Below are 105,816 nucleotides of genomic sequence, written 5' to 3'. Positions count from 1 at the left end.
CGTGATTGTATAAATATATGTGAGACACTAAGAAGCGTGATGCATTATATTGCCCATTCCATTATATTGTCAATACTCTTGTGATACATTGAGTGTTAGATATACATTGTTGTGTGATATACATTCCATGTTATACATAAGTATTTGTATACATTTTGTGATATACGCTATTTGATATAAATATAATGTAAACCTATATTTATATCCATTGTGTGGTATACGTTATTTGATATACATTATTTGGGTTATGAGATGCCAAAAAGCTAAAATCTGGGCTATTTTGTGCCAATAGCTCAATTTTCCATAATGGGGACCAAAAGACTCGGCCCAATAATTGATTCTGGCGTAGGAAAACAAATTGCGTCAAAGTCCGTAAATACATTGAGAGGAACATTTGCAATGGCACATACTTTAGGGATGAGTATTGAAATATACATTACCATGTGTCCGAATGTAGTGTGTGTATATATGTGTGTGTGTGTGTGTAAGAAGTATCCAATTAATCAAAAAAACAAAAAATGGAGCAATACATAGCCGTTGTACAATGAGGTATAATTCATAAAACTTCTAGCTTCAGGGATGAGTATTGAATTGTACAGTACTATAAAGGGGCGAAGCAACTAGTTTTTTCACAAATAATATATTTGTATTAAGAAATTTATTAAACATGTACATAAATAAAATTTAAAATTAAATTATTAGGACTTGATGGCCCTAGATCCTAAATCTAGTGCCCATAAAGTTAAAATCTTGAGCCGACTTTATTCTTATATCTTCAATTGGATTTTGGAACAATACATAGCCGTTGCTCAGTGAGTCATAATTCATAAATATGTCTAAAACAATGGCTTGATTTTATTTTAAGTATTTATATTAAAGGGAATTTGTGGGGTCTTTGTACACTCTACCCTTTCCAAACCCCACATTGTGGAATTTCACTGGGTTGTTATTGTTGTTGTTGATGATATTAAAAATGGAATTTGTATTATTTAGTGTGGGTCCAGGTCTACAAGACCCATAAAAATCAACTTATTTTGTTGTCATGACTAATATTTTTTGATGATCTAAAGTGACCAATCCAACTAAAATGACTATGTAAGAGAAAATTCAAAAGTTAGAGTGATTTTATTGATACAAAACTAAGTTAAATAACTTTACTAAATATATTCACATAGTTGAGCAACAATAGGTGCATAATAGCTTGTTGACCAAGCTTCAAGAAGTCCAAAAGTACTTAATTTAGGAAGTTGAAGTGTTTAACCAAACTTTTAGGAAAAAATAAGTGTTATTCACAAGTTGAAAGAAGTAATCTTTCTCAGAAGCCTAAAGAATAAAATATAATTTTCAAAATAAACAGATTGAAAGTTTGGCCAAGCAAGCTATTATAAATTTTATAGTTATGACGTATCAATATTCCCTCCACGACAATGCTTCTTGTCAGTTAATGATGTAAAGAATTTGCATTGTTAAATATAAAAGTTTGGTACGATGAAAATGCGTATTTTTGCTTAAAAGATTGAAAAAAATGCCTTCAAACATATAATCTGAACTATGTATTATGCACAAAGCTGGCGTAACTGTAGTGTATATGATAATGTGACCACAAGTTATGAGCAAAATCACAAAAAACTCTGCGCACTATAATTTATTTGTAAAAGAAAGACTAAGGCACCTCCCATTTAAACATAAATTTTGTAATTCGTTCAATTAGGGATGTGGATTTCAACCAAGAGTACAAAGGGCACATTCCGCCATCCTCAGTTGCGCCTTTGTGATTAGTGACTTCAATTAGTTTTCCAATTTGCTTCTCTATGTATCTTGTTATACTCGTCTCACTAAACACTTGTGTGAAAATTTAATCTCCTTACTTAGAAAATATATAAATCTCCTTGATATAAGGGAAGTTATTAAGTTGGTTCAAAAATTGCATTATGTCGTTAGTTCAAATCCTTATGATTATGGGATAGTCATGCAATATAATGTTTCCAGTTTATACATATTATATATGCGCTTTAAGGACCAATTTTATGAGAATGACAAGTTATATATGACAATCATTTAACCTTGTAGTCATTTTAGAATAACATACGTACCTGGACTATTTTGCTCTCTGTACATGGCACTATGGACATTATGTTGGGGAGCCACGATATCATATTATCTGCGAATGATTCAAGATGCATCAAATGATTCTTAATGCATAGCTCTAGTTCTCGAGTTGGGGGAACAATAATTTCGCTTGGGTCTTCATAAATGAGAATACTCTTTTACTGCATATATTGTACAAAGCCCATACTAAGTAAAATAAGTACTTCAATAATGCATAAGTCAAGTAACGCGATGTTATACTGGTGAAAGAGAAAAGTAAGAAAAAAATAATTACCTTCTTGCAAAGAATTACCAATATTAGACCCTTAGAAAAGTTGAACTTTCGAACGAAGTCTTGAAGATTATTATACCAACTTGTGTCCACATTTCCGAAGTTATCAGAATTTGAAAAATTTGGCAGCAAATAAAAGTTGATATCTGCTCGTTCCAGGTTAGAAGGATCCATAGTTGAGAAGGGCATGCATGTTTGTCATTTTTAAAATCGAACTCCGTCAGATTTGGAGTCACCAGGTTGACTTGCTCCAGATTCTTCCAATGCCGCAAGGCGAATCTCTTAAATTTTTCACTCACAACTTTAATATTTTTTATTAGATAGCATCTCGTTAGTTCTAGTACTTCAAAGGTTGAGGACTTAGCTAACTGGTATTCAAACTCTTCGTTAGTCATTGTCATAGCTTCCAGTTTGAGAATTTGCAGTGTTTTATAACCATCTAAAATATCAATTGCAAGGCAGGCGTTGTACTTCACGTGTCTTGTGGCGCTTGTACAGAGGCACACCAACATATACAAATTTTCGAAGATTTGGGGCCTGGATTTCCACCTTTACGAGTCCTTCACAATCCAATAGCTCCAATATCTCCAGATTTACTAGGCCCAAAACATGCAAATTATGGATTCCCGTGCAATCACCTATTTTTAGATCCCTGATAAACGGGCACGTACCAATCAGTGTTTTAAAGGCGTTTTTGGGGCGAGCCCCGGGACGAGGCGTACCAAAATCGCACCGAGGTGTACCGGCGGGGCGTAAGCTCCAACCTTCAGGGCGTTCGCCTAGGCGTAAGCCCCAACATTTAGGGCATAAGCCCTGGGAACTTTTACAAATTTGAGCCAAAATTGCTTAATATTTTTAAAAAGAAATTTAAATATCCAGTAATTAACTCATAGTAAATTCTCAAACTAAATATCTCAAAAAGTCAAAAGTTTTTTTTAATCGCCTAATTTCATAAGCTTTTCTCATTGTTGTTTACGTAGTAACATATACACTTTACGCCTTTGTATGCAAAGTAAACTACAAAGCAAATAGTTTTGTCCTCCAATTCTTACTATCTTTCATGTTTTCATTTTCCTTCTTTATGCTTTATTTTCTTCATGAATTTCTTAGAATTCTTCAATTTATCTTTTTCAAGATAGTTTTTAGTTTTAGAATTTCTTTTGATATCACTGTAGTTTAGATAATGTTTTGAAGACTCTACTCTGACTATTTGTATTATAATGAGTATTAATTTGTATCTAGTTTTAGGTTTTAAAATAATAACTTTATATTATTGTCAATTTTATCTTTGAATTATTAGGACAGAGTATCGTTTTGTCAACTCTTATTACGTTTCATCATAGTCATGTTATTGTGTAATGCATCTTTACATTTACTTTTTCAAGATTTTTTTAATAGTTCATGCATATTTAGCATGTTAATAATAAATATATACATTTTTATACTAATTCTTTTTTGATTTATATAATTTTAATATATTTTTTACTTATATTTTAATTTTATTAATTTAGAAAATATTAAAAATTAAGTACCCATGGGGCTTACGCCCCGTGCCTCGGGGCTTACGCTTGGGCGAGGCATATGTAAAACGCCTCGCCTTACGCCCGTGCCTTTTAAAACACTGGTACCAATTAATTTTTGTAATTTGTTGATACTACTATGATGATCAATTGCAAAGTTGCAATCATGCAGCGATAACTCAGTCAGCTTTTAACTGCATAAATAGCATCAGGTATGCTATAGTTAAAAGAAAACGCTGGGCATATTTCTAGGGATTTGACATTAAGTTGAATTGCCAAGTTAAACCAGCGATCAATATGAGAGGCCAATTCCGGATGACGATGAAGGCCTAAGAGGCGGAGCGTTTCAATGCTCGAGTTTTGTTCGAGGTAGAGGCACAAGGAATCATCGATGAATTTGACAAAGTTCTCGGAGTTATTCATAAAACTCTCATGGATGTATTGATTTATATCACATCAGGTCGCGATTTCCAAATTGAACTCCATGTCTTAGACAAGACGCAAGTTCGAGCTTCTTCTTTTAGCCCGTATTCACGAATCCGACGTGAGATGTCGTGAATTATGTGTACGGGCAATTCTGATATTCTGTCCTCTCCATCACCTATTTCCGTCATAATTTTCTTGCAATTTAATCACAAACAAATGATTCAACAGTTTGCTATATAAAGGTTCATTTAAGTGGCTCTCCTCACATTCACGTTATTTATTAAGAAGAATTTAACTTTATTTCACTTCCCATTCCTAGTCGGAGGTGGTCATGAAAAAAAAAGTAACTTTCCATATATATAGGCTGATACGGCAAAGAGTTTCTTCCTTTTTCCGAACATAAAATCAATTTCCAAATTTTAAGAACCCCACAAAGTCTCAACTCAAGTTTCCATGAGCTCTTTCAGGAATTTTTTTTTTTTTTTTTACTTAACAAGTTTTGTTTACTTTTTATACATTCACGTATTCTAGATTCTTCCGTTTACAAGCTGGTAACGCTTTAAAAAGTCACGCAATATTCCCACTTACATTTTTCACCGGAAAATATTTTGTGGCTATTTCCACTGAATATCAATAGAAAAAATCTAACGAATAGTATCTTTTCTCACAGAAAAATCAGAAATTTCCCCGCGTTTCAATTAATATTTCCCACCATATGTTTTCATAGTGACCTGGTTCGGTCTTTTTTGTAAAACAAACTTATTAGGAAAATATTGAATGCTAAGTATTGGAAACATTTGTATATAATCACTTCTGAATAACTAGCGCAAGAAAATACATTGCACCATTATCTTGTTTTACATTGTGAAAAAATAATAATTAGACTCTTAATTTCTACAATTAAACTATATTAGGGACTTCTACTCTTGATATTTAGGTAAAACGTATATAAGACAATCTATAGGCAACATGAAAAAGGGGGGAAAAAGCTATGAAAGAGTATGAGACCTTTTTATAAGACTACTTCGTTCAGAGACTAATAATATAGAATCATTGTTAGTTTATTTCGTTTTTATATTTGCCAGTTATCAAAAATCCAAAATCATCGCACAAATGTTTCAAAGATTGCTAAACATTATTATTATTATTATTATTATTATTATTATTATTATTATTATTATTATTATTATTATTATTATTATTATTATTATTGAAAAAAACTGGCTATTAGGTCAAATCTAGAAATCAGAAAATGTGTTTCATGGTAATAAAATATAAACAAAGCTTCAATATTTTAAATACAATAACAGCCCAACTGATTGTTCTTTACTATGTCAACAAAAAAGATTTTGTGATGAAGCCTTCTAGAAAAAGAGAATCTTCTTAAAGTAATTAGAACTCTTTATGAATATTTCGAAATGAAAAAGGTTATTTAAATAAAATCATAATATAGCTTCAGAACCGGGTCATTGGCACTTGACCCCGTATTTTGGATTGGTCTTTAGTTTTTGTCCCTTATAACAAACAACGTTTCAGTGAGGCACAAGTTTTCACTTTTCACATTATAATATCCTACAAGTTATGTCTAGCACTCTTAGATTATTTATGTTGCACTAGGTATAAGTTTGATTTCTAAAGGATAAAAACTAAAGACCAGCCGTTTTGAAGGACAAAAATGAAAGACGAGCCGCTTTGAGGGACAGGTCGTGCAATTTTTTCTTCGGAACTACAACTAATGAAGGAAAAAAGGGGCCGATGGTTCAGCAAACAAGTTTGAGCAATTTCAGGTTAAGTTAGAGCTATGCCAACATTAGCCCATCAATAAAAAATTTCATATCCAACCAATCCAAAGGCTTGCGGCTGCTGAAGGCCAAGTGGCAGCAAACATTGCTCCAAATCCGGCAACATTGCTCCAAATCCGGCCACAATGTGTTCCACGTGACTTCTCATATGGCGACTATTCTGGCCCATCTCTTATCAAAATATTATGAAGGAGCCTTCCCAGTATTTCTAGCTGTTAGCCTATTACAATTAGGGATGTATCAAAGTAGATCGAAGAATCGTACCAAATAGAAATTGAACCAAGCTGACGTTTATGTTGTTGTAGTTCTACCAAAATATGTATGAGCTAGATGGCCTATGCCCAACACTTTAGATTATAGTGCATTTATGTGTATGTAATTGTCTTTGAATAGTGATTATATATATATATATATTATGTTCAAGTACGATTAATATAACATTGTAATTTGTGCTCCGTATCTAAAACTTTATTATATTAATGTTTGCTACGAATACAAAATCGGCAAATTTATTAATATTTTTTAAAAAAGACGACTTGTTTAAAAGAAAACTATTTTCCTCTCTTTGAAATAAAACAATAGCAATATTTAAGCATCAGTTGATACTTTCAATTTTAATTCGATTAATTTAAAGGTGTAAAATAATTATTATTTTTTATCAAATTTTGATTTAGATAATTTTAATTCAAATTATTAAATTAATTTTACATGTTTAAAACGAAATAAAGTAGAAGTTGATTTTCTATTTAAACGAAGAAATACTATTTTTAAATTTTTGGTAAATATTCTCGGTTTAGCTCATTTTACCTGTCATATTGTCTTTTGCATGGTTTTTTAAGAAAACGCCAATTAGAATTATAATTTGACTAATTTCCTTATTCATTATTTGATCTCCATTTGATATATTTTTTTTTTACGACATTAATCTCTTTTCACATTTATTAGAGTAAGAATAAAAATAAAAAATTAATTAAGAATAAAAATAAAAAATTAATTAAATTCTATCTTATTTTAAAATATAAATATATTAAATATATTTATTTTAGTAAACATAACAAATAAATGACATGGCAGAACAACAAATATAACAATTTAATATCTAGATTAGATCTCAGGTTAATATAAAAAAAAATTGTATGGTTTGACTACTTAACTTTTTGAAGAAAAGCAATTTTATTTGCTCCCACTAATGGATTGATACATATACCATGTTCAAAACACGATTAATATAACATTATAGTTTGCGCTTCGTATCTAAAACTTTATTATATTAGTATTTGCTACGAATACAAAGTCAGCACTTTTTTTAACATTATATTTTTTTTAATATGGGGTTCACTTTTTTTATTTTTTTGATATTACTTGATTTTGATAATATGGGTTCCACTTTTTTTCCCATGAGTTTGGAGATGGTGAGTTCACTTTTTTTCTTCCTTTTTTTTATTGCTCGGTGTTATTTAGTATGGGTCACCCCCTTTTTTTAAGGGATAACGAACGACGAAGCATGGGTCTAATCCATGTTTTATATAGTTTTTTTTATATTGTTTGGTATTGTTTAGTATGGAGCCCATCCTTTTGGACATTATTAGTTTGCACTATTTTTATGCATATAATATATATATATATATATATATATATATATATATATATATATATATATATATATATATAGAAAGAGAAAAGACATGTTTTAACCCCTGAAATTGGCACGAAAATTCACTTTAGCAACTAAACTTAACTTTTATTTACTTACCCCCCTTAACAACTTACGTTTTAATTATTTTTCACCCCAAATGCTGACGTGGCAAAAAAATTAAGAGAGTGAAAAACAAAAAAGTGGACCCGCTCATATATATATATATATATATTATTATAAATTAAAAAATAAAATAAAGGTTATACAATTAAAAAATAAAATAAACATTATACAATTAAAAAAAAAAAAAAAAACCATCTTCTTCACAATCACCCTTCCACTCCACAATCCCACCCACCATCTTCTTCCCACTCCACAGCCCCGCCCCTCTGCCACAGCCCCGACCCCCCCCCCCCCCAGTTGCTTCTTCTTCTTCTTCACTCCACAACCCCCCCCCCCCCCCCCCCCGGCCACAGCCCCCCCAGCTGCTGCTTCTTCATCTTCGTCACAAATGCCTCTTTGTCTCTATATTCTCATCATTCTTTTCTTTTCATTTTCACCATTTTTGGGTTTCTTGATTTTGATTTTGATTTTCTTTTAAAAATAAAGTTATGGAAGAAATGGATTTGCTAATAATAATACTAATAATGGCCAACAATAACAACCAAAACAACCAATTTGGACGAATTTAAGTGTAAGTGGACTAATTTGAGAAGGAGTTGGATGAAATTTGTAGGGAGAGATGATGGTGGTGGTTGTGGATGTGGGTTAAAGATGGTGGTTCTTGATTTTGATTTTTATTTTCTTTCAAAAATCATGATTAGTGTTGCTATGTTGTAGCTCGTCCAGTACTTTGTAATATGGAGAACCCTAGTGAATATTGCTATTTGTATAGGTTTTTCTGAAAGTTGTTGCTTTCTGTATAGATATGCTTTTCCAAGGATGATAGAGTTCATTTGTGATTCTCTATAGTTGGCCTGTTTAAATTGGATGATGAAATGACAACTCTTTTGTTGTGCTAGAGGTGTTGCATTCATTGTTATTGTTGTTATGTTGTAGCTCGTCCCGTACATTGGAATCTGGAGAACCCTTGTGAATATTTGTTATTTTGTATGTTCCGTCCTGATTGAGTTGTTGTTTGTCCATTTATTGTTCTTAGATGATGTCTATATTTTCAATGTCTTGGAAATTTTGTTTTCTAATCATAAACGAATTCGTGTGGATTTCCTGGTTTGTTAGCATCTGGTACTGTCTATCAATATCAACTAAAACATCAAAACTAAATAAGATCCCTTCCAATTTCCATAAATTTGAGCAGAATAGTAAGATGCCCTCTTGTAATAGTTAGTGGCTATCAGTTTACCTAACTATTTTCATATGACTTAAGTTTTAATTTGAGAATGAGTTGGATGAAATTTGTTGGGGGAGATGATGGTGGTGATTGTGGATGTGGGTTAAAGATGGTGGTGGTGATTTTTTTTAGATTGATAATAATAATATTTTTTTTGCGGCGACGGTGGTGGCAGCAGCGGTGGCGGTAGAAGCGGCGTAATCGCTGTTAAAAGTAGGGTGAGGATGAGGAGAAAGAAGAAGAAAGAGAAAGAGAAAAAATAATAAAAGAAAAACAAAAAAAATAAGTGTTGGTAATTTGACATGGCAACGACGTGGCAATGACGTGGTGCGAGTGTAATACACTTCCCATTGTGAGAGTAGTATTATTTTTTTAGGGTGAAAAATAATTGAAATGTAAGTTGTTAAGGGGGGTAATAAATAGAAGTTAAGTTTAGTTGCTAAAGTGAGTTTTCGTGCCAAGTTCAAGGGTTAAAACATGTCTTTTCTCATATATATATATACTATGTTCAAAACACGATTAATATAACATTGTAGTTTGTGCTCTGTATCTAAAACTTTATTATATTAGTGTTTGCTACTAATACAAAATCTGCACTTTTTTTTTTACATTGTTTATTTTTTTTAATATGGGATTCACTTTTTTTTTATATTACTTGATTTTGTTAATATGGGGTCCACTTTTTTTTTTCCGTGAGTTTGGAGATGGTAGGTTCCACCTTTTTTACTTCTTTTTTTTATTTTTAATAGTGATTTTTTTTAATACTAGTTGGTGTTTAATATGGGCCCATGAAGAACTTCTATTTTTTAATTTTTAATAAATATTTTTTGTTTAACTCATTTTACTTATGCTGTTTTTTTATACAATTTTTTAAGGAAACTTCAATTAGAATTATAATTTCACTAATTTACCCTGTTAATTATTTGATCTCCATTTAATAGTATTTTTTCTTTTATATTAGAGTAAATAAAAAATGAAAAAGTAATTAAATTCTATCTTATTTTAATATATAAGTATTTTAAGTATGTTGTTGTACAATAATTTCATTTGCTCCCACTAATGGGTTGATACGCATGTGCCAATGAATCCATCATTATTGATTTAAGGGTCTTTGACATATATATACATGTTAAGGAGAAATATTTACGAAACGTGACGATAGTTTTATATTTACAAAACATAACATTACAAATCCTATACAAAACATGCTTTATATTTTTTAAAATTTTTTATTTTTAAAAAAATATATTTTTTAATTTTTTTTAAAAAAATTAATATTTTTTTCGCTCAAAAACTTATGTATGAAAGTCGTATGAAATGTGTATATCTCGCTCAAGACTTAAAAAGTTTGCTCAAAATTTAGTGTATGAAAACGGTATGAAAAATGTATGAAATGTGTATATCTCGTTCAAGGCTTAAAAAATTCGCTCAAAATTGTGTGTATGAAAACAATATGAAATTTGTATCTTGCTCATGTCTTAAAATTTTGCTCACATTTCCGTGTATAAAGTTCATGTTAGATTTCTGTAAAATTAATACAACTACAATAACATTGTATACAACTTTGATACAATATTTAAGACTTAAAATAATCGCTCAAATTTTTGTGTATGAAATGTGTATATCTTGCTCAAGGCTTAAAAAGTTCACTCAAATTTTATGTATGAAGAACGTATGAAATGCGTATATCTTGATCAAGGCTTAAACATTACGCTCAAAATTTTATGCATGAGAATAGTATGAAATGTGTATATCTCCCTCACGACTTATTTGTATATAAAGTTCATATTAGGTTTCTCGAAAATTAATACAACTACAATAACATTGTAATAATTTTCATACAATAATCAAGGCTTAAAGTTTTCGCTCAAAATTTTGTATATGAAAATTATATTAAAAATTTCGCTCACACATACATATTTCATACATTTTTCATACAACTTTCATACACAGAAATTTGAGATAATTTTTAAGCCTTTGAGCCAAAAATATATATATATATATATATATATATATATATATATATATATATATATATATATGAAATGTGTATATATATATATATATATATATATAATTTTTTTTTAAATAAATTTTTTTTTTTATGAAAATCCATCATGTTTCGTAATATATCGTTATGTTTTGTAAATAAGGAAAACTATCGTTACGCTTCGTAAATATTTCTCCTTAACATGTATATATACGTAGTTTTCCCTTGATTTAATTGTTTGATTTTCTTTGCTTGATTTTGTTAATATGGGGTCCACTTTTTTTTTCCAGTGAGTTTGGATGTGATGGGTTCCACTTTTTTTCTTCTCTCTTTTTTATTTTTTTTATTTTTTTAATATTAGTTGTTTCTTTTAATATATATGGGGCCCATGTTTTTTAATATATATGACGACCAAAAAGGAGCCGGTTGGACGACCAAAAAGGAGCCCAACCGGCTCTTCTAAATAGTTAGAAATATTGTATGAAAGTTATATTCAATATTGATGTATTAAATTTCTAAACACCTAACATGAACTTTATAAAATTTTTATAAAGTTACATACATAATTCTTACCATTTTTATACATTTTCATACACTACAAATGTGAGAATTCTAAACCTTGACCTAGATATACATATTTCATACATAATTTGAAGCGAAAGTTTAAGCCATGAGCGAGATATACACATTTGATACACAAAATTTTGAGCGAAATATTTTAGCCCTGTGACAAATTTTTCAAGCCTTGAGCAAAAACTTTCGTATATGTTTTGTAAGAAATGTATTGCTACATTTGTAAACTGAAAAGTATCGTTATATTTTATAAATATACCATATTCTTATATATATATATATATATATATATATATATATATATATATATATATATATATATAGATGTCATTCTCCCTTTTATTGTATTATTATTTGGTGGGGGGGTTCGGGTCTACATGGCGATAAAAATCAACTTATTTTGTCATGAATAACTTTTTTGACAGTTGGAAGTGACCAATACAACTAGAATGACTATGTATAAGAGAAAATCCGATGTAGAATGATTTTATTGATAGAAAACTGAGTTAAGTGACTTTACTGAATATTTTCGCATAATTGAATGACCATTTGTGAAATTTACCCGTCTTGCTAGATATGAGGTGAAATATGTGAAACAATTTGGTGCATAATAGTCTGTTGACCAAGCTTCAAGAAGTCCAAAAGTACTTAATTTAGAAAGTCAAAGTGTTTGACTAAACTTTTAGGGAAAAATAATTGTTTTTCAAAAGTTGAAGAAAGTAATTTTTTCCTAGAAGCAAAAAAAGTACTTCCAACAAAATATAATTTTCAAGATAAACAGATTTGAAAGTTGCTATTATAAATTTTATAGGTATGACGTATGTATATTCCCTCCATGATGATGCTTCTTGTCGGTTAATGATGTAAAGAATTTGCATTGTTAAATATAAAATTTTGGTACGACAAGAATGTTGTATTTTTTCTTAAAACATTTAAAAAAAAAAAACTTCAAACATATAATTTGGACGATGTATCATGCTCAAAACTGGCTTAACTATAGTGTATATGATAATGGTGACAACAAGTTATGAGCAAAGTCACAAAAAACTCCAAGCACGTGTAATTATTTTGTAAAAGAAAGACTAAAGGTCCTCCCATTTAAACATAAAAGTTTTAATCCATTCAATTAGGGACGTGGATTTCAACCAAGAGTACAACGGGCACGTTTCGCCATCCTCAGTTGCGCCTTTGTGATTAATGACTTCATTTAGTCTTCCAGTTTGCTTCTCTCTGTATCTTATTATAATCGTCTCACTAAGCACCTGTGTGAAAAGTTAATCTCTTTAATTAGAAAACATATAAATCTTCTTGATATAAGAGAAGTTCTTAAGGTGCTTTAATATTTGCATTATGTTGTAAGTTCAAATCCTTATGATTATGAGATAGTCATGCAATATAATGTGTCCGGTTTATATACATATTTATATGTGCGCTTTAAGGACCAATTTTATGAGAATGTCAAGTTATATATGATAAACATTTAACCCTGTGATCATCTTAGGATATAATAATGTAACATACATACCTAGACTATTTTGCTCTCTGTACATGGCACTATGCACTATGGACATCGTGTTGGGACGCCAGGACATTAGATTATCTGCGAATGATTCAAGATGCATCGAAGGATTCTTAGTGCATAGCTCTAGTTCTCGAGTTGGGGGATCAACAATTTCGCTTGGGTCTTCATAAATAAGAATACGCTTATACTGCATATATTGTACAAAGCCCAAACTATGTAATATAAGTAGTGCAATAATGCATAAATCAAATAACGCGATGTTATACTGGTGAAAGAGAAAAACGAGTAAAAAATAATTACCTTCATGCAAAGAACTATCAATATCAGACCCCTAGAATAGTTGAACTTTTGAACGAAGTCTTGAAGATTATTGTACCAGCTTGTGTCCACATCTCCGAAGTTATAAAAAATTGAAAAATCTGGCAGCAAATATAATCTGATATTTGCTCGTTCCAGATTAGAAGGATCCATAGTTGAGAAGGGCATGCATGTTTTTTCACTTTTAAAATCGAACTTCATCCGATTTGGAATCACCATGTTGACTTGCTCCAGATTCTTCCAATGGCACAAGGCCAATCTCTTAAAATTTTCACTCACAATTTTAATATTTTTTATTAGATAGCATGTCTTTAGTTCTAGTTGTTCAAGGGCTAAGAACTTAGTTCTAGTTCTTCAAGGCTGAGAACTTAGATAACTGGTATTCAAACTCTTCGTTTGTCATTGTGGTAGCTTCTAATTTGAGAATTTGTAGTGTTTTATAACCATCTAAAACATCAATCGTGTAAGGCAGGGGTTGTACTTCACGTGTATTTTGGCGCTTGTATAGAGGCGCTCCAACATATACAAATTTTCGAAGATTTAGGGCCTGAATTTCCACCTTTACGAGTCCTTCACAATCCAATAGCTCTAATATCTCCAGATTTACTAGGCTCGAAACATGCAAATTATGGATTCCCGTGCAATCACCTATTTTTAGATCCCTGATAAATGGGCATGTACTAATTAATCGTTGTAATTTGTTGGTACTGCTATGATGATCGATTCCAAAGTTGCACCCATGCAATGATAACTCAGTGAGTGTTTTAGTTGCATAAATAGCATCAGGTATGCTATAGTTCAAAGAAAATGCCGGGCAATTTCTAGGGATTTGACATTAAGTTGAATTGCCAAGTTCAACCAGCGATCAATATGAGAGGCCAGTTCCGGATGACGACGAAGGCCCAAGAGGCTAAACATTTCAATGCTCGAGTTTTATTCGAGGTAGGGGCGCAAGGAATCATCGATGAATTTGATAAAACTCTCCAAATTATTCATAAGATGTATTGATTGATTATCACATCCGGTCTCGATCTCCAAATTGAACTCCATGTCTTAGACAACATGCAAGTTCGAGCTTCTTCTTTTAGTCCGTATTCACGAATCCGACATGAGATTTCGTGAATTATGTGTATGGGCAATTCTGATATTCTGTCCTCTCCATCACCTATTTCCGTCATAATTTTCTTGCAATTAATCACAATAAAATGATTCAACAATTTTCTATATAAAGGTTCGTTTAAGTGGCTCACCTTCACGTTATTTATTAAGAAAAAATAAGTTTATTTCGTCATACTCCTCTACGACTTCCCATTCCTAAGTCGGAGGTGGTCATGACTTTTCCATATGTTTTCAAAGCTACCCAAAAAAAAAAAACTTTTCCATATATGTGTGTGTATATATATATATAGGCTGACACGACAATGAATTCCTTCCTTTTTCCCAACATAAAATTAATTTCCAAATTGGAAGAACCCCACGAAGTCTCAAATCAAGTTTCCACGAGCCGTAGTCACTTTGTTAAAAACAATTACGTTTGTTCCTTAACAAGTTTCGTTTAGTTTTTATACATTCACGTTATTCTAAACTCTTCTGTTTACAAGGTGGTAAGGATACTTAATATTGGCTTATATATATTCTTCCAAAAAAGCAAATCTATATCTATATATAATATAAAGCTAGACATAGACAAGGTGATGTGACACATCTCTATGGCCACCATTCCTATTTATCTTTTTTCTCTTTTTTTTGGATTTTTCTCTCATTTTTTCTATTTACATGCTATGTTAAAAAAATTCAAAAGTCACTCTTTTAACTCTCTTTATAATTTCTTAATTATGACAAATGTTACACCTTGCACATTGTATTATTTATAACATTTTGTCGGTTTTTTTTCTTAAACTCATCCTATTACTTTGTCTTATATTAAAAGCCTTAAAGTCTACTAAATCCTCTAGATGTTATGGTTCTTCTTCTCTCCCTTAAATTAATTTTATTGAATGTGTAGTATTAATCATGTAGTAATGGTTGGAACTAAAAAGACAATAACCTAAGTCTTATATAATCCACACAGTATTGCTTCAGCTGTGCATTGTGAATTCTAGAGCATATGTATCTTCTTGGCACTTAAAGGGATATACGATCTCAAAGTTCAATTCAAGTCCACCGAGGTTTATATTTTCTATGTTCTTACTGCTACGAATTTCTCTTTTATTTTTATTTGTAATATGTGATGCATACTTTGTCTGTCATATAAATGTGTGTGTGTTTTCTATTTTTCTTTTATGAGAGTGCGCTAATTTAGATCAGGTGTTTGATTTTCTTGAAAGCTTAAAGTAGGGATATTTTGGCCTAATGTTGAATGCAGTATTTCTTTTGGGAGTAATACTTGGACATAGAACTTATTTGTTTGTCTGATTTGAGAATGTTATTGCGGGGACTATTTCAGAGAGTGTAATACCCACAAAGATCAAAAGCATTGTTATATATCTATGACATATATTATATTAATTTATTCTCATAAAATTATGTGTATTTGTATTCTTGAATATGTATGATTGTGTTAAGTTTGTGAAACTTTCAGTACATTTTAATGAGATTGTGCTTTTCAAAGTTAGAATTGTTAAGTTATAGTATTTCTATAACCTCAATACTAAAATGTAGATTTTATTTCTCTAGATTTACTTTTCATTTTTTAGAATTGGTTGGAATTGTGCTTTTCAAATTAAGTTATAATTATTAAGTTATGTTAGAATTATTAAGTTATAATATTTCTATAACCTCAAAACTAAAATGTAGACTTTATTTGACTAGATTTACTTTTCAATTTTTAGAATTAAAGTTAGAATCCATAAGTTATTAAAGTTAGAATTGTTATTGAGAATTCAAAGTTAGAATTAGTTGGGATTGTGCTTTTCAAAATTATATTAAAGTTAGAATTTATAAATTATTAAAGTTAGAATTTATAAACAGAAAAGTTATATGCACGTATCTTCAAGATGCGCATGTAATTGAATATTTTCATTACAATTCAAGTGGAGAGGTATATGTGATTGAGTTCCTCTTGATGATATCATTCTTTTGGAGGAATATTTTTGTTATCTTCATGAATTTATCAAAAAAATAAAAATAAAAATAATAAAAAATAATATATATATATATATATATATTATAATACAAAAGACTATTATTTGGATTTGTAGAATTTTCTAGAGGAATGTATATAAGAAAATAGGCTCGATTAAAGATTTGTTTTTTGTTAAATGTCTAAATAGAGCGAACTACAGATTAAGACTATCACTTTTTTTTTTTTTTTTTTTTTTTTTTAGGGATGATGGATTATGTAGTTTGCTATGAAATAGTGCAAGTCTTCTGAACGATAGCCTAATGTTTTATATTTTTTCCCGTAACTATTTGTTATTGGTTATATTTTGAATTCTTGAAATTAAGATTATAGTATAAGCACAAAAATATTATTTAAATGCATAGAAAATTAAATTATGTGTTGACCGTTTATTTATAAAATATTTAAAAGTGATTTTATCAATTTTTATTTAGTTTTTTTAAAATTATAATTCTCTCATTTTCATCTTACCTTATTTTGCAAATCTAATTCTATGAATACAAAAGAAGAAGAACAAAAGGATGATACAAAGATTTTAAAAGATATTAAACTAAACCATGTGCTGAACATTTTTTACACTGTTATTCATGAAACTAATATTATATCATAAGATTACAAAATTATTACAATAATACATAAAAAATTATGTATTGTTTTGGATTCTAATTCAGTTCTTATATTAAATATAATATTTATTTCATATTTCACTATTATTAAAATTGAATGTTTGATTATAGTAATATCATTTTCTCGGTAAGATATAAGATTTTATTTAGATTTGGCAAAATGGCACAACATGGTATCGGCATCAATAGTTAAGCGAGACCGGAGGATATTGAAAAAGAGCAAACATTACTGACAATACAATTATATCGAGCAACAACCGATAGTATTACGATTGGGGAATGTAATGAGATTAAATTGATCAAAAGTAAAGATGGATATTTTATTACAAAAAAATAACAATAATTATTCATATTATAATATAATAACAACGCGAAGCGCGGACATATACACTAGTTTAATGTTTATTCCAAAGAAACAATGAACGAGAAAGTTATTTCCTATAGTTAAACGTCTTAACATAAAGTTGCTTTCCTGTGGTAGATAATATTACCCCTCCCTCCGTTCCAATTTTTTTAAAGATTAACCACTTTGGGGAGTCATAAACTAGCATTACAAATACTATTTTTTGCGCTGGAATCTTTGCTGTTTTTCCTTTTTTCTTTTTGTGTTGGAGCAGTGTGCTAAGTGATAACAAAAACAATGCAATTGAGCTATGAGAAACTTCAAAATAAGACCTCTCTCCAATCAAAAACATCTCCAATGGATCCCATGTTACTGCAAATGTTCTAACTCCAAATTTTTCAATAATTAAAAGTTTAAAACTAAACATCCTATGGTTCTGAAACCGGAAAATCCAAAACTCAACTCGATTAACTTTTTTTTTTTTTTTTGTTCCTAAACTATGCCCAACCTTAGTATGAATCAAAATTAAGCCTTTCTTTACTCAAATATTGAAGATGATGATCGAGATTTTGTTTATAAAAGTCCGGTCACAAAAATTGATTTTGAGATAAAATATCAAGAAGCTGCTCTTTTTTCCCCACCTAAGAAGAGAAGATGAAGGAAAAGAACCAAGACAAATTTTCAACAGAAGGACAACTTGTACCACATCGATTTGACATGGATAAGGAGATAAATATTTTGTTTTATGTGAACTTATTCTTTTAGTCCGTTTAAACAGATTTTTTTTTTCTAAATATAACAATAATTAATATAAACTTCATATTTACCCATTTGCTTCATTGTCAACAAAAATAATTATTTTCAGAGTAGAGTATAATAGCATTCATTTGTTAACCAAGTACTAGTCATGAGGCAAAGGAAACCGATGGCCCTGAAACGGAAGACATCAAGCCTCAAGTCCAGCCAGCGTTAATTGCTACGTTTGATTTGGGGGTCACTGGACCACGAATGACTTAAACTCTGTCCAAAATTGACCCAACTGTAGATATTGGAAGAAATTGCATGGTTTGTTCTTCAAATGGGTTGGTCTTATTTTTACCTTTCAAATCGAACTTATGCCAACCCTGAAGCATCGATAATCGAAATTTTCATTTGATTTAGTGGCCTCTCCTTCAGCCGACCCTGAGGCACATTATATTCGAAATTAGTGTTTGGCCATGAAAATTCCACATATAACTACAATTTGTATTTGGAATTTGAAGAACAAAAAAAAAAATTCACTTTTTTCGCAATCAAAATAAGTACATTTCAATAAAAAATACTATTTATAAAAATTATTGTCAAAACAACTCCAAAATTCGAAAAAAGTGTTTTTTTTTTTTTTGGGTTTCTATGGCCAAACGCCTACTTAATGGGTAATATTTTAGTTGCGCTTTTCAATTTTTCTATCTATGGCCAAGAAAGTTTCGCAGATAAAATTTGCATGTTGACCCGTGCTGATCCAGTAGTTATATATATAGCACTAGTATCTGATAAAAAAATTAAAAATAAAAAAAAATCATGCAAATCGCTCTGCCTGAGACAGAGAGAGAAAAAGAGTACGGCAAAAAGCATGAAGCAAGAGGCGCATGCCTGAGCAGAGTACCATAATTTGCAGGTATTTAGGGTCTTTCCAGTGCTTCATTTTCTGTTGCATCCATTGAAAAATAGCAGTAGTTATTATGGATATAAATGTGTAAAGTTTGATTGTTGGTGGTGTTCATTTCAAAATCATATTATGGCTTTAGCTGCTAGTCCTCACCAGACTTACATTCCTTTGCCATCCTCCAATTCAGGTAGTCTTTTACTCCGATTTTACCTTTGTAACAACTATTGTTAAAGTTTTTATTGGTCTAGTCTCTGGATTTCAGTTCGTTGCCCTTTATATGATGTTTGAAATTCTTCATTTTATCCCTTGGATTTAACTCTACCTGCTAGTTGTAAATGGGGTTTACTCTGTTTCATTCTCCACTTTCCATTTTATTTTTTCTTCTTCCTAAAATATCATTAACTCTCTCCAAATTTCTATGACTCTTGGCTTTTGAAAAGTTTCAGAGGTTAGGGTTCTAGATTTTGTTGCTATATGCTTCCATGATTTATCTTTTGCATACCACTATAAGTATTCCCTCCGTCCCAATTTATTAGCCACCTTTTTAATTTCGAGGTTCAAACAAGTCTTTTTTTTTTACCGTAATTCTTTCACATATTGTCTTAATATTTTGAATTGTCAATTATTGTGACTTATAATACTTTTTCCCTAGTTTCCAAATATGTAATTTGAAGATTCCATGCCCGAATTCACGTTCAAAATTAATTTGTTTGACTCTCAAATTCCGAACTGTACCACATAAATTGAGACAGCGGGAGTAATTGCTATCTTGCTTCAAACTGACTATGTGTGTTTTACCCCTGACAATCGTGATAGCCTTTTGTCTTTTTTGCTGCTCGTTTTCACGCTGTTAGTTTTTTTTTTTTTTGGATAGTGATGTTAGTTGCAGGTCTATATTCTTATCACATTATCATGCATTTGAGCAGGTGGTAGGCGTGCCGCCGATCATGAAGTAGTTCTAAAGCCAGTCCCCATTTTTATCGTCATCCATGAATCTCAACTTCCAGCCACATTTCTCTATCCTTCCCCAAAAAATGAGTTGGTTGTTGGACTTGACTGCGAGGGTGTTGACCTCTGTAGATATGGAACTCTCTGTATTGTGCAGGTTTTTTTTCTCAGTTCTCACATGTTCTGAGTAGATACCAAACGCCTTGTCTCACTTGATTGCCAATATTATGATGTTATTCAGTAGTAGCTTTGTAAGTCTATTATGAGTAGCTTTAGTTGAAATGTTGAATATAGGTTGTAGGTTTATAGGTTTTATGATAGAATTTGAGTGGGGCTTGACCTGATTATTCGTCTTCTGATTGACCTTTTCTCATTTAAATTAACAGCTTGCTTTTCCGGATGCTATTTACTTGGTTGATGCGATTCGCGGTGGGAAAAAGTTGATTAATGCCTGTAAACCTGGTCTTGAGTCTATTCATGTCACAAAAGTTATTCACGACTGCAAACGGGATAGTGAGGTCTTATAGAACTTCTTTTAGCCTCCTCTAGTTTCTCCTTTCCTCTTGTATCATTTTTGTCAAATTCTTTCCTTTTTCTTTTTCAGGCATTATACTATCAGTTTGGTATCAAGTTGCACAATGTTATGGATACCCAGGTTAGCTTCTTATTTTCTTGGACCTTTATCTGATGATTTGGCGTCAGATCAATGATATCTTTTTCATTAGTAATGCGAAAACCAGGACTGAACATGACCCTCTAATGAGATGCTCTTTTTTAAGTTGCTGCCTACGATGATAACTTCTTCTACCATGCAGTGAAAAATCTATCTTGGATGATTAAATGAATCATTTCCCACTGATTCCTTATTTCAGATATGGTTAATTTAATGCGAAGCACTCCTGAACATTAACTTACTTCCAACAGCAAAAAAAAAGTTGCTTTTACACTCCAGTCACTGTTTATCTTTCCATTTTGTGCAGATAGCATATTATCTGATAGAGGAACAGTTGGGGAAAAAGAGCACACCAGATGGCCATATCTCTTTTGTACACCTTCTTGTAGATCCACGCTATTGTGGTACTATGTCCCTGTTCAACTTCTATTCATCTTTCCTGTAGTGACTGCACCAAGTTTATGAATTTTGGGTGGTTAAATGCAAAAACTCTTACTGGATGATAAGTTTGGTTTATTTTTGGTTCCTGGAAGCATCTTGATTTGGTTTTGAGAAATTAGATCTATAAAAATCCAAATGTCACTAGTTATGGTTTTTTGGTTAAAAAAAAAAAATTCTTGTGATTTTTAAAATTACAGCTGATAATGCTGAAAAACAAGGGCAAGGATTATGTAGAATTCGGTAGTGATTATACTTGCTCTTATGGTTTTTAATCATAAAAGACTAAGGAAAAGAATTCAAAGTTCCCTATTTCAAGTGCATCTCATTCTTTGAGGGATGTCTTTCACCATTGTGTTAGCCATGCATTTAGAGAGATGGCATTGAAAATTGATACTATTCGGTAAGTTCTGACTAGGGAACAAATTAATATGCATCTTTCAAGTTGTCACGGTAATGAATACATGTAATTTGTTGGGAGGATCCTTCTAGAGGAAATCATTTTTTCCTGCTAGTTCATAACATCAAATTGTAAAAAAAGAAAAAAAAAATGAAGCAAAAATTCTACATTGCACAGCAAGAATTCTTCTTGATTCCGACAATATAACCTCAAATATATTTTGCACTTCCAGTGGAACTTGTCGCTCTAACCGCCTCTCCTCTCTGACTGTTTTTTATCATAAAAACCTAGGGCATGCAATGAACTTTAATGATGATCATGAGTAGAAAATGCTCGCTATTGGAAATTTCTCATAGTCAGTTGTAAAATAGAAGTTCATGGAGAGATTAAGTTGCTAATAGGCTTTCCTTTTTCTTTTGTATATCTTTTATGTGATTGCAGGTATTTCATATGTCGAGAAAAAGGAAGTCCGTTCACTTCTGAGAGAGGTTGGATTTTGTTTTACCTATTTCTCTTCCGTTGACATGCCTTCCATGTGGAACACGCATCCTTGGATATCATTCCCAGGCCACAGTTAAATAGTTTTACAGGAAAAAAAATTGAGGAAGTTCTTGGATCCTTTTGCCAAGAGGTTCCCAAAGACTTCGGTAGTAGAAAAATAAGATGAAATATATATGGTAACAATTACCAAGTAGGCACTTGGCAATAAGTAGTCTTCAGGAACTAACACGGTGCGAAACTAAACCAAAGTCTTACTATGCCTCTTCCCCACCTCCGAATAGAAAGAATACCAAAAGGAAAAAAAGAAAGCCATCCCCATATCCCTGCTATTGGAAAATAATCACCTAGTACTTAGAGTTGGCAAGGGATGGATTCCTTGACAAGATTTTCTTCGTCTGTTGCTTCACTTAACTATGTGCTCATCAAAATAGTTTTTTCTATTACACTGGTATCTGGACCAGCTTGCAGGCACCTCAACTATTCTATCCGATGGCTGCTACCTTCTACTAGCATAGGTTCGGGGTAACTCTGCCCACCAAGGCTTGAGCAGATCGGAAGAAATCACCTAATATTTTTTTTCCTCTGATGGGATTTGAACCCGAAACCATATGACTCTTCAAAATAGTTGTCAATCACAAGCAAATGGTCTTTCATTTTGATATGCTAGCCCAAAAGGCTTAGGTTTTGCTCAGTTATACATGATGAAAACTTTTCATGTAAATTCATTTTAGTCTCGGATTAACTATGTGGAGCTTCTTTCCATGCTGATGTACTCCCTTTTCCGCACCGTATCGTGGACTTATGTATCTTCCAGAATCATATTGCTTAGTTCCTTTTCTGCAGGATCCTCAGTTTTGGACTTACAGACCATTATCTGAGCTGATGGTCCGTGCGGCTGCTGATGATGTTCGATTTCTTCCATACATATTCCATAAGATGATGGAGAAATTGAGTGAACAATCATTGTGGAGACTTGCAGTTCGTGGTTCACTTTGTTGTCGGTGTTTCTGCACAAATGACAACAAATATGCTGATTGGCCAGCAATCCCTTCAATTCCAGGTAATCTCGATCTCTTCACCAAGGCCATGAATGCATATAGTGGTACCAGAAAATATATGTTGTTTCGTCCGGATATTATTGGAGATATTTTTTTTATTCCTTCATAACTATATTTAGGCCTCGGAGCCTTGTCCTGACTTTTGCCGGGTTTGATCACCTCTAAGTTAGTAGGAAATTAAGCTGCCCCATCATAACTATAATACAAGAAGTATTAGATGTGATTCAGGTAGGTGGAAGGCTGATTGACATGGCCTATTTTTGGAGATATAAATTTAAAATAGGACTGATCTTGAAAATTTAATCTGTGAAAGTTGTACAACAACAACATATCCAGCGTGATCCCACAAGTGGGGTCTGGGAAGGGTGGGGTGTACGCAGACCTTACCCCTACCTTTGCGGGGTAGAGAGGATGTTTCCGATAGATCCTCAACTCAAGAAAAGCGTTTATCAAAACAGGTTTGAGAAAAGTAGAAAAGTATGAGTAAAAAGCTACCCGCAAGGGTGACTGAGTTGGTTGAGCAGGGGATCTCCCAAATGGGGGTCTCAGGTTCGAAACACCCTGCATGCTTTCTCGGTCGAGATCGTCGCACAAATCTTGCCTAGTGCGGTTTACCTCTCCTGTATGATTTGCGGGCTATTACACTAGAGCGGGGTTTACCCTGTGCGCACCCAAAGGGTAGCGGATGTGGGTTCCTTGTCATAAAAAAATGCGAGTAAAAAGCTAAGATAAAAATCTCGAAGAAAAGAAATGTATCGACAACAAAAATAGTAAAGATAGCCAAAGTAAAGGAAATAAACATAGTAATAAAATTGAAGACTAAGATAGTGGTAGAGTAATAATACTAATATTGGTAAAAGAAACAACCGTAGTAATACAATTGAAGAATAAGGTAAAAGACATATAAAGTGCCAAACCATGATCTTCTCCAGAAAAGAGAAAAACTGCTCGACTACCTACTAAACTTCTACTCTAATCTTATCTAGGGTCATGTTCTCAGTGAGCTGGAGATGTGTCATGTTCTGTCTAATCACCTCTCCTCGACAGTAGACCTATCACTACCAACGTCTTGACCCTCATCACTGGGGCGTCTATGCTCCTCCTCCTTACATGCCCAAAACATCTCAGCCTAGCCTCCCGCATCTTGTCTACTACTGAGGCCACTCCTACCTTGCCCCGTAGATCCTCAACAACAATAACAACAACATACCCAGTATAATCCCACCATGTGGGATCTGGGGAGGGTAGAGTGTATAGACCTTGCCCCGTAGATCCTCATTCCTATAAAATGTTATGTTATCAAATTCTTGATAATCTTAACCAATAAAATGTTAGTGCATTCTTGCTAAAATGTGATTCGTCCTGTCAGAGTTCCTCAATGTGGAAAGAGATACTTTGGAAGAGGAGATTCTATCGGTACTTGATGTGCCACCCGGGAAAATGGGATGTGTTATTGGTAGAAAAGGGTCCTCAATTTTGTCAATCAAAGAATCATGCAAGTAAGTCTCTCCCTTTCATCATTCTTGTTAGTTGGTTTATAGCCTGTTTGGCCGTGTTTTTGGGAAGTTAAAAGTATTCATTTTTTTTCAAAAACTGCTTATTTTAGAGAATTAAGGTGTTTAACCAAGCTTTTATGGAAAAATATAAGTGCTTTTGAGTAGCAGTAGCTTTTCCTTAGAAGCACTTTTCAAACCTTGGTCAAGCACAAATTACTGCTCTAATATTGGCAAAAATGATTTTCAAATTGATTAGCCGAACACGAACTGCTAATCTTCAAAAGTACTTTGTCGAAAAACAATTTTCAAAATAAGCAGATTTTGGAAGCTTGGTCAAAGATGCTATTAGTGGGTCCTGATATGAAACATTTTGCAGGGCAGAAATCCTAATTGGTGGATCGAAGGGAGCACCAAACAAGGTTGGTAAATATAAACATGTACTCACTCCCTCCCTCTGAATTTACGTGGTGGTCTGATTGGACATGAACTATCTGTTGTTTATTATACTTCAATTATCGTATTATTATGTAGTAGTTACTGCTTCTTTGTTTTTCAGGCAACTTTTTCATGTCTTTTATACTGCTTCTTGTGCCGAGGGTCTACCGAAAAAAAGCCTCTCTACCTCCCCAAAGGTAGGGGTAAGGTTTGCGTACATTCTTCCCTGCCCAGACCCCACTATGTGGGATTTCAAGGGGTATGTTGTTGTTGTCCTCCTCGTCGTTGTCTGATTGGACATGGAGTTTAAAAAAGAAAGAAAAACTTTTGAAACATGTCGTGAAAAACAATCCATACACAGTTATGTGGAAATGAGAATTTTCAAGTTAAATTGTTTCTAATTATGGAAAAATATTATTCTTGTTGGGACAGACTAAAAGGATATACGTCGCATAAATTGGGACAGTGGGAGTAGCTCTTTACTTTTGAATTATTACCGAAGGATACATTCTTGTACTTTTTCCTCTCATGTCATCTCTATTTTCTGGGCCAATTCATGCACAAGTTTACAGTTCAAAATTAGCACTTGAGTTCTGGTGCACTTATCCCCTGCACATACATTGCTAGGGAGGAAGTTGGTCTGCATGATTCTGGTGTCTAGACAGAGTTCATTGGTGTATGTGATCAATGTAGGTGGGGTTGTTAGACGGAGTTTTTACCTAGTAAGGGATGGAGCGTAAGCTTCGCGCCCCCTTAATCTTTAAATTCTGCTAATAGATAAATTAACAAAAATGCGAGTACTAAATAAAATAAAAATAAATATGAATCGTAAAATTAAAAGATGAAATTAAATGTTGAGAAAATTTAATACAACAATGATATATGAATGATACTATCCTAAAACTTAAACAAATAAAGGAGGAATATTAACTTAGAAAGAAATGTCATATGTGCCTCTTAAAAAATAAGTGAATCTGGAAATACTTTTAGTACTATAATTTAAAGTTCTCTTCAAAGAGTACTATTGTCATTAACACTCAAGAGTGGGGCCTAGTGCTCAATGAAGTGGGTTGAGAACCATGAGGTCTCAGGTTCAAACCCCAGCGGAGACAAAAATACTAGTTGGTTTTTTTCCATCTATCCAAGTCTTGGTGAATAGAGTTACGGTACTTGTGCTGGTGGGAGGTAGCAGATATCCCATGAAATTAATCGAGGTGCAAGCTGGTCCGAACACCACTGTTAATAAAAAAGGCTACTCTTGTCATTATTGAATTTCGGTCCTTATAGAAATAATTCTCAATTGTATAATACAACTCCATCACGTTGTGATTCCCACAAGTTAATAAATCAAGAAACAACTCAGAATGCTATGATTCATCACTAAAAGAGTAAACGTTGACTAGAATTATTTGCATATGTTAATCACTAAGACTTGACTATGAAATAAACAAGTTCATACCTCAGAAGGACAATATTGCTATCATTTATCAACGGGATTCGAGTAGAGAAACAAGATTTGAATATGCAAATATAGAGATTGAAGAGTGAAAACCTTGCAAAAATTAAGACAGATTTTTCACAGACAAAAGTTTCCTCTAAATTCACTCTTATGGTGTTCTTAGTTGGAGAATATGTGATATTAGATCTAATTTTGAGTTGAAATATTCTCAAACTTCCGATTTGTGAACAATGAAAAGGACTTTTAGAAGAGTCAAGGAGAGTTAAGAAATTTGAAGGTCTAGGCTAATTACACCTAATTGCAGAGAAACTGTGGGATGAGCCGCATTGAGTGTTGGGCTTGTTCGTAGTGTATGTCCGGGTGTTTGAGGCTATGTCTCACGAGACGAGCCTTTTACTTCTGGCCTAAGGTTTTTTTGCCTCACTCCAAGGCGAGCTCCAGATGAGTCTCAATTTTGCCTTTCAAAATATTTTATTTGAAAAGGATTCCTTAGTAATTGTTTGCACCGGTTGAAATGCCTGCGTGCCTGAGAGTTGCATTTTAGCACGTAAATATTAGCCTGGGAAACGATGAAGTTGAGTAATATGATGTATTAAAAGTGGAAGCTAACTAAAAAGATAGCTTGATTTTTTTATGTTCGAGGGTGTTGCCCACTTTGTGGGATTACACTGTATGTTGTTGTTTGGTTTGGGGGGCGTTGATTTGATACATATAACACCAATCTTCCATCTTTGATCAGGTTTTCATCATTGGCCCCCTGAAGCAGGTAAGGAAAGCAGAAGCCATGTTGAGGGGCCGGATGTTATGAGATACTTTTGACCTTTTTGCTGCACCTCAAAGCTGGAGCTTTGTGTTCATACCACTTGATCATCATGCTAAGCAAAAACCTATCTCCACTTTTGTTTTGCTAATATTCACCTTGATCTTCCATGCCAATTCGTCTCACATTCGATGGGGTGCTAAATGGGTGCATCTTTTTGGAAGTATCTGTATTTGCTTTACCATTACTTGGTTTATGCGTGAAAATGAAAAAGATTGTTTTAGCTCCCTAATTCCTCTCTTTTCAGAGTCGTAAGAATGTGTGGGCGTTTTGTAATGATGGTGTTTGGGCCAGCTTGCCTATTGGGTAACTCTGCCCACGAAGGCCTGGGCAGAGAAATTACATAGTGTTCTTTGTCTCTATTAGGATTTGAACCTTGATTTTCCATGGTTTTCACCCACTTTAGTGATTGCTAGGGCAAACCTTTAAGTGTCTTGTTGTAAGAATGTCTTGACGAGGATGGTCAAAATTTTAGCGTGGACATTGTTCTATTAGTCAGTTGCGAACTTGATTGATGGAGTGGTCACTCTGCTTTGGGATCATTGTCATGCCTACGGAGTGGCCAGCTTGGGAATTTTGAGAATACTACTGGAATAGGAGTGGACTATAAGATTGCCCAGTTGTAATTATTGTAGTGGAGCCATGGACTTAGTTCTAGAAAATGTTGAGAAAGTGACAGAACTTTGTGAAAGGGATAAAACGTAGCCCCCCCCCCCCCCCCCCCCCCCCCCTATTCACATGACCACTCGGTGACTTTGGGGGTTGCGGACAAAAGAGGTCGTTGGGGGGCTGAGGCCATTGAATTTGACACAATGGTACTGTTCAATGCATGTACACCAAATGTTTCTACAAGACTACAACGCAAAGAAACCTCTTGAATGCAGAATTGAATTGATGTTGGCCTTCCCCGATATCCTTTTATGTACTATTCTGCCGACTTGTGGTTCTTCATTTCTAGTAAATGGGAGCACGATCTCTGAGAAAAACAGCTCCACAAAGTTGGCTATGATGGGGCCAGTTCTCATTAAGGCATCTCTCTGATCGACTTGAGCTAATTCACACCAAAATTTGAACATATTGATCCGTATCCTTTGAATATTCGTAGTACAATAACAACAACTACACCACAATCTCAAACAAGTTTAGGATGCTAAATAAGAAAGACTAATATATATGTTCTTTTCATCCTTAATCGATGACTCATCTAGTGTCTTAGATACTTATATTGAGTCCGGAGCCTAAGGGGCATATTTTTGCACCCAAAAGACCAAAGGGGTTTATCGTGGACTGCCCCACGTTTTGCAGCTCCTTTTAACAGAGCATTGTAACGTCTGTCTTCAACAAAAAAAAAAAAAAATACTAAATCGTGGACCAATCCACGTTTTGCAAAGATTTTTTTTTTTTTTTAAAATCGTGGACTTGTCCACGTTTTGCAAAACATGTTTTTGCAACTCGTGGAACAGCCCACGTTTTGCAAAAAAACGATTTGCCTCAATTGTTTTTGGCTAAAACGTGCTGCTGTCTATTCCGTTTATTTTATTGTCTTGTTCTCTTTTTTCTTTTGTCCACTGAGCGTTTTTTGTTCTCTCCAACTTGAGGAAATAAGAGCTAAATGAAAGCATCAACTTTATGAATTTTACAAGATCACGATGGAAAAAAAGTTAGAAGGTCAAGCCGTATTAACATGTTATGTTATACTCACTTTTAATATGAAATGAACTTTTCTGAGTTTTAGACAAGATTTCATCATAAATACAATAATTACCTCAAGTTTCTCACCTCTGGGTTCATAATACAATCAAACCTCTCTATAATGGTAGCGTTTGTCCGAAAACTTCATGACTGCTATTGTAAGGTGTTGTATGTATACTGACATTTGATGTTAGATTTCATTTAGTTGTTATAAACAAAACTATGCAATTTTTTTTTTTTTACTTTTTATGCTAGTATAAATGAAACCAAAAATACTTGTTAATTTTAAAATTCCAATTGATTTTCATATTTCATTAATTAAAAATTGAAAAGACTAATAAATTACTAAGAAATCCATAACTAGTTATACCATACCGATAAAGAATTAAAATCTAAGGAACATATGCATTTAAAATTAATTGAAAATTTAAATTTTCAAATTTGATGTAAGAGCTCTAAAATTGTAGATTGTTTCATAAATTCCAGTCTCTTAGTAATAATATAACGTTTGAACTGACGAAGATTTTTACTTTCAGCAAAAGGGAAAATAGCTTTCCCTTGAAGGTTGTTTAAGAACATAATAGTATAATTAAAAAAAAATAGATATTCATACTTGAAATTTACTATGTACATGACATTAATGATGATAATCATAAATATTTTAATATTTTATTTTATAGATAATATATTTCTTACAAAATATTATTACACAATATTTGAGTGTGGCTATTATAGAGAGGTAATTTTACAAAGAGTGTATCGCTATAATGAATTCCATTGCAGTTATAGGCAGAATGTTGTTATAGAGAAGTAAAATATAATATAAAAAATCAATTGCGGAGAAAATCAGGCCGTTATAGTGGTGAAATGTTGTTATGACGAATGACAATTATAGAGAGCTTTGACTGTAGACGTTAGTTTAATTTTCACGGTCCTTTTTTTCTTGCCAATTCCTCACTATAATAGAAAAATACAATAGAATCAAAATAAAAATAAAAAGCAGGCAATTTAAATAACCTTAACGATATTTTCATTAATGCAGAACTGCATCTACATGCAAATAGGGGTACAAGAAGTTTGGAAACGTGGACAGCACCACGTTTTAGCCAAAAACAAATTGAGGCAAATCGTGGACTGGTCCACGTTTTGCCCAAATCATTTTTTCGCAAAACGTGGGCTGGTCCACGATTTACCTTAGTATTTTTTTATTTTTTTAAAATTTTGTTGAAGACAGACGTTACAATGCTCCGTTAAAAGGAGTTGCAAAACGTGGGACAGTCCACGATAAACCCCTTTTGGTTTATTGTGAAAATACCAACCCCCTTTGATTTTTTAGGTGCAAAAATATGCCCTTTAGGCTCCGGACTCTACTTATATTGCCTCTTTAAGCAATACAAATACCACTTATATTGCCGCTTAAACACATTGATCCCTATACTTTGAATGGTAAATAGTAACAATTATAATAATTATTCATTATGTCAAATAAATTGACTTCGGTTATATGAATCATCACGTGTTTTGCAGTATTTTAAACAAAGAAGACCTAATATTCTGGAACTTTCTATAGGAGAATGTTATTGCATCCTTAATCAATGACTAATCTAATGTCTTAGATACTTGCATTCCCTCATTAAGTAATCGTTCAATACTACCAAGATTCCTATAGATTTAGGTTTATAATTCGTGCAAAAGAATGTCAAATCATTTTCTAAAAACAAAATGATACGAAGTAGATGGAAATCCAACAAGATAACCTAAACAAGTAATTTGACTGCTGTCATGAGAATCAAGAATAAACTAAATTTAGTACCAATCATGCATATCATGATCATCTGCAGATATCAAATAACACTTTAATAAATTAAACAAGGAATACTCTAGTTCTAATTTTAGAGAGTATCAATGTGATGATTCTCATGATCAGATCTGATGGTCCATATCAGCAGCTCCGATTGATTTCCCATATGGGAGATGTCTATCTGGTACTGTATTCAACCACGAAATTCCCTCCACGTGTACATGAGGCCGTTGTGTTCACGTGTGTACGGCAAGGATAATAATTTTATATTGAATGTTGATGATACCATAGTAGAAAGGATTTGTAGGTCCCATTTGGCAAAGCCGAGCCGATAGATAATGGCTTGAAAGTGACGTCATGGAAGCCGACAAGTTGACAACTCACGTCGAACTCTTATTATAACGCGAGATGCATTTAGCGTTTTTTTTTTTTTTTTTTTTTTTTTTTTTTTTTTTTTTTAAGTTTAGACGGTGACATTAGAGGATAGAACAATATGATAAAGAGCGTGTGGATGGATGGACCACTTCGTTTTGTGGGCCGACACTCATCTTAACGAGGCGTACATCTAAAATCGGCCCAAATTAGTTGTATATACCTTCATTTCAAATTTTACTTGGGAAATTAACTTAATTAAATAGCCATCTGCCAAAAAAGATAGCTGACAAATGTATAATGTATAATATATATATATATATATATATACCTCTCAAGGATATATTATGCCGAGGGTCTTTCAGAAATAACCCTCTACCTTTTAAGCAGTGGCGGAGCCAGGATTTGCGATAAGGGGGTTCAAAGTGTGAAGAACTAAACACGCAAAGAAGCCCAAGGGGGTTCAACATCTACTATCTATACATAAAAAATAATTTTAACCATGTATAAACAGTGTAGTTTTTCGCCAACGGGGGGTTCGGATGAACCCCATTAGCCGTATGTGGCTCCGCCCATGCTTTCAAGGCAATGGTAATTAGGTCTGTGTACACTCTACCCTCCTCAGACCCCACTCTATGGGATTGTATGTTGTTGTTGTGTGTGTGTGTATATATATGTGTATATTGGATAGCATATAGTTATTTTTCGCTGAGCGATCAAATATGTAACTCCCCTTTTCACATCCCAAAACCTAGAAATATTTCCAATTTCATCTCTTAAGTTTGAGACGTCATTCAAAAATTTGTCCCTACAACCAGTGGCGGACCCATGTGCAAATTTTGGGTGCTCCAGCACCCATTAAACTCAATCACGGAGTGTATAGCTGTATATAAAATATAAAGAAAACAGATATAAATAGTTAATAGAGCACCCCCGAACTCAAAATTCCTGAGTCCAGCACCCCCGAACTCAAAATTCTGGGTCCGCCACTGCCTACAACCTCTATAGTTGTGTAACAATAGAACTATAAAGTTTTAAGGTTAAGTACAATACATTTAATCCAACTTAATCTATGTCTAACAGAACAAATAATGCTTTTATGATATATATCTCATATACCTAGTTGTTGTTTTTGTATGGTTTTTAAATGCACGTTGTCTAATGTTTTTGGAGGAATTTATTTTCTATATCAAAATGCTTTTGTCTAAACAGAATGGGCAATAATTTTTAATGTATTAGATTAAACAAGGTATTTTACGTGCAATTGGACGAAAAGAAAGAATAATTGGTACGTTAAATTTTGTAAATCGTAATTGTTACTGTAGCAGCATATTAATAATGTTTTTGTCCGCTTATAGATTGTTTTTCTTGTTGTGGTTTATTGGAATTGTCTTCTACTTCAACTAAATTCCAAAAATATATTGTATTCTATCACAAAGAAACTTCTCATTGCCCCAAGGATAAATGACAAAAGCTTTCAAGGCTTGAAGCAACTTCAATTCATGACCTGTACGTACATCAAAGTAGATGATGTTTAAAAAAAAAAAAAAAAAAAAAAAAAAAAGAGTAATTAAACAAATGTAGAAAATAAAATCATCCAACTAACAGCTATAATTCCTGTTACGTGCAGATCACAATTCTGTTTTATTGTTGCATCCAAACCGATTTCTCTTTCTTTCATTTGTAAGATACAATGTCCTAGTTGGCTTTATCTAAGCTACAAACTCCCATTGTCTGCAAGAGTTTTTGCTACTATGCCACTAATGGGTGTGACATCGAAATAAATAAAGTAAGATGAAAATTGTGGAAGATCATTCAAAACGGATTCGGAATTTGAACTTTGTGAGTTCAATCTGCTAAGGTTTTTAGCATTTTAGATTTACTATTTGTTGTAATTTTACTGAATTTTTATACATAAATTTATGCTATGCATCGAAAATGTTAACTAGGTTCAGATGAACCCAATGACCGAGTGTTGCATTTGCCACTGGGATTAGAATGTCGGATTAAGCTAGTCCGAAGATACTCTTAATATGGTGTGATATTATCTGTTTTTTTTCAAGCCCACACAATTTTTCCAAAAGGCCCCACTACACCAATTCTCTTAAAAGTTAAAAGTATCATACACCTCATGAGTAACTTCTTCTTTCAACTGTCAATGTCGGACTTTGTTCATGCACCTAACATAATGATCGAATTGTGTTGGAGACAAAAGACACTAGGTGAGAGTTATCCAATTACCATGTGTTGGTAGGAAATAACATGGTACCCCACGGAATGTCAATGTATATATACAGGCTAGTTTGACCATCTACCTAGATTTATGTAGGTAGAATTATTCCATATTTATGTATTGATAGAAGATAATAGTTATCCAGTGAAATAATCGAGGTGTGCGCAAGTTGATTCAAGTAATATCTTTATCTAGTATGTTAAATTACGTATCAAATAGGCAGCGGCATATATACCTCAAGAAAGAGAATCACATTATTACGAGCTTAATTATTGGTGTCAAATGATTATTTGGTTTCAACAACTTTGGATATCAAAAACAAGTAAATTACAAGGTGAAGAAAAACACGAGCGTTGACAATTACAACTAGGAAAAAATCAAATCAATCTGTTTAATGAAATAGAAGGGGGTGGAAATTGATACAGAAAGAAGAAAATTGCTATGGCAACCCATTTCACTGAGCTGTAATGATGGGGCGCATGTGGATAGGATTCAGAGATTTTAGATGCTCTCTGCTAAAAATACATTGGCATATTATTTCTATTTATTTCGTAGTTTTTCTAAGACTTTTTTTTAAAAAGAAAAATTAAAAATAGAATGAAAAATACGGATTGATCTAATATCAATAAAGTGAGTGAGAATGATAGAGATTTTCAAGTTTAAATTCCAGCAAAAGCTAAAAACACTAGATCATTAATTTCTTTCCATATATCCAAACTTTGATGGACATAGTAATTTAATATATATGCTAATGGGAGATAACAAGTACATCATATAATTAGTCGATGTACGACAAGCTGGTCCGAATACCGCTATTTTAATAATAAAAAAAATAATAATAAAAAAAAGTGGGAGTGATAGATATTAGATAAGATGTGAAAAGACAAAGTCCTATATAGGAGCAAGTTGGTGAGCTTCTGATATCTTCACTTAGCTTCTGAGTTCTGACTCCTAACCATTTTGCTTGCCTGCCAACATCTATCTGCCTCCTCAACTCTTCCACTACGGCTATTTTCCTCAGTTCAATTTACTAGTATGTAATTTTATTTTCTTTTATCCGTTAGAAAAAGAGTATTCTTTTTAATTTAAAATTAATTTAGTTTAAATTTTTCTTTTTATGTTTAATAAGAATTTTTATAGTCATACAAATGTTAATGACATGTTTAAGACATCAAATTTTAAAAGTTTTTGATACTCACACAAATTTATGACATGTACGTTTAACACCATAAATTTCATAAAACTTTCTTTCTTAGCCCTATGTATCAAATCAAATAGATTCACATAAATTGGAATGACATGACACATAAATGATTTCATCCCTCCCTTTTTTTTCTTCTTACAAATTTTTTATAAGGAATAAATCCGTGGATAATGAAAAAGGAAGAACTTTTGTAAAGGAATAGATTTTGAGACTACTTGAATTTCAAAAATTAATTCATGAAATGAGAATTTTTCAAAATTATATAATTAACAGGATAACAACATATTCCTTCAATAAAAATTCGACATTGGAAAATTTAAAAATAAAGGTGAATCTACTTCTAATATCATGTAAAGAAAATAAAGTACAAGTCTGCTTCAATTCCAAAAGATATTAGATGAGGATTTTTTAAGGTCATATAACTATAAGGAGACGATATTTTATCATCTCAACCAATAAAAATGTGAAACATTCTAACATTATTAGATTACAACCCCCGTCTTTTGCTAAATCCATAATTCCTTGTAATTCACTTTTTGAGAGCCTGATCCCTATATGATTTAGCTATTCTATATTCCTTATTTTCTTGGTATTTAGCTATTCGTTTACTCTTCTCATTTCATTTTACCTGCTTAATATGAACGGACATGAAAATTATGAATGTAAAAAAGATTTTCGGTTCTTGTAATCTTAAATATATCTATAAAATATCTAGAAATTGAAACCAAAAATAAATCTGAACCGTAGAATTCCACATCTTTAGATGGTCCAGACCATATATACTCCTTCACAATGACATTTATTAGTTTAATTTAACAACTTTGTCACAAGTTACAGTTCTGCCTGGTCAACTGCTCCAAACTCCAACAAGGAATAAAAAAGTTAACTTTATTTTCACAATTGTATGTGGAGTACTAGCACACCTAAAAAGTTGGTTTAAAAAATGCAGGTTGCTGTTATTTGCTTTTGTCGAAAATTACTTTTACTAGCATTTGCGAAAAAGTTTACCTTTTCTCTGCCACAGCAATTAAAAGGGTATGATTGACCCTCGGTAATCTTGGTCATCATCATCTAAAAGAAGATGGTAAAAGGGTGACTAAAAAGTTAAAAAGTCACATCAACAAAAATATTGTTATGATTAAAGCTATGATTGTGGGAGTCTTCGTAAAGAAATAGAAAAATTGGCAAAGCCTAAAGTTGCCTTGAGGGATACACACTAACTTATATTTATAGGCGGATTTAAAATGAGTTACAAGTATTGAATTTTCGTTCTACTCAATTTCCACATCTGCTGACTGTGTAAATATTTCTTTCATTACCAACATATTTTAACTTGTGATAATATATATCTACTTTATTTTTTAGATTATTAATCACTTTTTGTGAACAATTACACATAATTATCTTTAGATGATCTGATAATATAAAAAAAATTCACACAATCAATATCTAAAATTTAAATTGGCCTTTATTTTTATTTTTTTATGATTTCTTTGGTACCCGCGTTGTAGCCCCATTAAATTCAAATTCGCACTAAAAAACTCACATCGAGAGTACACCGCTCCCTTATAAATGTGACTTCATACCTAGGACCCGAACCCCAAACCTCAAATTAAAGACATTGTGACCCTCGTTGGTTTAAACTGGCTTTAAAATACATGTGGTTTAATGAACTTTAGAGCACGCATGGAGCAGCAAGTGCTAGAGCAAGCAGATCAACTAAGCAAACCAAAAAGGACGTGGTCAGAGCTTTTCTCAATTCCTAAAATATTTAATAATTTATTAATTAAGAAAAACAACATTCAACTGACGGAATATAAATATATATATAAAAAAATACAACATTAAGAACGCATCTCAAAAATCTCATGCTCCCCATCTGCAAAACTATAGTCTTACAGCCCCACGAAGCTGACCAAAAAGCCTTATCTTCTCCTAAAAAAAACATTACATCTCCTGTCAACTCCTTGAACTATATATATATTCATATTTTATTTATACAAGTGCTAATAATATTTTCTCAATTAAATATATATATATACTTCACCTCCTTTTTCTTCCTTTCCATATATATAATTACCTAATGTCTTCCAAACAACATATTGCAAAAGCGGTCAAGAATTATAGCCTAAGCTAAAACAAACTCTTCTTTCACAACAGCTTGCAGTTTTCTGTTGTACGGTAAATCTCTTCGTTTTTTTTCCCTTCCTCTGATAGTATTTCATTTTTACAAGTTTTTGACCAGTTTCATCATATATACAAGTAGAAAAATTGTAGTAGCTGAAACTGACGTTAGCAAAATCTATTTTTGTATATTATCACAGATATTTATATGGATCAAGAATATGGTTGTTAGAGCCACTTCTGCGTTTCACCAAAAGCTGTGATTCTATATACAGACACCCTTCAAGATTTCATTCTGTCACATAAGGCCAACATTTTCTTGCAGGCTGCAGCTAACTTAACTGTAAGCTTCTTTTTTTCTTTCATGAAGTTAAATTTCATTCATTTTTATGATAAAGCTTCTGCAAGATTTAATTCTCACCGGAATATCTAGAAAAGTTCATTAATCCATTCAGAGGCGGATTCAGAATTCACATTTGTTGGGTTGAATATTTACGTTATTGCCACTGAATCCTATGAATTTTAGTGATTTTTCATGAGCGCACACATTTTCACTCCATGTAAAAAATACTGGGTTCATGAGTTGAAAGTTTATTAATCCATCACTCACATTTTTTCAGGTATAAAAGAGGGGTTCTTGCTATTGCAAAAGTACTATCAATGGAGAATTTGGATTGGGATGAAACTCCAGTTAATTTTGGAGCTTCATTTGATCCGATACACATAATTTCTAATTGGAACATGCCACAACGCCAAGAAGCTGCTCTTAGATTGGCTACTGATTCTATGGCTGATAAATCTGGAGCAGATCTAACCAGGGATTGTGCTGAAATGGGCTTTTCTTCTTCTCCAATGCTAAATATGCCTAATTACATTAGTGATAATAATCCAATGGGCCTAATGTCCGATTTTGGTGTCCAAATGTTTAAGCCAACAACTGGACTACTTTCAAACAGTAGATCTCTAGAATCCATTGATTGCTTACTATCCGCAACCACCACCAACAACACGGACACGTCAATCGAGGACGATGGCATGTCCATAATTTTTGCTGATTCAAATAGCTTGTGGAATTCGGGAGAGTCTACAAGCATTAATGCTCCCAAGCTGTCGCCAGGTTATCAACAGCTTTTGACCTGTCTGCCTGATCATAAGTTACTGGAGGAAGAAAAACAAAGAAAACGAAAACATTACGAGCCCATCAATGCTAATGAGCTTGATGAGGCGGTCTCACAATCATCTCCTGATCATAACAAGAGAAGCCACTATCAAGCTCTGGGAAATTCACCAAGCGAGTTCAATCTATTTCAGTCAGATAATTCGTTAAACGGAGATTGTGGTAATTTTCAGCTCATTCCGGAAAAGCAATCCAAGTGCAAGAAGCCCAGGTTAACGGAGAATATTAATAAGCGTCCAAGTTCATCAAACATCAATTTTCAACAAGCTAGCTCATCGGCATCCTCAATAGATCAAGAGCCCGATCCAGAGGCAATCGCGCAGATGAAGGAAATGATATACCGGGCTGCAGCATTCAGGCCTGTGAACTTCGGGACTGAAGTACTCGAAAAGCCCAAGAGGAAGAACGTAAGAATATCAACGGATCCACAGACAGTCGCGGCGAGGCAAAGGAGAGAAAGAATAAGCGAAAAAATTAGGGTTTTGCAAAGGCTAGTTCCAGGAGGAAGCAAAATGGACACAGCATCAATGCTCGATGAAGCAGCAAATTATTTGAAATTTTTAAGGTCACAAGTTAAAGCATTGGAAGCCATAGGCCAGAAACAAAATCCTTTTTCTTCAATACCATTTAATTATCCAATTCCCATGCAATTACCACATTTTCCACTACAAAACCCTAATCCAATTCATCGACCAAAGAGTTGACGTGCTTTTTTTGTTGAAAAGAAATCCAAGAGGAAAGGGACAATAAATTTGTAGTGTAAAGACATTTTTAGTTTCTTTCTTATTCTTATTTTGTTTTTGTTGTTATTATTCTGCAGACGGAGGTTCATTTTTTTTCTTCCTCCCCTCAGTTTTCAATTAGATGGGACTAAGAATAATTTCTAGTACGTTTGTAGGAATTGATAATTGTATTTGTTTCTTTGCATGGAACAAATAAGGCTTGTTCAGTTAGTAGGATAATTTCCCATGTCTAATTAAGTTTTCAAAAGTGTAATAGTTTAAGTTATATATCAAGTAATAAATTTTAACACCATCACATCATCCATATATATATAAAATGTGAAATTTGAAATTTTAAAAAATGTGAAATTTGCTTAGACCAATTAAATATGTGAAATTTGTAATTTTAAAAAATAAGATAAGTTACACCTATAACAAGTAAAGGTGACCTGATGGTATAAAAAACTACTTAGATTAACGTTATATTATTAAGATCATGAGTCCGAAAAAATTAGCTGATCTTGATCATTGAATTTGAGAGAAAAAACATGTACCTTAAGTTTTAGACCAATTAAATGGATTTAAATAACAAGTATACACTAATTATGAAGTTTTTTTTTACACTAAATCAGTGAATTTAATATGTGATACAAAATAGTTATTCCTATTATCAATTACTAATATTTATCATAAAATTACCTATCAATAAAAAAAAACTTATTGGAGTAGCTACCAATGCAGGAAAGTTAAATTCATTTTTAAAAAGAAAATAGTTATAAGGACTCGGACTCATCATTATTTCATCATGATATAACTGTGAATAGTAATCTTTACTGCCTAACTAATGATCCTTGATCCTTATCATGATGAATTCATGATTACAGACCCTTAAAGCTTCATGAGTAATTAACTCCCTTATTTATGAGCATCATAATGAAATCCACCGCCATAATAGATAAATTAATTAAAGGGATAGGACCAGATTCGTGTTTCACACCACAACATTATAGCTCAGTGCAAGGTGAAGATCTCAAAAGAAAGGTAAGTAATAATAAGGGCTATGATTGAGATCGAGAGCTTAAAAAGTGATTAACACTTTGTAACTGCACTTTTAACTACTATATTTAATTTAGATTTTTTGTACTTCAGACCACAATTTTAATTTGTTATAGATCTTGGAAAGTGAAGAATTTATTTCATATAAAGAAGTCAGAAAACCAACGCACAAAGGGACATCCTTTGTTAGTACAATTTGTGAATCCTAGTCAGTGGTCCTGTCTCCTTGATTCGATCCAAAGCGTGCCCCTCGGGGTTTTCACTTAATTCTTATTGCTAAGCACGTTTATTCTTCCTTTTTGGCAGTCATTGGTTTTTATTTTAATCCTGATCAGAATGTTTTATGCGAAAGAGGAGGATAGAAAATGATGGTTGATTTACACCAACACATATCAATTTACCATGGTTGATTTATTTAATATGATGAAAATATATTTTAAATAATTATGATTAACAAGTGATAATAGTGTGTTAACAAACACGTGTCATGCATTACTGGGTGGTAAAATAACACCCAGTGCAAGTAGTTTTTACCATGCAAACCATGGTATCGTGGTCTTGCTATATAAATTATGCAGTAAAAAGTGTGACTTAGCAGTCAATGAAATAAATCAAAATTACGTGAAATTGGGATTCAAATTTTACTAGAGTCAAAAAAATAACTAGGTGATTTCTTTCCATATTTGTAAGTTTGTGGATAAAATATCTGATACTCGTTTTGGTAGAATGTAGGAGGACCCAATGGGGAAGAAGGATTCAATATTTAAATTTAATGAATCCAATATATATTTATGTCCTCGCCATTGAATCCATTGAACTTTTGTATTATGGAGTTCAAAATTTACTCAGTAATTTTCAATATTTATTTATGTATCGTGAAAAAAAATATTGAATTCAATTAACCATTGAAACTACAATTTATCGGATGGAATATATTGTCCAAATACGCGCAAATGTAATCCTTGACATTATCATTACAGAAAATTGAAAGAAAAGAAAAAAGAAAAGAAATTGAAGCAGACATGTGTACAATTAATTCTTCTTGATGACGAGTAGGATGACGGTAAGGTAAAGTGGTGAATCTTTGAAAAATGTGGGGTTTGGGTTTTTGGTAGTATGTTGTAGGAGGGGTTGGGGGAATCACTTGTTTGATTGGATAGAAGAGGTTAGAGATTTTGTTTACTAAATATAGCAAGTTCTGTTAGAGGGAAGAAGCCCAGATCTGTGTACTTGACTTGTAGATATGCCCTACTTGGTATTTGTTTCAAATTGCATATAATGTGCACAAAATCTAACATATAAGATACCTAATTTGGGCCCGACTAATTCGGATTTGCTCCTTGAAATTTTATGTTGGGGTCTGGGGTAAAGAGCACGACCATTAAAGACGACTTCATTCTCAAAATTGAACCTGAAATCTCTGATCGAAGAAAGCTGGTATTTACCATAACTTTTAGTGGTGGCTAGCTATGATCTGATGCACTCGACAATCTTTAACTTGGTGTAGTGAATCAAATAGCTAGGACAAGTAGACTCATACCCGCATTAGCTAAATCAAAGTCAAATATTTATTCCTATGATCTCATGGATAAGGAATAAATAAATAGTTGACTTTACTTTTAGCTAAAACGGTTATGATATGATAATCTACTTGTCCTAGCTAGTTGATTCATTACACCAATTCAAAGACTGTCGACTGCCGACTTGTAACTGCTTCTTCTTGGTTGGCATTCGTTTTAATGCTTTGCTTGGTAACCAGAAAATGAAAGCAAAAGGAACGAAAATGTAATAGTTTTACGAGTTTAACTATTATATCACTTAAATATTAATTGCATATAACTTTTTATATCAAGCATGGAAGCTGACCTCATAACATGGTAAATCACTTGTTACATTAGAAAAAAACAACACTAATATTGTATTTTTTTACATCATTGTTGGTGTATATGATTCAACTCCTGTTTTTATTTGTTTACAACTAGAAAGAAATATATGTAAAAGATTTATGTTATATAAACTGATAGTGTATTTTTTTTTTTATTCTCATTATTTTTGTCGTCCCTAGTTTCAAGCATACGTCTATTCGAGGTGGTCCAATGCTTGCAACTAACTAATCAGGAGCCTAGGAAAAGTTGGGTCATTTGCACTTTTGTCCCTATTTTGTGCTGGTCTTTAACTTTTGGCCCTTAAGATAAATAATTTTTTTGCGGGACATAAATTATTAGTTTTGCATCATAATATCTCACAAGTTATGCCCTTCGCTCTTAAAGAATGTATACCCCGCTAGGGACAAGTTCAATTTAAAGGTCAAAAATTTAAGACCAGCCCACATGGAGGGAAAATCGTGCAATTTCATCAGAGAAGTTCGACATATTTTGATGGCAGATTGACCTATATATACATAATAAGAAAAGTATTTACAAAATATAATGAAACTTTTCAATTTACAAAACATAGCAATAGATTTCTTACAAAATATATACGAAATTTTCGCTCAAGTTTTTTTTTTAAAATTATTTTTATTAAAAAAACATTTCTCTATTTTTTTTAAAATAATTAATTTTTTCTGCTCAAGGCTTAAAAAAATCGCTCAAAATTTTGTGTATGAAAAAAATGTATGAAATGTGTATATCTCGCTCAAAGCTTAAAAAGTTCGCTCAGAATTTTGTGTATGGAAACTGTATGAAATGCATATATCTGGTTCAAGGCTTAAAGCTTTCTCTCATTTTGTGTATAAAGCAATATGAATTATGCATATCCCTCTCAAGGCTTCGAATTTCGCTCACATTTTTTTAATAGAACGTTCATATTAGATTTCTGAAAAATTAATACAACATTTTATGCAACATTCATACAATATTTAAGGCTTAAAAAATAGCTCAAAATTTTGTGTATGAAATGTGTATATCTCGCTCAGGGCTTAAAAGGTTCTCTCATAATTTGTGTATGAAAACTGCATTTAAAATTTTGCACACATATACACATTTCATACATGTTTCGTACAGTTTTTATATTGACTGAATATTTTAAGCATTGAGCGACTTTTTATATATATTATTTATAAGAAGTAATTTAAAAAAAAAATTCAATTAATGTTTTTTAAAAAAATATGAAAAATAAACTTTGTTATATTTTATAAATAAAGAAAAGTATTGTTATGTTTTGTAATAAAGAGTATTAAGTAGGTAGCCTATGTTATTTGGAAAATCTACATTTTGTAGCTAACATTAGACCTTATTTTTATCTAGTAGCTATACTTTAATTTATTTACACCTCGTAGCTAAAAGGTGTATATCAAGTACACTCCATATCTAAAACATACAAAATAGGTTAAAATAAAAAAGCAAACCATGTATCCACATTTTTCTCTCTCCTCCCTCCCTTCTGCTCTCTCTTCCATGAAAAATGTTCAATGTTCTTCAAGTGCACTATGTATTTTCCGATGCAAGTAAACATTAGTGAAATTTGAATCATCTCTTAGCAGAAAAATCTAAGAATTAGATTCACAAGACTAAAAATTGCAATGGAATTACATTGTAGGACAAAAAATTCCGAAGATGTTGTGTTGTTGTTGTTGTTGTTTGCCGGTGTTGATGACGATGGCGGTGACGGCAGACAGCGGACTGCATATCCACTGTTGATGACGATGACGACAGTCAGATCTGTGTATTCATCAGATCTGGCCGATGGTGGCTTTTCCGGTCAGATTCCGATGCCGGATTTGAAAAATCGTGTTTCTTTTTTAGTGTATTCATTAATTTATTAGCATACAATTCAGTGTATTCATTTATTTTTTAGTGTTGGGTGTATATTCGTTAATTTTATTTCTTGTACACAAATGTATACAAACAATTTTTAATTGCATACAAATGAATAGTGTTAAATTTATTTCTTGTATTCAGTTTTTGAGTGAATTCGTTAATTTTTTTAGTGCAAAATTTTGTGTTTCGTAGACAACCGATTAAATATAATAAAGTGAATACAGTATAAAAGTAACTACAATGAATACAGTTGAGTTGAATACATTTAAATTGAATACAAAATTCAGCAAATTTTAATGACTGTATTCATGAATACAACGACGCGGATACAACAAAAAAATACAACAAAATCCGACTCAACCGAATTTTGAATACAATCCGATTTCTGAATACAATCAACTGTAGCAAATTACTGTAGCTACAAAATGTAATTAGCTAAAATGTAGCTATGCCCAATTTAAAACCCATAAATGTTAGTCATTTATGTAAAATTCCCATTTTATTTTCCCTATTTTGAAGCACACAAATCACAAATGGGCTAAATTGTAGGCCCTAAATCAGTGGACTTGAACCGCTGAATTTGCCATGCCTCCAGGCCCATGTCCACAATAATGCTTCTGATTCAATGCTTGTTGACTCCTTTGCTCAACTTCACTAAGTTCTTGGTCGAAAAGACATGCATTATCGACTCTTTTTAGAAGATGTGCTTCCAATTTTTTATAAGATAATTGACAATTTTACCTTAATGAGTCAGTAAATTCTGAATTATTAGCTCAAATATATGCTATGTGAAAGAAACTTGACGAGACCATGCCTGACTGGCAATTGTTCATTTGGATATTTGAAATAATAGAAGACTTTAAAACATCAGCAAGTATTTCAGCAATGAAGGATGGCGTGTTTGACTTGTTTCAAGTTTGATATAAAAAATGGTGTTGACCTTGGATAAACAAAGCCATTGATCGAACAAGGAAGGAACGTCATATGTTAATGATGCTTTCAAGGAATGTTGTACTCGTTATAAAAATAAAATGTCGATGATGCACTGAGTCGGATACAAAAAGAGGAAAATTGTTTACCCCAAATTTAGGTAACCAATTGAATTTGTAAGTGAGGTATATAATATGTGGATGAACTTTAAATAGATTTGCGTGTTATAGCATTTGTATGTGAACATATGCGTTAGTGATTCGAATCAAGATACAAGTGTTTATGATTAAACCAACTATATTGGAAGAATAAGCATAAAATGCCACTGATCCGGACCAAAGGAGAGAGAGCTTCAATATATAATTCGTATTACAATGTTCTTGATCTTGAAAAAGCTAGCCCTTAAAAGTAGGGAAATGCCTCATATTTATAGTTTTACCTTATGGGCCTTGCATACAACATAAAGCCCTTTTCAGAATAAAGTAAGTCCTAAAAGAATAAGGTTGGGCCGTACGGTCTGACACCCGTACGATCATCGGTACAATGTGACAGAACGATGTTGACGCGTGGCGATTTTATAATTAATTAACCGGACTAACGGCCACGATCAACTCGGTCTGAAACCGGACCAACGGCCACGATAGTCACAAAAGAAACAACAGATGTGATAGTACTCTGCACTCATTTGATATAAAATTTAATTTGTATCTATACATAAATGTTGTGAAATGAAACTACGCATTGCAGTCTGTCTGCTACACACACGATCAAATTAACACACGGTCATCTCATCTTAGGATGCAAGCCATTATCCAAATTAAAAAACATCGCGTTCTTCAATTCGTGTCATAGTCAATTATCTCCCTTAAGCATTGCTTTAGTATTAAGACTACAACAGACATAGCTGGTCTACTTGGATGATCGAGAGAAACACATGCCATTGCCAAATCCATAACTTTCCATGCTGAATTCACATCAACTTCTCCTCGTACTCTTGGGTCGATGACTTTTGTAACATCTCTTTTCTCAAGCATGCAATTGACCCACGTTATTACATAAATATTGTCATGTTTTCCTATCCAATTAAGGCCCGTTATTATTTCCAAAAGAGCCACACAGAAACTGTATACATCGCTCTTTTCCGTTAGTTTATTTGATCTATAGTACCTGCAGGTTAATTCGAAAATTAGATATACTAGTCAGTCTTTTTGTGACAGACTAATGAAACATGGGAGCACTTACTCAGGGTCAAGGTAGCCTGGAGATCCCGCGATTATGGTGGTAACGTGACCTCCTCCTTCAGCTGGCAAAATTCTTGACAAACCAAAATCAGCAAGCTTTGCGTGCAATTTGTCATCTAATAGAATATTACTAGGCTTCACATCTCTGTGAATTATTGGTGGCTGGCAACCGTGATGTAGATACTCCAATCCTTCATTATTTCAGTTAAAATTAAACACTGTCAAATATATAATTATTCAAAAACCTAGCTAGGTAGAGATTGTAAATTTAACTACCGTTAGTACCTTGTGCTTCATCCAACGCTATTTGAAGTCTTTGCTCCCATGTTAAAAGATGTGGAGTTTTATCTGCATTCCATGACGAAATAAATTACTCCCCTATTCTAATTTAAGTGATGTTGATTGATTGCACACAGAGTTTAAGTAAGAAAGAAAATAACTTTTGAAGAATATGATCTAAAACAAGTAATAACCATTTGTGTGGCTATAAGTTACTTACCTGACAGGTGCTTGTCTAAGCTTCCATTGGGCATGTATTCGTAAATTAATCCAAGGTTGGTGCCCTCAACACAATACCCAACTACAGTAATCAAATTCTTATGATGAACGCTCATCAGGAGACTAGCCTGTCCAATTTTTATATGCGTACATCGAGATGATCAAATTAGTGTTAATAAATATAATAAGAAGGAATAAAAATATATATTCAGTTCATTTCTGTACTAGAAATTATTTCTATTTACCTCAGAGTGGAATTCGTTGAAGCCTTGAGCTGAAGATGGGGATAGCATCTTAACAGCTATGTACGGTCATCAGTATTTATATAGCCAAGATAAACTGTGCCAAAACCTCCTTGTCCCAGGATATTTTGGAAGTTATTTGTCAAGTACAAGACCTCTGAGTATGTAAACTGCCGATTTTTCAACTCAAATGCAATATTTTGATCACTCCTTTTGCTTTCTGTTTCAGTGACGATCTTCCCAGCTGTTAGAGAAATTAAATTAATTTCTTCAATAAGTAACACATCATCGTACGTACGTGCAAGTCCTTTTATTGTTTGTATATACATATTTACCTTGTTTGTTTTTCCCTCGGAAAATCCAAAGGAGTAGTAGTAAAACCAAGAGGCCAAAGACCACCACAGATGCAACAATTGATGCGAGTACAGGAGCACTAAGCTTCTTGTTTTTCTTCTCAGGGGGTCTATTACTTCCGCCATCACTTTTTATCGTAGCTGTAAGTCAAAATAATTAAAGATCTTAACCAATGTCTATGTTGAAAACAGAGGCGGAGCCAGGATTTGAAGCTTATGGGTTCGGGATTCTAATTCGTTTAAGTTACAGGGTTCTAAATTAACAATTTATACATATTCAATGAATTTTTCAACACAAATACAGGATTTAGACCAAAGTTACTGGGTTCGACCACACCCCCGACTACCATGCTAGCTCCGCCCCTGGTTGAAAACATAGTTAAGTAAATAAAAGTGTAGCTTCTCTAATGTTAATCTTTTATAATATAAGTTGATCAAACAATTCAATATCAAATCAGGCTGAGGTTCCGGATTTAAGTCTCATCACCACCTAGAACAACACGTGAGGGAAAAGAAAAAGAAGAATTTTTGATAAGTTGGTCGCACAAATTAAACTATGACCAATTATTTAGGAAACTAATATCATAGGGGAGAGAACTTTTTAAACCTTAGATGCTTTTGTGTACTACTAAAATAATTTATGGTTTCTGAGAGGCAACCGAAACCTCAACAATAGAGATCCATCTTTTGCTTTTGCCAGCAGCTCTGCAAGAATTGGTCCTGAGAAACTGTTTCCTTTCAAGTATCTGTTAAATTAAGAGAACGAAATTACAATGTATCTTCTAATTAAATAAATAATTGAAAAGGAGGTCAGTTAGTTATAGGAATGAGTAAATTACAGCACTCTTAAGAAGGCTAGTTGAGAGAGAATAGCAGGTACCTCTCCGGTCAGCTTATTGTTTGACAAGTCCCTTCAAGAGAAGCACAAGATTGTTACAAGTACTGCTCCTATATTTTAATTTGTCTTACTTTTTCTTTTAGTCTATTAAAGAAAATACATCTTTCTATATTTAAAATGTAGAATTCTACAAGTCATGTTTAAGATTACAAAATTTACAAAATATGACAAAATTTACAAAATATCTTGCCACATAACACACATTTATTTTCTGGTCAAATTGAAACGCTTTAATTAAAATGGAGGGTAATAGCTAGTTTGGCCCAAGCGATAAAAAGTTGGAGTGAGTACTTATATACTTACAGATATTCTAGCTTTGTGAGATTTGCTATATAAGGCGATATCGTCCCATGTAATTCGCTTGAAGATAAGTTTCTAATCAACAAACTTTAAATTAGTTTCATCATCCAAAACAAAATTAATTATTTGTACAAAAGAAACTTGAAAGGTGATGACAATACAAGAGTACTATCCTGGGGGGATCCACATCAGAATTGCATGTGAGACCAATCCAAATGTCAACTTCAGGACCGCATGGATCTCCTTGCCAGTTTCTTTTGATCCCATATGTCGATTTCACATTCATAATAGCCTCAACTATTAGCATACACATATATAATTAGTGGCGTCAAATAAAAAATTAACCCGTAAAAATATAATCGGTTCAATACACCCAATTTGAGCGTGTTGAATTTCGCACATATTGATTGCCATTTATTTTGGGCATAGTCCAATGTAGTCAATTTAGTATATGTAGCCCAAATTTGCTCATAAAATTATCAAAACATAATTTTTTTTTCGGTTTGATTCATTTGATATAGTCATAATAAATAAAAGAAAAAGTTTTTATTAGTTTAAACTGGTGTAAATTATAATACAAACAAACCCATTGTTTTGCCCAAAGTGACTCGCCCATCTTTGACCCAAGTAAATTTTGAGCCGATTATGAGCCAACCAGTTTATTAATTTAACATGTCTTAGCCCAAAATGTAGCATATTCATCTCATTTGACACCCCTAAATGTAATTACAAAAAATGAGAGAAATATTTGCTCATACCTTTCTTAATCTTAAAGACGAAACATTCTAATGTCTGCAATACTTTATAAAATTTTAAACAGTGATCTAATATTTTCTCAAAAGACTTTGAGTTTGCTTAAAAAGGATCTTTTGACCCTGGTTTAATTAAAGGTTCATAAATTGAAAGAAAAGAATAGATCATTTACTAAACAATGGTGAAAATTTGTGAATTTGTAGAGAAACATACCATCTACGTCAGAAGTTTGAGAGGTTATGATTTGATTCACCACTTTATAAATCTCAATGGCATTGATGATGGGTGGACGAATTGAATTTCCCGTTCTGTTGAGCAAAATTTGGTAGTTGGCTCTTCGTGTTAGAGCCTTTGTTGAATAAACTGTGAACGAGTACAAATAGTCCAGAACCACTGGTCCATAGTAGATATTTCCATTAAGATAAATATTGAATTGCCTATTCAAGTGGTTGGCTTGAATTTCTGCAAAGTACAGGTAGAGATAATGCTCGTCTGTCGAATTTGCAGGTTTCCACGAAAATGTTATTCCATCACCTGATATGATATCGCTGTGCTCATCACCTTTGATGGTGATTTAAAATCGTTGTTGTTAATGGTTGAAGAAGTGCTCAGTGATATGGTGTTTTCCACATGTTCATTATATGGAAACCATATACGATCGTATATGTCATCTTGGTACCTGAATAACCATGGAGGGAACAGAGTATATATTATCTGTCTTTTAAGATTTCTGCACTTTATAAGAATGAATTTCCAAGAAAAAAAAAAGTAATAAATGTTTCTTGTTTTTTTTTAAAACACCAAATATTCTGAAATAAATACAGTTTTCAGATAGGGAGTATTTACCTTACAAATTGAGTGGATGGTGTTGAGCCAAAATCAAGGCGCATCATTGTTTGTAGTGACCCCTATGTGGTCTCGTACATGCTTGAGTTGAAGGGTCTCAGTTCTAGTGTGGATATAAATGGTGTTCCTCGACTAGTATTTATTAGACAAACCTGTACAAAATCCGACGAGAGAGCATGTATGATCTCTATAAGAAATGTTGTGGAAGCATTGACGATTTCAATTCTGTCCCAATAGTCAACTCCAAGATGAAGATCGAAAATGGGTGGTTGACTATTCCCGTCATAATTTCCGTACAAAAATCTTGCCCTGATTAAGTATTTGTTTCCTTTTCCATTGGAAACTCTAATGGTATAGCAATTTTTTATTCCTCGAGAAAAGCTTGTGAGGATCAACAATTGTTGTTCCAGGCCAGTGGTCTGAAATTCTGTCGATATATAGTAGCATTAGTACCTGTATCGATGAAGCCTGAATCGGAAACATAGTATAGTCCTGTAGTTGCATCGGTGTAATTGGAACCTTGAGGAATTCCACAATCTATGCTTATGAATCTTGGAAAGAAGTTGAGAGTATTATTAGAAGTTTAATCAACAACAACAACATACCTAGTGTAGTCCTACAAGTGGGGTCTGGGGAGGGTAGGATGTACGCACACCTTATCCCTACCTTTGTGGGGTGAAGAGGTAGTTTGCGATAACCTTTGGCTTGAAAGAATATTAGAAGCTTAATCCAATAAGAAAATTATCAAAGGAAATGAGCAAAAAATAATAAGTTGGAGGGCTGATTAATGAAATCATACCTGATTGTTCAACTTGGGCGTTAGCTTCAAGTGCAAAGACAGAAATACGAATTAGAAAGACAAAAATCAGTGCTTTCGTCATTTTAGTGTTGAAGCTAAACTCCAGATTCTTGACCACTAAAGCATGAAGTGATTAACCAGCGTAATTTCCATCTTAATTATATGCATAATTCACCAAGTGTCATTAATTAATTTCCTTCGTAAATTCACAAGAATATGCGACTTTAGGATTATCCCGTACAGGAACTGTTCTTATTTGTTCTATTTTATCAGGAGCCACGTCAGCCAGAAAGTGAAGCGAGGGATTAATATTGTTAAGCTTAATTAATTAGTGATTAAAAAAATAGGGCAACAGTGGACTACCCACCAAGTCGCAGATCTGAAACAGGAATTTTCAGAACACAAAGAATGCGATGTGTTTTAATTGATAGGTTAAAGAATTTAATGAGCTATTAATGTGAGAGAGATTGAACTTTTCTAATGGTGACAAAAAGTTCGTTTAAATTCTCCTATATATGAGTCCCGCAATTTTTTTAAAATTAAATTCTACTGTATATGACTCCGCATCATTCTAGTTTAAGTTCCTTTAACATAGAAAATTTATTAGTTCCATGTTATTCACTTTCAGAAAACAATAGGATGGACTTTAAGAGGAGAAAAAAAAAAGTCTCTCTTCCCACATAATACGAAAATCTTGCAGTTTCTCCTTATGTGGAATTACACCCTTAAAATTTTCTCAATCTTAGCAATATTGGATAGAATTTAACCAAATATTTATTAACGAAATCTCACGAAGTTTTAAGTATTGAAATTCGTCCTTTTCGTGCCTGCAAGGGTTGGATTAGATTGCGTAAAGGCGTTTAGTTAATGCTTTGAAAGTATTTTTTATATATGATTTGCTTACTAAATTGATGGTATAATAAGATACATTTGGCAGAGACGTAGATACCAAAGTTGCTTGTTGAAAGGCAACCATGAATGTGATGGTACTCTGCACTCACTGATTTAAAATGTTGTATCTGTACATAAATTTCTTGAAATGAAACTACCTATTGTAATTTGTCTTCTACACTCACAATCAAATAAACACACGGTCATCTCATCTTAGGATGGAGGCCCTTATCCAAATTCAATAAACATCGTGTTCTTCAAGTCGAGTCATAGCCAACTATCTCTCTTAAACATTGCTTTAGTATCAAGACTACGACAGACATAGCTGGTCTTCTTGCTGGATAGAGAGAAACACATGCCATTGCCAAATCCAAAAATTTCCACGCCGAATTCACATCAATTTCTCCTCGTAAGCTTAGGTCGATAACCTTTGTGACATCTCCTTTCTCATGCATGCCATTGGCCCACGTTATTAAATAAATATTGTCATGTTTTCCTAGTGCATTCCGGCCTGGAAAAGAACTACACCGAAACTGTATACATCACTCTTTTCCGTTAGCTTATTGGACCTATAGTACCTGCAACATCGGATAATTTGGAAGTTAATGTCTGAATTAACACCGGATATTAAATATACTTGTCATTCTCTTTTAGGCAGATTAACGAAACGAAGGAGCTCATACACAGGGTCAAGGTATGCCTGGAGTACCCGCGACTATGGTGATAACGTGACTTCCCCCTTCAGTTGGCAAAATTCTTGATAAACCAAGATCAGCAAGCTTTGCTTGGAATTTGTCATCTAATAAATTATTAGTTGGCTTGATATCTCTGTGTATTATTGGTGCCTGGCAACCATGATGTAGATACTCCAATCCTTCATTAAAAAAAGGGCAGCCGGTGCACTAAGCTCCCGCTATGCGCGGGGTCCGGAGAAGGGCCGGACCACAAGGGTCTATTGTACGCAGCCTTACCTTGCATTTCTGCAAGAGGCTGTTTCCACGGCTCGAACCCGTGACCTCCAGGTCACATGACAGCAACTTTACTAGTTACGCCAAGGCTCCCTTTCACTCCAATCCTTCATTATTTCAGTTAAATTTGAACACTTCAAATATATAATTATTTAAAAACCTTAAAAAAAAAAAATCAAAAAACGAGCTGGGTAGAGATTGAAAATTTAACTACTATTAGTACCTTGTGCTGCATCCAATGCTATTTGAAATCTTTGCTCCCATGTTAAAGGATGTGGATTTCTATCTGCACGCCACGTCAAAAATAAATTACTCCCCTGTTATAATTTAAGTGACGTTGATTAGTTGAACACGGAGTTTAAGCAACAGAAAGAAAAAACTTAGATTATGGTCTAAAACAAGAAATTGACATTTGTGTGGCTATAATGACTTACTTGATAGGTGCTTGTCTAAGCTTCAATTGGGCATGTATTCGTAAATTAATCCAATATTGGTGCCCTCAACACAATACCCAACTACATTAATCAAGTTCTTATGATAAGCGCTCATCAGGAGACTAGCCTGTCCAAATTTTATATGCATATATCAAGGTGATCAAACTAGTGTTAATAAATGCAATAAGCACGAAAACATACACACACACGTGTGTGTGTGTGTGTTCAGTTTTCTTCTGTACTGAAAATTACTTCAATTTACCTCAGAGTGGAATTCCTTGAGGCCTTGAGTCAAGATAGGGATAGCATCTTAACAGCCACGTCACGGTCATCAGTATTTATATACCCAAGATAAACTGTGCCAAAACCTCCTCCATGGATATTTTGGAAGTTATTTGTTAAGTACAAGACCTCTGAGTATGTGAACTGCCGGTGTTTCAACTCGAATGCAATATTTTGAATGTTATTTCTTTCTGTTTCAGCGATCTTCCCAGCTGTTAGGGAAATTTAATTAATTTCGTTAGTAATTTAGTAACACATAATCGTACGCGCAAAGTCCTCTTATGGTTTGTATGTACATATGTACCTTCTTTGTTTTTCCCTCGGAAAATCAAAAGTAGTGGTAGTAAAACCAAGAGGCCAAAGACCACCACAGATGCAACAATTGATGCGAGTACAGGACCTCGCAGTTTCTTGTTTTTTCTTCTGATTGTGGCTATTACTTCTGCCATCAGTTTCATCGTAGCTGTATGTCAAAACAATTAAAAATCTTTTTGAAATATAATTAAGTAAATAAGAGTGTTCCCTCTCTAATGACTTAAGCTTTTAGATAAGTTGATCGAACAATTCAATGTTATATTGTATCAAATCAGGCAGAGGTGAGGCAAACGAAACCTCAATAAGAGAGATCCATCTTTTGATTTTGCCAGCAACCCTGCGGGAATTGGTCCTGAGAAACTGTTTCTTTTCAAGTATCTGTTACAATGAGAGCATAATAAAACAAACAAAAAAAATCTGTTACAATAAGAGGAACGAATTACTATCTTCTAAATAAAAAAAAAATGATAAGGAGATTAGTTATAGGAGTGAGTAAATTACAGCACTCTTAAGAAGGCTAGTTGAGAAAGAATGGCAGGTACGTCTCCCGTCAGCTTATTGTTTGACAAGTCCCTTCACGAGAAACACAAGAATGTTACAAGTATTTCTCCTTCTGTTTCAATTTAAGTGTTATTTTTTTAATTGAATTTAAAAAGAATGTTTATCTATCTTTGGTAACATTTTGATTCAAACATATATCTTTAGTTTAGATTACAAGATTAATTTTTTTTCCATATTTTCTTAATTAATTTCGTGTCCGGTCATACTGAGACACTTACATTGCAACGCAAGAATACTAGTTTGGCACACCACACAAGTGATAAAGTTTGCAGTGAGTACGTATATACTTACAGATATTCTAGTTTTGTGAGATTTGCGATATAAGGTGATATCGTCCCATGTAATTCACTTGAGGATAAGTTTCTACTCAACAAACTTAAAGTTAGTTTCACCATCCAAAACAAAATTACAAGAAGCATATTTATACTAAAGAAGCTTGAAAGGTGATGACAATACAAGGATATGATCCTGGGGGGATCCACATCAGAATTGCATCCGAGACCGATCCAAATGTCAGCTTCAGGAACGCACGGATCTGCTTGCCAGTTCCTTTTTAGAGAATTTTACATGGCTTGTCACACTTCTAAATGTTACCACATAATTAGCACAACTTTTAAAGTTCCTCAAAATAGCAGTTTTTATTAACATTTTAAAAATATTATAAAAAAACTTACAGTTAATTAGAAGATGTAAAAATATATATGCCACTAAACTAGGGATCCAATTATATTCTATTAGTGTATATCATCTTTTATCTCTCCTCTTTAACTGATACACTCCTTAATTTTCTTAATCACTATGACAATAAAATAAATATTTAATTAGCCATAATTGAATCCCTAGTTTAGAGGCACACTTAATTTTTACATCTTCTAATTAACGTTACGTTTTTTTCTAATATTTTTACATCTTCTTACACACACACAAACACACACACGGCGTAATTCATTTATATTATAATTTATTGAGGTATAATATTATATATACATGGTATAAAATTCATTTTTAGAGGTATATATAGTATAAAATTCATTTTTAGAGGCATGCATTTATAAATAGTATAATTCAACATATACTATAATGGTATTAAGGTATAATATTAGATATACCTGATATAATTATTTTACTGTTATAGTTCTGGGATAAATTATGAGATATAGGTAAAAGTTGTATATTCATGGAATAAATTTGTTAAGTTGAAAGTATTTTTATTTTTTTTTGTGAAAAAAGTTTACTAAATATAAATATATATATTTGTAGTATATGTATGGTATAACTTTTTTCTATCTAAAGCTTCTATCTATGGTATATACTTATGGCATAAACATAATATACGGCAAACTCATATAAATAAAATGGAAAGAAACTAGGAACACAATTGTCGTTGTAGAATATAATTTTTTTAGCAAAAATATAGGAAGAGAATCAATTATTATGTTGTTAATGACGTGCCCTTAATCTTGCCCAATTAATAGAGAGAGAAATCATTACTGTATGTAACTCCTAAACTGTCATTCAATGTTAATTAAATAGTTTTGCTAAGGTTCTGTAAATATGTTTATATTATTGTATAGTTATGTTTTTTCCCTTCTTTTTAATCCCATACGTCGATTTGACATTGGTAATAGCGTCAACTAATAGCAAAATAAATGTTAGTGATCGATGTATAATTAGTGGTGTCGAATAAAAAATTAGCCCAAAAAAGTATAATCCCTTGGATAATCCAAACATAAGAAGGTTGGGTTGAGCATATGTTTATTGGGGGTTATTTTGGGCATAGTCCAAATTCATCAAGAGAAGGGTGCCTCCTCACAAAGGGGGTCATAGTGACCGGGCCTAGTTTAATAAATCTAAAAAGATTTGGACCAATTCAGGTTGTATATGCGGCCTAAATTTATGTATAAAAGGCTTATCAAAATACAAAAAATAAGTTTTTTGGTTTGATTTGTTTGAGATGGTGATAGTAAATAATAGGAGAAGTCTTTGTTAGTTTAATTTGATACGATGTAAAATAAGAAATAAACAAAAATAATTATGAGTTGGGCAGATTGGATTATGATCCAGGTGATATTATGCAAATTTCTCCATTTTCGGTCACCATATAGATTTTGTGCCTATTTTTAGAAGTTGTACAATATAGCCCTTGAAAAATTATCCTATCAAACAAAGTTAGATTCAGATCTAATGTTTGTTCACACATTGATCAACCTTACGAACAGAACATTAGACTATCATCTAACATTTGTAACAATCTAACATTTTGTAATAACTTACAAAAATGTTAGACTAGTCATAAATTTTTTAGTTTACTCGAAAAGGGATTTTTGGCCAGTGATCGAAAAGATCCATAAGTTTGTAAAATTTACAACCAAATTTATTAATTTAACCCGTTTTAGTCCAAAAAGTAGTTCAATCCTAAGACTTTTGTAGACGTAAAGGAAGATATTTAATTAACACTTCACTAATTGGAGGAATAAGGATGAACTTGAAAGAAAGAAAATATATAAACGTTTCTTGTTTTTGTAAAACGTCAAATATTTTGAAACAAATACAATTTTCAGATAGGGAGTATTTACCTTGCAAATGCAGTGGATGTTGAGCCAAGATCAAGGTGCTTCATCATTTGTAGTGACTCCGATGTGGTATTGTACATGCTTGCGTTGAAGAGTCTCATTTCAATTGCGGATATAAATGGTGTTCCTTGACCAGTATTTAGTAGACAAACATGTACAAAATCCGATGAGAGAACGTGTATAATCTCTCTAAGTAATGGGGTAGAATCATCGATGTTTTTAATTGTGTCCCAAAAGTCAACTCCAAGATGAAGATCAAAATTGGGTGGTTGACTTTTCCCGTCATAATTTCCGTACAAAAATGTTGCCCTGATTAAGTAATTGTTTGCCTTTTCCATTGGAAACTCTAATGGTGTAGCAATTTCTTATTCCTTGAGGAAAGCTTGTGAGAGCCAACAATTGTTGTTCCAGGCCAGTGTTCTGAAGTTCAGTCGATATAGTAGCATTAGTACCTCTATCAATGAAGCCTAAATCGGATACATAGTGTAGTCCGGTAATTGCATCAGTGTAGTTGGAACCTTGAGGAATTCCACAATCTATGCTTATGAATCCTAATAAAATTAAGAATATTAGAAGCTTCATCCAATCAAGAATCACAAAACGAAATGAACAAAAAAAAAAAAAGAATTCAAGGATTGGAATTGAATGATGAAAGTAAGTCCGTAACTGGTGGAACCGGACCGGTAAAACCGGAATCGGAACTGGAACTGGTGGAACCGGTTTACCGGTTCTGGTCAACCGTTTAGTATATACCGGTTCGGTTTCGATTTTTTTGGAACCGGAACCGGACCGGTTAAACCGGTCAGAAATAAAAAAAAATAAAAAAATGTAGCCGTTGGGCTGTGGGCTGGACCGTTGGCCAACGGTCCATTTGCAAAAATGGTCGTTGCCAAACGGTTCCAAACTCCCATTTTGCAATTATAATATTGTTGGTGGAGTGTCACATCCCTACCAGGAGTGTGACGGGCTCCGACCCGTGGGCCGGGAACCACCTGACTTATCCTTTACTCTGAACATTATAAACCATAACTCAAGAACATCTGCACGCAGAAAAGGCCCAACATAGAAATATTCGATCATTCAGCACATATATTCATATGCGGACCGACAAGGTCGCCACAACATAATGTATATCATAAAACCGGCAAGACTAACAGTAAAGTAGCAAGAGCTCAAAATAAGGCTGACAAGGCCACTAATATATTATACAACAATATGAACCGGTGGGGATACAAAACATATAACTATACACACACGTCTACGAGCCTCTACATGGAATACAAATGATCATAAGGACAATACCAAATAGACTGTAGCTCCGAAGAAAATGGAGTGCTCCCGAGAATCCGCTGATAGAAGACCTACGGGTCTGATCCGTCTCCCTGCCTACCTGCGGGCATGACCGCAGCGTCCACAAGAAGGGATGTCAGTACAAATAATGTACTGAGTATGTAAGGCATGAATAACAACATAATATAGATATGAAAGGTAACATGGAATATGAGAGATAACCTGTACATCTGGATGTCTCATAAGGCGGATGCCATGCATGCTTAGCCTTAAAAAAAACATTTTATACATATACATAGTACCATGCCCGGCCATTAAGGCTCGGTGTCACATATATAGTATCATTCCCGACCATTAAGGCTCGGTGTCATATATACAGTATCATGCCCGGCTATTGAGGCTCGATGTTATCATCATTAGCCCGCGTCCGGGGCAATATCATAACATGCCCATTGCAGTGGTATGCACATCTACATGCCATGCCCGGCCGACTATAGCGCGACGCGGTGTGAGAAAATACATACATATATATAAAACATGCATAAGAGCCAAATAAAAGCTATAAATATATCAGAGTGACATAAGGTCGGTAACCTCCGATTATATTATGGAATAATCATCATTATTCTATCTCACCTTGAAGGAACAATTATTATAAGGCGAGATCAACAACAATGAATAAAAATCAAGAAAATCACGAAAATAACTCAACATTCTCATTTTCACATTGAAATCATAAGCTTGGGACTTTTAAACATGAAATCATCATCGTTGTCATAATCATCATAGAAACATTTTCATCTTTAGTATTGTCACTAACATTGTAAAAACATGTCCGTTTTTGTTGTCATAAAAGCTTATAAAATCATAAATCTTGACTCGGAAAATAGGGACATTTTGGGAAAATATTTATGGATTATCAAGAAAGAAGTCATGCCTTTGAATCATAAACTCTATGAATCATGAATTTCTAGCTTTTGGGAATAAGAATATTCTTGGAAAACATTTATGGATTCACATAAAGGGATCATGGGACATTTGGAAAATACCTATTGGATCCAGTTATCCACACTTATTCGTCCGAATTCGTGAGTCTACATTTAAGAGGATTCTCACTATCATTAGACTCATCATAGTATAGTTATACTAGACTTTCAAGTCAAACTACTCTATATTCTGCCGAAAATCGGGCAGCATCTCCCCTATTTATATGCCTAGCCAGAAATCATAATTCAACAACCAATCAACAATAACAACATTAAAAATAATAATATCAACAATAAGATGCTCCATAAACATCCCGCACAATGTTTATTCAATTTCTCCATCAACAGCTCATTATACGATAATTTAATAACTCTATCTCCATAAATAAACTGAAATTAATATTAATAAGGACAGATTCATACCTTATTCTTGTTAGAGCAGCAATATCTTCAATATTCACTTTGAATCCAAACCAATTTCACCACAAGACAATACTATAATCGCAACTGCACGTTAGCCGGACCTCGATTAATATTCCGTCACTTGAAATTACTCAAAATCCTCACTTTTATGATGTATATTTGATCTCTTATGTTTCTGAATTTTCTGGAAATTTTTAGAAGAATTTTATGGAGAAAAATGGGGTTTTTAACCCTTTTATAGTGGCTAAAAGTCGGCATCTCTGTAGCACTGTAGCAGCACTGTAGCAGTGTTGTTTCTGATCTGCCCGCATAACTTGTGACGTCCATAATTCTCTGTACCGACATCGTATCAATGAACTGTTTATTGCATTGGAAACTAAACTCGACAAACTTCATTTTAGGCTTTTGAAACACATTAAAACTCCTAATATACTACGAGATATGGCCCTCCAAAGTTGACTAAAAATCTGTCCAAAATCCTGTCAACATTTCTCAAATTTTCGTCAAACTTATTTTCTTCGATTTGCTTGATCTCGAAATTTTCCGAACCTCTCCATACATAATATTTACCATTTATTATACTTGATAATGGTCATGTTCTTTTGTTTCAAAATAGTCTTTCCCGATTACAACTTACGAGATTGCAATTCATCCTTTACTTCGTTGTTACATACTTCACATGGCTTGTATCTTCCAAAACATCATGGGACGTCTTCGATACTCCATTACTACGGTGATGTACGTGGCATGCTCATGCTTCGAAAGTACGGGGTGTAACATGGAGTTGGTGATTTTGCAACAATGCGAAGTAGCTTTGGTGGATTTGCAATTCTAGCCGCCTTCACTTTGTTGAAAATTAGTCAGGCAATTTGGTACCTTCGTTCCAACTCTATCTTTATTTTTCGCAATTTAATTTACGCAATTTAATTCTAGAAATTTAATTTGTTGCAATTTATTTTCTGGTAATCAGTGTTTTAAAAGGCGTTTTAGGGGCGAGCCCTGGGGCGGGGCGTACCAAAAATGCCCCAAGGCGATGGGTCGGGGCGAAAGTCCCAAAAAGCGTACGCCCAGCAATTCGGGGCGTACGCCCAAGCATTTGGGGCGAGTTTTTTTTTTCTGTTGGGGCGTAAGCCAAGAAAACTTCTTCAAACTAAAACGAAATTTGTTAAATAAGTCCTTAGTATAATGCCCAAATTCTCAAAAGTCAACATGTAATTACTCAAATGTTTTAAAAAGAAACTAAAACATTAAATTTAAAAGTCAAGACCTTTTTTTACTGCTAGAATGCCTAATATATGTTCTTTTCCAATTATTTATCTTGTCTTCTACTATCTCAAAAAAGTAACGAGCAGCCACTTGTACTTGTAAGTAGCGTATAATAGATTTTTCTAATTAATTTTTTTGTGGGGGTGGAGCATATACATATATATATATCACTTATTTATAGTTTTCTTCAATTTTTTACACTATTTCACCTATTTAAAAGTATTTATTATAATTATATCATTTCATAAAATACTAAAAATTAAAACCCCATGGGCTTACGCCCCGTGCCTTGGGGCTTACGCCTCACTGAGGCAGACGTAAAACGCACCGCCTTATGCCCCGCCTTTTAAAACACTGCTTGTGATTTAAGTTAATTCTATTTAATAATGGCGAAGAGATTTAGACGTGGTGCCAGTAGTAGTGGTATTGTTAGGGGTGGGTTAAATGAGGAAACATTTGTGGAAGAAACACATAATTTAGGTATTGATGTTGGTGGAAATAATCCACTTTTAGATCATGAGGCAATGCAACATTATTATACCGACACTTTTAATGAAATTGATGATGATGATGATGAAACACAAGCCCCCGAAAATCCCATAGGAGATACAGGTCCTGCATAATCACATACACAAGACAAACCTCCTAGAACTCGTAAGCCAACTACTAAAATTTGAAAATTTATGATTAAGGATAAGGAAAACCAAACAGCTAAATGTAACATATGTGGACAATATTTACTTTTAGGCAAGGAACTAGTAAGGATGGTGGAACGGGTATACTAAATGGTCATATGAGAAAGAAACATATGGTTGTTTGGGGAGAGCAAACGGGTTCAAATGTGGGGGGTATTCAAATGACGATAGACCCACGAACCGGTAAAAATTTTAAGTATGACAAGAAAAAAGAGTGTGTAGAAATAGCTAAAATGGTAACTTATGATTGTTTACCATTTTCCTTTCCTTCGGGTTTGGGGTTTGTTACTTACATTCAACGTTGTTATAATCCGTTATTTGAGGGTATTCCTAGAAGTACTTGTAGAGCGGATGTTATAGATTTGTATAAAAAATATAGATTTTATTTGCGTCATGTATTTAATTCTTTAAATTGTAATGTTTCTCTTACCTCTGATTTGGGTCTTAGTCTTAACAAGTTAGATTTTTTTGCTATTACATGTCATTGGGTTGATGATAATTGGGTTATGCAAAAAAGAATTATAGCTTTTTTATATGATGAAGGGAAAGGTCATCACGATGGAAAATTTTTAGCGGATTCAATGTCTACTATTATGAGATTTTTTAACATTTATAGAAAAATACTTTGTATTGCTTTAGATAATGCTTCTACTAATACAAAGGAGGTTGGTCTTTTAAAAGGGGAATTAAACCCTCCGTTAAAAAATATTTTTCATGTGAGATGTAGTTGTCACATTTTAAACTTAATTGTTAAAGATGGTCTTGTGTGTTTTGAAGATTCTATTCAAAAAGTTAGAGATGCGGTTGCGTTTCTTTTTTGTAATGCTAATAGGCGAAGACTGGTAGATTTTAAGAATTCTTGTGTGGAAAATAGCCTTAGACCTAGGAAAATTCAAGTAGAAATTGAGAATAGGTGGAACTACACTTACATTATGCTACAACAAGCATATGAGTATAGGATTCCCATACAACAAATTCACAACAAATATAACATTAATAATGATGATTAGTTAAATATTACGGATTGGGAAGATGTTAAGGAATGTGTTGAACTCTTCCAAAAATTTTATAATGCAGCTCTTGCTTTTTCTAGACAATTTTATCCCACGGTAACCGGAATTTTAGCTTACTTAGCGAAAATAGCTAAAGTTTTACAAGAGTATAAAAATAAATCCGGTTATCAAGCGGTTATTTTTAATATGACAACAAAATTTAAGAAGTAATTTTTTCCCATCCGAACTTCATTTATATTGGGTTCTCTTTTAAATCCTTGTTTAAAAATGTCTTATACTAGAGCATTGGTTAATCAAATTTATACATTTTTAGAAATTGAAGAGGGAGTTAAACCATCTTTAGCTGAAGCCGAGCTCGTTATTGATGCCGAGTTTAGAAAATTTTTTAGTCATTATTCTAATTTGGAAGAAAATGCTACACCCGTTGCTCCACGCCATACTACTTCTCAAAGTAGCAAAAAGGGCTCGTCGGGTTTGTCGCATTTAAAAGTTTTACATTCACATCCAACTCCTTCTCATGATGCAAACTTTGATGAATATCACTTTTATTTGATGCAGCCAAATGTCGATATCAAGGAGCTAGATGATTTGGACGTCTTAGCATGGTGGAAGAAATACAAGGCAAATCATCCGATACTTTCCAGAATGACTCGAGATATCCTTACAGTTCAAATATCAACCGTGGCTTCGGAGAGTGCATTTAGCCAAGGAAGACAATAAATTGGAGACCATAGACACTCTTTATCCGAATTTAGCTTGCAAGTACTAGTGTGCATTCGCGATTGAATTAGATCAGAGCGACGCAACCAAAACTTAGAAGCGGTGGAAGGCGAAGAGGAAGAGATTAAAGATTTGATAGCAAGTGGAGCGGACCAAATGGAAGACTTTGAAGATATCTCCATGGCTGAATATGATATGGAGGAAATTAACCAAATGATTGACAATTAGTGATTTTATTATTCTACTATTTCTTTGCAACTCATGTATTATTTGCAAGTTAAAAAAAACTACAACTTGCAAATAAATGTTATCCAAGAATGAATAAAATATATGACTCATTGAGCTTTCTTCTATTTACTTGTGTTCATATTTTTACTTATATTAAGTTAGGAATATACCTAAAATATACTAAGAATACCTAAAATATACAAAGAATATACTTATAATATACATCTACTTAAATTAAAAACTAGAAAGTTATATACTTGAAAAATAACTAAAATATACTAAGAATATACTTATAATATAATATACTTAATTTATAAAATACGAATTTATAAACTTAGAAAAAACTTAAGCTATAAATAACTTAAGTTATAATATATAAGTTATAAGTATACATATAACTTAAACATATATATATATATATATATATATATATAATTTATATAACCTAAGTATATTGATATATATAGGTATATTCTTAGTATATTTTAGGTATATGTAGTATAACTCAATATATATTATACAAAAAACGAAAAAAATGAGGTTTTGGACAATTTCGAACCGGACCGGTCCGGTTTTCATTTTAAAACTGGTAAACCGGAACCGGTTAAACCGAAAACCGGCTTGTTTATTAATCGGTTACCGGTTCGGTCCGGTTCAAACCGGTTGACGGGCTTAGATGAAAGTCATGAAACTAACCCGATTGATCAACTTGGGCGATAGCTTCCGGAGCAAAGAGAGAAATACAAATTAGAGAGACAAAAATCAATTCTTTCGTCATTTTAGTGTTGAAGCCAAACTCAAGATTCTTGATCACTAGAAAATGAAGTGATTAACTAGCTTAATTGCCATCCTAATTATATGCATAATTCATGAAGCGCCATTATTATTATTTTTCATGCGACTTTGTCTTTCGCCTTAAAAAATGAAGGAGACCATTTGTCAGTAAGAAATTATAGTAGTGCTATTCTCGTCCAAAACAAAATTTGACAAAAAGAGTTTACTAGTTGATGTCGCATTGGCAAATAAGATCGGCAAAAATATTGCTTACTCAATGGAATAGAAATACAGAATACCTATAATTAAATGACCTTCGAATAGAGAGGCAGAATTTGGAATTTGTACTTCTACATTCATTCATCTTATTCTTATTTATTCTAGTTTATCAGGACTCAGGAGCCAGTATTGGCCTGATAGTGAAACTAGAGATTAAAATAGTTAAATTTAATTGGTGATCAAAAAACAAAAGGGCAAAGGTGGACTACCCAGCAAGTCACAGATTTGACAAAGGAATTTGCAGAACAGAGAGAATGCGATGTGTTTGAATTTACAAATTAAAAAATGAATGAGTTCTAGTATATGTGACTCCGCAATATCAAATGTTTACTAATTCCATTTTTTTTTTTTCATTTTAAGGAAACAACAGGATGGACTTTTGAAGAGAACAAAATAGAAAACAAACCAAAAAAAGAAACTTGAATCGCGGAAAGGCTTTTCTCTTCCCAAATAATTCTAAACTTTTGCAGTTTTCCTTAAAATGGCGAAGTACACGCTTAGCTTAGAAAATTCTCAATCTTTGCAATATTTGATTAACTAAATCTTTAGTTAATACTTTGAGAATATTTTGTATGATTTGCTTAGCAATTTTTTTTATTTTTTTTTTGGTTACATAAGATGCCTTTAGCAGAGAATTGAAATAGCTATATGAACAAATTGATTTGATCATTGAGAGTACATTTATCATGTTGGCCGAGGAACATGAGATTTCAAGCTCCAAATCTAAATGAAAGATTCCAAAAGAAAAAATGTCAACCATTTGATGTTCTAATATTGGAGTCATATTGTTGAATAATATACAGAAGTACAGAACGCAACTTACAAAAGTCACATAGACTGTGAGGGAGATAATTAAAAATAAAAAAAAACGACAAGAACCCAATAAACTTACTCAAACTCTCCACAAAAAATTCTTTGATCCAGAGGCAAAGAATTTGGAGTACCATTTTAGCCAAGCCCTCTGCTCCAAATTTTCCATTCAATTTGGAATAAACTCATTTTTAGGCTTCCTATCGTTGTGAGAAAGACCCACGCCTAGCGTCAAATGAACTTTGGGTTTGATGAGTTCAATTGAACCAATAATTTTCGTTACAGTACATAAATATACATGTGAAATATCATTAATATAACAACAAATGTAAATTTTAAGAACCTTAAAGGTTGAGCTCATCAAGTTTACATTCTGGTTTGCTTTTGCTCATGCCTCCACTTATGACATTCATACCACCTACGCTTGTTCTCGTTCTCTCATCAATCATCACTCAATCTTCCATGCGCACAAGAAAAGGCAAAAGGGTGAAGCTTTGGAGTGACTCAACGTCGAATAATACTTTGTGTGATCGCTGCAATCGCTGTCACCTCCAAGGCTACTACTTCCCTCTTTATCACTGTCAAATTCAGACACCCCTGGCTTGAAAATGAACAATCCATGACTAGAACCAGGTTCACAAAACAACCAAGAATGCACATCCCAAAATACTTGTACCTGCTGCTCGTTCACTAGTACTGTCTGATTTCCTCTGAATTTCCACTGCAAATTCTTTATGTGAATCAATACAATCCCATCTATACTTATCCACATTTCAGGATCTCTTGGCCCTGAAGTTGAACTTTCAACCACAATGTCACTTTCTTTTTTGTTGTTTTCAAATTTAGCCCTTGTTGAGAAACTTTTCTTACCAAATACATGTTCCTTTTTGTAAAACAATAATGCATCTACAAGTGCTGGCCTTGATTTAGTTCTCTTATAGGCTTTTTTCTTGTAATCACCTAATAATAAAACAACTTCTTCCTCTGAAATTAATGCAACATAAAAATCTTTAAATGGTTCAGGACTACCTGAAAATTTTGCTGATCTTAAATCCCAATAAGCCTCCAATTGATTTCCATCAACCTCAAATGTCTTATAACCTTTTTTGGCCCAAAAATGCCAAGGTTTAAGGTCAATCTTGCAAGTTCTGTGATCTTCATTTTCTACGCTATCAACGGATATGGTGAGACAATGATTCATCAAGTTCTTTCTCCATATAACGGTGACATTACGCCAATAGCCTCTGATATGAGACTGGTAAACGCACGTAACGCTACCTTGAGCATTTTTAGGATCTACAGGATCATCTTTTAGTTTTTGAGCCTGAGACGATTGGGAAGAAAATGATTTTGCCCTCGCGGTGACACGATAAGGCATTCTCAGATTCTTGAATAATACTTAGAATTCATGGCTATATGCTACATGAATTTCAATGCTAAATTAACCGATTAATCTACATCCTTTGGAAAGTACCCTTTATTTGATGATATAGTCTCAACATAAAAAAGAATTAGCGACGGACATATTATATTACCTTGAGAGAAAAAATTGTTCAGCTTTCATCGGGGGACATCAACCCTCTAACAATATTGAAATGGAGAAATTAGCTAGGAACAATCAAAGAGATTAATCAGCAGTGATATTGGGGGATTATGAAGAAATTTTAGTAATATTTTGTGGAATTTAGATAGAAATTCAGACAGTAAAATTTGTTTATTTTGGAGAAAAATTTCTCTTGCAACAAGCTAGGGGGCAAAAGGTTCGGGGGGAAGGAAGGACCCTATACCCCTAGGTGAGACAATTTTCTACAGGCCTCCACGCTTTTGTTTATTGACTATATAACTATAATTAATAATTATTCTGATAAATAAAAAGTATTCATTGGTTACATATTATAGGACGTGTCAGAAACCATGTTGAAGATATGAAGGTAAATTCCACAAATAACCAATTTTTCGCTCCATTTAAAAAGTAACAACTATGTTGAAAATTATAATTCCATGACCATTGTCAACGACTCGATTAAGAAGTGATCATAGGACGCTATTTCTGCAAGATATGAACGGGTTTAAGGGGCTAATAATGGGTATGGTTCAATAATTTAAGTTCAATTTCAGTATTTTGTTGTATTGTGAATTGGTAACAATAGTTTGTTCAACTTTGACTTATAGATACTCATATAATAGAGTATTATGACTTCGGCTTTTTCAGAAACATGTCAATTATACTCCCTTCGTTTTAATTTATATGAACCTATTTGACTGGGCACGACATTTAAGAAAGAGAGAAGACTTTTGAAACTTGTGGTTCAAAATAAGCCTTGAAAATTTACGTGACTGTAGATCATTTATAAAGTGAATTTATTTCCAAATTAGGAAAGATGTCATTGATTTTGATATAGACTAAAAAGAAAATAGGTTCAAACAAATTGAAACAGAAAGAGTATCGTACTAACATCATTTTCAATCAAGGTAGAATGGAATAGTTTAGTGCTTATATATTTGTTAATTATAATATTTCTAATATATGAATGTATACTTAACTATATTACCGAAAATCGAAAACCGAATAACATATCAAATGTGTAATATCACATGACTTTGAGAAACAGCGAGTGTTTCAAATTCCGTATTACTAAAAAGTGGCTATTTAAAAAAATTAAAAATTCGTGGTTGATTTAGTCATCCATCAAGAAGTCAGAAAAAGAATTTGTTTCCTCCCAAATTACTACTAGCTTCTCATCTGAAACACGCTAAAAATCGTCCGTTGTTGAATTAATTAGTCATAGTGCTATTTGTGTAGTGTATACAGTATAGCAAAGAGTAGTGAAAAGGGGGAGATGGCGACGACGCCGAACGCAGAGGGAATTGGAGCGGGGGGTCCAGCACTACCTGGGACAGACATGACGAGCATATGCTTCAGAGATCAGCTATGGCTGAATACATATCCACTTGACAGAAACCTAGTATTCGACTATTTTGCACTTTCCCCTTTCTATGATTGGACCTGTAATAATGAACAACTCCGTGCCCGTGCTATTCATCCACTTGATTTTTCTCATATCTCGTATGACTCTTTTTGTTTCTTTTCTTTTTCTTCCACTCCCACTTGTCGTATTATGTTGTTATCTTTTCTGGGTATGATTGGGTTGGGAATAAATGAAAGAAACAAGTTGTATTCTTTGTGAATTGTACTATGACATTTCGAAATTTCAATCCACTCTTTGCTTTTTAACTGGGCCTTTGGACATAAGCATTGTGAAATTTAGGAAAAAAAATACTAGTAGTAGTATTTGTTTTTCAAGTTGAAAATAGCATTTGGAAATTAATTGGAGTTGTGTTTGGACATAAATACAAATTGGAGTTGTTTTTTGAATTTTTGTGAGTGATTTGGAGTGAATTGTAAAAACAGCTTCTTGGAGTTTTTTGAGTTCCAGAAAATTTCGAAATGAAAATTAGTAACAATTCTATTTCCAAACAGTTTTCCGGAATAAAATTCCGAAAAAAGTGAAAACCATCCATGGCCAAACGAGCACTAATTCTCTGCTGCTGGCTGAAGGTAAATTGAAGATGCAAAAGTTAGCAAGTGCACAAGTTCATTAGCAAGCGCACACACTTCATTTGTATGAGTATTTCACGATTTTTCAAGACCGTATGTAAATTTATGGTCTTTGGTAATGGAGACATGCACAACTAATTGTGCAGTTGAATATGCGACTTGCTTTGCAGGAAAATGACTGGCATCGAATACACACTGAGTGAAGTAATGGAGCCTCATCTCTTTGTCATCCGTAAGCAAAAGAGGGATAGTCCGGAGAAGGTCACACCGATGCTAACTTATTACGTCTTGGATGGTTCAATATACCAAGCTCCACAGCTATGCAATGTGTTTGCAGCTCGACTTGTTAGTATTCTAGTCTTGCTGATTCTTGTCTGTTAAATTGTCTTCTGCTACCTCTATCTAGCACTCTTCCCACCATCATTTTATATGTGATTATCTAGATAAACTAAGAGTAGAAGTCTTTATCTTTCACCTTTGGCGTCTGGGCAGTTCGAATAGCAAAGAAGTTTGTCTCCTTCTTGGGTAGGAAGTATATTTTGCTTCCCCATCTTCTGTCTTTTTGTTTCAGAGAAGAATACTTGTTATTTGCTGAGCATTCAAGATAAATCTTCTAAGAAAATCTTCCCTACCGCCATGTAGAATTGCTTATGTTACTTCTCCTACCACCTATAATACTTTAGGTCATTGTTCGAATTTCGATAATTATGTGCTATTGATTTATCCAGGAAAAAATATTTATTCTCCTTGCAGCAGATTGGATATTAATCTGATGCTAACATTCTGAATTTCTTTATGTTGGTCTTTCCTCCAAGTGATTTATATGTAGTGCTAAAGCAGAGTTAGATAAATGTTGTTCACGAACATTAGAATGTTTAAAGATCGTACCATTATTATAATTCAGGATCTACTTTTTGCTTAATTAAAACTAAATAAATAACAGAACCATTGCTTTCTAAAGATCTATGTGTACAGCATGATGAGACATTGGATGGATCAGATTAGATGCGAACAATGGCTTTGTTCAGTCACTTGAACTTCTGTCGGTAGTGAAGAAATGGAGCTTTGTCTTCTGTAGTACAACTTTAGGAAAGATCACTGTTGATACTTTGTTTTTGCTTTTGATATGTATGTTATTATCTGAATTAATTGTGGTACCAAATATTGATAAAGACCGTGAATGACAAGTTTCTGTTTCTTAATTCGTAATTAGGGCTTATTTTGACTCATAAAGGAACTTCTGAAGTAGGAATTACATGTTAGGTGTTTCTTGGTAACTTGGACCTTTGTAGGAAAGTTAATGTAAGAAGAAATTTAGTAAGCTGCTGTGGAAGATCTCGGCTAGATAATGCTGTTTGGTAGTTGATATTGAGGTGGTTGGCTTGGTCTCTGGATGGAGTTTTTATAATTCTATAGGATTCTGAAGAAATAAGAGAGAAAAAGAAAGTTGACACTCGAGGAGAGACTGCAAGAATTCCATCTAAAATTTCATAGGGAGGAAATCTTTAGAGGGATAACGCGATGAGAATCAGCATTGGTTTGTCAATGTTCTTCTGTATTCATGCGTCTTTAGTATTGTGGAAAGCAGGTAAAACATGTGCGACATTTTCATATGCTTGAAGCACTCTTCTGCCTTTATGGGGAAAGCTGGTCCCTTTTTTTGTTCTGCGCTATGGAATATCAATGATTAATTTTTTGTGGGTCGAAGAATTCATTGATGGAACATCAAAAGCCATAGATGATCATTGTCTTCATTTACTTATTTGACAGGGGCGTGCTCTATATCATATATCAAAAGCTTTTGGTACTGCATCTTCAAAGTTGGAAAAGATCGGATATGGTATCTTGACATCTCTTTCCTTTATTTTTCCATCCTATTTACCTTTTTTTTTTTTTTTTTTGTGATTTTTGGCTAGGGAAGAATAAGAATCTTTAATGAGAGCGATAATAGATGTTTTTTATGGTTGCACTGCAGTCTTTTCTGCATCTTTAACAGTTTAAGCTAGCCAAGCACTAAGAAGGCGCTGGGATTGCATCCAAATGGTAGCGAAACAGAAAAACAACCCTGGATATCTACTATACGAAACATTCTTGAGCTGTAACAGGGTTTCACTATCATCTATCCCTTTCAATTCACACCAAGAAGCTAATAACAAAAAACGTAATCATCAAAATTGAGTTCCGTTAACCTTCAAAAGACCTTATGTTTCTCTCTTTCCAGATGCACCACCAAATTGATGTAGGGATAGAATTCCATGCTATCTTCAGGTGTTTGTGGAGACCTTTTCTGTTCCAATAAGATAGCAATTTCTGCTGCAGAAGTTGGCATGATCCATCTAGTGCCCAAAAAATTCAGAACAGTTCGCCATAACTGAGAAGATAGAACAATATAAGAGGTGGTTAGTGGTTTCTGCATCTACTTCACACATGTAGCGCCTGCTGACTACTTGTAGGCCTCTCTTTTGCAAATTATCTTACAGCTTCCTTAACCACCAACCTACCAAAGTGTGCCATTACTAGACAGTCAATTTTAACTTGTTATCTGCAAAGAAAGGTTTTCCAGTTACGCAAACACCCAAATCCCCGCTCCCCCACTCCCACCTATGTTACTTGGGACTCTCAAAAGATGCTGCCCCACCCGTGTTGCATCCTCCAAAATTGCACTACTTTTGGAGGATCCGACACCCACCTAGCTATATTTTCGAAGAGTCCGAGCAACATACACTCCCACCCACACCGCCCCAAAAAGAGGGGAAGATAAAGTAGTAGACAACAAGTTTATTTTATTCTTTAGTTACTTTCAAGGGCTTGAATGAAAACAAAAAATTTCTGAAGGCTACTGTAACACTGAATTTCTCATTACAACACATTGCCATTTAGTTGTCAGGTTGAAAGGCGGGAGTTAAGTCCTCGGTGTGTGTATATGTCCTTTCAATAAGTTGGACCTGTGCGTATATCTTGTTGTTCATGAATATATTCTAACAAGAATTCTTCGAATTTCAACTTGTATCTCTCTCATGACACAATCTTGCATCTCCCTACTCATATTGTTTAAATCAACAATCTTACATTCAGCTTGCGGTATCAGTTTCTATCATTTTTACTGTTATTTCATTATCTGATTCTGTTCAATGAATACCTTTTGCAGTGGAGTCTGAAAATGATAGTCCAGCATCTGAAACTAAGCCCGCCAAAGAGGCCATTGACTTTAAGGAACTTAAGCGAGTTGATCACATCCTTGCTTCTCTACAACGGAAGGTAAGTGGAGCTTTCTTACCCTTAGACAAACCTGTCAATCTTGTCCAATGCACCTTAAAGTATGAGGTCATCAACTTTAAGCTAAGGGACTTCACTTGGGTTGTGAGTAATTATCCCCGAAGTATCTGAAACTTTATTTGCAGTCCAAGGCTTCATTACCAGGATCTTTATGTTAAAGTTCAATAGATCAAGTTCTAAAACTGAGAGATACTTATTTCTATCTGTGCAGCTGCCACCTGTACCTCCGCCTCCACCTTTTCCAGAAGGCTATGCACCCGCTTCCACTTCAGAACCCTCTGAAACCCAGGAACCAGAGACTCAGCCGCCTCCAATTGATCCTATTATTGATCAAGGCCCGTCCAAGAGAATGAAAGTATGAGAAGAGATTGGAGTGTAAATCGTTGCATGGGAGCTTGCGTTTCCCGGGATAGGATTTTGCGTATTCCTAAGTTTTATTTATTTATATTCACATAGTTGGGTTATTTTTCTTTTACAAGAATTAGTTTTATGACTTTGAAATGATTGGTAAATTCATGGTAATTTCTTTATTTTCTTGCCTCCATGGCGAAGTTTGATTCCGCTCAGCAATTTATTGAAGCAAGTCACAATTCAAAAAAGAAAAAAGGGCTTAAGATATTGAGAAATCTCTAAGAAACATCACATGCAACTCGACTTCTTGTATCTTGGGAACTTTAACTACCTCACCAAGTGTAAGGTTTTGTTGAGTCTTGCATATCTTTAACTTTAGACTATAAAGAGTCTTAATGCATTCTACAGTCCACAAAGAGAATCATAAAAGGAAGAATAAGGATTTCACATATTGGTAGAAGAACAATTCAAAGTCTATAATGCTGCAATGACCAGCTGACTCCTTTACTTGACTCGTCTATTTTGACCCCTCTCAGCAATTGCGAAATTAATTAAATGCAATTCCAATAAACGATAACACTCAACTTGTTGAACTCGAAAATTCTACGATAGAGTTGAAACTTTTGAAAAGATTGGCATCGTACTACTGTTGATCAAGCTGGGGTGGCCAGGTTGGTCATTGTGGACTAAATAATAACACAACCCGCACAACGTAAAATCAATTTTTATTTTTTGTTTGTTTTTACCATTTGTTTCATTACCAAATCAAATTTAGGGTAGAAATTTATTCTTTCATTTATCATCCTGACTATATCAAAAAAAAATTCTCTGTTTTGATCGATTCTTTTACGAGTCAATTTGAGCTACGTATACAGTAGTCAGTACAAATGGGGTCCAAGCGGTCTAGAAAGGCCAACTTGGGCTATGCTCAAGATAATCCACCAATGAATGAATATCTAAGGTCTAACCCGTCAAAGGAAATATATATAATTCATGGGCTAAATTTGATACTCGTGATATAGATACCTACTTGCTAAGTACCTTCCTCTTCTTCTAACTTTTATTCTTTTGTGTTTTGGTTGATGTAATTTGCAGAATTGTATCAGAATCCAGCGATCCCACCATGTCTATGTTGCCAATCAACAGCACCTCCGCCACCACCTTGCTATTGTGCCTGTTACGTTACTCAATCTTATAATAATCCATAGCACTTCTAGGAATTCTACTAAAAGTTGCATGTTCGTATTGAAGAATAAATTTCCAATGGATTGGAATGGTTCATTATATTGTGTGGAAAAATATTGGCAATATGTCAAGAACATGCAAAGTTTATTATATATGGAGTTGATAACTTATCATTAGTGTATTTCTGCGTCTCATTGGTGTTCTTTTCGTTTTCAACACTGTTGTTGGTTTAGCTCCTATTTCCTGCTCCAATAAGGATATGAAAATCAATTTTGTACTTGAAAATTTTTCTTCTTTATTAGTTGAAGGTTTATCTTTATGCGCTCTTTCTTATTTTTGTATTATTCAATCAGACTGACTTAGTTCTAGGAATAAAAAACATTTTTTTGCGCGGATTGCCCTTCTTTTGGGGTGGTCTTTAAATTTTGCCTCTCATATTTGTGGTCTTTAAATTTTGCCCCTCATATTGCTGGTCTTTAATTTTTGCCCTTCGCATTTCAACTCTGAGCGTTCATGCAGAAATCATGAGGTTCTAAGTTTGAACCCCCGCTCAAGCATAAATTAAAAAAAAAAATTGCAAGGCAAGGTTTGGGTCGCATGTATGCCGGACCCGGCATACACTTGTTAAGGAATTATCAAATTTATGCCAGACCCGGCATACTCATGCCTTATGGGCAGACTTGACATAAGTATGTCGGGTCCGGCATAACTTTGGTAATTCCTTAACAAGTTTATGTCGGTGGGGGCATACTTTTAATGGGCAAACTTTTATGCCGGACCCGGCATAAACTTGTGAAGGAATTACCAAAGTTATGCCGGACCCGGCATACTTATGTCAAGTTTGCCCATAAGGCATAAGTATGTCGGGTCCGGCATAACTTTGGTAATTCCTTCACAAGTCTATTCCCGTGGGGGCATAGCGGGATTTAAACTCTGTCTTGCGATTTTTTTTTTAAATTTTGACTGTGTGGGGGGTCGAACCTGGAACTCATGGGTTTTAGCCAAAGGGCAAAATTTAAAGATTTCAAATATGAGAGACAAAATTTAAAGACCACCCCAAAATAAGGGCGAATTGCCCAATAAAAAATATATTGGTATATGAAAAACACAATCCCCTTGCTTTTAATGGCAGCGGACCGGGAATTGAACAGAGCCCACTTTTAATTGTTGGATCAAATATATTGAACTTTAACCGTGGTATCAGTCCAAACTACTTCCAAATTAGTCCTTTGAAAGCCCACAACTCTCAGGAAAATAACAAGCCCATCACAAGCATTGACCGAGTCCAAACGCGAAGTAACAGCGTGGGTTAGCCTCTATTCAGTCCTGTAGTAATTGAAATAGTCATTATCATAAAATTTGAAATTTCACAGTTAAAACTCCGTGACAATGTCAACATAAAGTTTCAACTGCATAAAGTTTCAACTGCAAAATTGTAAATTCCATGATGATGGCTATTTTCTAATTACAAGGGCTGAAAAATGATTATTCGTGAATTTTATTGTCCAATGCAATGTTGCAGACTCGGTGAAACTAAGGACCCGTTTGGCCATAAGAATAATTCACTTTTTTCCGGAATTTTTTTTCACTTTTTTCAAAAGTTAGTGTTTGACCATGAAAATTCTAAATACAACTTGAAATTGTATTAAATTGTATTTGGAATTTGAAAAACAAGAAAAACTTGTTTTTCAAGTTTTCACTTTTTTCACAACCAAAACATGTACATTTTCAAAAAAAATATTATTTCAAAAACTATGGCCAAACACAACTCCAACTCCAAAATTCCAAAAAAAAAAGTGAAAAAGTTTTTGGTTTCTATGGGAAAACGCCTACTAAGTTATCCCTATCCGGGAGAACAGTTTTCCTCTTGCAACTTATGGACCACGGCCTAAAGATTCCTTTTGAGCAAACTGAAAATCTTATGAGTAAATGTTAGATCACAGTTTTCAAATTTTATAAGTTATAGCAAACTTAGAAAACAGTCTAATGTTTTCGTTCTAAGTTTGAGAAACATATAAGCAAACTTTATACCCGGATATAACCTTATGCAAGAAAATATTGTTTTACGGGTTATATTTGCACAATTTTTAAAAAGGCAAACTTACTCAAATGACTACCTTATTGTAGCTTGCTACCATTTTAAATATTACCATTTGTAGCTACATTTTGGCAAAATAGTGTATATTTTCGCGTGTATTTGTTGCCAACAAATACATGAGAAAAAAAAAAGGATCATTGATTTTAGCCTTTAACGGTGGAGCTATTAAATTAGATATTAATATATATTTTTTTGATGTATTTTAGTGATTTTTTTTTTGGCTTTGACGTATTTAAGTGATTTTTTTTTATGTATTTCAGTGATTTTTTTTTTGCTATAATGTATTTTCGTGTCTTTTTTTATATGTATTTCAGTGATTTATTTTTTTTATGTATTTTACTGATTTTTTTTTTGATGTATTTCAATGGCCTTTTTTTGATGTATTTCTTTGATGTATTTCAAATACATTGTGTACATTTCAACTACATATGAAGCCAAATATATTCAAATTTTCGTGTATTTGAATGGATTTCAACAAATACATTCAGATACAAGACAAAAAAATTCAAATACATGACAAATTCATTAAAAAACAGTGTGTTTGGCTATTAACAAAGTACACTAAAAAATACACTCAAAAAATACAAAGACAAATATATTCAAAAACAGTGTATTTGTGAGATGTAGATTTTTTAATGTATTTGTATTTGACTTTTAACAAATACACACGGCCAGATCTAAGACACTACCTGTCACGACCCGTCTAGGGGCCGTGACGAGTACCCGATACTTGTACCGAGCACCCCTTGTCTATCGTTTTACCTTTACCTCTTAGCAAGCCATGTAAACAGAGCCATTTTTTTTTTTGAACATTAACATTAGCGGCGTCATTCTGAACATAGACTAATAAACTTCGTTATCACTTATACATCAACATTAACATGCCAAAACACCATATATCTAACTGTACTTAACTGACTGTACATAACTGTCTACGAGCCTCTAGACATAGTACACTTATACATAGAAAGGGCCGAGTACTGTCGTGCCCGAAAATACATACACAAAATAGTACCACGAAAGTGGGGCTCCGGAACAACTGGAGCGCTGTCAACACTGCTGGCAAGACTTCTAAGGATCAAGTCCACCTGTCTACTGACCTGCGCGGCATGAAACGCAGCGTCCACAAGAAGGGACGTCAGTACGAATAGTGTACCGAGTATGTAAGGCATGAATAGTAGCATACGGAAAGTATAAAACGGAAATAACGACATAAGAGGATAATAGCACATGTCCTGAGGTAAAAACATAACCTGTATATATATATACCCTTGGCAGGTGCTATGCGTACTTAGCTTTCCTTTAAGAATCTTTCCTTGTTCATATACATATACATATAAAATAGGACATCTCATATTGCCGAGGCGTCGGCAGCCGATCCATTTAACCATAAATATACACATCCCGCGTCCGGGACGATATCATATCATGTAATGCCAACTGATCAGGTGGATATGCGTTCATAACGCTCTGCCCTTACCTCCATTTCCCCCGTATACATATGCATATATCATGTACATATATCAACGTCTATAGCTCTTTAGCTCTTTTATCATATACATATACGTATATCATGTGCATGTATCAGCGTCTATAGCGCTCTAACTCTTTCGTCATGTGCATATTTTAGAAATATATACGCATATCCTACATACATTTACATGTCTTATATGCATTTACGTATCCTATAAACATATATCTCGTAGGCACGCAGGAGAGCCCAAAGAAGCATCATGTAGTCATCGGTGTGACGTAAAGTCGGTAACCTCCGATTACATTATAGAATACTCGTGATCACTTTGTCTCACCTTGAAGGAACGAGTATTTTAAGGTGAGACTATCAACGGGGAATAATATTAAAGTAAACGTAGAATGAAATCGGGGCATCATAGATGACAATTCATAGACTTTGAAATCTTTTAGAAAATAAAGTCATAGCTAGGAAATATAAATAATATTCAAAAATTAGTTTATCATTTTCATGTTTACATAAGATACTTAGCTTAGTCATCTTAGTCATAGAGTCGTTCCGGTAGTACGTATCATAGGCATATTCTCTTATCTAACATCATTGTTATCACTATCGTCATGGAAGTGCCCTCGTTAGAGGAGTCATAGTATTTATCATTTGGTAACGAAATCGGGATCAAAGGTTCCCTTTGGATTCACTTCAAGTAAGTCAAGCAAGACTGTAAGGAAAAATCCGAGAGTAGCGGGCCCACCTCGGGCCGGATGAGGTAGCGTATACGATTTACGTATGTTACGTGTCATAGCGTTACTTGTGAGGGTCTTAGGGTAATCGGGTCCCATTTATACAAGTTCTAAGGGTGTAGGAGGTTTTTCCAACAATTGGCACACTTTCTAGTTCAATTCTATTGAACAAAAAGTGGAAAACTTTAGGTGCGGATTCCGGGGAACCGAGTTGTCCCCGAGGCTCGTACCCAACTTATTTCAACTAAGACATGCCATAGAAAGAAGGGTGAAGCCTTACATACCTCTTTCCGCTTCTTTTGCTATTCCGAATTCACGTTGCAATCTCGTCAAAATCTGCAAATTGGTCACATTTACCCAAACTTTCATTAGGGTACTTAGAGTTAGAATCTTAAGGAAACACTTGGCTACCGAAATTTCGGCAGCATTTCCTCTGTAAATACACCATCCTCAACATTTACCTAGCAAGTTTTCAATCAACAACAACCCGGGAATTCAAACCCGGCCAAACTATTAACATAACTCAACCACACTAACAATTTCCATATTCAATCCAAGATACATTATAACAACTTAATCAACTTACTACTTCTTTCAAAACCTTCCAACTCCAATGAAAACAATAACAACCTTATAATATATATTCCAACAACACCATACTAATATCATTATCTTCCATACATGTAAGAACATAATATTCAATTTACATAATCTTCCAAGACAAGCCTCCAACTACTAATACTTCACTAAGCTCATTAGGCTTTTGTTTGCAATATAAAATCCACAACACAACAACCAACATACTAAATAAAACTTGCTCACCATGCATTCATGATTCACCAAATATACACGGCTATACATGTGATATACAACTCACCGCCACACAACTATATTCTTGCTATTCATGAATTTCACTCACTTTTGCACACTACAACATGCAAAAATATCCATAACATGTAAAGAATAAGTTCTTACCTTCTTCCTTGATCTTTCACTTAGCTAAGTCTTGCAACTTGCTAGAATATGAATTTTTCTTGCTCCAAAGACCACTCCACCTTGCTAGGAATCCTTTAATTGGTAGAAAATAATTTTTGAAGAAATTTTTGTCAATTTTCTTGTCAATTTTTGCACTTGGCCGAAATGGCCTTGGAGATTTCTCCTTCTTTCCTTTTTCTCAAGTGTTCTTGAAGTTTCTAATGAGATATGACTCATTAATTGATCCTTTATATTAATTATCACATGGATAATTAATAAAATCATGGGCTTGGGCCATGTTGGCCGGCCATCCCTCACAAATTTGGGCCTTATTATTATTTTTTGATTTTTTTGGGCCAACCCGGTTGGTCCCGAGTTGGGCCTAGCCCACTGACCTTTCGACCTTAAAACGTCCATATCTCCTTGTACCGACGTCACCTGGGGACCCACGACCTATGGTTGGAAAGCTAATTCAATTATCTAAAACTTCTATATCTTGGTACTCTTCCAAATTTCAAACTTATAATACCGTTTTTGCCCCTTGAAGTCAGATCACCCGAAAACGTTTTCTTAAAAATATTCGTTTGGAGGACTTCCACTTTGATTTGGCCCAAGGGTCCTTCTTGAGTCGTGTTTAACTTCTCATATGTGATTCATATGAATTTTTTTAGATGTCCCAAAAAAAATCTCGATGTGTGGGTCCCACCTCAGCAAATAATCTGACGTTCAAAAATACGGGATATAACACTACCACCACCAAAAATCCTAATCTCTCCACCACCACTAAAATCCTAATATGAGACACTACCACTACCAAAAACCCAAATCTGAGACACAACCACCACCAAAAAACCCTAATCTCTCCACCTCCACGTCATCTTCTCCGCCGCCATCTCAAAATCAGTGCCATCACCGCCACCACCAATAATACACACGGCCAGATCTGTGCCCTCGCCTCGCCGGATAGAGTGAAAAGAGAGAGAGAGAGAGAGAGGTGAGAACAGAGGGAGAGAGAGAAGAGAGAGGGGTGGCGGACAGAGGGAGGGTTGAGCACAGAGGGAGAGGCAGAAGAGAGAGATGGGCGGGCAGCCATGGTGGTGGTGGTTGAGAGAAGGGGAGAGAGATTTTTTAGGGTTTTGAGAAATGAAAAATCTGAAATAGGTAGTAATTGGGAAAAAAGAAAGATATATGTGTTTGAGTATGTATTTTTGATATAGCTACCATTTGTAATTTAGAAAAGTTAATTAGCTACTAAATATAATTAAATAAAAGGGTAGTTAATGTTAATAATTAGGTCTTAAAAGAAGTTACAATGAGTAAAATTTCTTTTTAAAAATTGGAAAAAAATCTAAATGGTGATCTAAAAGGGAATATTTGCGTAACTTATCTGCAGATTCGCAGTGAAAGTAGCAAGCCCATTCCAAACTATTTCCATATTCGTCTTTTAATCTGGTGTCAAAGACTTTATAAGGGTAGACTAATTAAGAACTTTAAATTTTACTTATTAAAATAATTCCAACTCGTGGAATTGAAAGCTCCATTAGTAGTTTAGTACTAAAAGAAGTAATAAGTTTGCCTTGTTGTATCAAGCAACATATTATAAATATAATATTTTTCATATCATCAAGCTCTATATATATCACTATACCGAAGTGGTGTATGTTTAACAACATTATTGTAGATTTATCAAATTAACCTATAGCCTAAGGCAATGTCAATGAATTCCAAGAAGACTTTTCTGGCTACAATCATCATCTTTATGCTAGTTTTATCTCCAGCTGTTCCTAGCAACGCCGATAGATTGACTCGTCGAGGTATGTTAACAGTAAAATTATAAAGTGTATATAATAAATAATTGAATTATCTTTTAGAATTTCTGACTCCGCTGCTTTCAACGACGATAAAAAAAACTAATGATTTGATTGTGATTGGTGCAGAACTTGGGTTTAAGGAACCAAAATGTGACAACTGCAACTGCTGCCAACCAAATACGCCGTCGTGTTGCGTTTGCGCTTGTGCAGTTCCGTTTTCGGCCGCCGTGGTCCAGCCGTGATGGAGTAATAATTAAGCAAAATGACGAGAAGAGACGTTATGTGATGATTTCTAAATAAGAATGTAATAAGAAAATAATTGCTCCTGCATTAATGTTTTTGGAAATTTGTTTCGGGTGATTTGAATTTTTGTTGGTGTGAATAATATTGCTCCTGTTTTGGTTGGAGCTTCGTTTTCACCTTTGTTAAAAATTTCATTCGCCATGTACATTATTTAAATTTCTTATTGTTTAAGTTTTTTTGTTCATTTGTACTACTATCGTTAGCACATGTACATTATTTAAGTTTTTTGTTCCAACATTAAATCAATGGACTCAACTTGTCCAAATTCTTTGAGAAAAAGGTTCAAATTTAACCATTAACTTTTAAATGGTTTAAAATTACCTTAGGTTGGAGCTACGATCGGTTAGAGATCGGTGGAAAAAATGTTTTTTTTTTTCTAACGGCGAAAGTAATATTAGATCAAAAGTTTAATGAGGACAAAATTGCTAAATTTCATATACTACAGTCTACAAGAGCAAATTTAATCATTTTTCCATGTTTAAATAATGTACAGAATCATAGGATCATAAACCGCTTTCGAGGATTAATAAATTTAGACAAATGGAATATGCCTAGTTTCAGTGTAAAACCTGTCAGACCTGATTTGTTTGTTTTTGAGCCTAATTAGTGGACTGATCTTCATAGTCATAGTGTAGCCTTCTAGTCTACTATGATCATATTTTTGGGTGCTAACCATAGAAGCTTACCTTCTAAGATAGTCTCATCTCAATGATCATGTAAAAGTTTGAGTTGCCAAACTCAAATTATACTTTTTGCACATCAATGATCAATGGAGAAAGTTTAAATAAAAAAAGAAACTCCGTTTATTTGCTTAGAAGAAAAAATATTTGGACTGAGTACATTTTTTTATTTTTATTTTGAATGAACGACTGAGTACATTTTACTCGCTAACCTATCATAGATTTATTTTTTAATTTACTGAAACTCGGAAAAGGGAAAAGAAAACAGCATGGTATTGGCCACAGACAAGATCAAAACTCAACACTTCCATTATCATGTCACTAAGAAAAGCTTTAGAATAGTTGGAAATACCATAAGTTTAATGATGCATTAAAAATCATGTTAATAGAAGAAGACACGTCTGTGACTAAATTTGTAAAATAAATTGAATATCTCATTAACTTCCAGATAACTCTAAACTTTGCCAAAGAGTAGTATTCTCAATAGTGGAATTTGGAAGTTCGAGTTCGAAATTATTCTATCACAATTTGTTTGATTTTATATTGTTCGAAATCAACTATTCCCTCTCCCCCACCACCGCCAAATGAACTAAGAATTATAAGAAGAAATTGACTCCTTTATTATTTTTAAGATAATGGATTAATTAAGAAAGCTTATGTAATCAACGCTTGGATTCATTTTTTAAAATTAAAAAAGAAAGTCAACTTTTGGCGTGGAAAATGCTAGCAGTCTAAATCAGAGTACTATTCAAAGAGTTGAAAATCTGCCCAAACAAACTAGACGTATTCTCCATGTGCATTTGAGAAGTTATCTTGCTGAAATGCCCAATGTGTCTACAGCAAGCAATCTAAGTTTTCATATTCTTTTTCTGCATATTTTGCAAACGATAGATGCGAGAAGTGTCCTTTTTTTAATTCAGTTTTATTTTATAAGTATAGTTGACTAGAAAAAATTAATTTTCAAAAGATGAAATTGAAACTCTCCATCAAAACGCTTGCAAAATAATTTATTTATAAAATGTTGCTAAGGAATATAATGTATTTAATTGTTCTCTAAAAGATGAGCGGTGAGAGAGTTTGAAGTCTAAATGTCTAATAAGAAGACACTTTGTTAATTGGCACTCAAAAATTTCAGCGCTCATGTGCACCACCATGTGCACAAGTCAGCAAAATCGCAATTGCTGACTTTCAATCATTTTATTGTTTAAGATAAAGCTTAGAAATTCTCCCAATTGCATATAAATTTATAGCAAAGACTCCAATACCAATTATGAATTAACTTGTAGTCAAGTCAACCCTGAGTTTAAGTGAGAACACACAGTTGTTCAATTCGTTCAAAGCTTCATTATATTCCTTTTTATAATCTTGCACTATAAAATACTTGTATCATTTGTACTTGTTCATTCATTTAAAGGTTAATTTCCAGTTTTCTTCTCATTACACCATGAAGACCATAAGTTCAAGATCTATCATTGTGACCCTTGTTTTCATTTGTTTAATTCTATCTCCTGGAATACAACAAGGTGTTGCTGCTCGTTCTAATGTGTACAGAGGTAATTAATCATACATATATATATATATACACATCAAAAGTTTATTTTATTGTTCTTTTATAAATTGCTTAATTAGGATTCAAATATGCAGAAGTACTTGTGAGGAGACCCATATGTCCTGCTTGTGTGTGTTGCCAACCTCCACAACCAGGATCTTGTTGCAGCTGTTGTGCTGCTCCTATCAATTCTCAGTCCCACAACGGTTCGCCTTAATCGACATGTTTTGCTGCAAGTACGTAGAGGCAAAACTAAATTTAAGTAGTTCAATCCAACCTTTACAATTATTAGTAAATTCATTAAAATTTTGGAACTAGTAGTACACTCGTACACTTCTCTGCTCGTGCTTTGGATTATTGGATGTAATAAAATATTGATCGAAGACAAACATAATGCAGTACTTTCGTATGTTTTTGTTTCAAATTTGCAATGATCTGGTCCTCGGAAGTAATTAAGTTAGGTAGCTATTATCAAATCTCCTCCCATGTTGGGAAGCAACCGATCTCTAAAAATTTATTTGTATCTTGTGTTTATACTAAACTAATAAATAGATTAAATGTATTTCTATCTAGACTCCTATCACCAATTATTCTTGATTAAATTATATCTATTTTTATCTCATTAAACCTTAACCCTGGAGTATTGATATGTATGTGATTTACTTGATCGATAACCTTATTAATTAGTGTCCCGCTATTTCTTCTTGTTAAGATAGAAAACCCAACTCTTTTGAAGGTATAGCTCTTAGAGTCCAAAGTAAAAAAAAAAAAGAAGTTATATTCTTACACAGAAAGGATATAAAGGCTACTAAGATCGAAACTCATAATTACTGTCATCTAATCACTAACTTCTACAAGTACAGCTAGAGAGGAAGATTAATATCACTATTGAGGGATTAGTGTATATATATACTTGAAACATTAGGGAACTTCTTCAACTCATGAATAACAAAATTAGAATTAATCGGAGGATGTGTTACCTCTTAGTCTTAGATGACTTGATGAATGTGTCAGATGTCATAAAACAAACAACTCCGCATAATTCACATCTCATGTGTGTCCAATCAAAATTTAATTACAAAAAATAAAACCTAGAAGAGGAACATTGTTTGCTGCAATTTGTCCAGTAGTGGATCAAGGTACGCATGCAACGAGTAGAATGTCCCGGTATCAAAAGATATGCAACATTACGAGCTACTCGTCGAAGAATTATTAAGCATGTACAATTACATGAGTCCTACAGATGGGACAAGTTTTATTTCTGTTACTTGCTAACCAAATCATGACGCAATCTGCATGAAATTTATGGCAACAAGCTGGCAGAACAATGTAACTTTCGCCCTTCAAGAACTCCGATAGACAAATAGCACAATCGTTCTCCCCATTAATACTTGATTTTCCCCTTAAACTTCCTTCATTAAAAACCATAATCTTGAAATTATCTTCTGATTCCATTGGCTGCAAGTTAGGTCGGGATGTGGTGGCGGCGGCGGCGGAACGCGGCAGCGCGTGGTGAGAAATTGGTAATATGTTGTTTGATGATTTCCTTCTATCACAACAATCGCAAAGATAGATAATGAGAATAAAAGCAAATAAAGCAATTACTTGAGCAAGGAAAACCCATTGGTCCGCATCCATAATTCTTGGTTAATTAATTCTGATACTTTGTTTAAGAGCTCTAACCATTACCGTAATACTTAATTAATTGGCAAATCATCAACTTAATTTGTTGTGTTTTTGATATCTTAGTTGCGTTCGGAGTTGGACGTCTAATCATACATTGATACCCTTTATGGCACCTATCAGATTTATAATTGTATTTATCTTTTTAAGAACTTAAAACGTTTTAAGTTTCTACTGATAAAGAAGAAGAAGAAATGGAAAATAATTTAAAATAATTTAAAGGAATTTGACAGACACCCTCAATGAAAAAGATATACACATAAATGTAGACATTATTTAGGATAGGGCAAAGTGTATTAATTACCACACGCGTTAGTTAATGACCTTTTAAAAAATAAACCAAAAATCATTTATGGTAATTATAGTCGTGTTTGGATTACCTTACCTATTAGTATAAGGATTTTTTTTTAACACTATATAAGTTTCACAATTAATCAGAACATTGCTCGATTATTTTTAGGTACCTTATTTGTATTGTATCATATGTTTGAGCTAATAACATACGTGTTAGCTAACCTTACTGTAAACATGCACGTTAACTAAGGATCCAATATGTTCGTGTAATTAAATGCTTGGAGTAACTAAATTTCATAGACATGAACTAAAATTGTCTTTTGTAGCCAAAAGGTCCTAATTCGCCGGAGTTGATTACATTAAATTCCCCAACTTTAGGACCTTGCTAGGGAGTGTAGCGGCCGTGGCCTATTGAAAGAGACTTGAAAATTTTACTTGAACAACATGCAGCTATCTTTGCCCCAAAAAAAAAAAAATACTACTCATAATTGACACCTCTTATGTGCGGCCTCAAAATTTAATTAAAGAATATAAAACCTAGAAAAGCTAGGTACGAGAAGTCGAGAAGAGAAACACCGCTCTTCATGCAATATTGAATCAAGGTATGTAAGGCCCGATATTGCAGCATTACAAGCTATTCGTCGAAGGACTATTAAGCATGTACAATTACCTGAGTCCTGCATATGGGACAAGTTTTGTTTCTGTTAATTGCTTACCAAATCATAACGCAATCTGCATGAAATTTATGTCTACAAGACGGCAGAACAGTGTAATTTTGTCCCTGCAAGAACTCCGATAGACAAATAGCACAATCGTTCCCCCCATTAATACTTGATTTTCCCCTTAAACTTCCTTCATTAAAAACCATAATCTTGAAATTATCTTCTGTATCCGATGGCTGCAAATTAGATGGGGATGTGGCGGCGGAACACGGCGGCGCGTGGTGAGAAGTTGGTAACACGCTGTTTGATGATTGCCTTCTTGACTTCTTCTATCGCAATAATCGCAAACAAAGAAAATGAGAATAAAGGCAAATAAAGCAATTACTTGAGCAAGGAAACCCCATTGGCCGTCATCCATAATTCTTGGTTAGTTAATTCTGATACTTTGTTTAAGAGGTGTTACACCCAATTTTGTCCCTCGTTTATTTCAATTTATTTCCTCGGGTTTCTAAATTTATTGACGAGCTAAACACTTTATTTTTACTATTATTTTATTGCTACTACTATTAATATCGTTACTTTCATTTTCATTATTTTACTATCAACATTACTAGCGTTACTTTATCACAAATTTCAAAATGGTTCGTCATCATTTTATTTTCAAATTTTGTACTCGTTAAATTAATTATACTTTATCAAGTCCTTTATTTTCTACATATTAATCATTAATTATCATAATATACATTGTACTAGTCATTAAATTAGAAGCCCAAAAATAATTTAAATAAAGGAGGAAGGATCAACAATTTCAGCCAAATTAATGGCCCAAAATACAAACATAATCTTCTTCAGCCCACTACCATTTCAATTCGGCCAGCCCAACCTAAAAAATACCTGTTAATTCACCCAAATGACCAGCCTATTACCCCTAAACTTTCGGTCCAACAAACCCGACCAGCCCACTGTTCTACCCAGTCCAGCCCATCTGAAATACCCGACCCGACCGGCCCAATATTTTATCCCTTAAACCTAACCTAAAACTCTTCATCCACAGCAGCCGCCTCATCTCTTTCACTATCTCTCTCTACGCCTCTTTCTCCCTTCATCTTACCCTTTCTATTTTGATAAAAATTCCACCAAACCTTTCTCTAAACACAGTATGGTCGCTCCATTTTAGTGCAAACCCTTCTTTGAACGTCTCAATTCTCAGAGAATCTCTTTTCGGCTAATATAGACATGTTAAAACCTTCAAGGATCAGAAAGGGTTTAGCCATTTTGGAGTAAAATCCGAATCTGAATCACGTGAAAGAATTCCAACGTTCAGATTGACAGAAACCTTGACTCAATTTTGAATTTTTGGTTTCAAAAATCCCGCTCGTTAGAACCCCAACCACGGCCGTCATCTTCTATAAGTACAACTTAAAAATCCGAAAAAGGGAGGTTCTTTTTTTAGCAACTCGAATTCTCTGAAAATACCAAAAAACAGTCTCATTTTGTTACTTGACATCAACTTTAAGATACAAAACATTTTTTTTACTCTCTTTCACTCTATTACTGTTTTGGAATCCGAGCATACGCAAGCTCAGAGATATTAACAGTCGAGCGTGGATTCGCGACCATCCTCACCCCAGTTCATTGCACCCGCGAGAGACCATCGCATACGAGTCCGAGGGACTCGTCCTCCTCCGCATTCGGTGTTGGGCTAAAAGCCCAACCAAATCTTCTTCTCGAGTCAGCCCACCCACAGTAAAAAATAAAAAATTCTGGGCCGAGGCCCATAATAGTGGCAGCGAACAGCAGCAGTCCAAAATGGGCTGAGCCCATTTAAATCATTTTACTCCCATATTTTATTTTATTTTGTGCATTTAATTTGTAATTGCATAACTAACACTTTACTTGTTTTATTTGCTCAGATTAGGTGAACCTTAGTAGAATTAGTAGGTTAGTATGATGGGTAGTTAATTTAAAAGACAAACTAGCAATTAGCCCCGTAGATTTCATTCCTTTTTTTTGTTAAATTATTTATAATATCTATAACATTTATTTCTTATTAGAATAATGAATTTTCAAAATAGTATGACTATATATTTTGAGTTAAAGAATCATGATTCACTCTTACTATCTCTCTCTTTTTTTTTTTTTTTTTTTTTTTTTTAACTTTGATATTATTGAATAAACAATAAAGTACATATCAAAAAAGGGTTGTGCAGAAACAACCCTTACCTACCTGAATGAATTAGGAAGGATTGGTCGACGAAATATGAACCGAAGACTTAACCTTTTTTTCTGAACCTTTGTTTGTTTTCAGAAAGGGCTCTTAGATATGAAACAAAACCACATGTTTCTTTTTTCTGGGGTATTATCTCAATTCCAATAAAATGCAATCGGGTAAAGTATGACTTGGAGTCAGACTTAATAGAATTTGATCAATCCTATTTTTTGTCGTTAATAGTAATGAGCATAACGACCCTATTGTTACGATGGAGAGAAGAACCTATGATTAGCTTTTCGGGAAATTTCCAAACGAACAATTTCAACGAAATCTTTCAATTTCTAATTTTACTATTGGGAGAACCCAAGTACTCTCTTTCAGACCAATCAATAGTTCAAGTCACACACTCCCATAATCCATTTTCTCTTCACAAAATTCCCTTCAATCCCCCCGTTTAGTTGACATGAATAATTAAAGGGAAATATCCAAATCCATGAGCGTATTATCCTAGGTCGGAACAAGTTGATAGGACCCCCGAGTTATTTTTTATTCTGCATCTTCACGTGACTCAATAGGAGCGCAACTTAGGTGGAAGGCGAAGAAGGCCTCCTTCCGGGGGGGCCCGAGCCATCAGTGAGATACCGCTCTGGAAGGGCTAGAATTCTAACCTTTGGCCGATGTATCTGGCGGCCTGTATTGTTTGTTGACCATAATTTATGAATTCAGTTACAAAAAGGATAATGGTAACCCTACCATTAACTACTTCATTTATGAATTTCATAGTAATAGAAATACATGTCCTACCGAGACAGAATTTGGAACTTGCTATCCTCTTTCATGAACATCACATCAAAAATGATTAAAACATTTATAGCTCCTACGTAAATAAGTAGCTACAAAAAAAAACATCTAACTCCTATTTTGTAGCTGCTAGACCAACCCACCGACTCGGCTTCTTAGATTTAAGGTGATTTGTGTATCGGGGGTAGGGTATCAATATATCTAATACATAATTTAGATGTAAAAAATTGTCCTCTAAAAAAGGAAATGTTGAATGAATTGATCGTAAATTATGAGATGGATGGTATTCGTGAACCTGTTTCGGGGTCTCTACTTTACGGAAACAATATTATTTTCGGTGGAACACGCTCCATTCATTACATATTTGGTAGGATTTCCAAATAATCTCACAAAAGAATTGGGGTTATCCCTATGTATATCAGACCCTTCAAGGAACATCAAAAGTATAAATTCTATCTATATCCCTATTCCTTTGAATGGCTTTATGATTGTATCTTCTTCTGAAAGATGGGAATTGTAGTCTGTCCATATTGTATGCTCCTTGGGCTTCTATTGGCTATTGTTGTGGTGTGTGGAATCAAACCGGAATATTGCATTCAACACCATAGTTTGCAAGTCTGTCCGCAACATTGTTCCCTTACTATCTCAGAAGATTTAAGACGTCACTAACACGCAAATATGAACTCAAGTGTACTTTATAAATAATTTTCAAGATTTACCCAATTGTACGCATATTTTTTAGGCCGAATATAATTAAATAAAAGCAACGAAAAGAGAAAGGAACTCATGCCCTTTTCATCATATTTAAAAAAAAAATCTAGACTTTTCTACATCGCCATATTCACATAATATAATTTTATCTAGAGTTCACATTTGCTAAATCCTCTCTTAAAAAGCTATTATCTATAGGCAAATTATTATAGGGAAAACTACGTATATATACATGTTAAGGAGAAATATTTACGAAACGTAACGATAGTTTTCCTTATTTACAAAACATAACGATATATTACGAAACATGACGGATTTTCATATTTTTTTCGTTTTTTTATTTTTTTTTCCAGAAAATATATATATTTTTTATAAAAAAAATATTTTTTTAAAAAAATATTTTTATTTTAAAAAAAATAATTTTTATATATATTTTTTAAATTTTTTTTAAATTTTTTTTGGCTCAAAGGCTTAAAAAATTACCTCAAATTTCTGTGTATGAAAGTTGTATGAAAAATGTATGAAATATGTATGTGTGAACGAAATTTTTAATATAATTTTCATATACAAAATTTTGAGCGAAAACTTTAAGCCTTGAATATTGTATGAAAATTATTACAATGTTATTGTAGTTGTATTAATTTTCCAGAAACCTAATATGAACTTTATATACAAAAAATGTGAATGAAATTCTAAGTCTTGAGGGAGATATACACATTTCATACTATTCTCATGCATAAAATTTTGAGTGTAATGTTTAAGCGTTGATCAAGATATACACATTTCATACATTCTTCATACATAAAATTTGAGCGAACTTTTTAAGCCTTGAGCAAGATATACACATTTCATACACAAAAATTTGAGCGATTATTTTAAGTCTTGAATATTGTATCAAAGTTGTATGCAATGTTATTGTAGTTGTATTAATTTCACAGAAATCTAACATGAACTTTATACACGGAAATGTGAGCGAAATTTTAAGACATGAGCAAGATACAAATTTCATATTGTTTTCATACACACAATTTTGAGCGAATTTTTTAAGCCTTGAATGAGATATACACATTTCATACATTTTTCATACCGTTTTCATACACTAAATTTTGAGCAAACTTTTTAAGTCTTGAGCGAAATATACACATTTCATACGACTTTCATACATAAATTTTTGAGCGAAAAAATAAAATAAAAAATGATTTTTAAAAAAAATAATTTAAAAAATAATTTTAAAAAAAATATTTTTTAAAAAAATATAAAGCATGTTTTGTATAGGATTTGTAATGTTATGTTTTGTAAATATAAAACTATCGTCACGTTTCGTAAATATTTCTCCTTAAGATGTATATATATGTCAAAGACCCTTCATTATTATATTTTCTACAGGTCTTTTTTTGAATAACCATTACTATATTTTCATCTAAAGTCTTAACAACATTTACAAATCTTATTTTAAAATAGCATTCAAAATCTTCTTGTATGCAAATCATTATATTTTCTGTGAACCTTATTTCAACAACATTATTATATTTTCTTTAAAACCCTAGTTACATTTCCTAACCGTTTTCTTAAAATTTAAACACTATATTTACATTTTTAGCCTTAATTAATTAGCTTTAAGTCCGGTCGGTTAACCATTATTAATGGAACTTAGAGGATGCCTAATACCTTCCCTCTAGGTTAGTTGAACCCGTACCTAGACTCATTTGGTTTCGTAGATTTTAAAATAGAGTTGACTTTAGATAAACAACTTTAATTAACTTTAGGTGTCCTAATTCACCATAAATAACTAGGTGACGACTCTTAACTTTAATTAACCCCGGAATTACCGGGATGTTGTAAACTATTTTAACTTAGATTAAAATAGGGTATAACAAGAGGTATAATCATTACCGTATTACTTAATAAGCAAATCATCAAATTAAGTTATTGTCTTTTTGATATCCTAGTTGAGTTCGGAGTTCGACTTCTAATCATGATACCCTTTATGACAGCTAGCACATTTATATTTGTAATATAACTTTTAACGTTTTAATTTTCTACTGATAAAGAAGAAGAAAATGGAAAATAATTTAAAGGAATTTGAAAGACACCCTCAATGCAAAAGATACACATAAATATAGCCATTATTTAGTACTCCTATTTAATTTCTAACTTTGTTATTATAGGTATAATGGATAATATGACTTTTGGTCCCTCAAGAAAATGTATAAGTACCAATTACTTTTTTTAGCCTTAGCTCTTAGATGCCGCAAGAAAGTTATTAAACTACTCTTTCTGTTTCTATTTATCTGTGTTACTTTTTTTTTTAATCCATTTAAAACAGAATGGTATGTTTAACACTACAACATTAAAGGATATTTTGATAAATTCTATATCTTTAGTTTAAAATCATAACATTTAAAATTTCTTTTTACTTTCTTAATCTTCATGCCAAGTCAAAAGCAGATAATCAAATTGAAAAGGGAGAGTATATTTAATAATTTTGTATTGACATGATCAATGTGTCAGTATGTTGTAATAAAACAAACAACTCCGCATAATTCACATCTTTTATGCATGTGTCCCATCAAAATTTAATTACAGAAAATAAAACCTAAAACAAATAAGGTATGAGAAGAGGAACGTTGTTTGTTGTTCAAACCACAGCAACCACGCAATTCGTATAATTAATGAATCAAGGTAAGTAACGTATAGAAGTCATGATAAAACTCATCAGGTCCTGATCTCGAAAGAGATGCAGCAGTATTAAGCATGTATATTTACATGAGTCCTGCATATGGGACAAGTTTTGTCTCTGTTAATTGCTAACCAAATCATAACGCAATCTGCATGAAATTTATGGCAACAAGCTGGCAGAACAATGTAGCTATCGCCCTTCAAGAACTCCAATAGACAAATAGCACAATCGTTCTCCCCATTAATACTTGATTTTCCCCTTAAACTTCCTTCATTAAAAACCATAATCTTGAAATTATCTTCTAATTCCGGCGGTGGTGGTAGTGGCGGCGCCTGGTGAGAAGTTGGTAACACATTGTTTGACGAAAGCCTTATTCTTCTAATGCACATATGGCAAAGATAGACAATGAGAACAAAAGCAAATACAGCAATTACTTGAGCAAGGAAACCCCATTGGGCCTCATCCATGATTCTTTTTTTTTTTTTTTTTTTTTTTAAATTATTTTATTTTATTTTATTTCAAAAGAAAATCCCAAAAGTCTACAAATGTAGCCAAAAGCTAATATGAAATGAAGAATTAACCTAATGATCAACTTAGGATTTATAGATATCCTAAGTTGATATTACAGATAACTAAACAATAATCAAATAATAAAGCAACTATAAGTGCTCCAATGTCTTATGAAATGAGCATACTGGAACCTAGTCAATACATAGGTCATGATTGTCATAAGTCATGATTGCCTTTGCAGCATGTATATAGCACATCCAGCAGATCCAACATGGCAATATAACACAACATTTTCCATATGTTGACCCTCCCTCTAGGGAATGAGCACTAGGTGCTAATACCACCCAATGAGGTAGAGTCATCAAGTGGATCATGTGTGTGCTATCATGTAAAGACCTGCAAGTCAAAAAACCAATTCATTCAAAGCCAAGCTCATTTCCTATATGTACAGCAACAGCAGCAGCAGTGCACTGCCTCCTTCTATGTTGCATGTTTCTGAGCCTACTTTGTATAAACAATTCCAGCTGCAATATTTCAGAAGCTTCAGCAGCTGTTTATAGCGAACGTAACAGCCAAGTAGCAGCTTAAGAGTGCAGCAATTTGGACTCAAAGATGGCATCTTTCAGTCTCAAAATGCTTTGCCCTTGAAGGGCAGCGGTAAATGGCAAGAAAGTAGCAGCAAATATGTCTCGATGTAGCAGGAAAATGGCCAGCGAGCACAGCAGTCCGTGGCCCAAATGCATTTTCCTGTTCCAGTTGAATTTCCATCTTCTGCAAATTCTCAGTTTCAGCCAGTGTCATCTCATGTTGCTTTCGGCCTTTGTTGATGAGCTTTGAGTTGCTGAGTATGTTGATTTCGGAGTATATCATGCACCTTTTCATGTTGTTTTTTATGTTGTTTTCGCTGGTTTCAGTGCGATTCACTCCTGTTGGTATCCTCATTGAAGTCTTTTTTTTTTTTTTTTTTTTTTTTTTTTCCATTGCTGACTTTCCATGTATCCTTGAATCTGTTTGTCTCCTGCTTTTTGGATTGTCCATGTTGTGGTCCTGCTTGTTTAATGCTTATGTATGAGGTAGCTGCAAAACAAGGAAACAATGTTAGATAAAAATTGTTTCCCATGTTCTCCTCCCACAACAGGATTTGAACATGGGAAAAATGACTTGTCCTGCTTCCTTCAATGTGTCCATTCATCTCTTGCATGGTCTGATCCTTATGTATGGTAATTGTAACTTATCATTGTTAATCCATCTCCTCCCTTGAATTCCCAACTCCTGGAAAGATTCTGAATCCACTTCTCCATGATCTAGTGCCAAATTAGCCAGGTGATCTGCTAGCATATTACCCTCTCTCATTATATGTATCACCCTAACTGTTTTATTATTCATTAATCTCCAGATTTCCTCCACCATTTCAATTATCTGCCAGGGAATTTCCCAAACTTTGAGTATGATATTCTTTAATAAAAGAGAGTCTGTTTCAATTATAATATGTTGATATTGCCTTTCCTTCACATATCTCAGAGCTTGTACTATAGCCATAGCTTCTGCCTGAGTATTAGTACAAGTTGGTTCTTCCATCTCCTTTGCCTTAGCAGCTATCAAGTCTCCAGTCTCATTTCTCACACAAAATCCCCATGATCCTCTTCCAGTATTTCCTCTAGACGCCCCATCGGTATTGCATTTCACCCAACCAGTATCAGGGGGCTTCCAGAGAACTCTAATAACCTTAGTTCTTGGGGTATAAGATTGCAAAGTCTGCACCAGTGTATTCCAGTTGTAGGCTGCCTGTTTGAAATTGCTTCTTCTTACCTTCATGAACATTATAATGGTGTGCATAATTTGATATATCAACTTTACCTTGGACATTTTCCCTCCATGTCTTATGGCATTTCTCCTCTTCCATAGTTCCCACACAATAATAGCTGGAACAACCTGAAAGATGTACTTCACATGATGATTAACATGAGTGTCCCACCATAAGTTAAAAAGCTGACTTAGATGTAGGTTTTGAATATTGATGCCTATAGGTCTGCAGAAGTACTTCCAGGTGTATTGTGCTACTGGTGACTGACGAAACACATGAGATATGGTTTCTATTTCTGGTTCCTCACAACAATAACACCTAGAAGGAAATTGAAAGCCCCATCTCTTCACTACATCATCCAGTGGTACCTTTGCTCCCCATAATCTCCACAAGAAGAAAGAGATTTTGATAGGCAAACCTTTTACCCACATCTTCTTGTATAGTATATTAGGTTCCATCCTTTGTCTAATTAAATTAAAAGTTGTCCCAACAGTGAATTTGCCTCTAGAATCAGGTTTCCAGTGAGGTTTGTCCAGTTCCTCCTCTTGACCAGGTGGCTGCAGTTTCTGGATAATATGATCAGCTAGATTCTCTGGTAGCAACTCCCTTATCATGTCTTCTTCCCATCTTCCTTCAGTCACCACTTCTTTAATTAGTACCACAGTATTGTCCCTTCTGAAGTTTTCAGGAATGAGTTTGTATAGTGCTCCCCATCCTGTCCAGTTATCAAGCCAAAAATAAGAATTTCCTTGCTTAGTTTGCCACCAGATTTCTGATTCTATCTCATCTCTACATTGCAACATTTTCTTCCATATGTATGTTCCTCTCTTCCAGTGGACAGTGACTGCATGATCTTTTTTTAGATACTTATTACTCATGTACATCCTCCACAATGATTGTTTGGTTCTGAAATTCCACCATAACTTTGAAAAGAGTGCCTTGGAAACATCTTGTAAGCTTCTAAAACCCAACCCCCCTTCCTCTTGAGGATGACACAAAGTAGTCCAGGAAACCCAATGCTTGCTAGAATTCCCAACTGAATTACTCCAAAAAAATTTAGCGAACATTCTATGGATTTGTGCCAATACCCCTGAGGGAGGATCACAAGCTGATAGCAAATGAATAGGCATACTCTGTAGTACATGCTTTATTAGTGTAACCCTTCCGCCAATCGATAACAATTTTCCTGTCCAAGATTTAAGCCTATTAAAGATCTTATCAGTAATTTCCTTGTAATGTGCTATCATTCTTCTTCCATAATATATTGGTACTCCCAAGTAGGTGAAAGGAAACTCCTTTCTAGGAATTCTGGTATTGTTATTTACCATGCTTTCCACCTCCTGGGTAACATTATGATGGAGAAATACTGCACTTTTTCCTTTATTGATCTTCTGCCCACTCACTTTCTCATATGCTGCTAAAGTTTCCATTACCACTTGTAGAGATTGTTCCTCAGCAGAAGTAAAGATGATGGTGTCATCTGCATATGCTAAGTGATTTATATAGGGGCTCCACTTAGGCATTCCAAATCCCGAAAACCTTGAGTTATAGTGCAACGCATTCAGCGCCCTAGATAGACATTCCGAAGCAAGTATGAATAAGGTAGGAGATAGAGGGTCTCCCTGCTTAACACCCCTTGTTGATTTGAAGAAGCCACAAGGCTGACCATTAATAAGAACCGAATACCAATTGTTGGAGATGATTCTATAGACCATGTCTATTAGAAATTCTCCAAAACCCATTTTCCTCAGCACTTTAGTTAAGAACAGCCATGATACTCTATCATATGCTTTTGTCATATCCAACTTGATAACAACATTAGCAGGCCTACCTCTTAACCTCATATCATGTACAATCTCCTGGACAAGCAAGATATTTTCTACAATACTTCTTCCCTTCACAAATCCTGCCTGCTGGGGGGAAATTAAGCTGGGAAGTATATGAACTAGCCTCTCATGAATGATTCTGGAGAATATTTTACTTGTAAAATTACTAAGACTGATAGGTCTCAGATCTGAGAAAGAATCAATCTCCTTCTTTTTAGGAATAAGCACTAGATTTGTACATGTGATGTATCTAGGAAGTTCATGGCCACAAAAGAAAGATCTCACCATCTGCATCACATCCTTTGCAATTATGCTCCAGCAAGATTGGAAGAATTTTCCCGTGTATCCATCAGGGCCACCTGCACTATTTGAATTTAGCCCAAACACTGCTTTCTTCACTTCCTCCTCTTCTGGTAGTTCATTAATTTGTGCATTCTGCTCAGCTGTTATGAGGTGGGGTATGTGATCCAATAACTCAAAATTTGTAGGTATCTGCTCCTCAGAGAATTGATCAGAATAGAATCTAATAGCTTCTTGAGTTATCTCCTCTTCCTGCTCCAGCCACACTCCATTTTGATCTTGAATTTTCTTGATTTGTAACCTTTTCCTTTTCCCATTCACATGCGCATGAAAGAATTTTGTATTTCTGTCTCCGTCTTTAAACCATTGTAACCCTGCCTTCTGTTTCCAGAACTTTTCCTCCACTGCATAAATCCTGATAAGATCTGCTTGTACTTTCTGCAACCTCTCTCTATTCGCCTTTGTAGGATGTTGTTCAAATTCTGCCTCATGGACTTTAATCACTTCTTCCAGTGTGGCCACCTGTTTAAAGATATCTCCAAATGTTTCTTTGCTCCATTTAGTCAATGCTCTACTCACCTTTTTCATTTTGTTGTGGATGTTGAAAAAAGGATCAGCTCCATAATGCCCCTCCCAATTTTCCCTAACAGTGGCCAAAAAACTATCTTCCTCGATCCAGAAGTTAAGAAACCTGAATGGTTTCTTAATAATTCTAGTGTCAGTTCTGTGGGATAGCTTCAATGGAGAATGGTCAGACCCTTGTTTGATTAAGTGTTCCACTTCAAAATTGGGGAAAGAATTATGAAAGGCCTGATTTCCAAGACATCTATCCAATCTTTTAAAAATACATGCTTCATCAGATCTTCCGTTCCACCAAGTATAAGTGCTTCCTGAAAATCCAAGATCCTCTAATTGGCAGATGCTCAAGCAATGTGCAAAGTCTTCTACTTCTGGATAATTAACAGGTAACCCACCAAATTTCTCTGTAGCATCTAGGATGACATTAAAATCTCCCCCAACCATCCATGGTGTCACCATGTTTGTTGATAGATCATATAAGTCATCCCACAAATTGATCCTATAAGCCCTTTCAGTGCTTGCATAAACCAGTGTAATATTGAACACTCGGCCAGATTCCAAGTTAGTCAGTGTAATGGATAATAATTGTGTAGTATCTTTTGTAACCTCCGCCTGAAAATCCTCATGTACAAAGACCCATATTTTTCCATTAATGTTGTGCCATGCAGTTCCCATTCCCAGCCATAATTTATACATGTCAATGTGTCGTGAATGTTGAAAAGGTTCCATTAGTGCGATATAGTTGAATTGATTTTGTCTATGCATCAAAACCACTCTCTCAAAGGCCTGTTGAGTGTTTACAGACCTAATATTCCAAATGAGTGTGCTATTCATTGAGAGTTTCCTTTGGCATAAGCTTTCCTTGTTAGCACACCACCTATTGCCTTAGGTGGTACACTTTTTCCTCTATTTTGTGTTGCTTGTCTGTTTGCTTTTGCTGTTTGTCTAGGAGAGATATTTCGCATATCTTGGTTTGCCAATGTGACTGATTCACTGCTTTTTTCCACTTCATCATCATCCCCTATGTCATCCACTTTGCCCGGTTCTACTGATTGTTCCTCAGGTGCATTGGTGGATATTGAGTCTGCAACCTCTCTTTCATTATCCTTAATTTTACCTTCCTGTTGATGATTACTGCCTGTTGCCCTATCTTTGTTTTCTCCTTTGTTAGTACTTTGAACCTTTTCAATATGTTGTTCTCCTGTATGAGTTCCTGCTAATGTGCCACCTTCCTTCTCATAAGTTTCATATGTTATGCCTATCCCATCAGGAGGTTTCTCAGAAATGACATTGAGTTGTTGCACTTCCCTATTCTTTGTTATCTCCTCTTGTTGAATTGAAGATAAGTTGTCACTGTTTTGTTCCTTAGTTAGCTCCTTATCAGTGATTTTGTTCTCAACATTCATCTCTACATTATCTGCATTTATATCTTGTGGCTGCATTTTATCATTGTCCTGTATTTCAAATGATTCCTGCACTGCTTCTGAGGATTGTTGAGTTTTGGCTTTGTTGTTTGTACTCTGAATATTGGTGCACTCATTTCCGTCTGTGTCCTTTTCTTGTGCGTACTTATTACATTGGTTTTCCTTGTTTATAATCTCCTTGCTTCCCCTTTTCTCCTTGTTGTGTGGTGTTTTTTCACTGGTATCATGTGTTGATTTCTTGTCCAGTGACTGATTTGTGTTGTTTTTGTCTTGCAGCTTTCCAAATGATGCTTCAACCCATGGTTTTGTTGTTTCTTTCACTGCTTCTGAAGAACCAACCATTGTTTTGCTTGTTTCAAGCTCATGTTCCTCCTCTAAATTCACCAAAGCATTAAACTTATTTTTTGTGCCTTCATTTTTATCATTGTTGATTGTATGTTCATTCGTCTTATTTGCATCTCTTGCATCTTTGTTTTCCTGAGTTGTAGCATTATGTTTGTTGGTCCCTTTTTTACTTTGAACCACATTCCATGCTTGATTTGTTGGTTTCCCATATTTGTGCACTTGTTTGTGCCTCTGATCTGTAGGTTGTTTATCTGCTTGATCTTTTTGTTTCTGTCTTTGATCCGCTCTTTGATTGGTTGCTTGCCCCTCTTCTCCCGGTCTGTCTTTAAGATTTTCTTGTATGTTTTGGTTATTCCTTTTGAGTTTATGTTTTCCATTGTTGTTTTCTTCTCCTCCGTCTTTTTGCTCTTCCTTTTCTGGTCTGTGCTCAGGATGTAGTACCCAGCAACCTTGCATATCGTGTCCTTGCAGTTTACAATGACTGCAGTATTTTGGCAAGTAATCATATTGTATAGTTTGCCACTTTGATCTGATTTCCCTGGTTTCCTCATCTAAACAGTTTATTTGCACTCTCTTTGGTAATTCTTTAAGAAGATCAACTTCCACTTTTACCCTAGCACAACTAGGTCTCGTTTGATTGTTCGTGGCCTTGTCAATCACTAATGGTTTCCCTACTGCATTGGCCAGGGAAAACATGGATTCCTTATCAAACAAATTAGTTGGTAATCCAGGGAAAGAAATCCATGCAATAGCTATTGTAGTTTCCTCTTCCGGGTTAAACCATGGATCCCATATTTGAAATCTTACTGGGAAAATTCTATTTCTGCATTTAATTTCCCAAGCACTTGATGCCAAAGCAGCATAATCTTCAAGTAAGGACAATCTAATCAGTATATGCCTATCCTCAAGGAGTCCAGTAACACACTCACCTTTGATCTCCAATTGAGTTGGAAGACATTTTCTCAGTTCATGAATATCTGGTCTGCCATACGAGAATTTTGCAATCAGTGCATATTGGAGTTTTTGTCTCACACATAATATTTCAACTTCTTTCTTCGTCCACATTAAAGTAGGTTCTCCGTGTAGATATGTAATAGGTTTGATGTTTAAAGGCTCTGGTGTTTGGGTATTTGCGAAAGTTTTTAGGGCTGTGGCATATCCAATTAGTGATGATGGTTGAGTCGCAGGCTGACCATCCACCGGAGGTGGCTGGCTGCCAGCCGTTGAGGCCATAGAATGATGATGTTGATGCTAGGGTTTTGGTGAGAAGAGAGTTATATCGAAAATGGCATGAAAACATCTGTCAGACAAATTATCGAACAGGTTGCAGGCGTCCTACTGTGAGCTTGGTTTCAACAACAATGGTGAGTAGTCAGCCCTTCCAAAAAGTTAGGAATAACACAGCAGACAATTCATGAGGCAATTCGGATTTCGAAAATAGTTGCTTCAACCTCAACAAGCACAGCAGCAAACCATAAGTTCGGATAAGTTGCTTTTCTTAGTCTAGCTCCCTCTGTTTCTATTTGAAAAAAAAAAGAGGTCATCCATGATTCTTGGTTAATTTTATGTACTTTGTTTTAAGAGGTTTAATAATGCAGTAGGTTTAGTAATAGCCTAATAGGGTAATAATCAAGTTGAATTGTTTTCGTTTGCGTTTTTGAAATCTTAGTTGCGTTCGGAGTTCGACTTCTAATCGTACACTGATATACTTTAGCACAGCTATCAGATCCTTTATTTTGTAAGAAGTAACGTTTTCTCTATTAATGATAAAGAAGAAGAAAATGGAAAATAATTAAAAAGAAATTTGAAATCACCCTTAATGCAAAAGATACACAAAAAGGTAGCTGTTTGTTTGTTTTTTTTTTTTTTTTTTTTTTTTTTTTGTACTCCCGGCCTTCCTTTTTAATTAATTTTTTAGCCTTTTTAATTTGGTTCCAAAATAAGTATTTTTTTAAAAAAAAAAATCTATCCTTGTCTAATAAATATTAGTAATAAGCTTTTGAGAAGTCTTTCAAAATTTAGAGGTGTGTTTGGTTAATTAAGCTTATAATCTGGCCAAACTGGTTTATAAGCTCTTTTTATAAGTCAAAATCAGCCGATATTCATAAGTTGGTCATCCTCAACTTATTAATTTTTAGTTTATAAGGGTTTGATCGAGTATTTTACTATTTTATCCTTAATCTTTTCTCTAATTCTAAAAATATCTTTCCCAAAATAAAACTTCTAACTTCCTCTTCCATCTGTATATGTTGTTCCTCCTTTTCTTTACATGGATACTTTTAAATTTGTAATTTTTGTGCAAAAAATTTAAGGATATCACTACAAGAAAAAATATATTTGGCAACAAAATTATTTTTGTTGCCATAGATTGATTATTGTTGCAAAAAGTACTTTTGGCAACAATTTTTTTTTTGTTGCATAGACTTTTCCCAACGTGCAACAACTTTTTTTTTTGTTGCCAAAATTACTTTTTGCAACAATAATCAATACTATGGCAACAAAATTAAATTCTTTGGCAACAAAAAAGTTCTTTGTCAACTATAAAACAAAGTTGTTGCCAAATATTAAATTTTTTGTTGTCATTTCTATACTTTCTTGTAGTGATACAGTCATTCTAACAAAGAACAACTTATCAACACTTTTTATCAAATACATCAACTGTTATTTAACAATTTCAATACTCCTATCTAATTACGTAACTGCTTACTTCTTAAATAAGTTTCAATACTTAAAGTATTTTGCAGCACTTAAAGCTTATCAACTATTTATAATCACCAAATCCAGACGAGCTCTAGGAATGGAGGGAGTACTATTTAGTTTCTACGTGTTAGAGGTAAAAGTATGTTACTTTCTTTGTTAATGACCTTCTGAAAAATAAACCAGAAATCATTTTGATTACATTAAATTCCACAACTTTTAGGACCTTGCTAGGGAGTGTAGCGGCCGTAGCCTATTAAAAAGATACTTGAGAATTTTACATGAACAACTATGCAGCTACTAATTAATGACACGTTTTTATGATATGAAATAAATAGAAATCCCTATCGATCATACATTACACTTATGTACTGGGCAATTATACAATTACGTACAGTGCTATGTGTGACGATCGAGTAGCTTAATTAGCAGACCTATGATCAGTCTACGACTTCTAATTAAGGCAAAAAAGAGAGCTGGTGGTTCGGATGTTTGCCAAATTATTTACTAATAGGTGGATTAATTATTATTCTTATATTATTTGGGGAAATTAGGACTGGTCATCTAATTAAGATTCGAAAATATGATATTCATGAGTTTAAATAGTTACTAGTACAGTAGTAGCAGTAGATGTGTGACTAAGTAACATTTTTATGATCTATTCTTTTTAATCTTTTTTAATTTTGTTTTTGGACAAAGGATCTCTTAAAGAGGTATTATAAAACTGTTTATGTCGATGGACCTAATAATCGATCTTACGAAGGGTTTCATATCATAAAATTTAACATGTCGAGTATATATATAGTCAGTGGTGTACGCAGGATTTTTCGTCAGCGGTGTCACCTTTTAAAATGAGAAACAATAAATAGAATAATGTAACACCATATGAAAAAAAAAATGAACAAAATATATATAAATAAAACACAATTCGGTACATTACTATAACACTTTTGTTTTGGAAATTTACTTTTCTCTTTTGAAATAAATTCAAAAAAAAAAATACTCATTAGAAATAATATTAAATACTTAATCAAAGTGATTTTGTACCACTAATTTGAGTTTGGACAAATTGATTAACGTTTTGTTAACTTTCAAGATGTCAAGGTTCGAACCCAAGCATGTATCATTTGTAGAGAGGGAGCAAAACCTTAAATAAAAGAAAATTACTCAAAGAATTGAGGCGCCCAACCAGTTTAGCTATGCGTCCCTATATGTCAAGGGGTGTCAACTTATATCATATATGCTCATTTTTGTTTTGTCTTTTAATTATTTATTAAATATTTAGTAAAATTTTCCGACGAAGCAGTGTCACGTGACACCCCTCAGCCTTAGGTAGATCCGCCCCTGTATATAGTGAGTACGTACATGCAACACCTGAAATCAGTTAAGTTAGGAACTTTGCAATTCACTAACAGTAACTTTCGTTACAGCGGATTTTTTATTTTTATTTTTAAAAAACAGTAACTTTCGAATATAATTCATCCAAAAATGTTAAGACATAATTAAGGACTAGTACTGTTGTTTTAATTAACATTATATCCTAAAAGAAAAAATATTCTAAATAAAGACATACATATTTTTGTCATAATTTTCCGTCAGAAAAATTATTTTGAAATATACTAAGAAGTTATTATATTTCATGTGAGGTAGAGTGAAGTTCTGAACGATAAGTTTCATCATAGCGCCTCATTAATTTAGTCTCGCGGCAGGTTGGCTCGCTAAACTTCTCCACCAAGAAATTTTCCACTATTTTCATGGCTCGAATGAAGAGGTTTAATTATTTAATTTCATTTGGTGGTGTGTGTTTGTACATAAATTATTATTAACAACCATTGCTTAGAATTGGCCAAACATTAAAGGTTCAGTTCTGTGTTCACGCGTTGCCACTTTAAAGAGATTTAGTGCACGCGGTTTCGATATTTCAATTGTCAATGCAAAGCTAATAATGTTACATTGTTCTAGTAAGTGTAGAAGAACAATCATGGAATTTGAATGTTAGGATCGGGACTCCGGGATAGTGCGCGAATTAGGCAAAGCAGTCGATTAAAGACAATAATAAGGATATAGCAGACAAAGATTTAACGTGGTTCGGTCAACTTGACCTACATCCACAACCAAAAGATGAGCAAATTTACAAACACCAACGGATATAAAAGAGAGTACAAAACAACAAAAGAGAGTACAAAATTAGAGTAATTAAATAATCTAATATCCTCAAACCCCAAGAGAATAACCTCACAAGATCATTCCAATAAAGGGTTCACACAAGTATTTCCCAACACAATTCTCTTACAAATACTCTCTATAAAAGAACACAAACTCACTAAGTTCTTCTCAAATTAGTGTTTTCTTGGAATGAAGAAATAACACTCCTTTTATAGGAGCAAAACTTGGAGCCCAAGTTCTATAATAAAGAAACTAATAAATGGTCAAATTTTCTCTACCACATAACCATGCTTCGGCTCCAAGAAATATTTGTGACCAACTAAATTGGCACATGCCAAATAAGGCCACATCTTACAATGGATATGGAGATGAATATAATGTAGAGTTTTGAGACGACTGGTTCTCCTACGTACATTATAACTACATTACCTTCACATTTAAGAGTTTTGCTGCTTGCTGCTATTCAATTCACTCTTTAAAGGGCCACTTTCCTTGTCTTCCATCCATGACCGAATTTCTTCTCAAACCTAACTTCCTTCTCATGATTATTTTAGTTATCAAGATCAGAACGAACATGAACTTGTTGTATCATGTGTACTCTACATGTGTCATTGTCTATTCTTCTTTCCCATTCACTTCGTTGTCGTTTGGTTTACTATATTGACAAGATTTATAACATAGCATAATTCACTAAAAAAAAATGAAAATTAGTTATGAACTTCACCACTAACCTATTTTTAATCGTGCTCGCAGCTAAGGATTTTTTTTTTAATTATATATCCCTAATCCGTCGCTAAATAGGATTAGGATTAACTTTGTTGTTTAGCTACAAGAATATGTCCATCGCTAATTCGTTATATTTTAGTATACCACACAACAATTTTCGTATTATTGTTCACTGCATAAACAATTAATGCAGTTACATGTCCTATATATTCTCGTCGTTTCAATTTGTATGTCTTAGTTACTATTTGGACGATATTTTATTTGACCATAATTTTTTCAAATACCTTCTAAATATTTTGAATGGTTAATTATTGTGACTTATAGTACTTATTTTAAATTTCTAAATATGTAAATTTTATTTCAAAAGGCATTAACGACTCTATGTTCCAATCCATATCAACATTAGTTAGTTGACTCCGAATCAAGCCAAACAAATTGAAATAGAGAAACTATTACGCGACCCAAACGCTCCAAGTACTTAATGAATCCTCCCAAAATAGTAAATGCCAGATATATAATGGGAGTGTGCATTAGTTTTTCAAGTAGTAACAAACACGTACACCGACAAGAAGAAGAAGAAGAAGAAGAAAAGACAATAACATTACTGCATTGATCCTAGAAACAGGAAATTGGATATGAAGAAGCCAGATAACAAATTGATATCCAGATGTCAGTTTGATTCTTATCTGTACACTGCTCCCCCCCCCCCCCCCCCAACCCCCAACCCCGAAGCCGCAGCCCAATGCACCCATTCATTATGCCTCTCAACCACTTTTGCATTTAGCTTTGTGTTAGTAGTTGTTAGAATTGACAACCTTAGTTACTCCTATGGCTATAATTGTTGCAGCTTACCAAATATGTGCCCTGTTTGTGAGGTTGACAAAGGAAAGTTCTCTATTGTGAATAAAGCAGTAACACTGGCCACGAAAGCTCTGTTAAATGAAAATCTTTGATTTTATTTTAGGGAAAATGTCTAAATTTACAATTTTTGTATACAAAATATCTTTGTTCTTATACTTTTAGGTGGCATGACAATGATACGGTTATATGAATGAATGGCTTAAAAGAAGGGGCAAGGCTACGTGTTTGCTTTCGGGTTCAACTGAAAAAATAGAAATTTTGGCTTAAATTTTTTACTTAATATGTATTAATAGTTTATTGAGAATCTAGTATTTTTTTTTTAAGAATTCAGAATCCATAAACTCAAAATTTTAACTTTGTATCTTAAATTTATACTCCGGTATACTTTTAGGTCATTCATATTTTTCTCATTAGCAAATCGTCTCATATTTAACTTCTATTTTCACGATGCTCAGCATGAATTGAGTAGAATTCACGAGTCCAAATATTCTCGAAAAACTGTCTAAATTTACCATCTACTAATACTGTCCTCTGTATACTTCA

General features: G+C 33.7%; 5 protein-coding genes and 1 pseudogene across 8 annotated transcripts; 3 read left to right on the top strand and 3 right to left on the bottom strand.

Annotated features, from left to right (window-relative positions):
• Nucleotides 1–19,271: 19,271 nt before the first annotated feature.
• Nucleotides 19,272–27,716, top strand: LOC132633433 (uncharacterized). Of its 4 annotated transcripts, none has more exons than XM_060349848.1 (10): nucleotides 19,272–19,443; nucleotides 20,183–20,361; nucleotides 20,591–20,722; nucleotides 20,809–20,859; nucleotides 21,185–21,281; nucleotides 22,157–22,203; nucleotides 23,060–23,276; nucleotides 24,644–24,773; nucleotides 25,147–25,189; nucleotides 27,431–27,716. In XM_060349848.1, the coding sequence occupies exons 1-10, from the start codon at nucleotides 19,386–19,388 to the stop codon at nucleotides 27,470–27,472; spliced, it is 996 nt and encodes a 331-aa protein (XP_060205831.1). In that variant the 5' UTR covers nucleotides 19,272–19,385; the 3' UTR covers nucleotides 27,473–27,716. The 4 variants fall into 4 exon arrangements, with proteins under 4 accessions (XP_060205831.1, XP_060205830.1, XP_060205829.1 ...); XM_060349847.1 differs by having other exon boundaries at nucleotides 27,404–27,716; XM_060349846.1 differs by having other exon boundaries at nucleotides 25,147–25,207; nucleotides 27,404–27,716.
• A 9,049-nt stretch (nucleotides 27,717–36,765) lies between these two features.
• Nucleotides 36,766–39,122, top strand: LOC132634374 (transcription factor bHLH87). The gene is made up of 3 exons (XM_060350632.1): nucleotides 36,766–36,967; nucleotides 37,111–37,253; nucleotides 37,531–39,122. The coding sequence occupies exon 3, from the start codon at nucleotides 37,571–37,573 to the stop codon at nucleotides 38,789–38,791; it is 1,221 nt and encodes a 406-aa protein (XP_060206615.1). The 5' UTR covers nucleotides 36,766–36,967; nucleotides 37,111–37,253; nucleotides 37,531–37,570; the 3' UTR covers nucleotides 38,792–39,122.
• Nucleotides 39,123–45,221: 6,099 nt separating this feature from the next.
• LOC132631531 (putative leucine-rich repeat receptor-like protein kinase At2g19210) lies at nucleotides 45,222–63,909 on the bottom strand (annotated as a pseudogene).
• Nucleotides 63,910–64,951: 1,042 nt separating this feature from the next.
• On the bottom strand, nucleotides 64,952–66,763 carry LOC132634373 (uncharacterized). Its single transcript, XM_060350631.1, has one exon. The coding sequence runs from the start codon at nucleotides 66,370–66,372 to the stop codon at nucleotides 65,443–65,445; it is 930 nt and encodes a 309-aa protein (XP_060206614.1). The 5' UTR covers nucleotides 66,373–66,763; the 3' UTR covers nucleotides 64,952–65,442.
• An 808-nt stretch (nucleotides 66,764–67,571) lies between these two features.
• LOC132633432 (mediator of RNA polymerase II transcription subunit 6) lies at nucleotides 67,572–72,371 on the top strand. The gene is made up of 5 exons (XM_060349845.1): nucleotides 67,572–68,061; nucleotides 68,724–68,898; nucleotides 70,324–70,393; nucleotides 71,702–71,811; nucleotides 72,041–72,371. Exons 1-5 carry the CDS (start codon nucleotides 67,835–67,837, stop codon nucleotides 72,188–72,190), a joined length of 732 nt encoding a protein of 243 aa, XP_060205828.1. The 5' UTR covers nucleotides 67,572–67,834; the 3' UTR covers nucleotides 72,191–72,371.
• Nucleotides 72,372–92,103: 19,732 nt separating this feature from the next.
• Nucleotides 92,104–92,502, bottom strand: LOC132631530 (RING-H2 finger protein ATL39-like). Its single transcript, XM_060347101.1, has one exon. The coding sequence runs from the start codon at nucleotides 92,500–92,502 to the stop codon at nucleotides 92,104–92,106; it is 399 nt and encodes a 132-aa protein (XP_060203084.1).
• Nucleotides 92,503–105,816: the final 13,314 nt, after the last annotated feature.

The sequence above is a fragment of the Lycium barbarum genome, chromosome 3, assembly GCF_019175385.1.
Source record: "Lycium barbarum isolate Lr01 chromosome 3, ASM1917538v2, whole genome shotgun sequence".
NCBI lineage: Eukaryota > Viridiplantae > Streptophyta > Magnoliopsida > Solanales > Solanaceae > Lycium > Lycium barbarum.
This window is presented reverse-complemented; position numbering and strand designations above follow the sequence as displayed.

Excerpts from the sequence above, each read along its gene's own strand:
- LOC132633433 (XM_060349846.1), top strand. The coding sequence starts at position 19,386 with ATGGCTTTAGCTGCTAGTCCTCACCAGACTTACATTCCTTTGCCATCC. Across the intron at positions 20,362-20,590 it reads GAACTCTCTGTATTGTGCAG|CTTGCTTTTCCGGATGCTAT; the intron begins GTTTTTTTTCTC and ends TTAAATTAACAG. Across the intron at positions 20,860-21,184 it reads ACAATGTTATGGATACCCAG|ATAGCATATTATCTGATAGA; the intron begins GTTAGCTTCTTA and ends CATTTTGTGCAG.
- LOC132631530 (XM_060347101.1), bottom strand. The coding sequence starts at position 92,502 with ATGGATGAGGCCCAATGGGGTTTCCTTGCTCAAGTAATTGCTGTATTT.
- LOC132634374 (XM_060350632.1), top strand. The coding sequence starts at position 37,571 with ATGGAGAATTTGGATTGGGATGAAACTCCAGTTAATTTTGGAGCTTCA.
- LOC132633432 (XM_060349845.1), top strand. The coding sequence starts at position 67,835 with ATGGCGACGACGCCGAACGCAGAGGGAATTGGAGCGGGGGGTCCAGCA. Across the intron at positions 68,899-70,323 it reads ATGTGTTTGCAGCTCGACTT|GGGCGTGCTCTATATCATAT; the intron begins GTTAGTATTCTA and ends CTTATTTGACAG. Across the intron at positions 71,812-72,040 it reads TTGCTTCTCTACAACGGAAG|CTGCCACCTGTACCTCCGCC; the intron begins GTAAGTGGAGCT and ends CTATCTGTGCAG.
- LOC132634373 (XM_060350631.1), bottom strand. The coding sequence starts at position 66,372 with ATGCCTTATCGTGTCACCGCGAGGGCAAAATCATTTTCTTCCCAATCG.